Source organism: Adiantum capillus-veneris, chromosome 3 (genome assembly GCF_014529385.1).
Source record: "Adiantum capillus-veneris isolate H3 chromosome 3, ASM1452938v2, whole genome shotgun sequence".
Lineage (NCBI taxonomy): Eukaryota > Viridiplantae > Streptophyta > Polypodiopsida > Polypodiales > Pteridaceae > Adiantum > Adiantum capillus-veneris.
In genome coordinates, this window is record NC_140933.1 from 37,581,175 (window position 1) to 37,725,353 (window position 144,179).

General features: G+C 42.9%; 1 protein-coding gene across 2 annotated transcripts; it reads right to left on the reverse strand.

Annotated features, from left to right (window-relative positions):
• Nucleotides 1–6,855: 6,855 nt before the first annotated feature.
• Nucleotides 6,856–107,055, reverse strand: LOC147460770 (1-acyl-sn-glycerol-3-phosphate acyltransferase PLS1-like). 2 transcript variants are annotated; one of them, XM_086508474.1, is made up of 11 exons: nt 106,753–107,055; nt 106,474–106,596; nt 52,614–52,653; nt 50,975–51,048; nt 50,784–50,843; nt 50,593–50,670; nt 50,340–50,498; nt 16,572–16,697; nt 7,842–7,934; nt 7,522–7,608; nt 6,856–7,434 (listed from the first exon to the last, which is right to left on the reverse strand). In XM_086508474.1, exons 1-11 carry the CDS (start codon nt 106,831–106,833, stop codon nt 7,219–7,221), a joined length of 1,137 nt encoding a protein of 378 aa, XP_086364600.1. In that variant the 5' UTR covers nt 106,834–107,055; the 3' UTR covers nt 6,856–7,218. The 2 variants fall into 2 exon arrangements, with proteins under 2 accessions (XP_086364600.1, XP_086364601.1); XM_086508475.1 differs by lacking the exon at nt 7,842–7,934.
• Between the last annotated feature and the right edge of the window lie 37,124 nt (nt 107,056–144,179).

Genomic DNA, 144,179 nt, shown 5'->3' on the forward strand with positions numbered 1-144,179 from the left:
TTATCGTAGAAATAATCCAAAGCCCTCTCTCTCTCTCTCTCTCTCACACACACACACACACACACACACACACACACACACACACACGTCACTTTTATATGTGGCCTACTGTTGCAAGATTGGATACTTGCTGATATTTAACACTACATGGATGGTAGGTAAAAGTTAAAAAGGTTTTGGGTAGGACATGGATAACAGTTGATAGGCTTGTTGACACTTGTAATACGTATTCAAAGCTAACAAATATGTTGTCTTGTTTATATGGATGTAGGTGAGGACTCTATCTTTACTCAGGATTTTTTTGGCTAAGCTAAAGTCCATCACTGTTGAAGCTGGCCTCTTTCACTTCATAATAAGTTGTTCTTGACTATCTTATGTACAAAACACTAGAATGATACCTCATTCTCACTATGATGTACAAAAATGAATCAAAGATTGAGCTATTTTTGTGCTAATCTCACTTATGTTCTTTTGTGTATAAGTCTAAAAAAACTCTCTCTCTCTCTCTCTCTCTCACACACACACACACACACACACACACACACACACACACACACACACACACACAAAAGCGCGCGAGAAAATTTTCATATTGTAGGAACAATCCAAAGAGAGAGAGAGAGAGAGAGAGAGAGAGAGAGAGAGAGAGAGAGAGATCTGGAATAGCATTTCTATCATCCAAGAGTGGTAGATTGGTTATCCCAGTTCCCTCTAGACGGTCACGTCTTAGGTTCAAGACTCGTCAAATAGATCTTTGAGGTCTCTTGGGATTGTTCCTACGACGTTAAAATCTCTCTCTCTCTCTCTCTCTCTCTCTCTCTCTCTCTCTCTCTCACTCACACACACACACACACACACACACACACACACACACACACACTTTTTTGTAAAACTTTGGATTAGTTTACAAGTGGGAAAGCTCAAGGCGAGGAAAACCAACGGAAAGGATCATATACAAAGAAAGAACACATAAGTGTTTTGTTGTGAAAAGAGGACTAAAAGCATTCATGGGAAACCTGATATCCCCAACTTCCATGGAATAATATAAAGATTGCCTAAGGGAAAGCGTGAAAAACCAAAAAGGATTTATATCAGAGCAGTGGAATATGCAGACATTACGTTGGTGCCACGGGGTCCAATAGGCCCAAAATCTGACCAACATAAAGAAGACCACAAATCGCTTCAAGGAGGTCGTGAGAATGCCAAAAGCCCAGAATCGCATGTGAAAGACCATAGAGGGGAAAGAGAGCCACATACAAACTGATATGTGGCAAATAAAAACTTTAGTAATGTAGCAATCCTTTAGCAGATGACTAATAGTCTCTTTCAAATTTGAACAACGAACACAACGAGAAGATGAATATGACGGGCACTTAAAAAAGTGCCCACTACTAAGAGAACTTCAAGCAAGCATCACTAGAAAAACAACCACTCCTTCAAAGACAAGTGGCTCTTCTAGATGGTAGAGAGTGGCTTCCTCCACCAAATATTAGACTTGTGCATAGACCATATGGCATTACAATGGTCAGCAAGCCAAGGCCGTAGTAGAAGAAGAGCATAAACCTGATGGGCAGAGATGGCCTTAAAAGGCATGTCACGAAAAATTCAATCAGACATGCGGCTACCATCAGCCAAAGGTGGAATGCGTAAAACTTCAGTTAGCATGTGTTGAAGCTGTCTCCAAAGCTGACAGTAATGCATTCCTATCCAAAGAGGTGAGCGGTAAGGGGAAACTGGAAAGTATAGCCCGCCTCATCAACCACATCACCAACTACACAAAGGCCACAACAAGAGAGAAAGTATGCCTGTCGAGGAAAACAGTCAACCAAATAAAGAGAGAATGCCTTACTCTAATGAAGACTCTCCAAACAAAGCGAATTCCCTTCCCGCCTGCTATCCACCATGCCATGATAAATGCATTATAACACCTTTCCAAGAAAAAATCAAAGTGGAAGTAAATGGACATCCAGGAATGTGCCCTTCCATATTACCAAACACCACCTCCCAGAGAGATGATTGACAATGACCAAAGGAAGAAGTAACATGCTGACACAAGTAGGCAAGCATAAGAGTCCAAGGTTGAATTTGTTGCACAAGGAAAGGCAACAACATGGCAAGAGCGTGCCTACGCAAGTCCAAGATATTGAGGCCACCAAAGTGCAAAATTAACCAATCGCAGGCCTTTTTCCTGAGCATGGGTTCGCCACAAGTAAGACAAAATAGATGACATAAGAGAATCGAGACAATGACAAGGCCAATGCAACAATGGCAAATAGAATTGAACGTAAGGCATCAAGACACTTTGAACGATTCACAGTCGAATATGCAAAGGCCATGTGGATAATTTTTAGTAATGTAATTTGACATTGAGGTGTTGCATCCCAATCCACTTTTTGAATGTGAGTGACATTCCATCCAATTGGATAGCCCAAATGCCTGCCAATTACAATCTCTTCTGGCCACAACAGATTACGCGAATCACAAGGATTGAGCGGCAAAAGCTTTGATTTGCAAAAATTGACTCTAAGACTAGCCGCTAGTCCATACAGCTCCAAAGCATCCATAATCACTTGGACATCAACTTGGTGATTACGAGGCATAAACAAAGAGTCATTTGCATATGCCTGCCCAATGAAGTTATGACCTGAGGATAACTGCAAGTCATGAAGACGAGCAGTGGAAGCCAAATGATCGAGATGCATCAACAAAGGGTGAGTGGCAATTGCATACAACAATGCACTAAGAGGGCGGTCTTGCTTAGCTGAACAGTCAAGAGACCAAGTTTCCGTCAGTTCACCTTCAAGAATCCTGGAAGACGCACTGCGAGCATATAAGAAATAAACGATATATGTTAAGACCGAATCCAAGACATCTCATTATAACAACAATACAATCCCACTACACAATGTCAAAAGCCTTTTCAATATCAACTTGCATGACAAGTACATCCTACTGCGTGTATTTTGCATATTCCATGGCAATCAAAACATTAGCCAAGTTGTCAATGATTTGGCAGCGTATAATGAAACCATATTGGCCCTAATGAAGTCCAATAAGAATGTAATCTTTAACCCAGTTCACTAGCAACTTAGCCAATATCTTGTAAACGACAGGAAACAAAGTAATTGGCCACCAATGAGAAAATTGCTCGCAAAGTGCTTGCTTAGGCAACAATTCAAGCAAACCCTCTTTCCAAAAGACTGGAAAATCTTGTTTCTGCCATGCCGCATTTAACATGAAAAGAAAAGGCACTTTGAGAGCGTTCCAAAAGGAGATGAAGAATTCCACAGTAGGCCCATCCTAGCCAGGGGATCGCCAACGGCCCAATGCAAGCAACCCACAATGCAATTCGGAATTAGTGAAAGGCTCCTCAAGGCATTGTACATCCTATGAAGAAAGAATTGGATGTGCATGAGAGAGCAACAATGACCGTGCTTGACAAACTTCTATAGAGGGCTGAGGAGGAGTAGCAAACACCTGCTTATAATGTGAGACCATGGAATCAGCAAGTTCTTGCTTGGACAAAGCCCAAGTTCCTGAAGGAACGCTTATTGTCTTGGAAAACCCTCATGTGATGCAGATGCTTAAAAATCGTTTCGAAGCAGAGCCTTTGTTCATAAAATCCCTTTGTCGAAGCATGCGCCTGCATTTATCAAGTTTTATCTTGTTATTACGTTGGATACGTGCACGAGCTTCACACAACTCTGACATTTTAGAGTCAGACAAAGGCCGTGAGTCGGCCAATACCTGCATCCGCCATTGACAAACCTATTTGGCAGCATTAACGTCCCTCCGAGTCCGATGCATATACTATTTACCATAATCCTGAATAGCACATTGCACCCGCATAACAAAGTGAAACCAAAGATCAAGATGCATATAGGTAACCAAGGAGGGTATAATTTTAGAAATTATATGTCGAAACACCTCATTATAAGATAAAACATCATTATTATGCAGCAGACGCTTTCAAGAACGAGGTCGATCACAAAGGGATTGCCCAAAGTACAAAGTCAACAAAACAAGGTGATGATCTGATAATTGCAAGATGCAATCCATTCTGATATCGCACACAATTCATCATATTGATGTAAATTTAGTACGTACCAACGATCTAGACGTGCCTGATGAGAGGAATGAGCAGCATGCTAAAAAGTAAACCCCGAGACATCTGAATGCAAATAACACCATAAATCAAGCATTTGTGTAGAAGTAAGAAGATGATTACATGCTTGTCTCTTCGCAAGCAACATGTGAGAATTGCTCGTGGTGCTATTATGCATATTTGGAGTACTATAAAATCATCACAAAGGAGGGCATTGGAGATCCATGGATAAGACGAGATGTCTTGCCATAAAGCGGCCTTTGCCGAGTGGATGTGTATGCATATATGCTTCCAATTTCATAGGTTTGACCATTCAACAAACATTGCACAATCATCCTATGACCGCGTAGGTCGTTGCTCACAAGAACTGGCCGAAGTTCATGACAAACCATCATCAATAATTCGAGTAAATGCAAACCGGCAACACAAACCAATAACCAACGAAATAGGAACATTCACCAGCAAACTTGTGCTGATTGTGCTCTTGCAAAACAACTATATCTGCCTTACATGTATTTACATAGTGCCAAGTTAGCCACTTATCAAGGTTGCATAACCCACGCACATTGTACGAGATGCATCAAATAGGATTATGCATGAAAGATCATATTTACAAATGGCAAAAGAACGTAAGAGATTAGGTAGACGTGCCCATGGAAAATCTTCATCCACTACGTCTGTGCTAAGTCCAATCCGTTGATTGAGTGCAAAAAAGGTTCCTGAGAGTTTGTATGCGATGTGGAAGCCTCACCAATAAGTACATCCTTGCAAGAACGCATCACTTTTTCCAGTGCGTCAATCAACATGCAATTATCATTACATGAAAGTTGCTTAAACAATACATTCTTATTAGCATTAAAAGGTGGAACATAATTACGAGGTGAGTGGAGTGTGAATCTTCACTGTTTTTTTAGGCACCACCCAAACACTATTATCACTAGACCCAACATTCTTACCTTCACAACATTGATAGTACCAAGAACAATAGATTGAGAAGGCTTAATTTTTCCTTTTTCCACATTGGGAGCCGCATTAGCAATGGAAACTTCATTTTGCTTAGCCTCTTCAATAAATTTGTATGTAGGGACATGAGCGGATGATGGAACTGTTGGAGGAGAGGGCTACAGGACAGGTTCAGGACATTCCGCTTGCATGTCCCCAAATTTACCATATCTAAAAAAGAAATTTACAAACTTGCCCCATTTGAATTTGTGTTTGCCCATCCATTGGTCCCTTGAATCAACCATAGTGCCTTCCAAAGTTGGTTTGTCATATCCCAAAGAAAGCAAAACCTATTAGTGTTCGCATTGAATTTCGGAAGCAAACCACCTTTCCAAGATGTGCAACCAACAACGACAAAAAATGGCTCCAGGTGCGAGGGAAATCAACAATTTCCACCCACGCCAAGCATTTATGACGAATAAGATTTTGATAATCCTCAATCAATGCCCGCAGCAAAACATGGGTCATTTATATGTTAAAAAAGAGAAAAGACATCTCGAACATCAAATTTTTGACTTGAGTATTTGCAAACAGGACAAGTACCAAACGAACAACCTTGCGTTTGAGAAGAAAATCGACCTATTGCCCGACATCTTGCACAGTAGGCATTTTCCCTACAAAAACAAGATGACTGCATTCATAGCATACTACGTAACCGGGTCCATGAGGTCTTGCACGAAAATACATACCAGCAACAGGTGCCTGCCCATTCCAAGCTTTACAAAAATCCTCATACAAACAAGTTTTGAACTCACAAATAGCCTCCGAGGAATTACCCATGAATTTCTGTCGCTTAAATACACATAAGAGATTCAAAAATATAGTAACAAAATGACCCAAAGAGCAAATGCCTGGCAAAAGGCGCACTGCAAAGAAATAAAATTTTTGTTTTTTGTTTTTTTGTATATAGTGACCTCTAGCTCTACACAAAAGCCACAAGAAAATGTACACGAAGCCACAAACGGCCATACATCAAATTAACACTCCGTGCATACCAAATTCTGAACCCCAATTTTGTGTCTTAAGTTAATAGAGATTATCAACGTACTGGCAGTGCAAAGCAACATCCTCTTGTTTCTAACTTGCAAAGTAGATGCCTTCTACTAGGGTAGAGGAGCTCGTAGGGGGACGAGTAACTTGGGGAGCTTGAATCTCTCTCCTCCGAGCTCAATTTTTTTGCGATGAGTAGCTCAGTTTAATCGCCTTTTCACAAGCTTTCAGAAGAATTAATTTGGGATTGGTCGGGTTAGAGAGTCGGTAGTCGCGGCGCGATTTTCGGAATCAAGTGTATCAAAAATTGGCATGAATAAGAACACCAACCAGGGCCAAAAGAGGTAAAATGCACCCGTGGAGGCTTGAGCCCATGCGCTGGCCAATGGAATGGTGTTATTTCAAATCAGCTAGCCGTTTGGGCTCTCTCTTTTTTGTGCCTTTTCTAGTCATCAAGTGTAATATAACAAGGCTTTATTTGTCCTGTTTCTAGGGGCCATACCACAACTGGCCCCTCTACCCTACGGCCACACACACATGCGCTACACACACAACTAAGAGGCAAGTTAGACGTATGTGTGTTTAGCTCACTTCCAAAGGCTAGCTTTTGTCCCATAGCCATTACAACAAAGGGATGTTAGCAATGTTCTCCTTCTAGCGTGACCCACCTATGGGTATTCAATGGCAACTGCCTCAGAAACACGTATCGAGTGAAGGAGAGTTCCAACTACGTCCATACATTTTCAATCAACCTCGAATGCTAAAAGCACTTTTCTGACAATGCCCAGTATATATATTCACGAGCCAGAAGGTCTATTAAAAGTGGCATTACCCTTTTTGTCTGTCTGAGCCAAAAGCCCTTTTGCAGAAGAGAACCAGAAGCTAGTCAAATGAATACAAATAGCTTGTAATGCCTTGACAGGCAGCTTAAGGATTTTCTAGTCTAATCAAAATCCCCATGAATGCCTGATGCAGCCAATGAAGCGTGCTCATTTTGAACCTCTCTTACTGAGAATGCTCAACCATCAAAAGCATATAAGATCATTGCATGCAAGCTTCTGATCGTGTGCCGAGAGATCGATTGGCAAAGTGCAGCAGGAGATCATCGAATCAACAATTCTTCAGCTTTGTCCGTTTGCACCGACTATTTTGCTTGACTTGCTGCTCTTCAAATTTGAGGACCTTTCTGATTGAGTAGATAAGATAAACACCTGCATCAGAAAAAATACTGTGCCAAGACCTCCAGTTACCCATGCAATGCCAGTCCATGTTGAAAGCAAGGGTCTCAAAAGCTGTCCTGCAACATACAGCAGGAGCGAAGACCAACCCAAAACCACCTGTTGTGCATCCACAACATTTACTCATTCAAAACAAATATACCAGCTGTAAGCATGAAACCTCAGAACACGCATAAATTAGCCTACCAGTAACGGTTTGACAGGCCGTGATATAGGTTTATAGAGTTCCTCTCCAAAGGTATTGTCTTGTTTGTGTTTGTCTAATAAATCATCCTGGAACATACCATTGAACTCGTCACTCCACTTAATCCCGTGATAGAATAAAGCAAAAACTTGTTAACGTTTGTTTATGGTTCACAGCCCGTGACAAGTTTAGCTTGCAATCCAACCCTATGTGCACATTTACCTATTTTAACCATTAAAAAGATAGTGACCTTCAAGATTAAGCTTGTGATCTGACCTCTACATGCACATTTACCTACTTATACCATAAGCAAGGCACTGACCTTTAAAATAAAAGCATCCTTACACCATTGTGAAAGGCCATCTTCTGTCTCAGGCAAACCTGATGTTGGAACCCGTCTTATATGTAAATGAACCTACGAGATAAGGTGCACTCCTCAAAAAGTAAAAACCCGTAAAAAGTAGAGATTGACATCTTGATAACAAAACAAATCAGATCTCATGAATTTGCACCTTGAGTAACTAGCAAAACTAAGAAGCTCAGAAAACAAGATAAACCTAGATGACACTGAATTTTCCGATAGAAAGTTTGTGGAGTAGTCATGCATATTACTGTGTAAAGATATGAACTTTAGCACTCTATGAAGCGTTAGATGGAAACATTCTCATCCTCTAGTCGAGCTTCAACAAAGACTTCACAGTGAAACCTCCATGTGCCCTCTGTCAAAGTCGACAATGTGGAAGCATTGAGCAATGGGGAGAATACACGAGAGAGAAAGAGAGAGATATACTACTGAACCAACCAACCTTAGCAATGAATTGATGATTTACAATGAATTGATGATTTACAATGGGGGTAAGGTGGTGCTTATATACTCACCTTGCAAATTGCCCTACCCAAGATTTGACAAATAAGTAAAATAAATACCTAAAGCCAAAATAAATATTGGGATCACATTGGGCCATTCACTTGAGATGCTATAACTTTAACACCGTCAGCATGAATCCAAGGGATACTGAGATTCACCCATGAGGAAAGTGCAAAACATGAACTCATAGTAATCATTCATGAGACAACTTACCATCATGCATTAATACTAACAGCATCCCAACTAATGTCATTGATACTTGCTCCAAGATAGGCCCACACACATACATGAGCATACATTGATACAAAGATAAGCACAACATTAAACCTTATCAAAACTTACTGGTGCAGGGCAGAATAAAAACAAACTGGAAAGATCAATCCAACAAAAAGGTGTTTGATCAGGCGTAGTACATTGCATCACAAAAGATATTAGTAGGAATACATCTCCTCTCCTCTGTGTATGTGTGCACGCGCATGCCCGAAGATTTTGAGGACGCATGTAGGGCCTGGGAGGGTCCAAAACCTGAGAAAGAAGTCCTCATCCCTGTTCAGCAGCTCATGGATCCTGTCGCCCAATATGTGCTTAATGTGTTATATTTTCTTTCCTGGCAAAATGCCTACGGCACAAGATGTGGCACAATGGGTGGATGTCATGCTTAAACGACAAGTGGTTCGAGGAGTTTATTTCGGAGCCCGAGGGTTTTATGAGGTTCTGTTGGCAGACAGTGAGGCCAGAGCTCGAAATGTCGCCGTTCTTTTTAAAACGCAAATGACACATAAATGCCGAGTGTGGTTGGGTGGATTTTCCTTGTACATGGCGTCACTTTCTTCCGTTGTTGGCTGCCCAATTGGGGAGAGAGAGAGAGAGAGAGAGAGAGAGAGAGAGAGTCGACACGGCCCGGCGTAGTTCCGTGCCTAGAGGTATAACGATAAATTCAAGAGACTCCGTAATAGGCTTGGACACTCCAAGCGAGAAATCAATAGCAACACACGAAAAGAAACTTCAAAATTATTGAACTCTAACACAGACAAAGAGAGAGAGAGAGAGAGAGAGAGAGAGAGAGAGAGAGAGAGAGAGATTCATTATTGTCCTTGGAGGTCAGATATGACCCATGGGACGGAGAAAACGGGCATACAAAGGCACTCTTCTCAGTTCTCACGAAAAGGGGGGGGGGGGGGGGGGGGAGGGGGGGGGGGAGGAAGATGGTTGGAGGCATTTATAACAAAATTGCAAACACACGTCGCATATAAGATTGAGGTGACTACTATGAAAAGAGGTTGGAGTATACAAGAGGATGCTAGGGGGCTTTTTGTGCTCGAAACTCCTCAATGATGGCTTTACCACCACGATAACCGCCCATTTACCTGCAGCCCGTGCTTCTCTTACCTTTTGTAGCTCTTGTTTCTTCATCTTGAGTTGCATGGGCGTGAGAGCTTCACTAATCCAAATTGTCGTGCCCTTTAGAAGACGAGTTTGATTTAGAAGTGCTGTGCGGTGCTCTTTAGTTTTGAAGACAAGGCTTCCTTAGTTGTTGCGATGGTCACGATGTACGCACTCAATGGTGTAGGCGTCAAACTTGACGGGTTGGATGGCCTAGTTGAGGTTGACTAGAGTGGAAAGGAACTCGTCCCCCTCTTCCCACCAAGTGGAAGACAAGCCACTGATGCGAACGGTCAATGCAAGACCTTCACGACGGCGATGCTCTTGCAAGTACTCCATTTTGGAGGGTATGACTGCAACGTTTTCTTGAATTTGAGTGGCTATGATGCTACGTTTTTGGTAAATGTATGCTCTACCTCTGGCTAGAATGCGGCCAATGTCTGCTTGTTTTTGAGATTCGAGAGATTAGAGCCAGCTTCGAGGGCGGCAAGGCGTATCTTGAGATCTCTATTCTCTGCTTTCAACTCCTTGAGTTCAGCTTGGATACGATCGAATGGGTCCACCAGAGGGGGGGCCACAAAGGATCGGGTTCGTCTTGTTGTCGGGGATACTCCCTTGTGTTCTGCCATGGGACTTCAAAGGACTTGAAGGTGCTCCCAGTTTGGAGTGGGAACACCTCTTGAAGAGCTTCAGGCTGGTTGTAGGTTGCACAAGCGTTTGCAGTTGCAAAAACGCTAACTAAGGGGCCGCAGGTTGCAAGGATAGGCGTCGACTGTCGCTGGTCGCAGGGGCGATGCCGCTAGGCTGACCTAGGCAAGGCGGACCAGGCTATGATACAGCCATGGGGAGCTGGATGCCACCCTCGCACCCAACGGCTGCAGAGAGACTAGGGCTCGCGAGTCACGACTTGGGCTGCACACACACACACACACACACACACACACACACACAGAGAGAGAGAGAGAGAGAGAGAGAGAGAGAGAGAGAGAGAGAGAGAGAGAGAGAGAGAGAGAGAGAGAGAGAGTCGACACGGTCCGGCGTAGTTCCGTGCCCAGAGGTATTGGCCCCAAAGTCTGGCGCCCCTTTCGGTATTTATTTATCATTAATCATTGCAAAGTACAACTCCTGAGGGACCTCTGCTCAAACTCTGCGTCTGGATGCTCTACAGAGTGAATTAGTTCAAAAGCTTCAAGTCCCAAAAGCATCTGGTCCAAGAGCTAGCGCTCCAAAAGCTGCCAGTACAAATCGCCAATTTTCGTACAGCCTGCCTCGTCAGCTAGCTAGCGCAATTTATGGGAGCCTGCCCCGTCAACAGCCCATGCAATTTCTCTTCTCTTCTCTTTTTTTAATCTATGTGTCCCCTAGGCCCCATCAGATGGGACCCCATAAGTTGGGAACAACTTATAAAATAGTCATTTTATCCATCTGGACTTGCCATGTCATCATTTTGTCACATACCCTTGTCTTGGAAGAATTGTAATCACCCTCGATTACGCCTACAAAATCAAACACAAGCCACAAACTAGTTCAATAGACACCGACTCTAGTACCGACGCACTAGACAACACAAATCCAACATTTGCACAAAGACGACAGTCACTAAACATCCACATCACATTCAAATCAAATCACATAAAGTCCATCGAGATCTCATACCATGATCTCTCAACAACGTGTTTAGCAATCGCATAAAGAGCCACACTGGATCTCACTGATGTCAGATTGACTAATTCTTATTGCTATCATGTCCATCTCATATGGAATCTCAAGAGCAAAATGTTACAGTCATTTCGTCTTTCAAACATGCACTCAAATAGGACTCACATGAGAGAGCACACATATATCATATTCATCTCGGAATTCCAAGCTCGAAGTACTTCTTTCATAAATTCATACAACAAAATATTGTCAGCCCGTCAGTATCCCTCATCCAAAGGAAAATCAGTCACTTTATTCCATCTGGGTAAGTTGTGACAAAGGAGCTGAGTGACTCCCCTCTTGTGCAGTCCCATCTGCACCTAATTCAACCCTGCTAATCCACGGGATCTCTCGAAATAGTCAAAGCTAGACCGAAAACCTCAAGGTAAAGTTCCAATATGTAAGGAGTATCTGCTAGGTCCTCCTCCATCCACTTCGCATCCAATGCCGGAGAGTTATTGACTAAGAACTGCCGTTCACTTTACCTTTCTCTTTCCTTTTCCTAGTGAGCCATTATTTGTTCGTAAATGAGAATCTCCTCGCTCTCTTCTACTTTAGGTTGCTCCTCAAGCTCCTTGTCGATTGCCACCTCATCCTTGAAAGGTTTCAATAGACTCACATGAAAAGCATTGTGAATCTTCTAAGTATCTGGCAACTTTAGTCTAAAGGATACATTATTTATCTTCTGTTGAATCTCGAAAGGGCCATAGAACCGCATTCTTAGCTTTGGAAAAAGTCGCTCCTTTCCCTTTCATTTCCTTAGACGTGTCTTCTCAAACCGTAAAAGCACCTAATCATCTTCATCTTCCTTCAACTGCAAGTCGCATCGATTCTTGTCAGCTGCCTTCTTATGCCATGCTCGAGACTTCTCAAGAGCCTCACGAACCATGGCAAAAGCAGTGTTCAAATATCTCGTATATTTTTCCTTTCTTTCCTTGTGCTAGGACGAGTGGGTAGCTTCCCCAGCTTCCCCGGTCCATTGGCATGTCAATCTCAATCATCGGAACCTTGAGGGAGGTGCACTATCATCTGATCCCCTTTCTCCGGAATCCTTTGATGAATTTGCATCTAGTTCCCTTAGTTCGTAGGAACCTTTGGATGTGCTACCATCTGATTCTCTAGAATCCTCTGATGAGCTGTCATTCGGTTCCCCCGGTTCATTCTTTTCACTCGCAGACTCTTGCCCAGTCGAGGTGGATAGTACCCTGTCCGTAGGATAAGTCAATGAGCTGGCACGCATTCCGAAAATCGCAACTTAGCATGTCCCCTAAGTTTCTGAATGCAGTCAGACTTCTGGTTTAGACAATAGTCTTTTGGCAAACCACAACAAAACGACTCAATCTGGTCTCTGGGGCAAACCCAGAAAATTTGACAGTAATCATTCAATCTATCTTTCTTAGTCATTCTCAATTACCACAAATGGCACCTTCCCCGTCGAAGAATGACAGTGTGGTTGTAGGCAAACTCCACCAAGGGGTTTTCCCTTTTGAGTCTTCAGATCCAAAATATGTGACTTCAACAAATCCAAAACCACTAAATTGGCTATCTCAAATTGCCTCTCTCTCTAGGGGTGGAACGAGGACGAGAATTGCAACTGCGTGTCAATGTTCTCCTAGATTTCCCTCCAAAACAAACTAGTAAATCGGGGGTCTCTGTTCGAGACTATGGACCCGTTCGTGCCATGTAATCGAAAAATCTGTGAAACAAATAATCTCACCAAATGATCAGGTTTAACCGTCTTCTTTACCGAAATAAAGTGGGCATGTTATTGAATCTGTTGATGATTGTCCAAATGCCATCATGGGAAGATAAAAAATAAAATCCATGGCAATGCTTTCCAAGGGACTATAGGGTATGGATAAAGGCTATAGAAATCTTGGTGCCTTATGCCTGTCAAACTTGAAGTTTTGGCATATTAAGCAATTGCGAACTAACTCATCCACATCCTTTTTGAGCCTCGGCTAGTAAAAGTAACACTCAACACCCTTCAAGGTGGTATCTATGCCGCGGTGGCCGGAGAAAGGTGGACAATGGGACTCTATCAAAACCTTTTCCCTCAAAGGCTGTGAAACACACAACATCGTTTTCCGTATCAAATAGCGTCCTGCATGGAATAGCCTGCAATTGTCTCTCCACTCTGTATCCAGTGAGAGATATCTGCAAAATAAGGATATGTGGCATACTGATTGACCCATATCCTCGAAGCTTCGATGATGTATCGCGGGAATAGCCAGAACCAAGGGCTTCCTAGACAACGCATCTGCCACTAAATGCTTCTGTCCCTGAACATGGACTATCTGGAAATGAAACTATGACAGGATGTTAGCCCACCTCATTTGCTTTTTTGAAAGCTGCTTCTACGACAAGAAGTAGCGTAAACTCTGACGTTCTGTAAAGATAGTAAAATCAGCTCCAAGTAGAAAAGTGTAGCCACTGTGTAAGAGCATGGATGATTGCCAAGAGCTCTTTCTCGTAAATCTGTGCAACCATCTTAGGACGTGAAAACATCGTGCTCGCAATGACATGGCCTTCTTGCATCAAGACTACTCCTAGACTGTGACCACAAGCATCAAAGTAAACTTTGAATGGCTTTTGCAAGTTTGGCAAGGCCAACACTGGCCCCGTAGTCAACTTTTCTTTGAGAGTTTGAAAGGCTGCAATCTTTGTCAAGCCCCAAGTAAAAGGAACCCCTATACGAGTCAATACATGCAAAGGAGAAGCTATCTCTACAAATTTCCGAATGAATTGCCGATAATATGAGCTAGAAACCTTCGAACCTCATGAACATTCTTCATATCAAGCCAATCACGAATAGTCTCAATTTTGGCCGGGTCCACCCTTCCGTTGAGATGATGTGGTCCAAAACTGAGCCCAAAAGCTCCAGCATCTCAAAAAATCAAAGCTCTCAATAACTGTATAACCGGCCTGTACAACGTACAAGGCGGTACTATTTCAATCACCTGTTAACTTTACACAGAGCACTGAGAAGGGAAGAGAACACAATTGCGTCCAGCGACTAGAATGTCACTGCGCACACGAGACCGACACCCTGTAGGCCCCAAAGACTGGCGCCCCTTTCGGTATTTCTTTATTCAAATTAAGGTAGACGATCCGACCACTTAGCACAAGCTTTCACAAAGCTGTCCAAACCTGGCGAGGGCTGAAAATGCAGGTTTTCGACCTGATTTTGACAGCATAACGACGCAAAAACCCCTGTAGGTCAAAAGCACCTATCTAGGACGGATTCCCTCGCTATCTGGAAGCTTTTTGGTGAGCTGTCACAGAATTTCAGCGGGCTGTAATTCCCTGTTTTTCACTGCTGGGTGCCCAAAAGCCTGTACACGCATCCCAAGGCTCTCACGAGGCTCCCCCGGTGTTCCCTTGCAGTTTAGGTGCGAAACCCTAAACCTGCAGAAAAACACAGCAGGCTGTAATTCGCTGTTTCGGATCGTTTTTAGCGGAGCGAATACGCCTACGCGTGTCCCAAGGGCTCCCGCACGCAATGGGACAGTTCCCCTGTGAATTGGACGAGTTTTCACACGAGAAAACTCTCCGAACTCGCAATCTTTCGCGATGGAACTGTGCGTACCTAAGGGGGATTAGCAATTAGCTAATCCGGTTCCTGTTCAGAAGGCTCTTGCCTTGGCAAACGCGCATAAACCCCTAGAACTGTACATGTTCATCTGAGTAGCCCAACTAATGGGGCATTACCATATGTGCCAAAAGGGAGAGAGAGATGCACGAGAGCAAATCATCGCGCTACATGAGACAGAGGAGAAGGCAAGCTTTCCATTAAAGTTGTAGACCTGCACCCACTACTCACACACACACACTGTGGCTCACTTATGAGTCAAATCAGCCTCCTCTCTCAAATTGGGCGCCCCCTCTTCAGCTGGAAGTAGCAAACTCCTCAGAAGCTGCCATGTGTCCAGTTTGCCCCTTTTGAGTTAATTCTCTAGTTCCCACTGACTTATAAAGTTATAAGTGACTTTCCGAGTGGCCCAGACTTCATTTGGCGCACACAGGCTTCCATACTCATCAGAATTCAGTGCTAATTGGCCCGACCAGTCCCAGACTGACCGACCCAGACTCCCGCTGTGTGAAACCTATTCGGCCGCAGCCGTTTCACACTGGCCATGCAATGTCCACTTGCACCTTTTCAAGGGTTCCGGGGAAAACAAGTAAAAATAAAATAAATAAAAATATCTAGTACTTATTTACGAAAGGCAACAGGAAAAGTACACCTCCTGGTGACAAACTGTGCCCGAAAAAGTACCCCATGTCCATATGGCCTTGCCACATTGTCCCGTAAAACACGCCATGTTTTTAGGCGCAATTCCACTGCAAATTACGGGCAGCCAAATTCAAACTTGAATCTTTTGATCCCATCCAGTCCCATGCGACCAATGCTCTCCTCAGTCCGATAGGTATGATCATGCCACGTCATCACTTTGTGACAGATAGACTTTCCGGACCCAGTAGAGGTATTTGTAGCTTACTAAATTCATGATTCAAACTGACATCATACACATCACAAGAATGCATGATACCATATGAGCATTCAATGTGAATGTCTTTGATGTGTGTGTGATAAATTCTTTTGTTTTACTTTCGGTTGTTCCCTCTATTTCACTCAATGCACGCGATTGACTACAATTGCTTAGATTTTAGAGAGCGATACATGACGTTCGTAGGGCTAGGTTTTGTGTCTGGACCGGAGATGCAACAAATCATTGCATATGGGTGGCTTGACATTTCTCTAACCCTAAATTTTACTTTTTTCACTCTTTATAACAGCTCTCTCTCTCTAGAAACTATTAGATAATTCCACATGAAGCTGAAGTACTGCAGTGTTCTGTTTCTAAGAGCCGGGGACTGGTTTCTCGCCTTGCAAAACTTTCTCTTTAGAAGCTGCTGATTTTCTCTCTATGATCTGAAGTTATCAAGTTATAAAACCCAGAAACAGGAAATAGAGCAAAAAAAAATTAACATAAAAGCTTAAGCTACCAATTATAATGATACAAAGAAAAAAGGTTAGATAATTCCATATGAAGCTGAAGTACTTCAAAGAGTGCCAGATAAATACGCAGAAAAGAGCTATACCACAGAGGACTGTCCACTGAGTGCACGCTTCATGGTTGGAGGTGGCGATTCCTTTGGTACTGCAACTGTGACATCATAGACAGCTGGTGCAAACTCTCGAATGTTGGAAACTGCAGCTACAAAGCCCTACAAACACAGCAGAACATTTGAGAGTACATTAGTTGATTGAGAGCAGAGTCAGCTAAGAATCCAGATTCAAAAAATTCTCTGCAAATTGGTGCCCTTTTCCTTAACTACTGTGTGTGTGTGCGAGCGCGCGCAGGTGTGTTGGGGGAAGGGGTGGAGGAAAAGAGCTTGGACCCTTTTGCATTACATCAAATCAGCCATATGTCATGATACAAGAATATGGGAAAAACACTACAACATATACAATGGTATCAGTGGGAAACATGCCATACAACCACAGTATACAAAAACATGATACAATTAGTTAACAATGGTATGAAACCCACTCGTTGTGTGAAGCCTCCCTGAATCTAGCAAATGTAATGTCTGTGCCAGCAATGCAGCTAAGTAATCCAACCTTCCCTACCACATGACCTCAAGTATCACACTATACCTTGTGTGCGAGTGTTGTTTGTGTTTGCGTGCGAGTGCGAGTGCGCGTGCGTGTATCTCTGAGAGAGAGAGAGAGAGAGAGAGAGAGAGAGAGAGAGAGAGAGAGAGAGAGAGAGAGAGAGAGAGAGAGAGACGTCTACAAAAGGCCAAAATAACCTATGAGACCAACAAGTTACAAACTGGTGAATCAATACAAAGTCTATGTGCTGAAAGAAAGACTAACATCCTAAACAAAATGTTGTAGTGAAAGTCGGGGAAAGGCTAGAGACTCTCTAGTCAATACAAAGGTACAAAATAATGAGGGATGCAATAAACTTAAGCTACTAAGAACCTCCAGCTCAGAGTAAATCCAACATCGGTTGGTGTCGGATCTCCTCGATGTCCTGTAACAGACTTGGACACTCCAAGTCAAGAATCAACCGCGACAGCACCAAATAACCACTTCAAAACAATTTACAGATCACAATAGATTTGCACTGGCCCGGCGGAGTTCCGTGCCTAGAGATATTGGCCCCAAAGACCGGCGCCCCTTTCGGTATTTCTTTTTATATTAATCAATCATCAAAGTACAAAAGAGCGGTTAGGGTTTCACTCTCAGACTCTGCGTCCAGATGCTCTGAGAAGTGAGGCCCTCACCACTGATTTAAAGGTTACAAGGGATGCCCAAAAGCAGAGCCCCAAAAGCTTCAAATCAAAAGCAATTGCTCTCTCTCTCTCTCACAGAGAGTCAAAACATGAAAGCAAAAGCATTCTCTCTCTCTTTCTCATTTAAGTAGAGAAAAAGCGAAATTTGCGTCGCTCATCATTTTCCATTTTTTTTTTATTAAATAATCCGCCTCCGCGATTTCTGAAAATTAGGGTTTCTGGCAAAAATTAGGGTTTGCAGGAATTTTAGGGTTTCTGGCAGAAATTAGGGTTTCTGCTGTCCGCCACGTCATCACTTTGTGACATACCCCCCTCTTGAAAGCATTGTAATCGACCGCGATTACGCCTGCAAAACCGACAAAAGCCATAAACCGTCTTAGCAGACACTGACTGTTAGTACCTACGTACTAGGAACACACATCTAGCACATGTACAAAATCGACAGTCACATCACACGACATCACAGGACATCACCAGACATCACATGACATTCAACATTCATTCGGATCTTAGACCATGATTTATCGGCAATGTAGCTAGCAATCACATCTAGGTCCAATCGGGACCTCATCGATGTCCGATTGACTAACCCCTATTGCAACCATGTCTATTTGAGATCAATCAGACCAAAATGCTGCAGTCATTTCGGCTATCAGTTCCTGCACTCACAAGAAGTCAAGAACAAATCAGTATCATAATCAGGAATTCCATTTTATAAAGTCATCCAGCAGAATACTGTCAGCTCTCAGTATCCCTGAAGCTCAAAGAGACATCAGTGACTTTAGTATCAAAATCGAGGCATCTGTTGACAAAGGAGTGGAGTAACTCCCCTCTTGTGCATCCCACTGCACCAGATCTTCGGCCAAGCTGAATTCTGGGTTCCATTTGGAGTAGACTATGCTAAACCAAAAGCATCGAGGTAAAGTTTCACAATCTGAGGAGTATCTGCTAGGTCCTCCTCCTCCATCCACTTCACATCAAATGCAGGAAAGTTCTTGAACTAAACCAAGAACCGCCTTCGGACTTTACCTTTCTTCGTATCGTTATGTGCCAAAATCTGTTCAGGAACAAGGATCTCCTCGTTTTCTTCCACTTCGGGTTGCTCATCAGGCTCCCCATCATCAGGCACATCACCCTTAACAGGGTTCAAGAGACTCACATGCAATGCATTATGAATCCTCCAAGTATCTGGCAGTTCCAATCGGAAGGAGACATCATTTATCTTGTCAGTAATCTGGAAAGGTCTGTAGTATCACATACTAAGCTTTGGAAAAAGCCTCTCCTTTCCCTTTTTCTTTCTTACGCGTGCCTTCTCAAAAGTAAGAGCACCCAATCATCCTCCTTCAGTTTCCAGTCGCGACGATGGCGATCCGCTGCCTTTTGCTGTCGTTCTTGAGACTTCTGTAAAGTCTCGCGAACCTTGGCAGAAGCCATATCCAAATCTCACGAATATTCATCCGCTTCAAATTTCTAATCTTTCGTGCTCAGGAAGGATGGAACCTTCGCAGCAGTTTCAACAATCTCTCATGGCGTCTTCCCGTCGAAGAGTGTATCGTGTTATTGTAGGCAAATTCCACCAAAGGTAAGTTCTTTTCCCATTGAGTCTTCTGATGCGAGATACAAGACTTCAATAAATCTAAAATCACTGAATTGGCAATCTCAGATTGCCCGTCAGTCTGCAAGTGGAACGATGACGAGAACTGCAACCGCGTGCCAATGTTCTCCCAAATTGCCTTCCAAAACAAACTCATAAATCTGGGGCCTCTGTCGGAGACAATCGTCTCAGGCGTGCCATGTAATCGAAAAATCATCGTGGTCATTCTGTATTCTCGGGAGATAAAAAAAAATGAATTCCATTTCAATATTTTCCCAGGGGCGGGTGGGTATGGGTAAAGGCTGTAACAATCCCTGTGCCTTATGCCTGTCAAACTTGACCTTCTGGCATACCAAGCAACTGCGCACAAACTCTTCCACATCCTTCTTCAGTCTCCGCCAAAAGAAATCTCTCTCTACCCCTTTCATGGTGGTAGCAATGCCGCGGTGACCTGTAAAAGGTGGACAGTGGCAATCAGTCATAACCTTTTCCCTCAACGGCTGTGTAACTCACAACATAGTCTTTTTCATCAAGTAGCCTTCCCGAAGGGAGTATCCAGCTACTGTCTCCCCATCCCGTATCCGTGTGAAAATATCTGCAAAACCTGTATCTGTGGCATACTGATCGACCATATCCTCGAAGCTCCTATGATGTATCGCGGAAATAGCCAGAACCAACGGTTTCCGAGACAAAGCATCTGCCACCACATTCTTCTGTCCCTGCACATGGACAATCTGGAAGTGGAACTGTGACAAGATGTTCACCCACCGCATCTGCTTTTCCGAAAGCTGCTTCTGTGACAAGAAGTAGCGCAAACTCTGATGGTCTGTAAAGACATTAAAATCCGCTCCGAGTAGGTAATGCCGTCACTGAGTAAGAGCATGGATAACCGCCAAAAGCTCTTTCCCATAGATCTGTGCTGTCATCTCCGGCCTAGAGAACAAACGGCTCTCGTAAGCTATGACATGGCCTTCTTGCAGCAAGACCGCACCCAGACTACGACCACAAGCATCACAATATACTTCAAATGACTTCTGCAATTCTGGCAAAGTCAAAATAGGTCTCGTAGTCAATTTCTCTTTCAATGTCCGAAAGGCAGTCACCTCTGTGGGTCCCCACGAAATAGGTACTCTTTTCTGTGTCAAGGTATGCAAAGGGGAAGCAACCTCTGCAAACTTTCGTATGAACCGCCTGTAGTACGAACACAGTCCCAAGAAGCTTCTAACTTCATGGACATTCCTCAAATCGGGCCAATCACGGATAGTCTCTATCTTGGCCGGGTCCATTCGCACTCCTGTTGCTGACACAATGTGTCCCAAAAAGTGTATCTCTAGTAGGAAAAATTCACTTTTCTTTGCATTAATCACTAACGTGTGATCTCGTAATGCTTGAAAGACTTGAAGCAGATGATCTCTGTGTTCTGCCTCATTCTTGGAGAAAACAATGATGTCGTCAAAGAAAGTGCCAACAAATAGCCTGTACTCTCGAAAAATCCTGTCCATCATCCGGTTAAATGTCACAGGAGCATTGGTTAAGCCAAAAGGCATTACCAAAAACTCAATTAACCCAAAAGTCGTCCGAAAAGCTTTCTTGTAGACGTCTCCTGGTGCTATCCTGATCTGATGATATCCACTCTTCAAGTCAATCCTGCTAAAGCACGAGGATCCCTGTAACCTGTCGAGTATATCATCGATCCTAGGAATCGGAAATCTGTTCTTGATGGTGATTTCGTTGAGAGTGCTATAATCGATGCACATTCTCCAAGATTCGTCTTTCTTCAAAACCAACAACACTGGAGAGCAATACGGTGAAGTACTAGGCTGGACAAGACCCTTTTCCAAAAGGTCTTTCACTGAGTTCATAATCTTTTCATTCTGTACTTGGCTCACACGATAAGGTGGCCGATTCGGTGGCGTGCTTCCAGATATCAGATCAATGGTATGATCTTCAGGCCCTCTCAAAAACAATCGGCATGAGCGTGGAGAAAAAAAATCTTGGTGTTCTTTTCTTCAGGTCAAAACATATTCAACCTTTATCCATCGTTCAGTTCTCCCAAAAGAATGAGTAAGAAAACTGAAGTTCATCAAGTACAATCTCTAAGCCCTTCATTTATCAAAGTCGCTTTCTCGGCCCGGTAGTCAACCACGGCGTAGTTCTTGTGGTACCAAGGGATCCCGAGTAGAACGTCACTCACGTGCCCTGAACACCCCTGTCATTGCAAACGAAGTTTGCCAATGCTCGGTGTAATGGCAACATCCCATCCGGGTGCCAGTCGAACTACCTCCGCCTGTGGCGTCAGTCTGTCGGGCGTAGTTCCAAATCGAGCCGCCAATTCCAAGTGAAAAGACGTTGGCCTGGCTCCTTCAAAAGAGCTTCCTGATCCTTCGCTTTGCCCCGAAAGCGGTAAAGTTTGTACTTTCATTCATTAGATTCGGTGCAGGTCCCACTCCATGTGGTACCAGTTCTGCTTTTTTATCTGCCTTTTCTGCCACATTCTTCAGCTGCTCTCGAACTCTCAGACCTGTCGTCGTTTTTATCATGCTGTTCTTTCTGTGCCGTATCAGGGCACTTCGCGGAAATATGTCCAGTTTCCCCGCATCCAAAGCACTTCCCCTCCCTGATGTAGCGAGTCCGCTCCTGAGGAGTAAGTCTGGGTCGTGCATCCTTTTTCTCTGGGTTGCTCTTTCTTTTTTCTACTTTCATTCCCAGAAGTCCGTCCGGTTCGTTGTGTCGTGACCTCATCTGTGGGGTAGGTCAGACTGCCAGAGTGAATTGCAAAGCCCCGCTTCGCATGACTCATCAACTCCTGAATAGAAGCTGACTTCTGTTCCAAGCAGTGGTCTCGGATCTCTGTAGGTAGACCCAATGTAAACCGCTCAATCTGTTCTCTGAACGAGATCTTCTTGAATGAAGAGGCAGGTAAAAAGGAGTTCCAAAATCTTTCACAGTAAGAATTCACTGTATCACTCGAATCTTACTCACTGGGCGAGACCTAGATTTCCTTGCCTTTTTCTTGCCATTTCCGAAGCGTTGTTTCTTGCTTCGCTTTTTGCTTTTCCTGTCTTCTTCGCTCGAATCTGAAGAGCTAGAAGAACTGTCAGAAGAAGAAGAAGAACTGGGTAGGCCTTCAAACTTGACACGCTTCTTCAGTTTCTTTGCTTTGTCGAATGTCGACTGACGACCCAAATATCCCGGGAAGTCAGTACCTTTGTTCTGCTTTTTGCCGTGCTTTTTGCCTTTCTTTTGCACGTCGAAAAGCTGAGCAATCCGTGCATCAACCACGTTCTCCAGTTCCTTCTCCGTATATTTCTTGGAGGCAGAAGGTTTCTTGAGAGCGGGTTTCGGGAGTGGTGTTGTGGTTCTCTGCCACTCCCTCTGTACCTCTTCCAAAGAGGTCTGGTTCATATATTTTGCCATCTTCGGGTCCTTGGCAAAATTGAGCATCATCTTTGTTGCATCACCAATCAATTGACGACGCTCCATCTCTCTTTGCTCCGCCTGAGTAGGCCGAGGCGGGCCATACTCTCTGTTTGAATCTTCGTTGTGATCCCAGTCCGCATCTCCAGATGCAGAGGGAGTCGACTGATCATTGCCTGAAGCCATAGGTGCCGCGGAAAAAAAAATTCGGGGATCGGATTTCCCGTAGAAGAGAAATCGGCCGTGCTCTGATACCACTGTAACAGACTTGGACACTCCAAGTCAAGAATCAACCGCGACAACACCAAATAACCACTTCAAAACAATTTACAGATCACAATAGATTTGCACTGGCCCGGCGGAGTTCCGTGCCTAGAGATATTGGCCCCAAAGACTGGCGCCCCTTTCGGTATTTCTTTTTATATTAATCAATCATCAAAGTACAAAAGAGCGGTTAGGGTTTCACTCTCAGACTCTGCGTCCAGATGCTCTGAGAAGTGAGGCCCTCACCACTAATTTAAAGGTTACAAGGGATGCCCAAAAGCAGAGCCCCAAAAGCTTCAAATCAAAAGCAATTGCTCTCTCTCTCTCACAGAGAGTCAAAACATGAAAGCAAAAGCATTCTCTCTCTCTTTCTCATTTAAGTAGAGAAAAAGCGAAATTTGCGTCGCTCATCATTTTCCATTTTTTTTAAATTTTAATAATCCGCCTCCGCGATTTCCGGAAATTAGGGTTTCTGGCAGAAATTAGGGTTTGCAGGAATTTTAGGGTTTCTGGCAGAAATTAGGGTTTCTGCTGTCCGCCATGTCATCACTTTGTGACATGTCCTCCATGGTCAAAAACCTGACTGGGCATCGTGCGTGGCGTGCCAAAATAATCCGAATCCTCCTCTGTAATCTTTGTCTATGCTGGGATGCTCTCCTCTGTAATCATGGATGCTTGGATCTTCCTAGGTCCATCGCATGGTCAATCAATGTGCCTCTAGTGGAGGTGGGATCCAAACTCTGCTGCAAAACCTGCATGTCTAGCTGTCTAGTGGTAATCGTTGGCCTGAAATAGTCTGTAACCTGTCGTTGAATCTGTCTCTCTGGTTGCCTCAACAAGCAATCTTTATGTTTCCTCAACTAAAGCAAGAACAAACCCAAGCATCTCTAATCTTGGTATCTCAACTCTGGAAAGTGGTGTAAAACCCTCCCTAAATAAGCACTGGAATTGTCCGCGAGTCTCATAGTATGCGGAGCAATGACATATGTAGTACAACTCTATCTGTACCTCCCTATGACATACAAAACATACCTTGGCCTCAGCTAGAACTCCTCTATATCCCCAACTCCTGACTAAGCGTCCTGCTCGTGTCCATCTAAATCAAGTCCTGGCAGATAAGTCTAGTAATCTCTATCCGTGTCACAATGAGAGAGGAAGCCTCCAAAGAGTACTTGAAGGAAGGCAGTCCGGCAGTCTGTCCATGCTAAAACCATCCATTTGGAACCAAGAAGTTATCTGTCCATACCAGCAGGCCATGTCTCCTTGTAAGGCCAACTCCCAGGAAGACTCAAGAGCAAACTGGGCATATCTGTTTCTAGGAAGGTCCCACAAGCTATGTATAAAAGGGATTGATCTAGTAAGTGCCTCAATCACCAATGGAGCGGCAGCTAGCTCTGCTCTAATAATCACCGTGGGCACGATGCCATTTGGGTCGTCCTTGATTGACCCACGAAAATGGTACAAATTATCCCTACGTGACACAAATGGGAGCGCATAGCAATATAAAATATACTCGGATAAATGGAATTTATCATTTAATACTAAAGCCCTGTGATATATATATATATATATATATATATATATATATATATATATATATATATATATATATATATATATATATATATATATATATATATATATATATATATAGAGAGAGAGAGAGAGAGAGAGAGAGAGAGAGAGAGTACTGGGGACCAGAAGATGGGCTGCCCCCCCCCCTAATAGCATCTTGATTATTGAGGAGAAGTCTATACAAGTACTTGAACCAAACGAATTACCACATTCGTTCTAGAATATGACTTTATGGTTCCTAGAAGCCTCAGCTTCCTAATCCTAGGGTAGAGCCTTATTCCAAGGAAACTTAATTCGAATCCTCGAGAACCAAGGTTCTCGCCTCTCAATCTCACCTTCCTTCCAGACTTAGGGCATGGTATACCTGCAACTCTTTTCCAACTCTGTACCCAGAATCCTCTTCTTGCAAAATAACTCTACTTTCCTTGGACACAAAGTCCTTTGAGGATCTTAAGTTCTTGATCCCAACTATCACCTCAGGTTCGTGAATCTACGTCCCAGTCTCGGGTACGAAACCCCTAGCCTGACCTGGCTCTAATTCCACAGAACGCTTTTCTCATGCAGAGGCTCGTGCCTTCCTCTACTGCTACTCCCTCACGAAGAGGAAGTGCACCTGCAAACAATTACTCTGAGATCATAACATGAAAAATGTTACCTTCAAAAGTCTCGACGCTAAAAAAGCAACTGCCCGGAAGAGATCTCTGCACAGAGAATCCTCTCTTCCAATCCTACACATGGAAGAGGTGTGCTCTTCGGTTCCTTCTCGTAAATCAGCCCCGCCCTCGTCGTTTATGGGCTGAAAACAGAGAAAAAACAACATCTTGTCATGATGGATTCGAGCTTTGTAGGTGCTTCTTCACGATGGTACCCGCCTACATCGTCTTGGCGACATGTGATACACTCAGGGCAGCCATGGGCAATCACTAGCGGCTTCTATCACAAGACGGGAGCGTACACGAGCACTTAGAAATCTAAAAAATAATATACTTTGCAAAAGGGAGAGAAGGAAGAAGATCGACACAGTATTGGGGACCAGAAGATGGGTTGGTCCCCCCCCCCGTTAAGAGTATTCTTTATTCAGGGAGAATTCTTATACAAGCACGAGAACCCGAGGAAACCCCTCCGTTCTGTAATCTTAGACCCGAAGGTTGTGCTTTCCCGTAAAGGGCTTAGGCGTAAAGCCGTACTTTCACGTAAGACGGGAGATTCCTGCAAAACAAACCACATAAGGCAACAATTCTCAATGCATATCAGCACCTTATACCTGTCGCTCCTTGCTCGGAGAATCGACCACCGTACTCAGTCGTCACGCGAACACTTGCAATTTCCGTCGCCAGTCTCTGCTCCAGAATCCCAGCGCTAGCACTTTCTGCTGCTTCCGGCCTATCCCCTAACTGGAACGCTTGCTACCCTTTTATAGGGTCTGGCACCCGGCGGGAAGAGTCCAAAAAGCAGAACTGGGCGCTCCCTAGAGAGAGGAGAGAGAGAGATCGCAAAATCACCCCCCCCCCCCCCCCCCCCTGCGTAGCTTTTTAGCACTGCCTTTTTCTTTTTAGGGACTTGCTTTATTTTATTAATAAAGGCCTGGTCACTTAAAAGTGACCGGCCACTTTAATAAAATAAAGTGTGAACCTGTTCAAACTTTAAAAACTCACTTAGTTAATGAAAACAATGCTACAAGGACACATTCCAAGCGTCCCCGGGTGCAGGACACGACACAAATGCAATGCAGACACAGACTCCTCGCGGGAAAACATCTGTCCTCCCGCGACTGTTCCTGCTTTTCGTAAAAAGCTTCATTGAACCCATCTTTATTCTTGTGCTTGCGTTCTTACGCGTATTTTCTTACTCAGTTCGGATTTCCTCCTTAGCCTACGGGATGCCCCCTTACTGATGCACCCGTCACCCATCATGTGACGCATCAGGGGCACTCGTAACCCGGCCCTTTCCACCGAACTTACGGAAACTCCTTCGCGATGTTTACCGTCACCCATCAAATGACACATCAGAGTTGTCCGTTCTTGATGGCAGTTCCTGTAGCTACAATCTTTTAACAGTTCTTAGTGCACACAATAAAATATCCTAAAAAGAGATTAATCATTAAAAATAAGAAAATAGTCCAATTAGCAACATCCCTCTGGCTTCTAAACAGTTGACCTCAACTGTAGTGCTTGGACATATACCTCCAGTATCTCGGGATAAGCTGCTAATTCCTCCTGCGTCATCCACTGAGCATCTAGATTCGAATAGTTCTTAAACTTAACCAAATACTTCCGTGTTATCTTTCCGGATTTGAGAGGCCGCTCTTGATGACTTACTATCTGCTCCGGTTGGAGTATTTCTTCCGTTTCCTCAACCTCAGGAGGTTCCTCAGCACTAGGCTGGCTTGGAGGCGGTCCCACATACGGCCGGAGTAAACTCACATGGAAAGCATTATGGATCCTCCAATTAGGCGGTAGCTCTAATCGGAAGGTGACATCATTCACTCGCTCAGTGATCTTAAACGGCCCATAATAACGGGTAGAAAGTTTTACCACCTTCCCCTTATGAGACGCTTGTTTCTTAAGTCTTGCCTTCTCAAACTTGAGTAAGACTAACTGTCCGACTGTTAAGTCGAGATTCCTCCTGTGCTTGTCTGCAGCTTTCTTATGCTTTTCTTGAGAGCGTAGAATAGCTCTCCTAACTTGCCCGTAGGCTATGTCCAAATCCCGGACAAATTCATCTGCTGCAAAGATCTTGTCCTTAGTTAAAACGATGGGTGGAAGCAAAGGCTTACCATAGAGAATCTCAAAAGGTGCTTTCCCTGTTGATGAGTGTATGGTATTGTTATACGCATACTCGACAAGAGGCAAATATTTCTCCCAGTCAGATTGCCGGTCTGACACGTAAGCTTTTAACATATCCAATACTGTGAAATTGGCTATCTCACTTTGCCCGTCCGTTTGAGGATGGTAGCCAGATGAAAAATTCAGCTTCGTACCAAGATTATCCATCAAGGCACGCCAAAAATTTCCTGTCATGCGAGGATCTCGATCACTCACAATAGACTTAGGCATTCCATGATGCTTAAAGATCTGTGCCACGAAGACCCTAGCCATATGATCAACTTTCATTGTTTTCTTGATTGGTATAAAGTGTGCTTGCTTGCTAAACCTGTCCACAATGGTCCAGACCGCGTCGTTTCCAGTCTGAGTTCTAGGGAGGTCCATGATGAAGTCCATGGCAATACTTTCCCAAGGTTCATTAGGCACAGGCAATGGTTGTAGCAACCCAGGCGTCTTATGCCGATCATACTTCACTTTTTGGCAAACCAAGCATTCCCTGACATACTTATCAATGTCAGCTTTAAGGCTAGGCCAAAAGAAATATCTTTCCATTGCTAAGGTCGTAGGGAGAATACCCCGATGACCCGCATAAGGCGAAGCGTGTGCTTCATCCATGATCTTCTTTCTTAATGGTTCCGCCACACATATGGCCTGATGGTGGTAGAGATAACCGTCCCGGATGGAATAGGGAAACTCATTCTCTCCACGATGTAGCTTTCCCCAAATGGTGGAGAAGTCTGGGTCATTCGGATACAAATCCGGTAGTGCTTCTAATTCTTGGTGATACACCGAAGTGATAGCGTTCACCCTTGGCCGTCTAGACAATGCGTCTGCGACCACATTCTTACTCCCAACCGTGTGAAGGATCTGGAAGTGAAACATAGACAAAAAGTTTGCCCATCTCATCTGCTTCTCAGATAGTTTCCTTTGCGTAAGAAAATACCGCAAACTCTGGTGATCAGTCTTGATCACAAAATCCGCTCCTAGAAGATAGTGCTTCCAGTTGGATAAGGCATGAATCACAGCCGTGAGTTCCTTTTCGTAGATTGATGCATGCAACTCTGCATCCTTAAGCCGTCTGCTTCCGTAGGCCACTGCATGGCCTTCTTGGTTTAACACTGCTCCGATGCAATCGCCTGAAGCATCGCAATGAACCTCAAATGGTTTCCTTAAGTCAGACACTATCAAAATAGGTCCATGGCTTAGCAAGTACTTGAGCCGATCAAAAGCTCCTTGTTGTCTCGATCCCCATCTGAAAGGAATTTTCTTCTTTGTCAAATCATGAAGTGGTCCTGCTACATGAGAAAATCCTCGAACAAACCTTCGATAATACGAACATAATCCCAGTAAGCTACGTACATCATGTACCGTAGTGGGAATAGGCCAATCTTCTACCACTCGGATCTTGGCAAGATCCATACTCACTTGATTGTGAGAGACTATATGGCCGAGATAGTGTATCTCTGAGAGAAAGAACTCGCTCTTCTTTGCATTCACATGCAACTCATGCTTTCGCAATTCTTGAAACACTAGGTCCAAGTGCTTCCGATGTTCCTCTTCTGACTTAGAGAAGATGAGTATGTCGTCAAAGAATACTCCCGTAAAAGCTCGATACGGGCTGAAAATGCGGTCCATCATGCGATTGAACGTCGCAGGAGCATTGGTCAAGCCGAAAGGCATTACCAAAAATTCATATAGTCCAAAGGTTGTGCGGAAAGCAGTCTTATGGACATCCTCAGGGGCGATCCGTATTTGATGATACCCACTCTTTAAGTCTATGCGACTAAAGACACTTGCACCCTGTAACTTATCAAGTATATCATCAATCCGAGGGATCGAAAAGCGATTCTTGACCGTGACTTGTTTAAAGACCTATAGTCTATGCACATTCGAAACGTGCCATCTTTCTTCTGCACCAGTAGAACTGGAGAGCAGTAGGGTGAAGCACTTGGCCGTACTATCCCTTTCTCTAGAAGCTCGTTGACTTGCTTCAAAATTTCCTCTTGCTGAGAAAGACTTACCCGATAAGGGGGTTGATTGGGAGGCAAGCTACCCGGTATGAGATCTATGCGGTGATCTTCCGGGCGTACCGGAGGGAGTTCATCAGGAAGTGTTTCCAGGAAACAATCTTTGTACTTTTCAATAAATTGAAGACGCTTAATTTCCAGACTAGAGGGAGAGTCCCTACTAGTTTTATCCTTCTCACGTGCAAAAATCAAGTAAGAGGAAACACACTTCTTCATTTCTTTCTTAATGGAGATATGGCTTACAATTGGGAACTGCCAATCTCCTGCATCAGCATGAATCTTTATTTTCTTACCCCCATGATCAAAAGTGAGGGTCTTTTCCACATAATCGGGAATAGGTGTCATGTGGAAGTGCCATGGCATACCCAAGATGATATCACATCCCTCGATGGGTGCCATCAAAAATGATTCGCGGTCCTTGTACTCGCCAATCCGAAGATTGAGCTGTCCTTGCACGGGGGTTGCATTGGTTGTCAACCCCTCGAATGCCGATCCGGATGTAACCGGTGTGCCAAGCTGAGCCGGTGTGAGGCACAAACGTTCCGCAGTATCCAGGGAGATGAAGTTAACCGTGGATCTTGGATCATAAAGAATCAGTACTCGCTGGTTGTTCAAAGACCCCAGCCCTTCAGAAGTTGACGCTTCCCTTTCTTCGTTTCTGTGTTTCCTTGAACATTTGGAATTGAGTTCGAGCTTGGCGGTGCGGGTTCCTTCCTTGCTTTCTCTTGCCTTGTAGAGGCTTGTTCTGGCCGTTGCTGCTTTAGCGGGCAATCCGGTTTCATATGCATCTTCCTTCCTCTCTGAAAGTTTGAAGTTGAGCCCTCTGGCTTCTTAGAATGATCGTCGTCCCTAGATGGAGGACGTTTTCTTCCTTGGCCCCCATGATCATCGTAGACCCCTCTTTGTCTTGCACGGTAAGTGCTATGCTCCATTTTTCTGGGCGTCCCAGTTGAGTGAAAATCCTCAGCAATGATTGCTGACTCCATCATCCTCTGAAGAGTATCATGCGGATACACTTTCATACTCTTTCGAAGCTGCGGTTGGAGACCCGCTTCGAACTTTCGTTTCTTTTCCTCGTCGGCAATCTTCGTGAAGGGAGTGACCTTCAGAAGAACGGACCAATACTTGTCCACATAAGTCGTTACTCTTTCATGTTCCTTCTGGGCAAGCCAGTCCCATTCCTTCCGTATGTCCTGCTCGAAGTCAGGTGGAAGAAATTGTTCATAAAATTCAGATTTGAAGCTCTCCCAAGTTCCGGCATGAGAACCTTCCACAATCTTGGCTAACCACCAATTACTTGCCGTTTCCTTGAGGTGCATCCCCACATGGCGTAATTTGGATCTTTCTGTGAAGTGCCCATTGGTAAAGGCGACTTCAAACTGCCTGATGAAGGACAGTGCTTTGGAGATGTCTCTCCGTCCGTTGTAAGTTTCGAACTTGATGTCCTTGTCGCCCGATTTGAAGACTCTCATGCGATGTTGAGACTTGCGACCATGCTTCTTGAATCGAGGTTATCTTTAGGTTGATGTAGGGTAGTAGTAGTAGCGGCTTCCTTCTTCTGTCGAGATGATCGAGAAGTAGAAGTATAATCAAGAGAGTAGGATGGAGATGAGATAGAGATGTCCTTGCTCTCGACTAGCAAAGAGAGCGCTTTTTCATGGCCTTTCCTTGGAGTAGGCCGTTCATTCCGATCCGAAGATCCTTTGTGCACCTCGGCACGTTCTTCTTCTCTTTCCTCCTGTGGTCTCACGCCAACAGTGTTGTCTGGATGCTTGGCTGCATCAGTTCCATTCGTTTTCTTCATTCCGCCCAAGAGCTTTTGGACGTCTGGCAACAGTAAGATTTGTTGCAAATCCGCAAGCTGAGCTTGCACTTGTTGAAGCTCCTCTTCAACGCTTCTCCCTTGGCCCGACATGGTTCTTCCCGTTCTTCCCGGAATCGTCCTTCTTTGCAGAGAAAGAGAGGAGTCCGAGCTTTGATACCACTGTCACAAGACGGGAGCGTACACGAGCACTTAGAAATCTGAAAAATAATATACTTTGCAAAAGGGAGAGAAGGAAGAAGATCGACACAGTATTGGGGACCAGAAGATGGGCTGGTCCCCCCCCCCCGTTAAGAGTATTCTTTATTCAGGGAGAATTCTTATACAAGCACGAGAACCCGAGGAAACCCCTCCGTTCTGTAATCTTAGACCCGAAGGTCGTGCTTTCCCGTAAAGGGCTTAGGCGTAAAGCCGTACTTTCCCGTAAGACGGGAGATTCCTACAAAACAAACCACATAAGGCAACAATTCTCAATGCGTATCAGCACCTTATACCTGTCGCTCCTTGCTCGGAGAATCGACCACTGTACTCAGTCGTCACCCGAACACTTGCAATTTCCGTCGCCAGTCTCTACTCCAGAATCCCAGCGCTAGCACTTTCTGCTGCTTTCGGCCTGTCCCCTAACTGGAACGCTTGCTACCCTATTATAGGGTTTGGCACCCGGCGGGAATAGTCCAAAAAGCAGAACTGGGCGCTCCCTAGAGAGAGGAGAGAGAGAGATCGCAAAATCACCCCTCCCCCCCCCCCCCCTGCGTAGCTTTTTAGCACTGCCTTTTTTTTTTGAGGGACTTGCTTTATTTTATTAATAAAGACTTGGTCACTTAAAAGTGACCGGCCACTTTAATAAAATAAAGTGTGAACCTGTTCAAACTTTAAAAACTCACTTAGTTAATGAAAACAATGCTACACGGACACATTCCAGGCGTCCTCGGGTGCAGGATACGACACAGATGCAATGCAGACACAGACTCCTCGCGGAAAAACATCTGTCCTCCCGCGACTGTTCCTGCTTTTCGTAAAAAGCTTCATTGGGCCCATCTTTATTCTTGTGCTTGCGTTCTTACGCGTATTTTCTTACTCAGTTCGGATTTCCTCCTTAGCCTACGGGATGCCCCCTTACTGATGCACCCGTCACCCATCATGTGACGCATCAGGGGCACTCGTAACCCGGCCCTTGCCACCGAACTTACGGAAACTCCTTCGCGATGTTTACCGTCACCCATCAAATGACACATCAGAGTTGTCCGTTCTTGATGGCAGTTCCTGTAGCTACAATCTTTTAACAGTTCTTAGTGCACACAATAAAATATCCTAAAAAGAGATTAATCATTAAAAATAAGAAAATAGTCCAATTAGCAACAGCTTCATCTTTGTGGTTGAAATCTGCAGCAACATCTTCTTGCTAGCGTTGGCTCTCTCTGAGAGAGTCTACTTTTGTAGCTCTTGGCAGCCGGCAGGAATAGGGGCAACCTTGCCGGCGGGAATAGGGGAGGAGGAGGGGTGACAGAGAGGGATCGCTTGCGCCTTCAGCCAGAAGGAGAGAGAGATCGTGTGTTGTATAGAAAGGCAGCGCTAGTTTTATTTTGTGATTTGCTCTTCTTTTATTTCAAGGGTGGCTGCCCACTTATTAAGTGGGCGGCCGGTCTATTTTAAAAATGGTTGAAACCTGCCCAAAAACTCAATAAAACCTTGTAAGTTGAAAACAATGCTTACACAGCACTTACCAGGCGTCCCTAAATGTAACGACATGCACGAATGCAATGCAAACATAGACTTCCTCGCCGGAAAGCACTTGCTTTCTCAAAAAGCATTTGTTTCTCCTCAAAGTTTCTTCTAAACCCATCTTCATTCAAGTGCTTGCTCATCCTTGTGCACAAATCTAACACAGTTCGGAATTTCCTCCCGACTCTGGAACTGGTAATAGCACAACGGGTTGCTGTTGATTTTCAGCATCAATAGGCACAAAATCTTCAGCTAATGGTTGATTTATGGCCGGTTCACAGGGCTTGGGCAACCAAAGTCGGGAATCGTGCACGACACACGAAAGAATCACTTAAAATCATAGTCACAAGGGGATGCGTCCCGAGGAGTGGGGACCGGGAATGGGGCTCAAATGGATCTTTAGTGTAAAAAAGAGGGCGGGACGGCAAGTGGAGACGGAAAAGTGGGGACAAGAAGCCCAAAAATGAGCATCCCCTGTGACTATGCTTAAAATACTTCACAACTCTAAAATCATAGTTTGATTTGATCGACACGGTCCGACATAGTTCCGTGCCTAGAGAGATTGGTGGCCCCAGAGACTGGCATCCCTTTCGGTATTTCTTTTATATTAATACTTGATCGTAGTACCACTCCCATGGGTCCTCAGCTCTCAGACTCTGCGTCCAGATGCTCTGGAGAGTGAGGCCCTTGGGCCCTTTTTATTCTTACAAGGGATGCAAAAAGCAAAGCCCCAAAAGCAATAAACTCAAAAGCAGTTGGTCCCAAAATCAATTGGTCAAAAATCTGCCAGCAAAAAGCATCAGCACAATTTGCGAAAATCCGTACAACAACCACGTCATCAATCAATGCGAATCACGGAGGTCCGTACCGTTTTGCCACATCATCTATCCGCGTGTGTGTTCGGGTAATACAGTCACGTCATCAATTTGTGACATACCCCCCTCTTGAAAGAATTATAATCGCCCTCAATTACGCCTGCAAAATCAGACATAGGCCATAAACCAATTCAGTAGACACTGACTCTTAAGTATCGACGCACTAGACGACACAAATCCAACACTTGTACAAAGATGACAATCATGTCGCATCACATTCAAATCTCATTCAAATCACATCACATAACAGGACATCACATGACATATCAATCACATAAAAATTCACTCCAAATCTCAGACCATGACTGCAAGTAACGTATTTAGTAATCGCATCTAGATCCATCCCGGACCTCACTGATGTCGAATTAACTAATCCTTAATGCGATCATGTCTATAGAGATTTTCCACTCAAGCATTGTCGTGTGCAAGTAATCATTCGCCTCAAGCATTGTTGTCACAAGACGGGCACCACGTGCCAATAGAAAAGAACAGACAGAACAGACTTTTAGCACTTCAATAACAACTGAACTGAAGAGAGAGATGACACGTGACACGGAGTGGCGGAATTCCACCCAGAGTATTGGCCCTAGACCTTGGCGCCCTTTTCGGTATTTCTTTATATTGCATCAACTCAGTACAAGCCGGTACTCCAGACTCTGCACCTTCTCCAGAAAGCATGCCAAAGAATGAGCCCATGGCCTCATGTTTAAAGGCCCTAGGCCCCAAAAGCAGTTAACAGTGAAAAGCCTTCAAACTCAAAAGCATCTGGGCCAAAAGCAATGCCAAAAAGCTGCCAACGTAAATCACGGAATTCCATACAACTGCAAGCGCAAAACGCGGAAATCCGTACAATCTGCCACGTCATCATGTCAGCGAAATTTCCGAATTTTTCGTACAGCTGCCACGCCATCAGCTGCGCAAGTCTTTGTGTGGGTCCTCCTTTATTTTAATGTCTTTTATGGCACTAGGGCCCCATCGAACCGGGTTCCCATAAGTTGGTAGGACTTCTTCTTTTGTTACTTGTTCTTCTTACGGTTTAGGCCCCTCGTCCAGGATCTCCAAGTTGGCTCCATTCTTCAAGGCTTTGGCATGCCAGCACTTTTGTGACAATTGTCGTGTGCGAGTAATCATTCACCTCAAGCACTGGCGTGTGCAAGTAATCATTCGTCTCGAGCACTGTCATGTGCGAGTAATCATTTCCGAGGATCCCAATCCATCATTAAGTTCATACTCAACAGAGTGGTCCAATCATTCAGTTCTAGCTGTGTGGCTATCTCAACCCGCAGGAATTCTTGATGCGCTCACGACAGTTCCATTGAATCAATCACGATTCAATATTCGTGATTCGTTATCAGGTTCATTCGAGAGTTGTCACTGCTCCAAAATCATCATCTCAATCTTAATCCTGTTATTTGTTCACAAATAGCAGGTTCTTCCATTAGTTTCATTCAAAATTCATGATAGTTATCGTTGTCAGGTCCATTCTAAAGCGGTCATTGCTCCCAATTGGTCATCCATCATCATCGATTTCACCTGTTATCCGCGCACATCCAGCAAGTCCTTCCAAAGAACATTAATCTCATACATAAATCATCTTTGAAACTTCCTATTTCAAAGTTCTTCATTCACAGACTTAGTTCATACTGAACACAGTGTTTCAATCATCTAGTAAATCTCATCTGTCCAAAAGCCTTGATGCACCTACATCCCTGTGTAGCCATCTCATCCTGCAGGAACTCTTGATGCGCTCACCATAGTATCCAGTCATCTCATTCATATGGGAATCTTGATGACTAGAATCATTCAACATGCGTCATCATCCATTCATTCAAATTCATCATTCTTATCTTGAATTGACGGATCCATTCTTGAGCTTCCATTGCTCGCGATCTCACCATCTCATCCTCGATTTCACTTGCAAAACAGGCAAGGAGATGGCTCACCTCATTGCAAAAGAGTGGTATCAAGCTCCATGCTTCCCAATCCATACAGATGTGAGTTCCTCACTCCTATTTCTGGTTCTCTATATCAAACAACCAGATTGTCAGTACATCAGTATCCCTTTCAATGTCCTATCCAGTATCTGGTTCATCTTCTGCTCAACACTTCTGTTCCAGCTCTTCCTGCGAGTAAAGCTTCCGCTTTTTGTTCAGCTTTCTACCCCATTCTGAGAGGCGACTCAATGGCCTCACGCCAGCTCGAGTGAATCTCATCAATCGGGTAATTCTTCAGGTGTTTCGCAAATCTCGGGTTTCCGGAATACTTGGTCAACCTTTTCATACATGTGTCAACCTACAATTGACGCTTGTACTTCGCTCTAGTAAACTTCTCCATCGAAAAAAATTGCCTAAATCTTAATTCTTTTCTTCAGTTCCCGCGCCGGATTTCAACTTTTCTTTGCCTTTCCGCTGAGGGGTGTTATCTTATCAGATTCTCCACGACAACCTATGTGTAATCTGGGATTTTTTTGGCCTATGCCTTGTAAGACAGAGCGATGAAGATGGAGCGCGCCTGATGCGCGATGAAGTAAGGGTGGGAGTGGCTAATAAGTTCGGGATCGGGACACGAAGATTCTTCAAAAACAACTTCCAAAGTTGTGTCCAAGTGCCATGTCTGCTCTTTTATAGGACCGGTATACTTTGAGAAAAGCACACGCCTGATACTCTGATACCACTGTCATACGGCTTAGGCACCCAAAGTCACGAATTGTGCACGACAAACGAAAGAATCACTTAAAATACTTCACAACTTTAAAATCACAGTTCGACACGGCCTTGCGTAGTTCCGTGCCCAGAGAGATTGGCCCCAAAGACTCGCGCCCCCTTCGGTATCGGTATTTCTTTTATATTAATGCTTGATCAAAGTACAACTCCAGTGGGTTCTCGGCTCTCAGACTCTACGTGCTCTGAAGAGTGAGGCCCTTGGGCCCTTTTTATTCTTACAAGGGATGCCAAAAGCAGAGCCCCAAAAGCAGTAAACTTAAAAGCAGTTGGTCCCAAAATTAATTGGTCAAAAATCTCTCAGCAAAAAGCATTAGCGCAATTTGCGAAAATCCGTACAACAACCACGTCATCAATCAGTGAATCACGAGGGTCCGTATTGTTCTGCCACGTCATCAATTTGTGACAATTGTTCACGCTGAAATTTGACCTTCTTTTTGTCAAGGTCACTTTGTGTAGCATTATTTAACAACTTTACCTCATTAAACACTACATCTCGGCTGTGTACTATCTTCCTTTTCTAAGGTAACCAAATTTTGTAACCCATCTCTCCCTCATCTCCATATCCCATGAAGATGCCCTTGATGGATTTCATGTCAAGTTTGGTCCGCAGTCTACAAGTACATGCACAAAGGCCTCACAGTCAAAGACACGCAAATGGTCATATGAAGCACGTTTGCCATACCAAACCCCTTGAGGAATGCCATTCTTCAAAGCACGATTCGAAGAGCGATTGCATACATGAACTGCAATTGTAGGAGTCTCTCCCCAAAACTCCTGTGGGAGATTAGCCGTGGATAGCACGCATCTGACTCTCTCAAAAAGTGTGAGATTATAAAGCTTAGCCACACCCTTTGATGCACGGTTATAAGAAGCCGCCAACTTCCTCTTAATGCCATGCATCTCACAAAGGTTGTTGAACTCATTAGAGACATACTCTCCCCCATTATCTGTTCTAATTTCTTTCAATTTAAGCCCCTTTTGTGTGGTAACAAAAGCATGAAACCGTTTGAAAGCATCCAACACTTCATTTTTGCCCTTTGATACATACACACATGACTTTCTACTAAAATCATCAATGAAAGTAGCGAAGTACCGTGCACCCCCATATGAACTAACAAGCATAGTGCATACATCAAAGTGTACCAAATCAAGAGCATTAGACTTCTTAACGACACCAGAGTAATAAGAAGACTTTACATGTTTTCCATATATGCAATCATTACAAAAGTCGAGACCATGGCCTTTTACATCAAATCTCCCTAAAGAGGAGAGAACCTAAGTCTTTTGTGCCAAAGTTCCATATAAAAATAGACTTCTGCTACAACCAAAAACTTGACAGGCAATAGAAATAATAGAAATAATACAAAGTCCCCTTCTTGCTGCCTTTTACAATCAGCATTGAACCCTTGTGCACTTTCCAAGATCCACCACCAAAAGTAGTGAAATGGCCTTTCGCGTCCAATTGCCCCACAGATAGCAAACTTTTCTTAATGCCGGGGACATACCGTACATCCTGCAAAATCAGCTCTTGACCATTTTCAAGAGCCAAATGAATAGTGCCAACACCCTCTATCTCAAATGCATAGTTGTTGCCCAAGTAAACCTTGCCTAGACAACCTGCAGTGTATGAAGAAAACAACTCCAAAGAGGGAGTAACATGAAAAGAGGCACCGCGCTCCACTATCCAAGATGGAACATCTCCATCAATGCATGAGGCCGCAACAAGCACTTCTTCGGTATCAGGAAGCTCTTCAATGACCACACTGCATGCTACATTTGCTTTAGCAACTTCTTTTGAGGAAGAGCTGTCATCATCTTTCTTATCATCCTTTGCTTTCTTTCCCTGCTGCTTCTTTCATTCTTGCTCTTTCTAGTAGCAGCAATCGAGCTTTTTGTGCCCTTTGCGCCCACATTGATAGCAAGTCACATCCTATGTTTTTCCCTTGCTTCTACTCCTGCTGTTGCCTTTCTTGGCTGCATTTCCCCTCTTTTCGGATCTGCCTCTTAACTTGATACACTGTGCCACTGCTTTCATTGCTAGACTTCCTCCTGATTTCTTCATCCAGGATAGAGCCTCGAACACCATCAAAGGTTAAAGCAGGGTTGTTGCTAAGTGAAGCAACCAAAGATTCCCAGCTATCAAGCAAAGTCATCAACAAGAAAAAGCCTTCAATTTATCATTGAAGTCTGGCAGACCTGAATCCTACAACTCACTCAAGATACCTGTGAAAGCACTCAAATGCTCAAATGCTGGCTTAGACTCATCTAACTCCATGTTCACAAGTTTACGCATAAGATGCACTTGATTCACAGGATTTGTATTTTCATAAGTGTCCTTTAGCTTATTCCAAATAGCATAAGCCATATCAAGACGCTTAATGTCTGTAAGTAAATCATCAAACACAGCCATTTTAATGTACGCAATGGCCTTCTTATTGAGTCTAGCCCAATCCTCATCTGGCATGGTTATAGGCTTAGTTTCCAAGAGCGCATCATCGCAATCCTTAAGAAACAAAATGCCTTCCATTCTGTCTTTCCACAGATCAAAGCCAGTGCCATCAAACCTCTTGATTTCGGGAAGGGATTTAGTGTCACTGCCACTGGAAGCATTAGCGGCCTTACTTTAGCAATGCACTAAAGCACAGATGCTGTAATTTACGACAGCAAATAACCAGCTGAGTATTCAGCCTTGTACAATCAAATTTTCCCAGCAAGTTAGAGAGCAAGGATCATTACCACCGTGTCCAAATACAGGTACAATAGTAAAAGTGATAATTTTGAGCAGAGAGACTGAAATTCAAAGCTTGCATACATTTCTATCAAGTGACTCCACTTCAGCAATATCACCAAAAATGCATTTGCAACAATCCTAGATATACAAATGATCTCTAGAACAACTACAATATGAATATTTCGCAATATAATAACTCGATGTGAGTTACCCGACGCATGTACTGCATACATTAAAGTGTGTATCGGTTTCTGATACACGAATCCACAATCAATTTCTGCAATTTCTCCACAATCTCACACGTGGGAGGTAAAATCACAATTTACCGTACAAAATTTTGCATCAGCGGTACCCCCAAAGTGTATTACACGCATCAATTTTGCCGAAATTCAGCAAAAACTCCCAAAATTTCTCGCGTCAATTTTACCGAAATGCACAATTTCAGCAAAAGCCCCAAAATTTCTCTGGCAAATTTGCCCCAATTGCATAAATACATGATCCCTTCATCAAATTATGGGCAATTTTTGCAAAATTTCAACAAATTTTGCAAAATCCCCAAATTTTCCAGGTTCGATTTTGCACGAATGTCAATGAAATTGACTTGGGCGAGTGCAATTTCACCTGTATATGAAAAGCCCCAAATTCTGTGAAGCACAACATCTGCAATTTTCGACGCAAATTCTGTTGTTGTCGAAGAATAACACAGAGGCTACTAGCGTGAATTCTGTCCTAACTCGACTTGCCTGAGAGGGCTTGGTCTGATTTGATGCACAGACAAGTTACATGTGTAGCTTTTGGCTTTGCTGGCTGCTGTGGGTGCGTAGAGGTACGCGAACCAATGCTCTGATACCAGTTTGTTGCAAGCGCTAGCAGCAAGAGAAGGCAGCGTAGGTAGTTTGCTGCAAAAGACGAGAGAGAGAGAGAGAGAGAGAGAGAGAGAGAGAGAGAGAGAGAGAGAGAGAGAGAGAGAGAGATGATGATGATGATGTATTTACGTCCTCGGGGGGCCAAAACGACCCATGGGACACAAAATCTCATATATGAGACTCCCCCCTTCCCATGTGAAGGAGGGGACGTGTCATGATTCTATGGTGATTTTGTTTGTGAGTGTGGTGTGATGTTCTAGCACTTTGGCAAGATAGATGCCTAGTGCTACTGGAGAGGGATGTGTTCTTGAGAGAAGCCCCTCAAATGTAGTACATCCTTGAATAAGTTGGGGAAAGTCGACCCGAATGTGTGCATATGCTGGACATTCAAGGGTTACATGTGCCTCATTTTCCAATGAGTTCAAGTTGCATTGAGTGCATCTCCTCATGTTTGCATCAATATTCAGCCATCCTCCCGTTTCACTTTTGAGCATGTGTGATCTTGTCCGCATCAAGGTGATGGCCCGTCTCGCACGGTAAGACATGGGTGTCCTGATATGTATTTGGGTTTCCCCAGTCTTGTACTCTTCCCAGTATCTCGTGTTTATGTGCTTGCAATAGTATTCAAACTTGGACCTATGCATTGCATTCTTCCATTTGCTGTGGAGGGCCTCAAGTAATTGTAGTTCAAAATTCAGCTCGTGCTCATGCTCAGTACCTGCCTCTACATGCATGTCCACATGTGCTCCCACATTCCATTTAGAGAACCATTTCCTGATGTCCTCAACAAGGCTAGAGGTGAGAAACTTGCTTTTGTGGTTCTTTTGCGGCTTACATCCTACCTCCCATGCTATGTGAGGCAAACAGTTATGAGGCATCAGCTTCACCTTCAAGAGATATCTATGTATTCTTTGCAAGGCAAGCATTTCCAATGGTCTTTGTCTAGTCTCCAATAGCATCACTGAGTATGGTGTTGTGGTTTTTATCCCCATATGTCTACATAAGAACTTTTTCTGAATTTTCTCAATGTCATTCCATGTGCTGGCCGGAATACTTGGTCCCCATACCTCTACCCCATACAATAGCGTTTGGACCACACACGCATTGAAAGCCATGGACTTTATTTCCCACCTTCAAGTGACGCTTTGTTTGCACATGTTTTCAATCTCGTAATACCTTGCTTGTCTTGCTTCAATTCTTGTTTTTGCACATTGCCCCCATCTATGATTCGAGGGTATAATGATGCCCAAGTATTTAAAGCTGTCCACTGCTTGAATCTCTTGCCCATCATACATAAGGGCGGGCTGATCCTTTGATTTGTGTGTACAAATCGCCATACATTTTGTTTTCGTGACATTCACTGAAAGTCCTGTGGCTTCGCAGAAAGTATGTACCGCATCCAAAAGTTTTTGCAAGAGAGACATGCTATGCGCTAAAAGAACCACATCATCAACATAAAAAGGAGTAGCAAAGTAATGAGACCTATGTTTGGTGCATCTCCATTATCTTGCGTCGTTTGGCAGATAAAGTCCTCAAGCTCATCTATGCATAGCCCAAATAATGTTGGGGACAGAGGGCATCCTTGTTTGACCCCTATTGTGCTAAAGAACTCTTTGGAAGCCTCTTTGCATTTTCAGTTTACATCGAACCGCATGGTATAGGCGTGCCACCGCAACCCTCAAGTGTATGGGAACCCCAATGGTCTCCATGCGGGACCATAACCCATGACGAGGTACTGTATCAAACGCTTTCTTAAAGTCCACAAAACAACAATACATAGTTTCCCCTTTGAGTCGCGCCTCTTCCATCATAATCCGGATTGTAATCAAGTCATCTGTGGTATAGAGAGAGAGAGAGAGAGAGAGAGAGAGAGAGAAATGAAATGTTATATTAACGTCTTTAAAAGGCCAGAATGACCTATGAGACCAAACTGATACAAAAGTGGTGAATCTGTTACAACGTCTGGGTACCTTAGTACTAAAGTACTAAGTGTTGAAAGTGTGGAAATAAATGTGAAAAACTAAATACAAAGTATTAAATAAACTTCTTATGAGCCTTCTGGGCGTCTGGCTAGAATGCTTCTAATCCTTTGTTGTAGTCTCCTCCGATGAAGTGTGCTTCTGCATCTCGGTCGTGGTCGTCTCGATTTCCTAAGCTCAATCGCCCTGTCAATGAGGGTGCCTTTGGTATGAATGTGGGTACTCCTTTGTGCTGGCTGCTGCCCTCTTGCTTCTCCTTCCACTCCTGCTTCTCTCGATCCAAAGAAATCTGTGATCTACCTCTGAGAGAGAGAGAGAGAGAGAGAGAGAGAGAGAGAGAGAGAGAGAGAGAGAGAGAGAGAGAGAGAATGAAATGTAATATTAAAGTCTTCAAAAGGCCAAAATGACCTATGAGACCAAAAGGTTACATGTGGTGAATCTAATACAAGGTTTGGGTACAAAAAGTACAGAGAACTAAAAAGAAAATAGTGGGTAGGGATGGGGTGAAAGCTGTTACAAAGGGAATGCAAAGGGTGAGCTGATACAATGGAGCTCTCTAACAATCGAGGCATCATATACATATACATCAGTATCCAAAAGGCTATAGAGATTCAATGTCCTCCAAGGTAGGCACTTTGTCAGCACGGCTCCTATGTCGTGCCAGTATGGTATGGATCCTCTGTCGCAATCTGCGTTGATGTCGAGAGGGCCCCCTCATCCGTGGGCGACGGGACCACCCCAACTCTATCGCCCGATCAAGCAGTATGCCTCTGGTACCTCTGGTGTTGTTATGCTATTGAGGCTGCTTGGACTCCTCTGTCTGTGACTGAAAGAAATTTGTAATCTTCCGCTATTGCTGGATCTCTCTCATTGTGCCCCTCTTCAAGAGGTCCTCTCTGTGTTTGCGAATCTCCAATAAGTATAATCCGAGGCATCTCTGATCCTGGTATCTCATGACTGTAGAAAGTGGCCCAAAACCCTCTCTGAATAGACAGTGAAAGCGGCCTCGTATCTCATAGTATACTGGGCAGTGACATATGTAATGTAGCTCTGTCTCTGGCTCTATCTGGCACACCTGACAAATCCTGGACTCAACGGGTACTCCTCTAAATTTGCCTATCTCGATCTCTAGCTGATGTGAGGATGTGCGTATTCGACCAATAGCACATCGTATCTCGTGGGATAGATGAGTGTCCATGTATCCTGGTCTGATCACAAAACCATCCTCCGTGAGTTGGAGAAGATGCTCTCTATAGAAAGCCATCTTCATACCTAGCTCATGTGTAGGTTGTATCCATGTCCTCTTGGTATCCAGCTGAATCAAGTCCTGTCTGATGAGCCTGGTAATCTCTACCCTAGTGAGGGAGATGGAGGGTGCATCCAGAGAGTACTGAAATGGGGGTAGCCGATCCATACTAAAGCCATGTAACTGAAACCAAGATGCCATCTCTGCATACCAACATGATCTATCTCCTTGCAATGTGTCGCGAAGACTCTAATGCTAATTGAGCATATTTGTCCGTAGGGAGAGCCCAAGTGCTATGCATAAATGAAACTGATCGAGTGAGTGCCTCCACTATCAATGGAAGAGCAGCAAACTTGGCCCTAATAATGTCATGTGGTATTGAAGCCTTGGTCCTAATCATCCGAGAAATCATAGACACCAAGGGCTTCTCCATACATCTCCATCCATCAGTACTGCCAACTCTGCTATGATGATCAACTGAGGGCCCCCATATCTCCACTCCGTACAGCATGGCCGAAGTGACCAAAGTGTCAAAGAGCCAAAGCTTTGTCTGAGAGAGAGAGAGAGAGAGAGAGAGAGAGAGAGAGAGAGAGAGAGAGAGAGAGAGAGAGAGAGAGAGAGAGAGAGAGAGAGAGAGATTGAATGATTGTCCGTGGAGGTCAGATATGACCCATGGGACCAAAACAAAACATTACAACCCATTCTTCTAGGTGAATGCAATCTATACATATCAGTTAAGGACTGAGAGTCCATCAAACAAAAAAGAACAAAACCTAAGGGAGGTCTTGTGAGGGGAGAGCTAGCTTAGGGGTTCGAAACTCCTGGATGATGGCCTTCCCTCCGCGGTATATTGGCCACCTGCCTTTGGCTTGTGTTGCGCTACTTTTTTGAGCTCCTCACCTTGTGCCGGGGTGAGTTCTTCGGCAATCCAAAACCCGGTGTCTTTGAGAAGTCGTGATTGTTGGAGTAGTTGTAGCCATCCCTCCTTGTCTTTGAACTCAAGAATGGCATGTCCACTCGGTGTGTGCTTGGTGTTGTATTTGTTGATGATACATTCTACTGCATCGTAGTCGACATGACCGGTTTAAGAGTCTTGTTGAGGAGGTTGATGCATTCGGAGAAGTAGCCCTCCAATGCGAGCCTTGAGGGCATTCTCTTTTTGCAATTGACGTTCCTGAAGTTCTGTCTTTACACAAGTTTCCACTTTGGCGAGGGTGATTGTGTGAGCTTGAGCAACCTTTGCTTCAACTTCCTTCACCTTGTCTGTTGTGAGACTGAGCATAGAGTCAAATCGTTATCGACCCTGTCGAGGGCGGTCTGTAGTTCTTCAATGCGATCTATCTTGCTCGGGGCTGCTAGGATAGCAGCAAAGCTAGCACGTGTTCTCTCAGATGTTTTCGGGTTGCTGGTCTTGGAGCTTTTGGTTGCCATCCTCTCTCTTCGTGTTGGTGGAGCTGGATTTGGTGAGAACATGCCCTAAACCAAACTTTAGGGCTTTTGTGTGTGCCTTCTTGTTAAAGAAGAAAGCGTTTGAAGGACTCTACCGCTGCGACGAGGACTGCTGTCGACGAGGACTCCAAGCTTTGCCGAGGACTGCCTTGTTGGGTTAGGGGCGAAGGCTACCGAGACGACTGAGAACTGCTGCCGACGATGAGGACTCCGAGATTTGCTTTGCTGAGGACTACCTTGTTGGGGTAGGGGCCAAGGCTGCAGGCTTAACGCCCTCCCCCATGAGTAGCCCCTCACGGTAGGAGGAGCACCTCAACGGCTTAGGGCAGACGGCTTAGAGAGAGAGAGAGAGAGAGAGAGAGAGAGAGAGAGAGAGAGAGAGAGAGAGAGAGAGATGATGATGTTACGTGTATCAATAATGTTGATACACAAAAAGTTAGTGTATATTATACATAGTCTTTTAAGAGTACAAGAGTGTGTTCCCACCCAGTAAGTTAGTGGTGTGAGTTAGCGTACAAAAATATGAGGAGAGGGCCTTTATGAACCCAACAACCCGGTGTTAGTCTTCTTCTCTCTCTATCACTCACAGAACCTTCGCTCAGTAACTCTCTCCTCTCTCTAGTCTATTGGTCATCTCTCTCATGAAAGTAAAAGGAACCTTGAGTATGCACTAAGCACTCATCCTGAGTTAAAATCCATTGTCATAAAATCTAATATCTAATATCTAACCAACCCAAATGATTTTCTCATATTAAACTGATCACTTAATGTGGGAGAATAAACGGGAACAAGTGTTAAGATATAGACATGTCTTATAGATCTATCTCAACACGGGGCAAATGGTTAAGGGGCCCAAATGAGAGATGGTCAATCAAAGAGCTAGGCTAACCAATGGAGCATAATACCTTAGGGTTAGCTTCATTGAAGACCTCCAATAATGTGTGTAAAAGTCCTTTGACCTTAGGTAAGCTAGGGATGAGCTTGAGGCGGGAACCCGACCCAGCTCAAGGTGCTAGTCCTGCTTGTCATGCTTGATGACTGAGGTGCTTGAGGTGCTTGATGATTGAGGTGCTTGATGATTGAGGTGCTTGATGATCGAGATGCTTGAGGTGCTTGACATGCTAGGGTTGCACTTGAGGTGAGAACCTAGCCCAAGCTTAAAGTGCTTAAGGGCCAAGCTTGTGGTGGGAACTGGGCCTATGCATGAGGGGCTTGAGGTGTCAAAAAGTCAAATATTCAATCCCTACAAGGAGGGGGCGAGCTCTACATGAGGGGGGATGAGAGAGAACACCCACACACTCGCACAAGGCATGCATGGTACAAAGAAAGCAAAAGGGACACTTGTCAAGTTCCTCCTCATGTTGCCCTCATGGTGTGCCTGAAGCCTATTGGTTGGCCACCCAAGGTGTCCAATGATAATTTAGGAGATTTAATTAATTGATTTTGTATTTATCAAGCCCTCTCTCTCAAAGGGGAAAGGGGGACACTTGTCCCAAGGCTACCCTTGTTGCTTGTAATGCCTCCTTCTTGTGATTGGCTAGGCCTGGAGGGGTCCAATGAGCTTCAAGCATGAGCTACAAGAGGGAGTCAACCCAAGCAAGCTAGGGGGTTGCTTAGGGGGTATACTCACCCACACACACTCACAAACACTCTCATTGTGTGCTATGCAAAGTGCAAGAGCTCCCTCTCCTTCTCCAAGCAAGTAGAGGTTGAGAGCCTACACCAACACTCTTGGCTATGGAGTGCAAATCCAACCAAGAGCCATGCTTCAATGCTCAAGCTTGCCATCTCCTTCTTCTTCATTACTATGCTATTATGTATGCTAGCAACAAGAGTTATGATAAGTGAGGAACTAATTCTTTCTCCAATGAAATGTTTCTTCTTCCTCTTCCCTACCCTCATTCCCTGCTAGCTCTCTCCACCTTCGAAGGTGTTTGAGGTCTTGGGACTGAGGCTTGGGATTAGTTAAAACTTTCTTCAAGTTTATGTTATGTTTGTGATGCATGAAGCTTTCCATCTTCATTGCATCACCTAGGTCACAAGGAACACAAAGATTGTATTGTAACAAGTCTCTCTTAATGGGAGAAATCATAATACAAATGCCTATTGGAGGGGGGACCGGCTCCACATAAATCCGGTCCTCAATTGTTGTCATGTTCTCTAAATTCTCTCTCTTGCAAAAGTATTGTTCATGCCAAGTTAACTAATTGCTATGATTATGTTGCTATCTTCAATTATGTTCACCCGCTATGCTCATAAAGTCATTTCTCAAAAGTACTCTCATTAATTTCCGCTACTCTCAAGTTAAATAGGCCAATTTCATTACATCCATCAATTCCGCTGCACATTTCCAGCACAACACCAAGGCCTTGCACGACAGCACGATAGAGATCAATGGGGTCACCGTCAACAACAGCAAAGTCAATGCACTAGCGACCAAGCCTCACGGCTTTGTGTGTTAATCTTGCCAAAAATAAAAATGATAACCCTGCTTCATTAGAGCCACAGACACACACACAAAACCTAATTAAATGGATGAAGATGAGGAAGCTCCCGGGCTCAAATTCAAAAATTGAGGGCTCGTCGGAAAGCTCTTGTGGAGTATGATATGCATACACAATTAAATCAAGTCAAAATTTAAGCATAGATCATAATTATCAAGCATCGAATGTGGTGCTTCTTGAGCCTCAAAATCCGATGAATTTTGATGCGTAAGATGGACATCCGAGCGTAACCAAATGCAAAATTGGTGTCAAAATGCACTCTAAATGAGGGGAATCGAATCAATTATTTGGAAACCAAAAAAGGTAATTACTTCCAATTAATTTAGCATAGAGGTAATGCTCTAATGCATGCGCTAATTGCAAGCTAATAAAAAACTATTGCAAGCTAATGAAAAACTAACGCTCCCTAATCAAGCCTGCCTAATCCATGGAGGGTAGTGGCCTCTTGGGTCTACCAAGTACGTGCCTACATATGGGTAGGTTAGAGCTCGATTAGTAAGAGGTGCAATTAGCTAAGAGAGAATGCTAACCACTAACACACAAAAGCATAACAACAATCCTAGCTAGCACACCATAGCTCTGATACCACTTCATGGGAGTGGGATCGTGCTAGCTAGGGTAGATGAAAGACAAACATCGTGCACACAAGTGAGTGTGTGTAGGCTAGATTATAACTCAAGCAAATTAGGTTCCAAGATAGATTAACTTGGACTCATAAACACAATCTTGAGTATTTGCTAACCCATCACAAGCTCACCATAAACAAGAGAGATGTAATGCAAATATGGTAGTAGATGCTTATTCATGAAAAGAGCTTTAAGTATCTCTACAGCCTTGCACCACTACATGTGGGATAATTCCACCTTTTCTATCCTTGACTCATACTCTAGTGACTCTAGGACAAAGCTCACACCTTACATAAAGCAGTACAATATAATGCAGCAACACCTCCGATCCATTGTAAGGAGAAACCCATCCTCTGTATGGTGCCCTCTAGAAAACCCCAATCAACTCTATCATAAGCCTTCTCAAAATCAAGAAGCATGATAGCTTCATGTTGGCACTCAACTACCTCATAGAATGTGAAGGTGTTGTCCAAAATGCATCGGTCCAGCACAAACCCGTATGAGAAGCAAGGATGAGATCAGGTAGAAATGGTCTCAAATGCATACTAGTTATGTGAGCAAAGATCTTATACACAGAAGACATGGAAGTGATCGGCCTCCACTATCAGAAGGGCAATGCCGCTCTGCCTTTCGGTATAAGAGAAATGAGGCCCGAAGACATGGTGGCAAGCATTCTCCTGTGTCAAAAATGTGATGTAAGCAAAAAAGCATAGCGGGACTGAGTGCATCCCAAAACTGCAAGAAAAATTGCTGAGTCAACCCATCCTCTCCAAGACCAGATACACCATCAAGACCAACCATTGCATCTCGCATCTCCTACAAAGTAAAAGGGGCCAGTAAATTGTGACACATAGCCTTCATAACCCCTCGCTCCTCTTTCGCATGCAAAACATCATAAATCAGCTGATCTGCAATAAACAAATGCTCAAAATAATATGAAGCTATGTCAAAGACCTCATTAGGATCTGTGTGCAACCTATTTGCAAAATTACGCAAGGCCCTAACAGAAATCCCCTTTGGACGCTCCCTAAAATATGCAAAGAAATCCTTATTCATCCTGTCTGCCTTGGATATTCATGTCGATACCAAAGCATGATAGAGGAATACGGATTTCTTAGTCTGAATGTGACTAAGAGTCTCTCTAATGTTAAACTCGCTTTCACCCAGAAACTCATCTCCTGGAAACTCCTCGAGCTGTCGGCGTATGCATCCCAACCGATCTTGTAACTCTTGTTCCCTGCAAACAGAGCTCATCGCCTCTTTGCAGTCGTCTGCCTACAAGCCTGAGAAGACGCAGTGCTGCATGTAGTCAAATGGGTCACTGGATCTGCAGAACTAGTGAGTAAACAAACATCCTGAATTGTCTAAGACAATAGAGCATCCTGCTACACCAAGTCACGGACGCCCGATCCTAGTCTAGGCATAGAGGAAGTCAGAACTCTCAAATGCAAAGAAATTGGGGCATGATCAATAAGCACTAGAGTAGGCCCAAATCATAATTGTCCCACCATGAGATGATACCCAAGCGATGTCGTAAAATCTATCTAATCGCTCCAGTAAGCAACCTGACTGCCATGTGAAACCCCACGAAACTCCAATGACTGCGGAGTGCGAGTCAAGGATGGGACATGCCAGGCATCTGTACCAGAAACTGAAAAAAGGAATCTGTCCCAAGCATCTCTCTCACGTGGCGCAACAAACAGCAGAGAAGGCAGCTGAACTGCCTGCCAATCCTCAGAAGTCTCTACATTGTTGAAACCACCCCCAATAATCCACAAATCTGCAGTAGGACGTACATCCACAATCTTCTGCCAAAACTCAGCTCTCTTTTGAGAGTAGCTTAGTAGTCATGTCCCACAACCAGAACACAACCTTCGCAAAATCAGACCCCTAGGTTAAGGAAGCTCATGGCACATCTAGTACTTGATATAAAGCCAAAGGGACCTGAACTGGGAAATGAAAGAGCGATGCCCGTACATTAGTCCAATCCCCTGACAACCTGCTAGTTTTTAGAGACAGGCAGCAGTCAACCCAAACAGCGAACCCATGTAGCAGCCGACCTTCAAATGAGACTCTTCTTCCTTTGTTTATTTGCTCCATATGTTTCCCTCCCTAACTACATAAGGTCTTCTCATATCAACGCAGATCCCAAAAACATTGCTTGCTCTTACATCAGGCTTCCCATCTCGTGCTACCAAACAACTAGAAGACCATTCAATTGACTTAATACTCATGTTAAGAGAAAACATCAAGTGTGCAAGACTGAGAAAGCTGATTAGAACATTGTAATAAGCCATGTCTTCAGCTGTTGAAAACTTGCCTTTGTTCGTGGTATCAGCACATTTCTGGGGCTTGGAAATCCTGACAAAGCAGCAAATTCTTGGGCTTGACGTAGCTTAGCTTCAGTAAAACGAGTGCCTTCAACAAACAGTGCCAACCAAAAAGGTTGGGGGAAACCCTTTAAGCTCTTGAAGCTAGACTGCATACAAAAAAAGTAAAGAATTGAAACATTTCTGCTGCAACTATATTCGCAAAGATGCAACCCCCTTCGATTGCCTGCTGAAAAAGCTAACCTTCAAAGTTTCTTCATCCTTTACCCAGCTCCGTTCAAGAAATATGTACTCAGAGAACCACATAGACCACCCCATCACCTGAAAGTCGACTTGCAAAGTTAAAGTAGAGCTATGACATGATAGAAACCCTCCTTCTTGGCAATGACAATTAAATGAATAATAAAATTGAGAGATTATGTTTCAGAGCAGACCGGTAGATATCTTGTCGACTTTTTCATGACAGCCCGAGTACTACCCAAGCAACCTACACGCTGAAATAAAAAAGGGTTCATTAACAATGTTATTTTGTCTCAGTTGCAGGTTTCAGCCACTTTGTCAGGCGCCAAGAGTGTAGAACGGCTGGCAAGGCCACTAAATAAAATCAGAAAAAGGAGGGATGAACCTGTGCTAACACCCAGCCAAAGAGCCAATCCAAGTCACTTCGATGATTAGATATAACAAGAGCATGTTCTTTACCTGAGGTGCCAAAGGAAAAGAGAACTGAGCAAAGTCTTACTGCGAAAGAGCAAAGCCTTACTCGGAAACAATTTTGCCTAAGCCTTACATCAAGAGTCACAACTTTCTTCCACTTTATTACCATCTCAAGACTCTCATCTATCTCGGATTAACAAATGTTTGTTTTAAATTGCTCACATGTATAAACAAGCCCTAATAACATGAAACACATTATACTCAATAGCCATGAAAAATTTCAGTGGCCCCTAGAGCAATTGACACTGCAATACAAATAGATACCCTTGAGTACAGAAAACTGCTTGTAAGCTCAATAAAAAAAAAGAAACCATACCCCAGGACATTCTCAGGAAATGAATTTCCAGACCCTGAGTGCTAAACTCTATCTAGCTGCTGCACAGGTCAAATCAGCACCCTAAATCACCTGCCATGGGTGAAGAGGAATCAGGTCCTGAGGCACACGTTAGTGTCAGAGAATTGGACATGGTAAGACAAGTGAACTCCTTTTACAAAACGCATCTAGACATATTTACTTATTGATGAAGTTGCAGTTCAATCATAAGGGACAAGCGTCCACAAAAATTGATCCTAAACTTCTGAGAAAAAGTCCTGAAATTATAAGGCGTGATAATATTTTTTTCCCTTTTTAAAAGGACTACTTAAACACAATGACGTTCACACTGCATGCACCTCTGGAGCACTCATGAACGCTCTTCAGGTGCCTGCAGTTCACACTGGGCAACAGAATACGATAGAAAAAAAAACTTTCAGAACTTCGACCAGCAAATCAGTATGGAGCTCGTGGCTACCACCTTGGACACATGGTGTGGTCTAGAGCTCGAAGCTCAGTCCCGGTTTTGCGCCCAAAAGTGGAGGGAATGTTCAAGCTTCCGGGCTGGGGAGGCTGCCCGTTCTTTGGCAGATCCGGACATCAGGAGAAGCCTTTTACATCCAGCCAACCGTGGCCACGATGGTGATACACCCCTCCACAAAACCTCTTGGCGGCCAGTCTGAACCCGGCCTAGGTTACACTTTTATGCCATATCTGTATCTAAGGACCCTTTTAAGTGGCCAAATTTTCTCTATGAAAGCGACAGCTGAGGCAAGATTCAGATGAGGCTAGGCAAGTATAAAATGTCTTTACGATTTGATCACAGCAAATAACAAGAAACAAGGACTACCAACGACTCTTCTATGCATGGCTATCACATAAGGGTTAAACCTATATCCCCCCACAAACACAAAGAAAGCAAGTACATTAAAAGTGTTTCTCACTGTCAATTTTCATAGTGAGAAAGTCACAACAAAATATTCCAAATCATTCAAGCATATTCAACATTTGAAGATTCTGCTCTTGTCAAAAAAATTCAGTGTACTATGCGGCTAAATATATGTGTAGGTATGTAGGGAAATGTGCTCACAACGTTGCTCATGACTTCTTCCTATCTCTCCCTCATTCCTGTCCCATTCAGATATTGGCTCTTTCTATCGAAAACCATGAAAACATACGCCTTGGATAAAAGATTTCCAAGTACCTGAATTTGCCTGTAAACTTGGAAACAACTTACCAAAATGGCTCCATGATTCTGAGTCTACAAACACTTGAATCTGCCAAAAAAGAATGCTAGCATATTAAAATCAAGCTTTAGAGGACTGTCAATGAATGGAAACTCAAATTTTAAGCAAAACCACAAATGCCCTAAAAAAATTATTAAAGAATGCTTGTGACGTTTTTTGTGTATGCTTGTGATGTTTTTTGTGTGTGCAAGTTCATGCATGTGTGTGTGCCATGGAGGAAGGTAGAAACAAGTGAACGAAATATGCTTGGGACCTTAACATAGGATCCAAAACCCCAACATAAAACACTAAATAAAAGAATGTGGGTGGTCAATCCTACAATCAAGGGGAGGGGGCAATAGTTGTTTTTCAACAACTCGCTATATGGATGCCCTAGAGAAAGTCATGGTGAATTGTAATTTTATAACACCCAAACCCCACAGCATGCAATGAAGACTAAAATCAGGGTGCATAAAAACATTTGTATAACTTCAAGACACATCTATAAATAGAAAATGTGAACACTTTGGGCTAGTGATTGAAGAAATCCATCCTGCACAAACTTGAAATAAATTGAACTAAACAAGAGAGTGAAGGAAGGGAAAAGAGGAAAATAGAGCGGAATGCTCCTACACAAGAGAGCTCGGTGGCCCTGAACTGCCACTGTCAGCGCCCCCGCTTGGGTAATTAAAATATGCTTGTACAAGTTAGAACGCGTTGCAACTTGCAAGTCCTAGTACTCTTTATCTTCCATGCTATGTAGCTGCGATTGTATGTGCTAAGTGCCTTTTCTAAAAATCTCTTATATAGGCTCTTCCCTCCAAAGCTAGAAGAAAAAAGCAATCTCCCAAAAGCCTTCAACTTTTCATCCTATAGAAAGATGAAAAATCTGGGAGAGGTTCCTTGGGTTCTTGGTTCTTCTTCGGTTCTTGATTCTTCCACGAAGCCAAAGCACGTCCAGAGCTCTGATACCAATGTCAGGTGCAGCGGAAGGGTTTAGGATTTTAACTCAGATCTAGTACTTGCACAAACACAAGGTCACTTTACTTCACTTGAAAGAAACTAAACTGAACACAATGTGAGAGAGAGAGAGAGAGAGAGAGAGAGAGAGAGAGAGAGAGAGGTGACACCGTATGTCGGGTCCCAACCACCCTCAAGGGCCCCCTTGCTATGTTGCCAAAGCAAATACTTGCTTTGATTACTTGCACACATGCTGATACAATGCTGAATGCTGCATACTGAAAGCTTCATGCTTATGCTGACTTGGGTCCAATGGGCTGATCTGATGCAAAAACGTTGATGCTGATGCTAGGGTGCTAGTGATGGAAACGCTAGGTATGTGGGCGTTGGATGCCCCTACGGGTATTGGGTTCTAATGTCCTAAAAACTTAAGGTCAAGTGACTCTTTTATAGGTTTTTTGCCATTTTTCCTACCTACATTTTATAAATGCCATGTCAAATTCACTTATTAATAAATGAATTAAGTGACTGTTCATATGCCTATATGTTAAAGTGACTGTACTCTGCAAGTGAGGGTATGCAAATATTGACCTACCTGATCATGCACGTCCTTCTAGTGGCTCACAAAGTTGCCAAGCTAAATCCTTAGCTAACTAAGACTGGTGTTGACTTATAGCAGTAGTTGTCCACGTGGCTCAAAGTACAATGCGCATGTGACATCTCCCATTGTTAAAGGTGAGACACAACTGCCGAACTTCCTGTGGATGCTTTCTGTACCTCTGATGTTGAATGCTTTTGATGCATAACCAATGCCTCTGATGCTAAATGCTTTTGATGCATAACCGATGAAAACTCCTCCAAACCCATGGGTACTATGGATGTCGGTACTGCTACAATGTAAACACCGACCATACGAGTTACTACGCAGCCTTAATACTGTCGCAGAATATTAGCCTTGGCGTTGAACTCTCCCTTGCGAGTAAGTACTACCACTCAAATAGATGTGTCGTGAAAACATTGCGGGTGAAGATGAAAGGTAAGGGTGCTCGGAGGTATTTCCAATGGTTCCATGTCGATGGAAGCGGATGCACACTACATGCGAATGCAGAAGAGGGTTAGGGATCCTTTCTCCAACTCCTTCCATATCCGCATACAGGGCAAGCAGATCTTGGTACTCAAAATCTAGATCTTCATGTATCCAATGCCAATCTTTGTTCATGATGATGACATTATGCCTTAAGGGTATCCAAGACATAGCGATGAAGATGAGAGAGTGCCCCACGCACGATGGACTAAGGGTGGGAGTGGGGCTAATATCTGTAGGCAATTCTTCCCTTGAGTTTGTGAAGCCAAAGCACATCGAGAGCTTGGATACCAATGTCACATGCAATGGAAGGGTTTAAGGATTTTAGCTCAAACCTAGTAGTTTGCACAAACACAAGGTCACTTTAATTCACTTGAAAGAAACTAAACTGAACACAATAAAAGAGGACACCGCATGTCGAGTCCCAACCACCCTCAAGGGCCCCCTTGCTATGTTGCCAAAGCAAGTACTTGCTTTAATTACTTGCACAAATGTTGATACAATGTTGGATGTTGAACACTCAAAGCTTCATGCTGATGTTGCTCTAGTGCAAAAAAACTGGGCTGATCTGATGCAAAAACGTTGATGATGTTGGGGTGCTAAGGTGTTGTGGGCGTTGAATGCCCCTGCGGAAACAAGGTTTTGATGCCCTAAAAATTGAAGGCCGAGTGACTCTTTAATAGGTTTTTTTCCATTTCCCTACCTTCTTTTTATAAATATCATGTCAAAGTCACTTATTAATAAAAGAATTAAGTGACCGTTGATATGCCTTTATGCTAAAGTGATAGTACTGTGCAAATGAGGGTATGCAACTATTGACCTACCTGATCATGCACATCCTTCTAGTGGGCTCACAAAGTTGCCACGCTAGTAAGCTAACTAAGATTGATGCTGACCTGTAGCGGTAGTTTGTCCACGTGGCTCAACCCTTGCTGACGTGGCAATGTACGTGTCACAAAGTGATGACATGGCATGACCATTTACACGGACTCCGGACAATAGGAGGTCCAGCCCCTAGAGAAAGATGTAGATGAAGTTTTACCAACTAGCAGAACCTTCCAAGGGGCCTAAATTAAAGAGTCTAAAGCTTATAAATTGTACCAACTTATGGTACCCCATCCGAAGGGGCCCAAGGGACAAAAGGATAATAAAATCTCGCAAGGATGCTAACAGCCCGTGTTTGCTGAAGTGGCGCAGTACGGATTTCCATAATTTGCGATGGCTGCCTTCAACACTAGCTTTTGGGCCTGGGATGCTTTTAGAACTTGAAGCTTTTCATGTACTGCTTTTGGAAGGCCATGGGCCTATAAATTTGTAACTCGGGTCTCTCCCTCTCTCAGATTGGCTTGGGAGCACTAAGCTGAGAGGACTCTCGGACATTCTACTTTGCTCAAGCATTAATAAATATATCGAAAGAGGCGCCAAACTTTGGGGCCATTACCTTTGGGCACGGAACTACGCCGCGCCGAGTCGTCTCTTTCTATAACTGTGATAAGTTGTTAAGTGATTTTTAAGTATTTTCTTGAGTGTCGTGTCAGATTCCCGACTTGGGTGTCCAAGTCCGTTATGATGGTATCAGAACACAATCAATTTTCTTTCTATGGAGAATCCGATCCCTTGTACCGCGACACACATGGATTCAGTCGACGAATCCCGCAAGGAGCAAACGGTTGCACTTGACCAATCAGGCTCGGGTGAAAGCACGGAAGATTCGAATGGACGACGCTCACCTTCTATCGACTCGAGAGAAGGATATCGTCCATTTCCACCTATGGAATATGAACGAATGGAGATGCAACGTCAACACCAGGTTGATGTCTGTGCTCGGCAGATGCTCCGGCATCCAAAAGATCCCTAGTATGCAATTTTTTTTACCAAGCATCCGATCGACGAAATGCATTCTCAGCGGCGTACAGCCATCAACTCACCTTTGAAGCCAGCTTTGAAGAAAACACCTGCCCCATGAGTGTACACGGAAGATGAACTTAGCAAAGCAGTAGAAAGGCGAGTGAATCGACTCCTCAAGACCAAGAAGCATCCAAAGAGACGCGGTCGAGCAACACACTATGTAACAGGCTTCGACACTCCAAGCCAGAAATCCATAGCAACACACGAACAAAAACTTCATAATCACTGAAGTTTAATAGAGAGAGAGAGTCAATACGGCACGGCAGAGTTCCGTGCCCAGAGGTATTGGCCCCAAAGTCTGGCGCCCCTTTCGATATTTCTTTTTCATTAATAATTGCAAAGTACAAGGACCTCTGCTCTCAGACTCTACGTTCAGATGCTCTACAGAGTAAGGCTCCAAGAGCTCCTTATAAACATTACAAGGGATGCCAAAAGCAAAGCCCCAAAAGCTTGTAACTCAAAAGCATTTAACCCAAAAAGCAACTGGCTCCAAAAAGCAGCCAGCGCAATTCACGAAAATCTGTACAGCCTGCCACGCCAACATGTCAGCGCAAAAAGCGGACGTCCATATTGCTGCCACGTCAACAGTTCGTGCAGTGGCCACGTCAGCAGTCCGTACAGCTTGTCCACGTTAGCAGCCACATCATCAGTCTGTACATTGGCTATCATGTCCACGGGTGCTCAAGCCACGTCACCAGTCTGGGTGGTCCTGCCACGTCATCACTTTGTGACATACCCTCCTCTTGAAAGAATTGTAATCGCCCTCGATTACGCCTACAAAACAGATAGAGGCCATAAACCAGTTCAGTAGACACTGACTCTTAAGTACCGACGCACTAGACACAACACATCTAGCACTTGTACAAAGACGACAATCACATCACCGCACATGACATCACACGACATCACATGACAAATCAATCACAGAAAAATTCATTCCAAATCTCAGAACATGACTGCCAGCAACGTATTTAGTAACCGCATCTAGATCCATCCTAGACCTCAGTGATGTCGGATTAACTAATCCTTATTCCGATCATGTCTATAGAGATTTATGAGACCGAAATGCTACAGTCATTTCGTCTTTCAATTCTTGCACTCAAAGAAGTCACATGAGAGAGTACAAATCAATCATACTCAATTTCGGGAATTCCGTTTCATAAAGTAATTCAGCAAAATACTGTCAACCCAACAATATCCCTGAAACCCAAAGGGGACATCAGTGACTCTATTCAATCCAGATAATATGTGACAAAGGAGCAGAGTGACTCCCCTCTTGTGCAATCCCTCTACACCAGATTCAACCCTGCTTATCTCCGGGATCTTTCGGAATAGACAAAGCTTAGACCGAAAATATCAAGGGAAAGTTCCAATATCCAAGGAGTATCTGCTAAGTCCTCCTACATTCATTTCGCATTTAATGCCCGATGGTTCTTTTCTAAGATCCACCGTTCACTTTACCTTTCTCTTTCCTATCTTGGAAACTCAACATCTATTCTTGAACAAGTATCTCCTCGCTCTCTTTCACTGCAGTTTCATTCGAGAGTTGTCACTGCTCCAAAATTATCATCTCATTCTTTCGTTCGTTCTTTCTTTCATTTCCGAAGGCGTGCCTTCTCAAACCGGAAGAGCACCCAAATCATGTTCTTGCAGTTGCAAGTTGCGTCGAATCGTGTCGGCTACCTTCGTAAGTAGTGCTTGAGACTTCTCAAGAGCCTCGTGCACTTTGGCAAAAGCAGTATCCAGATCTAGATCCTACTATCTGCTTCAAAAATCTTATCCTGGGTCTAGGGAATGGTCTGTTGTACCAGCTCATTCCCTTTTGCCTTTCTTTTTTTTGTGTCCTGGGACCTGGAGGTAGCGTGCAAGTAGCGTCTTTCGCTTCCCCTGTCCATTGGCACGTCAATGTCAATCGTCGGAACCCTAAGACGCACTATCATCCGATTCCTCTTTCTCTGGAATCCTTTGATGAACTTGCATGTGGTTCCCTTAGTTCATCAGAATCCTCTGATTCTCCAAAACCCTGTGATGAGTTGTCATCTAGTTCCCTTGATTCATTCTCTTCAAGGGCAGACTCTTGCCTTTTCAAGGTGGATACTATCCTGTCCGTCGCATAAGTCAATGAGCCGGCATACATTCGAAATCGTTGGTTAGTCATGTCCCATAAGTCTCTGAATGGAGTCAGACTTCTGGTTTAAAGCATAGTCTTGAATCTCTTTAGCAAACCACACCAAAAACCGCTCAATCTGGTCTTTCAAAGTAATCTTCCGAAACAAAGACACTAGAAAACAAGTATCCCAAAACCTCTGGCAATAGTCATCCAATGTATCTTTCTCAGTCAGTTTCCAGTGATGCCAAGTCGTGATGCCATCTCTTGCATATTCATCAAATATCCAAGTTGACATGACAATTTTAACGACGTTGCATGTGCCTTTCTGCGTAACAACAGAGTAGATCACCATGCCTGCACTGTTCCTTGTAAGTAAGATGCCGCCTTTCGCTCCCTGGAATGTTCTGAGAACCGCTTTCAAGAGAAGGTGACGTCAAAGTTGTACAAACTCAAGGGTTCGATGGGTGTCCTGGTAGCCTGAAAAACGTCTCAAACCCAACGGCTTGACTCCCTTCCTTGAACTACTTGGTTTTCTTGTTGATCTCGTCATTGTTAAAAGAGGACGAGCTCGCCTCCTTTGTACGACTAGATGGGCTTCCATGCCTTCTAGACTTTATTTCAAAAATCTACTTCAAAAGAATCTTGTCTTAGGTGCTTAGAAATTTGAAGAACCTTCTTAGCACCCTCGAATACTTCAATGGCGCCTTCCCCGTGTGTAGTTGTAGGCAAACGCCACCGAGCGCAAAAAATAAGACTTCAACAAATTCAAAACCATTGAATTGGCGATCTGACTTCGGGTGGAACGAGGACAAGAATTGCAACCGCGTGCCAATGTTCTCCCAGATCGCCCTCCAAAACAATGAGTAGACCGGGGATCTCTATCCGAAACAATGGTCTCAGGCATGCCATATATTCGAACAGTTTTGCCACATGATCGGGCTTAGCTGTCTTCTATATCGTAAAGAAGGTAGTGTCACACGACGGGCACCACGTGCCAATAGAAAAGAGCAGACTGAACAGACTTTTAACACTTCAATAACAACTGAACTGAAAGAGAGAGACGACACGCGACACGGAGTGGCGGAATTCCACCCCAGAGAGTATTAGCTCCAAACCTTGGCGCCCCTTTCCGTATTTCTTTATATTGCATCAACACAATACAAGCCGGTACTCCAAACTTTGCACCTTCTCCAAGAAGCATGCCAGAGAATGAGCCCTAACCTCATATTTAAAGGCCCTTGGCCTAAAATGCAATTACAGTGAAAAGCCTTCAAACTCAAAAGCATCTGGTCCAAAAAGCAATGCCAAAAGCTGCCAACGTAATTTACGAAAATCCGTACAACCTGCACGTCATCAACTAGCGCAGAACACGGAAATCCGTACAGCTTGCCACGTCACCATGCCAACGCAATTTTCAAAAATCTGCCACGTCATCAATTTGCGTGTCTGTGCGGGTCCTGCTTTATTTTAATCCTTTATGTCACTTGGGGTCCCATCGGACGGGGTCCCCGTAAGTTGGTAGGACTTCTACTTCTGTTACTTGTTCTCTTAGGGTTTAGGCCCCTCCGCCGGCATCTGGTAAGTTGGTTCCATTCTTTAGGCTTTGACACATCAACAGTTTATTACAGGTAGTCCGCTTAGTGAATCTGTTGATGACTGTCCAAATGCCATCATGCCTTCTTTGAGTCTTGGGGAGATCAAGATGAAATCCATAGCAATGCTCTCTCAGGGGCGGGTGGGGATGGGTAAAGGTTGTAAGAGTCCGTGTGCCTTATGCATGTCAAACTTGACCATTTGGCATACTAAACAATTGCGAACAAAGTCATTCACATTCTTTTTAAGCCTCAACCAGTAGAAGTAACGCTCCACATCCTTCAAGGTAGTATCTATGCCGCGATGACCTGTAAAAGGTGGACAATGGCACTCTGTCAAGACCATTTCCCTCAAAGGTTGTGTGAAACGAACGAGGAGATAGGATCTCCCAGCCACACAGACCGCCTACAGATGCATGTTGGACGAACCACCCGACCATAGCCACCATCTGACAGCTCCCCCGTGCTGGGGCCAACGTCCGAGGACGTAGGCGTGCACCTGTAAGACCGAGCGTCCCATACCACCCGGCCTCACCTCCTTGAGGTGACCTCACGCACTCCTAGCCTTGCGGGCTAACCACTGGCACTCTGCCAGTGGGGTCGATGATTGTAAATGAGACCTTGGCCTCCCTTTTATAATAATGGCCGGCCACACTGGCCGGGTTCCCACTACGTACGCCCAAACACTGGACGCCCATCCCGACGGCATCTGGGCTAGATCCCCTCTCCTGTGAGCGGGACATAACATACTTCCCTCCTTAAGAACCATTGATGTCCTCATCAATGAAGTGGGGATACTGAGCCTTCAAAGCTCTAATAGGTTCCCAAGTAGCAAATCTTTCAGATTGACCCTTCCATTTAATTAAGTACTCGTCATAAGCCTTTTGGCGCGAATGACGGGTACGATGATCCAAAATTGCTTCTGGTTCTCGAGGAATATACTCAGTTTGCATATCTTGCCATACATTTTCCTCGATAGGCACGACATCATCCAGCTTCACCCAATTTCACTTTAAGGCGGCTGACATGAAACACTGGATGTACAGTAACATCCGAAGGAAGAGCCAGTTTGTAGGCAACCTGGCCAATTTTCTTTGTGATCAAGAACAGACCACAATATCTAGCTGAAAGCTTATAATGCTTTCCTGTTCGCATAGTCTTGGAATCCTTGGGTATCTTCAAATAAACCCATTGTCCCACATCTAGAGTCCTTGGAGATCTCTTTTGATTAGCATAAGTAGTGACTCGATCACGAGCCGTTCTTATACTATCCTTAGCCAATTCGAGCATTTCCTGCATGTCATACGGGAAATCACGAGCTTGGCGGTCCTTGACTTTCTCTAAGCCAATAGCAATTGGGGATTTAGGCTCAAATCCATACATCAGCATGAACGGGCTAAATCCAATAGCAGGATGCTTGCTACTATTATAGGCAAACTCTACCTGTGGAAGATACCTTTCCCAGTCAGACTGCCTATGAGAGACATAGGCTCTCAACATGTCCTCTAACGTCTGATTCATCCTCTCAATTTGTCCGTCGGACTCAAGATGGTCGGAAGACAACATACTCAACTTCATCTGAAGGTGAGCAAAGACATCTCGCCAAAATCGGCCAGTGAACTTAGTATCTCGATCACTGACGATATCTTCTAAGAGACCATACAGCTTATAAAGCTGATCGACAAATAAAACCGCCAACTCGTGGCTTTTTACTGTCGACTTCGTTGGTATAAACTTCCCCATTTTTGTGAGTCTGTCAACCACAACCCAAATAGCGTCATTGCCCCGACTAGTATTAGACAAACCAACGATGAAGTCCATGGAAATATTCTGCCACTTGGCATCTGGGATTTCCAATGGGTGTAGCAGGCCAGCTTTCCTAAGGCGCTCTGCCTTATTGACCTGACACTGAGCGCATCTCTTCACATAGCTCTCTATGTAAGAGCGCATTCTTGGCCAATAGAAATATCGCTTGAGCAAAGCCAAAGTTCTTTGGATGCCTAGGTGCCCAGCGCTAGGAACATCGTGGCATTCGCACAAAATCCTTTGTCGAATCTCATCGATTTCCAGCACGCAGACTTTACCATTTCTAAACAATAGTCCACCTCTAATGGAATATTGTCGATGTCTCGTCTCTCCAGCATGACTCACTTGGGTCTCCGGACCACCCAAGCCTGTATGCGAGTCATGCCCCGCTTCGACCTCGTTCCATATCTTGCCAAAATGGCCATCAGAACGACATAGCCCTCGGAGAGAGATAAAAATCCGTCGAGATTTCAGCCATAGACATGGCATTAACCTCAGGAATCCTGCTTAGCGCATCGGCAACTCGATTGCTAGATCCTTTTCTATAGTGGATCTCAAAGTCAAACTCTTACATAAGCTCAACCCATCTAGCCTTCCGGCCTCTGAGATCACCCTGATCACAGATATAGCGCAAGGAATGATGATCTGTCCATGCAACAAACTTAGAGCCATACAAGTAGTGCTGCCATTTCCTCAGGGCATGGACTACAGCATAAAGCTCCTTTTCATATGTTGGATAACGCATTTCAGCATCAGAAAGCTTCTTACTTTCAAACGCGACAGGACGTCCATCCTGGTATAATGCCGCACCAATAGCATAATCACTAGCATCCGTTTCAACCAAAAACGGTTTGCTAGGATCCACAATGTGTAATATTGGTGCAGTAGTCACCAAGTGCTTTAGTGTTCGAAAGCTCTCGTCGAAACGCTCATTCCAGACAACAGGGGGATTACCTTTACGACGAGGACCCGAAGTCTTCGGCCCTTTCACCCCTCCTTTTAAAAGTTGCGTAAGCGGAGCAGCAACTTTAGAGTAATCCTTGATGAACTTGCGAAAGAATCCAGTAAAGCCTAAAAAAGACTTTACATGGCGCACATTCTTCAGAATGAGCCAAATTTCGCACTTTATCCAACTTTTCAGGGTCGACGCGAATTCCATCGCGAGTAATGATGTGACCCAAGTACAGAAGCTCTTTCTTAAAGAATTCACATTTAGGAGCCTTAGCGTAAAGCTTCTCAGTTCTCAGTACTTCGAGAATAGTACGTATATGTAGTAGGTGCTCAGACAAACTTCGGCTGTAGATCAACATATCATCGAGAAATACAACAACGAAGTTGCCCAAAAATGATCTCAGCAGATCATTATGCTGGAACGTAGCTGGAGCGTTGGTCAAACCAAAAGGCAAGACCAAAAACTCGTAGTGACCATAATGCGTATGGAAGCCTGTCTTAGGAATATCTTCCACTTTGATTCGTATCTGATGATAGCCTGATCGCAGGTCTATCTTCGTAAAATGCAACGCTCCATGGAGCCGATCTATCAGATCGTCCATACGCGGGAGCGGGTACTTGTTCTTGACAGTGAGCTTATTCAACCCCTTGTAATCCACGCATAAGAGCATAGTGTTATCCTTCTTTCGAGAAACTAGCACTGGCGCTCCCCACGGGGATTTGCTAGGCCGAACAAAACCCCTGTCGAGATAATCCTTCAGCTGTCGCTCAATCTCGTCCTCCTCGGTTTTACTAAACCGATAGGGTTGCTTTGAGAAGGGCTGACTACCAGCCACCAAGTCAATACCATGATCTACTCCTCTCGAAGGCGGCAAGCCAGGAGGTAGATCATCAGGAAAAACATCCTTGAAATCAGTCATGATTTCTCGGATAGGTTGGATTCGTCGGAATCCCCAAGTTCAACAGAAGAACATGAAACATTTTTACGAAATTCAGTGACAGAAGTACCAAGCACTAATGAATCAAACCAAGCAGATGGCACACATTGATAAAAGTCAACATCAAAAGACTTTATTTCGTTATACATTTCCAAAGCAGTAACAACTGGTATTGCAAAACCATTATTTACAGACTTCTGATTACAAAGCGACACAGATACATGAGGCATATTCTGCTTAACAAAAACAAGAGAGTGATGTACATAGTCTATATACAATGAGTCTTGTTTATCATAAAACCATGGAATTCCTAAAATAACATCTGCTCTGTCCAGGCGCATGATGTGGAAATCCAGGTTCTCTTTGTAATCAGCCCACTCGAGCGATAAGTCTGGAACCATCCGATTCCATACATCCGTATCCACACCACGAGCCATCTTCACGCGATACTCATGGTCACTGTCCTGCGTCCGCAGGTTCAGTTTCTGCACCAATTTTACATCCACAAAATTGTGTGAGCTTCCATTATCAAGGAGTACGGTCACGTCGTGACCATTGATCTTCCCGGGGAAATGGAGAAGAACGTGCTTACCAAACACTTTGGTGCTAAAAGTACAATTTGTGCATTAACTGTGCGCTAAATGATGGATTTCAACTTGAACAACATCAGAGTTACCTGAGATCTCGTGAATTTGAACCGAAGGACGGCCTTGCGGTTTCTGCGTCTTTTTCTTCTTAGGGCAATCCTTGATTTGGTGACCCGTCTGGCCACATCCGAAGCAAGCCCCCTTCTTCACTGCATCAGCAACTGAAGCATTCCTGGCTTTCTTCTTTTCCTGAGAAGATCTCGGCGGTGATTTGGACTTATGCTGGAATCGGGGTCGCTTCCTCGAAGCACCCTCACCGGATTGATGGTCTGCAGTTCTTTTCTTCTCATAATTGGCTCCATTTATCAAATGGAACGTCCTGGCCTTTGCAACTGCATCCTCGACATCAGTCGGGGCTTTCTCCTTGATTAAGGACCAGCGGTAATCTTCATGTAACCCCAGTAAGTACATGTGCACAGCGTGCGTGGAATCCACCTTGCAGAAGGTGAGCGCCTCTTTGAAAGTTGTCGTATATTTATCAAAAGACAGAGTTTTCATCGAAAGACTCTGCAGTTTGGCGTAAGCTTTCAGAGGGTCCATTTTAACTGAATTTCACGCAAAAATCAGCCCACGTCGTAGGCTTTTCTGACATATCACGCCACTAGGTAAGCGCCTTATGCGCAGATAAAGAGAAATCGTCTGAATCCTCCGTTCATCATGCTCCCCATGGAGATCAAAGTATGTGTTTCACTGGTGCAGCCAGTTATTTACGGCCAATTCCGTACACTCCTTTTCTTCACCTAAGAAATTTGTAGTTTTGTACGGAATTGTAGCAGTCGGACCACCCTTCGAACGCCCAAAAGCAACAATCTGCGTCCGCAAATGCTGGAGATGGGTTTCGCTCTCGGAAATATGCGCAGTCGTCGACTGAGCCATATTTTCGAGAGTAGAAAGTCGGGAACTGAGCCCCTATACGACCCCGTCAAGAGAGGCCAAGCGAAGGTTCGTCTGAACATTCGCGTTTTCCAAAGCGGTAACACGCTGGTCAAAGCTCTGGAAAGTGCTCGTAATCCATGTGTAGAGAGCATGTGTGAATGGAATTTGGATGTTACCTGGCGCGTCGTCATGCTGCACAACCGAGTTGGAGGAATCCATGGCGAAGTGCGTGAAAAACTAGAAAATTCATGCGAAACTGAGCCTTTTCTGCACACTTTTCGGTCGCGAAAAGTTGAAGTTGCGAAGAGCTTCACGCGTCGGCGTGAGCGCCCGAAGGTGAGCAAGTGATGGCAAGAGCGCGGGAGCGGGTGAGAGAGGGGGGGACTCGGGAGAGGAGCAGAGAACTTGAAAAGTGAATTCTCTGTAAAACTTAGTCTCTGTAAGTGGTTTTTATAAACCAACAAGTTTCACACTCAATTCTTAAAAAAGAACAAGGTGTCCACATTAAAAAAGTCTGGTCCCTTTTTAAAATAAGGTCACTTCATTTAAATGAAGTCCAAGCGTTAAAAAAAACTCCCATGGTAGAAAAACTCCCAGCGCTACCCAGCAAAAAAAAACGAACGCCCTCCCCTGTACGGGTGCCGCGTGGAGGGAAAGAAGGGCGGCATAGGCACGTTCCAGGGAGGGGTATCCTTGCGCATACTCGTGCCATACACACGCCTATCTTCTAGGCTGGCGCCCACGTTGGCAAGGAAAAACCCCATGCGCAAGGTTCTCTGCAGGGCTTACACGAAGAGAGGTAATTCTCTCTCTCTCTCTCTCTCTCTCTCTCTCTCTCTCTCTCTCTCTCTCTCTCTCTCTCTCTCTCTCTCTCTCTCTGTGCTTTGCACAGTGAGAGTTACAGAGAGAGGAATTGGCAGAGAGATGGAAAAATACACCATATGCTGAAATTTAATCGAGGACAACAAATTAATGAGTAACATGCTGATTTTCATTGAAAAACCAGTAAACTCAAGAAAAAGCCCCCGATTTTCAGCACTCCCACTGTTAATTTGCTAATTTTTATCAAAAATCAGCAGCCGAACTTCATTATTTACCTGCAAACATGCTTTTGAGAAGAAAAGTAAATAATTTCAATAATTTAATCACTAAAAATTACGCGAACACGAGGTTTTCCGACCCGAACCGTTCCGTAGGTGCGCACACGGTCCTTCATGCAGCCAAGCCGGCTCTGATACCATGAAATGAACGAGGAGATAGGATCTCCCAGCCACACAGACAGCCTACAGATGCGCGTCGGACGAACCACCCGACCATAGCCACCATCCGGCAGCTCCCCCGTGTTGGGGCCAGTGTCCAAGGACGTAGGCGTGCACCTGTAAGACCGAGCGTCCCATACCACCCGGCCTCACCTCCTCGAGGTGACCTCGCGCACTCCTAGCCTCGCGGGCTAACCACTGGCACTTTGCCAGTGGGGTCGATGATTGTAAATGAGGCCTTGGCCTCCCTTTTATAATAATGGCCGGCCACACTGGCCGGGTTCACACTACGTCCACCCGGACACTGGACGCCCATCCCGACAGCATATGGGCTAGATCCCCTCTCCTGTGAGCGGGACATAACATTGTGTAACACACAACATTGTTTTCCGCATCAAACTGCCGTCCCATATGGAATAGTCTACAACTAGCTCCCCATGCTGAATCCGATGAAATATATCTGCAAAAATAAGGGTCCATGGCATACTGATCAACCATATCCTCAAGCTTCTGTGATGAATCGCGGAAGTAGCCAGAACCAAGGGCTTCCGAGCAATGTATTTGCAGCTAAATGCTTTTGTCCTTGAGCATGGACAATCGGGAAGTAAAACTGTGACAAGAGGGTAGCCCATCGTATCTGCTTTTTCGAAAGTTGCTTTTGTGACAAGTAGCAGCGTAAAGTCTGATGATCCGTAAGGACTATATAGTCAGCTCCGAGTAACTAGTGTCGCCATTGAGTAAGAGTATGGATCACTGCCAATAGCTCTTTCTCATAAATCTATGCAACCATTTCAGAACGTAAAAACATCCTTCTCTCATAAGCAATAACATGAAACTGCGACCATAAGAATCACAGTAAATTTCGAATGGCTTTTGCAAGTCTGGTAAGGCCAACACGAGTCGAGTAGTCAACTTTTCTTTGAGAGTCTCAGAGGCTGCAATCTCTGTCAGTTCCAAGTAAAAGGAACTCCTTTCTAAGTCAGCATATGCAAAGGAGAAACTATCTTTGCAAATTTTTGAATGAACCACCGACAATTATGAGTACTCGCCCAGATAAGCGTCGAACCTCACGAACATTCTTCAAATCAAGCCAATACTCTCAATTTCGGCCGCGTCCATCTTTACCCCTTCTGTTGAGACGATGTGTCCCAAGAAATGTACCTCAGGCAAGAAAAACTCGCTCTTTTTTACATTTATAAGCAACTTATGCTTCCGCAGTGCCTGGAAAACTTGCAACTGGTAGTGTCTGTTTCTCGTTTCATTCTTGGGGAAAACGATAATGTTGTCAAAGAAAGTCACAAATGATCGATACTCTCTAAAAATCCAAAAAGTCGTCCTAAAAGCTGTCTTGTAGACGTCTCCAGGAGCAATTCGGATCTGATGATAATCACTCTTCAGATCAATTCGGCAAGTAGAGCCCTGAAGTTTGTCCAGTATATCATCGATCCTCGTAAAGGAGGCAACTCACTTCGTAGACCTTCACAGAAACAGTCAACCTCTATTGCAAAAAATATTGTCGTTCCTTTTCGAGGTCAACCGTCAAACATATTCGACCTTCAATCATCATTCAGTTCTTTCAAGAAAATCGAGTAAAGAAAACGAGTAAAGATAACTGGATTTCATCAAGTACAATCTCTTTGCCCTTCTCATTTGTCAAAGTCGCTTTCTTAGCCTGATAGTCAACCTCGGTGTCGTTCTTGTGGTACCAAGGGATTCCTCGGAGGACATCACACCCTTCCAAAGGCATGATATAAAAGTCCTCGTAAACACCCATGACATGGCAAAAAAATTTGCCAATGATCGGTGTAATGGCAACATCGGGTCCAAATGCAGCTAGAACTGCCTCAGCCTGTCGGACGTAATTCCAAGTCGAGCCGCCAATTCAAGTGAGAAGAAGTTGGCCTTGGCTCCTCCATCGAAAATGAGGGCTTCCTGATCTTTCACTTTGCCCCATGTGCGGCAAAGTTTTGTGCTTTTGTTCATCTGATTCGGGTTGGTCCCCACGCAATGCGGTACCAGTTCTTCTTTCATCTTTCCGTTTCTTCCGCAATCGGCTACTAATCTGTAACTCTCAAGTGGTGGTCCTTTGGTTCATCTTCTTTTCAAGAGTTCTTGACCATCTCTTTCTGTGAGTACAGGTTCTGCATTTTTTGCACTCGTCTGTCCTTTCGGCTTTCCTCCCGACCTGAGAGGAGAAGCAATGGCCACATGCCATCTCAAGTAAATCTTATCAATCAGGTAATCCTTCAAGTGTTTCACAAGTCTCGGGTCTATGGAGTACTTGATCAATCTTTTCATAGATGTGTCAACCTGCAGTTGACGTTTGTACTCCGCTTTGGTAAAATTTTCCACCAAGAATCTGTCCAAATCTTCATTCTTTTCTTCAGTTCCCGTGCCCGATTTCGACTTTTCTTTTACATGCCCCCCCTAAAGGTGTTATCTTTCACAGATTCTCCGAGAGAACCCATGTGTAGTCTGGGATTTTTTATAGCTTTATGCCCTGTAAGATAGAGCGATGAAGACGGGAGCGCGCCTAATGCGCAATGTACGAAGGGTGGAGTGGCTAATAAGTCCGGGGTCGGGACACGAAGATTCTTTGACAAAAACCTGCATATGTTGCAAAAAAAGGATCCGATCCTCCGTAGAAGAAGAATCTTTCTATGCTCTAATACCACTATAACAAGCTTGGACACTCCAAGCAAGAAATCAATAGCAACACACGAACAGAAACTTCATAATCACTGAACTTTAATAGAGAGAGAGAGAGAAAGAGAGTCGACACGGACGGCGGAGTTCCGTGCTCAGAGGTATTGGGCCAATTGCAAAGTTCAACTCCCGAGGGACCTCTGCTCTCAAACTCTGCGTCCAGATGCTCTGCAGAGTGAGGCCCCAAGGGCTCCTTATAAACATTACACGGGATGCCAAAAGCAGAGCCCCAAAAGCTTGTAACTCAAAAGCATTCAACCCAAAAAGCAAATGGCTCCAAAAACTGCCAAAAAGCAGCCAACGCAATTCACGAAAATCCGTACACCTTGCCACGTCAGTATGTCAGCGCAAAAAGCGGACGTTCGTACTGCTGCCACATCAGCAGTCCGTACAGCCTGTCCACGTAGCAACCACATCATCAGTCCGTACATAATCTGTCATGTCCGCGGGTGGTGAAACAAGCCCGTAGGGCGGTAGGCGTTGGCTTTCACCCGAAATTCTTTACTTTAGACACACACAGAGAGAACGTGGGAAGGAAACCTGTGACGGGAATTAACACTTAAGTACACACACGGCTTGGAAGCTAGAATGCTCCGAGCAAATGCAGACACCCTGTACGCCACAAAATTGGCGCCCCTTTCCATATTTCTTTATTCTTTGAGAGGGTAAATTACAAAGTAGAGTCCTGGGAATCCTTTACCTGTATCCCTCTAGATACTACCTGATTTGGCCAAATTTCGGCAACATAATAGCCCCAAAACTTGCGCGAAACCAATTCCCCTGCTACAACTCACTTCCACTGGCGTATATCCTCTGATTCCAGCCCAAAAACAGTAAATTCAGCTCGCTGTATTTACTGGTTTTTGCCCTGTTTTCAGCCCCAAAGAGTCCCCTACCTGTCCTCTGCCAATGGGGCATGATTCCCAAGGGTTCTAGCGTCCGTATGGCTGAAAAATAGTCAATTTTCTACGCATACACAGCACTGAATTTGCACCTATACGGTGAGGTTATGACCCTCACCCATGCCTGCTTTGGAGTAGCAGCTAGAAACCCCTGTTCTTGCTCAAGGAGGCTCTTGCCTCAGCACAAAAGCATGAACCCACACAGTTGTACATCAGTCAAATGAAGAGCCCTCTTGTGGGGCATCACATAACTGCACGTAGGGGGGAGAGAGAGCAATGTGTAGCGTGCAGGGCATCACTCCTAGCACCACACTATACATGAGAGGAAAAGAAAGCACTCCATAGCTCTTAACCTGTGACAAAAACCAAAATGAGGCTCCTCTTAGCTTAAAATTCAACGCAAACTTTTCTGTGAGAGGCAAGTTCATGAAAATCTGCCACTTGGCGCATTTACAAGCATTTGCCCGTTTCGGGATTGCCGCCTAAAAATCTCCCGACTAGTTACTCAGTTGACTTCGTGGCAGAGTTGTAAAATGTTCCCCTAGTCATACTGGAGGTAATGACGCGAACACATTTCACGGCCCAAAATAGCAGTTCCCTAAATTTTAGGAAATGCTTCCCTTCGGCTCCCACTGGTCATCTGACCATCTATCCTCATTGGGACCGCATCCAAAAGTGCAATGTGGCCCAACTGTCGGATACTTTTTGTTGGTAGTCCCACCTTGACTTTTGTGCCTTTATTGAGTTCACTTCCTAGTATCCACCAACTTGCTAAGTGCGACGGGGGGACCTATATGATCTTGCTCTGAGCCTAGACATCCTCTTACTATACGAATTCCAGTGCCGACCACTTCACGTCTGCGGGTGAAACTACCGTTCACATTGGCCATACAATGTCCGACCATTTGCTACTTCAAAAAGAGGGTCTCAAAAATAAAACAAAAATCATTGGAAAGAAACCAACAACTAAAGTTAGCAGTTGCCACGTCCTCGTGACATAGGTAACAGCTGCCACGTCCCCGTGACATACCCCCCTCTTGAAATCGCAAACGTCCTCAATTGCATACCATAAATACACGCCAACGATGATCTTGTGCTATTAACACTCTTTTATCATTGCATGTATCTGCAAGAAAGGTCGTAACACATAGATACAAATGACTTAATGAGACCTTGATACTTTTGCCATTTCCATCTATTATACTGAATTCACATGTACATTTGACGTACTAGCTCTATCATTACCCCTCCTTTGCACATGTTGGGTTGGGGCATAGGTAGGTTGTAACCCAAAGGCTTCAAGGTAAAGCTGCAATACATTTGGTGACTCTGATAGTTCTTGCTCTTCCATCCACTTTGCATCCATAGGTGTTGAACTTCACCAAATAACCTCTTGCAACTTGTCCTTTAACTTTTCTGTCCTTATGTGCCAAAACTTGCTCAGGTACTAGGATCTCATAAAGTTCCTCAACTTCTGGCTGATCCTCATCTGGCACATCACCCACGAAGGGTCTTAGAAGACTCACGTGAAACGCATTATGAATCTTCCACGCATCAGGCAATTTCAGCCTGTACGCTACATCGTTGATCTTGTCAAGCACTTGAAAAGGCCCATAGTAACGCATACTGAGCTTAGGAAACAGCCGTTCCTTGCCCTTCATTTTCTTTAACCTTGCCTTTTCGAACCTTAACAGAACCCAATCACTAGGTGATAACAGCAATTCACGACGGTGACGATCAGCAGCCTTTTTTTGTTTTGCCTGAGTCTTCTCCAAGGCAACTTTAATTTTCTTGTACATTTCATCCATGTTCTCAACATATCGATCTGCCTCAAAGATCTTGTCCTTTGTATGCAAACTGGGAGGAACCTTTTTGCCGCCTTCAACAATCTCGAAAGGTGCTTTGCCAGTTGACGAATGCACCGTATTATTGTACGCATACTCAAGCATAGGCAAATACTGTTCCCACTATATTATCTGACACATAACATTTCAGCAGATCTAAGACAGTAGAATTAGCCTCTTCTAGTAGAATTAGCCTCTTCTGACTGTCCATCAGTTTGTGGATGAAACGAAGACAAGAACTTGAGCGTAGTGCCCATGTTCTCAAACAATCCTGTCCAGAACAAACTGGTCATACGAGGATCACGATCACTAACAATCGATTGTGGCATACCATGGTACTTAAATACATTGTACATGAACAAAGCATGCCATCTGATCAGATTTTATCTTCTTCATGACGGGGATAAAATGGGCCTGCTAGTTGAACCTACAGATAATGGTCCATACACCATCATTCCTTGTTGGCGTTCTTGGAAGATCAAAGATAAAGTCCATAGCAATGCTTTCCCATGGCTTATCCGGAATCGGCAGTGGTTGTTACAACCCTGGTGCCACCCTGGTGCCTTTTGCCTGTCAAACTTGACCTTTTGGCAAATTATGCATGCTCACATAAAGGCATCCACATCTCTCCTCAAGGTAGGCCAATAGAAGAATGTCTCTACCGCTTGAACTATCGCATCAATACCACGATGCCTTGCATACGGTGGGACATGACTCTCTTCCATGACCTTATGTCGCAGTGGCCTTGTGACACAAAGTCTGCCATGCATCATCATAAAACCATCTAGGTAGTCCTCGTGATGTTGCCCCTCTTGTAACTATTCAAAGATCCTTGCAAAATCTTCATCAGCAGTCTAATGTTCCTTCATGTCATCTAGCTCATGATGATAACGAATTGACACAGCTGAAATTTGTGGCTTTCTTGATAACGCATCAGCCACAACATTCCTCTTGCCTTCTACATGCATAATCTGGAAGTGGAACATAAAAAGAATGTTTGCCGATCGCATATGCTTTTCGGATAACTTTGATTGTGTCAAGAAGTATCGCAAGGTCTGATGATCTGTTTGGACAACAAAATCAGCACCTAAGATGTAACAAACTGCTGACGTGGCAAAACCCTAAAGAATGGAGTCAACTTGCAGATGTTGGCCGAGAGGCCTAAACCCTAAGAAGAACAAGTAACAGAAGGAGTCCTACCAACTTATGGGGACCCCGTTCGATGGGGCCCCAATGGACATAAAGGATTAAAATAAAGCAAGACCTGCACACACGCAAAAACTAATGACGTGGCAGATTTTCAAAAATTACGCTGGCATGATGACGTGGCAGGCTATACGGATTTCCACGTTTTGCGCTAGCTGATTACGTAGCAACTGTACGGATTTCCGTGATTTACGCTGACAGCTTTTTGGCTTTGCTTTTGAACCAGATGCTTTTGAGTTTGAAGGCTTTTCATTTGAACTGCTTTTGGCGCTTAGGGCCTTTAAATATGAGGCTAGGGCTCATTCTCTGGCATGCTTCCTGGCGAAGGTGCAGAGTCTCTAGTACCGGCTTGTACTGTGCTGATGCAATATAAAGAAATACCGAAAGGGGCGCAAAGGTTTGGGGCCAATACTCTCTGGGGTGGAACTCTGCCACTCCATGTCGCGTGTCGTCTCTCTCTCTCTCTCTCTCTCTCTCTCTCTCTCTCTCTCTCTCTCTCTCTCTCTCTCTCTCTCTCTCTCTCTCTCTCTCTCTCTCTCTCAGTTCAGTTGTTAATGAAGTGCTAAAAGTCTATTCAGTCTGTTCTTTTCTATTGGCACGTGGTGCCCGTCTTGTGACAGTGGTATCAGAGCATCAGGCGTGTCGTTTGTCTCTCTCTCTCTCAATTCAGCTGTTAATGAAGTGCTAAAAGTTTGTTCAATCTGTTCTTTTCTATTGGCACGTGGTGCCCGTCTTGTGACAATGGTATCAGAGCATTAGGCATGTCGTCTCTCTCTCTCTCTCTCTCTCTCTCTCTCTCTCTCTCTCTCTCTCTCTCTCTCTCTCTCTCTCTCTCTCTCTCTCAATTCAGTTGTTAATGAAGTGCTAAAAGTCTATTCAGTCTGTTCTTTTCTATTGGCACGTGGTGCGCGTCTTCTGACAGTGGTATCAGAGCATCAGGCCTGTGCTTTTCTGAAAGCATACCGGTCCTACAAAAGAGCAGAAAGAGCTATTGGAATTTTATTTGAGGTATCTTCGGCCGCCAACCCGGACTTATTAGGCACTCCCACCCTTACTTCATCGCGCATCGGACGCTCTCCCGTCTTCACCGCTCATGTCTTAGAGGCAGAGTAACAGGGAACGGGCGGAACGGACCCCTCCCGTTCCCGGAACACGTTCCCGGCCAACTTGGGTCCCCGAAACGGAAACGGCAACGGAACGGCGTTCCGTTCCTGGGTGTAACCGGAACGGCTGGGCGGAACGGGCAGGGAACGGACGAACCGGAATGGGAACGCGTGAGCGGAACGGAACGGGAACGGCAGATTTCAAATTTTGAAAAAAATGACCGTTTTTTAAAAAAAGCAGGGGGCGTTTAGGGACTGTTTTTGAACTATTGAGGGAGGGGTAGACTCTAACTCCTATATAATGCCTCAAGGGCAAGGTTGAGAGCTCATAGCCTCATCCTTCCCTCAAGGCTCAAGCTCTCTACGTCGGCTCTAGCCTCTTCCAAGTTCCTCAAGCCTCAAGGCTCAACCTTCAAGGCTTCAAGCTCTCTCTCCTTCTCCCTTGGGCCTCAAGGCTCAAGTGAAAGCTCACTCTCCCTCTCTCCATCTCTCCCTTTTCCTCTCTCTCTCACGGCTCGCCATCTCTCCATAATACATATCTCCCTCATCTCTCTCTCCCTATCACTCCATCTCTCCCTCTCCCTCTCCCTATCTCTCCCGAGTCCCTCTCCCTTTCTCTCTCAAGCTCCCTCCCTCTCTCGAGTCTCACATGGCGCAAGCTTCCGCATCAAGTGAACGTGTGCCCTTGGGTGCGAAGAAGAAGGAGGAAGTATTATGGTGGGACGAAGTGCATTCCCGAGTGTTGGGAAAGTCCGGTGGTGCCCGTGCATGGAAGTGCAAACTATGCGGCTTCGAGAGGCAATCCGGCACAACCAAAGTCCGCGCTCACCTCCTTAAGCTAGAGGGACAACAAGTGGCAATATGCAAGGAGGTCAACGAGCATTTGTTGAAGGTCTTTCAAGCCAAGGATGCCGCCATCAAAGCCAACAAGGAAGAGAAGGATGCGGCCAAGCCGAAGCGCCCCGCAATCGACCCCAACGATTTGCTCTTTCCCTCTTCTACACCTTCTTCATCCATCGGTGGTAATAGTAATGCGGCGACGGCGGAGACGGGGGCGACATCATTTCGATCGCCATTCTCAACCCCTAATACTACGCCGGTCTCCACTCCCAAGCCGCACCAACGCACTCTACATGCCACTTGGGATCCGAAAAGGAAGGAGGATGTGGATGCAAGTGTTGCACGCTTCTTCTATCATGACCACATTCCCTTCATAAAGGCTTGGTAAGACATTCCTCCATTTTTGGATTTAGATATATTGACCAGTTTATTAATTTAACTTTGAATCCTAATACCTATGTGTTACCTCTTATGTGTAGGTCGGAGTACTTCAAGACTATGTGCACAAGGATAGGAGAGTATGGGGCACGATATGTGCCACCCTCTTCCGAGGCCCTCCGCACTACTCTACTCGATAGAGAGAAGGCCGTTGTGGAGACGGCAACCCTTAACATGAAGAGGCAATGGACCAAGTATGGAGCGACCCTCATTGCGGATGGATGGAGCGACACCAGGAGGAGATCCATTCATGGCATTGTTGCCTATTCCAAAGGGGAAATGTATTTTGCCCACTCCCATGATGCTACAGAAACAGGAAAATCAGCCGATGTCCTTGCAGGAGAGTGGGCCTCCACCATAGAGACCATTGGGTCCGAACTTGTGATAGGGCTAGTCACTGATGGGGAGGCATCGAACAGGGCAGCCGGGGCTATTTTAGAAGGCACATACCCCCATATCACGGTGTCCTTTTGTATGGCGCATTGCCTTAACAACCTCCTGAAGGATTTCGGCAAACTACCTTGGATAGAGCCTCTCTTTGCCTCTACAGCCAAAGTGGTTTCTTTTGTCAACAACCACAACGTCCTTCGAGCAGAGTTCTTGAAGCGGTCAGGGGGGAAAGTTCTTCTCAAGTATTATGAGACCCGCTTTGCCTACAACTTTCTTATGGTAGGCCGATTTGTGGAGTGTCAGAGTGCAGTGTGGCAGCTCTTAATCAGTACAGAGTTTGCTGAGACTTCCCATGCACGTACAGCAGCAGGGATCATTTGTACAGAGAAGATAGAGGATCCAGAGTTCTGGGAGTCTCTCAAGACTCTTGACAAAATGGTAAAACCAGTGATTCACTTGCTTAGAGTGATAGATGGTATGCAACCTTGTGTTCGCAAGGTTTATGAAGCAATGGATCGCATGGTGGAGGCGCTTGGAGATCTTGAGAAGGACCCAGATAGGCTTGAAGAAATCAAAGACCTATGCAGCAGCAGGTGGAACTCCTATAGTTCACCTCTTCATGGTGCAGCTTTTGTGTTGGATCCAGAGTTCCAAGGTGCAGGACAGGAGCATGATTCAGAGGTAAATACACATTGGAACACTATTTTGAAGAGGCTTCACCCTGATAGAGACATGCAGCGCAAAATCAAGGATCAGCTTGCATTTTACAGGGATATGCGAGGATCATTTGGGACTGCCGATGCCCAAATTGATCGCACCAAGATTTCCTCGGTTTTGTGGTGGCAAGAAAATGGTTCAGATGGTCCCGATCTTCAGCGACTTGCTATCCGCATTCTCAGCCAAGCGGTTAGCTCCTCTTGCTTGGAGCAATTGTGGAGTGTTTACAGCCACATTGCATCTACAAAGAGGAACCGACTTGGAGTGGAGAAAGCAAATGACCTTGTTTTTGTCAGTGCAAACTTACGAATGCTTTGCAAGTCAGCATCTAAAGTGACAGACCCTTTTCTACAGTGGGAGATGGAGGCAGAGGAGGAGGTGCTTGGAGAGGCGGCAGCATCTACACATGAGGATGAGCCTATGCAGGATGATTGGGATGATATTCATGAGATCCAGGACACCACTACAGATTGGGAGGCAGGAGGCTCTTCTCAAGCATGACTCATGAGTCATGACTGATTGCTCCTTATATCTTTTTGTAGCGCCTTGGCTGGCCTTGTAAGCCATCGTCATGATCTATCTAGTATCATTGTTTTGCTCCAAGCTTTTGTGTGGAGTCTGGACTCTTTTAATTTTAAGTTAAGTTAATGTCCTTTCTATGAAGAATCAAGATGCTTCTGTGTCATGTGAATGGTGGATTCGTGTCATGAGTCATGACCGCATCATTGCAAAGCATGCCTAAATAGGATTCTACTTGGAGTAATGAGTGTGTGTGGCTCTCTACTAACATATAGGTTGAATCCACCCTAATTTAAGCATAATTCGAGTTTACCGTTCCGGCCCCCGTTCCCGTTCCGCTTTTTCGGGGGGGCCCCGTTCCGGAAACGTTCCGGAGGCCCCCGTTCCCGTTCCCCGTTCCCGTTCCGGGTAACTTTGCTTACAGGGCATAAGCCATTAAGATCACTTGCCGCACACTCCAAGTACTTGGCAAGCTTTCAAGAAAAAAAAATTGTCCAAAGTTATATGGTTTCTGACATCTTCCTTCGGAGTGCAACTTTTGGTAGAGTGGGGTATCCTGAAATGCTTGCCATGGAAACCCTAGTAGATTATAACTTGAAATTTCTCGACATCTCTCAGTAGATGTCTCTTCACGAGCAGATGACCTTGGAGGTTTGGTGTGATTGCTATCTCTTGGGACTACCATCACCGCCAAAGAGACACTGTTTGTCCAAGAGCTAATGGACCATGCTGTGCTCGGCTACAACCTCATGGAAGGAACCTAACCCTAATTTTTGGTGCAGGTTTCAAGATGGAAAGTCAGTCGACTTTTCGAGCTCGACTGATGTCGAGATTGCTTTTTAAGTTTCAAATCTATTTGAGAGCTTGTTTGGTGATCCTGTTTGGAATTTGTTTGAAATGGATACTATCTGTTTTAAACCTGTCTTGGTGCCGATTTGATTGTTTGACTCTGGTTTTAATACTGGTTTCAATGATTGGTGATTTTACTCCCGGGTGGAGTAGTGAGAAATTATGTTTGAGAATGCTTGTTCATATTCATGGCCCAGACCCTTGTGGTTATTTGCAGGGGGAGTATTGAATGATTGAAAAGTGTTGTTTTTACTCATGTCCCGGACCCTTGTGGTTATTTACGGGGGGAGTATTGTTGTTGTTACTCATGGTTGTGTGGTTATTTACGGGGGGAGTATTAAGAAGTCTGAGTAGTGGTTACTCTCAGCACCTGCAAACGACGCAGGCTGCGGTCTGGGGGGCGTTTGGTTGTAAAAGGCCTCTATATCTCATGGCCCGGACCTTTTTAGCTTATTTGCGGGAGTGATGAGGGAGTCGTTGAACAGCTCATGGCCCGGACCTGGATGGTTATTTGCAGGGGAGTGTTCAAGGCGGCTTTATATTTCTATGTCTTGTAACATGCATATGTGAGCATTTGTGTTGCATTGTGATGTGCCAATTACTGAATATTCCTAATTGGATGAGATTGCCTGGGTATGTAATTTAAAGTGCATCAAGACACCCATGGAAGATCGGTATGGTCTGGGTGTGATGGCCTACGCGGTATATCAAGAGTTTCGATCTGGACGAAAGGAGAAGCTAACTCCTTGATCAAAAGAGCAAAAAGGAGAAGCTAACTCCTTGATCAAAACAGCCGAAAGGAGAAGCTAACTCCTTGATCAAAAGAGCAAAAAGGAGAAGCTAACTCCTTAATAAAAAGAGCAAACTGATTGTCCCTCAGAAAATTTTTTTGAGCTAACTTGAGTTGTTTTGCAGATATGCTGTAATCGTGGCCGATTACTCTCTTTCAAGAAGGGGAGATGTAACAAACTACTTACGTGGCAAAACCTTAAAGAATGGAGTCAACTTGCAGATGCTGGCCAAGGGGCCTAAACCCTAAGAAGAACAAGTAACAGAAGAAGTCCTACCGACTTATGGGGACCCCGCCCGATGGGGCCCCAATGGACATAAAGGATTAAAATAAAGCAGGACCCGCACACACGCAAAAACTGATGACGTGGCAGATTTTCGAAAATTATGCTGGCATGATGAGGACAGGCTGTACGGATTTCAGTGTTTTGCACTGGTTAATGACGTGGCAGCTGTACGGATTTCCGTAATTTACACTGGCAGCTTTTTGGCTTTGCTTTTGAACCAGATGCTTTTGAGTTTGAAGGCTTTTCATTTAAACTGCTTTTGGGGCCTAGGGCCTTTAAATATGAGGCTAGGGCTCATTCTCTGGCATGCTCCCTGGCCAAGGGACAGAGTCTCGAATACCGGCTTGTACTGTGTTGATGCAATATAAAGAAATACCGAAAGGGGCGCCAAGGTTTGGGGCCAATACTCTCTAGGGTGGAACTCCGCCACTCTCTCTCTCTCTCTCTCTCTCTCTCTCTCTCTCTTCAGTTGTTAATGAAGTGCTAAAAGTCTGTTTAGTCTATTCTTTTCTATTGACACGTGGTGCCCGTCTTGTGACATAAGAGGTAGTGCTTCCAGCTAGAAAGCGCATGAATCACGGCCAAGAGCTCTTTCTCATAGACTTGCATAGTCCTCTCTAGCCCTTGTAAAATTCGGCTTTCATAAGCTACTACCCGTCCGTCTTGCATTAGCACTGCTCCAATGCTACTGCCACACGCGTCACACTGGACCACAAATGACTTCCCGAGATCTGGCAAAACAATTACGGGATCTGAAGTCAACTTTTCCTTTAAGAGACTAAAAGCTGAAATTTCTTTTTGGGCCCATCTGAAAGTGACCTCTTTCTTTTGCAAAGCGTGAAGAGGCGATGCTAATTCTGCAAAATTCTTGATAAACCTTCAACAATAGGAACACAATCCCAAGAAGCTTCTGACATCGTGCACAGTCTTCAAGTCTGACCATGTCTTAATAGCTTCGACCTTTGCGGGATCCATTCTGACACCATCCTTTGAGACTATGTGGCCAAGAAAGTGGATCTCTTCCAAGAAGAATTCACTTTTCTTAGGATTGACAAGTAACCTGTGACTGCGCAGCTCTTCGAACACAATGGTCAAGTGATGCCTATGCTCCTCTTCATTCTTCGAATAGACTATCATGTCATCAAAGAATGTTCCAACAAACTGTTGATGCGAGCGGAAAATCCGGTCCATCATTCTGTTGAACGTGGCAGGAGCATTTGTTAGACCAAACGGCATCACTAGAAACTCATAAAGACCAAATGTCGTTCTAAAAGCAGTCTTGTGCACGTCCTCTGGCCTTATACGAATTTGATGGTACCCACTCTTAAGGGCTATCCTGCTGAAAATTGCAGCACCCTCTAAACGATCGAGAATATCATCAATTCGAGGAATAGGAAACCTATTCTTGATGGTATTCTTATTCAACGCACGGTAATCAATACACATGCGCCATGAGCCATCCTTCTTCTGCACTAGGAGCACTGGGGAGCAAAAGGGTGAAGAACTAGGCTTAATCAACCCTTCTCTAATAACTCCTCAACCTGGCCCATAATCTCTTTCTGTTGCGCCGCCTAACATTGTAGGGAGGTCTATTTGGTGGGCTACACCCTGGCACCAAATCTATCCGATGGTCCTCAGGTCTCTCTGGCGGCAATTGCGACAGTAATGAATCAGAAAAACAGTCACTAAACTTTTGCAAAAATGCTGACCTTTCTTTATCTAACACAGATAAATTTCACTGATCACTATATGAGACATCACGTGCAAAAATCAAGTCACAGAAAGATGATTCTTTATTACAGAAGTGATAGCAGAAGCAAATACAATAGGGACTGACTCTCCTCTTAGCTTTATATCCAAGATGTGAGTTTTGCCCCTATGTTGTACAATAATCTTTTTGTTGTAGGCATCCAAGACTCCATGCACTCAGAACATCCACAAGATCCCCAACAAGGCATTACATCCTTCCAGCTGCATGATGTAGAACTCTTCTCTGTCCACATACGACTGAATATGCACACGCAGCTTTCCAATAATGGGAGTAACACACTCTGAGTGGCCAAGACATGCCAACCCTGCCTGTGCTGTGTACCCCATCTCTTCAGCTTTGATGCCCAGCTTCATAGCTAACTCTGGTGAGATAAAGTTGGGTTTCGCACCTGGATCAAAGAAGATGAGTGTCGTCTGATCCCTAACTTTACCCCATGTCCTACATAACTCACTGGCATCTGTACTAGGCCTATCACCCACCATGTCTGGCACCAAACCTGCCGTGGGTTTAGGCTTCTTGCCTTTCTAGTCTTCTTTATCATCTGAGTCAGCTGGTCTTTTCCTTTGTGGACAATTGGTAGCAAAGTGACCAGGCTGCTCGCAAATAAAGCATTTATTTTCAGCCATTAGAACCTTCTTTTCCTCGAGCGACTTGCGCACAAAAGGCTTCCTTTTCTGTTTCTTTGCCTGCGCTCCAAAAGTCCCGGCTGAATCCTTATCTTTGGTGGCCTTTTTTGACCCCTGTGACGCTTCAAGAGCCGTTTTCACAAAGGGCTTCTTCGCTGAATTTTTCTCCGCTACCCTCCTTTTTCATTGCTTGGAAACCCACTATCCTCTCCTTTCAACAGGGCAAGACCAGCAGTGTTAGCAACTTCCATAAGCTGAGTGAGGGTAGCCACTCTGTTCTTGGTACAGTAATCGCGAAGCCCTTTAGGCAGCCCACAACAATACTTCTCTATCTGCTCTGTCAATGGCACAAATCTATAGGTCACTAAGAGTACGCTTTACAAAACCTCCGATTGTACTCCAGCAAGCTCTTGCATGAAGCTGAAGTAAGTTGGTGCCAATCTGTCATGACATCGGCTTCAAATTCATTTGACAGCCAAGCAGATGCAAACATTTGCTTGAAGTAAACCCAAGTGGCGGGTGCTTGCCCTTGCATTAACAATGTCGTCCACCATGTAAGCGCATTGTCCTTTAAGAAAGTGGCAGCTTTCTTGACCTTCGAGGCCTCTGTAAAATTCCCTCCTGCATAAGTTGTATCAAACTGCTGGAGGAAGGTAAGAGCCTTTTCTTTATCCTCAAAGCCACTGAAAGTACTGAATTTTACAGCTGCACCACCTTCTTTGAAAGATTTTGGCTTCTCCAGTGCCCCCAAGTTGTCATACGGAATAGTCTGCAACATGGGCACTGTAGTAGGCATGATCTACACATCTTGGCCATTCACATTTTGCATCAAAGGTGCGATACCTGGCTGCTGTCCAGAAAAACCAGCCATGCCAAAATGACCTTGTGGCACCCCAAACTGGCCCTGGTTGCACTGAAAACCCTGTTGCATGCCGATACTACCATACATGGGGTTTGGCATGATGCCTTGCATATCCCCAAACACTGTTCCTGGCATGTACGGCTGACTTCCAAGCGCATAACCAGCCATACTTTGGAACACTGATCCACCCTCGAAATACCCAGGATGTACCGTGGGTGGTGGAAAAACTGGGTGCATTGCCTGGTAACCAGTTTCCTATCCATTCAAGACAACATGCGGGTTCTGAAAGGTGGCGGGCTGAACTGGCATAACCTGTGGAATAGGCATTCTAGCCACCTGTTCAAGCACGGGAGGAACCTGTTTTGGAGCCCCTGACTCCGCAACATGCGAGTGTTCCCTTTCTTGCTGAGTCGCATTAAGTACTTGGGCTTGAGCCTCAACAAGCTCCGTACACGGTGTAGGTTGCCTATTTTGCTATTGCACTGCTGGCGCTTGCAAGAACTCCATAAACCTTGGGTTCTGCACCAGTTGCGAAAAGACATTCACCGTGGCAACTAACTGAGTCCTGAATGCATCATCCTCAAGTTGCCCATTCATAAAGCCCTATACTACTGGAGAGACATTCACATTGACAGGAGGTACAGATCACATTGACAGGAGGTACAGACTGACATGGCCGTGAGCTCTTGCCAATCTCGAAAACCATAGGGATTTCCTGTCTGTCCTTTGAAGAGGAACCCTCTTCCATAATGCCCTTCCCTTTGTCGGCCATAGTGTAATCCCGCGTTCCTGTACTCTGTGTCTTTACCCAAAACAACCGAGGCTCACTCTTTGAGGAAAAAGTGATTGATGTCTCGGCAACGGAACCTTGAAACTGGCCCGTAGGGCGTTAGGCGTTAGCTTTTACCCGAAATTCTTTACTTTAGACACACACAGAGAGAACGTGCGAAGGAAACCTGTGACGGGAATTAACACTTAAGTACACACGGCTCGGAAGCTAGAATACTTCGAGCAGACGCCGACACCCTGTAGGCCCTAAAATTGACGCCCCTTTCGGTATTTCTTTATTCTCTGAGAGTAAAATTACAAAGTAGAGTCCTGGGAATCCTTTACCTGTATCCCTCTAGATACTACCTGATTTGGCCAAATTTCGGCAACATAACAGCCCCAAAACTTGCGCGAAACCAATTCCCCTGCTAGAACTCACTTCCACTGGCGTATACCCTCTGATTCCAGCCCAAAAACAGTAAATTCAGCTCGCTGTATTTACTGGTTTTTGCCCTATTTTCAGCCCCAAACAGTCCCCTACCTGTCCTCTGCCCAGGGGGGCACGATTCCCAAGGGTTCTGGCGTCCGCATGGATGAAAAACAGTCAATTTTTTGCGCATACACAGCACTGAATTTGCACCTACATAGTGAGGTTATGACCCTCACCAGTGCCTGCTTTGGAGTAGCAGCTAGCTACCCCTATTCCTGCTCAAGGAGGCTCTTGCCTCAACACAAAAGCATAAACCCACACAACTGTTGTCACGTGACACATCCAACACATAGCATGACCAGGGTTCAATCAGTCCAGTCAGTTTATATTTAGAAGTGATCTGGCACTTTTGTGAGTCTGTTCACAGACCGTGCATGTCCACACACTTAGAATAGATGCATATCCTCTGGTTGCACACAGCATGATCACCAGATTTCCATCAGAACCTATCAGTACCATTTTTACAGTGCATAGACCTATTTTCCCTATTTTTGACATTTTTCACTTATTATTTTTAAGTGACTTTTGTTGGAAAGTAGGTAGGGCAAATTGAGTAAGTTTGTATATAAGCAAACTAGAGAAAGTGCAAGTTTGTATATAAGCAAACTAGAGTTAGCACTTTCTGGCAGAAGAGGCAGCAGGAGCACTCGCTCAACAGGCAACTTCTCAACAGAACCCCAAGCCCTAGCGTTTTTGGACCAGATCAGCCAGCGTTTTTGCTTTTGCAGATCCCTGGCAACAGAAGATCAACAAGAGACCTAGCGTTTTGCAGTTGCAGGCCATCCGGCGACAGCAGAGCCATTTTCAGCCCTAGCGTTTTTTATTTGCAGATCAGCCCCAGCATTTTGCAGATTTACCACGACAGATCATCAAGAACCATCAGCGTTTTCAGTTTTCAGCCCTTAGACACCGCATATCAAGTCCCGAACCTCGCAGCTCTCACCTTCCCGCAACAGTTCCTCGCCACACGATCAGTTTCCGCAAGGTTTACAGTTTCAGCCCGGAAAACGCAGATTTCAGCATCTGCGTTTTCAGCGCGTCGTCGTCGCCATCGACATCGTCATCGACATAGAGTTAGAATTCAGCAGATAAAGATTTGCAGATTTCAACCCTTAGCGTTTTCAGTTTTCAGCCCGTCTCGTCGTCGTCCTCATCGTCGTCGACATCGTCGACAAGTCCAAGCATTGTAGAGATTTGTGCAATCGTAAGTAGACCACTCTCGCCATAGAGAGTGGGGCCTTCGGAGGAGGGTTTTACGTCTCTGGTGTCGTATTCTCTTCTCTATCTCTCAGTCTCATGCACTTCCATTCACTGTGTCCATTCACGTTGTTTGTGTCCATTGCACTCTCTCACTAAAGGAACGGAAGACTCTCCCTTCCATAAGTAAAAGGAACCCTTGAGCACAGTTCGGAGCACTCATCTTGAGCAAAGTTCATTCATTCATTCCGCTGCACCTAATAGCTGTACATCAGTCAAATGAAGAGCCCTCTTGTGGGGCATCACATAACTGCAGGTAGGGGGGGGAGAGAGCAGTGTGTAGCGTGCAGGGCATCACTCCTAGCACCACATTGTACATGAGAGGGAAAGAAAGCACTCCATAGCTCTTAACCTGTGACAAAAACCAAAATGAGGCTCCTCTCAGCTTAAAATTCAGCGCCAACTTTTTCTGTGAGAGGCAAGTTCATGAAAATCTGCCACTTGGCAGTTTGCCCGTTTTGGGGTTGCCGCCTAAAAATCTCCCGACTGGTTGCTCAGTTGACTTCGCGGCAGAGTTGTAAAATGTTCCCCTAGTCATACCGAAGGTAATGACGCAAACACATTTCACGGCCCAAAATAGCCGTTCCCTAAATTTTAGGAAATGATTCCATTGGGCTCCCACTCGTCATCTTACCATCTATCCTCATTGGGACCGCATCCAAAAGTGCAATGTGGCCCAACAATCGGATACTTTCTGTTGGTAGTCCCACCTTGACTTTGTGCCTTTATTGAGTTCACTTCCTAGTATCCACCAACTTGCTAAGTGCGACGAGGGGACCTATATGATCTTGCTCTGAGCCTAGACATCCTCTTACTATACGAATTCCAGTGCCGACCACTTCCCGTCTGCCATACAATGTCCGACCGTTTGCTACTTCAAATAGAGGGTCTCGAAAATAAAACAAAAATCATTCGAAAGAAACCAACAACTAAAGTTAGCAGTTGCCACGTCCTCGTGACTTAGTTAACAGCTGCCACGCCCCCGTGACAGGTGGTCCTACCACTTCATCACTTTGTGACACACTACCCCGAAGCGCACACAACTCTACTTTTGCAAATGCACGAAAGACAAAGAAGCGCGTACGCCTTGAAGGTTTTTCCAGTTCGTCCTCATCCTCTTCTATAGTTCCGATAGCTCTTCCTCCTTTGATTCCAGTCATGAGGACAAAAAGGGCAAGAAATGAAGAAAGACCCAAAGACACGGAAAGAACAAGAAGGCGGCTAAGAAGAGAAGATCCCGCCGAAGATCTCAAAAGTATTCAGACAGTTCTAAGGAGGATTCATCCTCTTCTGAGAGTTTGGACTCCGATGAGCAGATGTTTTATTCTAAGAGAAAGCACTTTTACAAAGCCAACCAATATGACTTTCTCGAGGATAGGTCCACCCTATCCTCCAATACAACTCACACACTGGCTCTTCTATTAAAAAAATCACTCCAATACAAGGGAATATTCTCCTCTCAGGACCCCTCACTTTTCTTGAATGGCGCTCCTTCTGTTCGATCCTCTCCTCTCAACTCCCTCACCCATGCCCTGATTTGCGTTGCTCTGCCTTCCTCCTACCTTGCCGTAACAAACCCCATCCTTCTAACGACAACACCCCTTGCTCCTCGCTCTCACGGAGGCAGTGATTCCCCTCTCACGCCTCGCGTAGGCCTTCCCTTTTGAGTCTCGTGAAAGAAACAGCACAGTGCAGCCGCAAATTTGCATGGCAGAGAGAGAGAGAGAGAGAGAGAGAGAGAGAGAGAGAGAGAGAGAGAGAGAGAGAGAGAGAGAGGGGCGAACCTTGATTCCTTCGGAAGGGCTTTCCCCTCGTTTGATGAGCCTTGCAGTTCACTCGTTTTAAAAACTTGGAGAGAGAGGTGGCTGGTGCTGATGCATGAAGCAATGGCGTGGTGATTGGAGTGATAAAGAGAGAGAACCGTCGATTCCATGCAGACTGTTCTCTTTGTGTTTGTGTTTAGAAGGAAAAGAGTGAGAGAGAGAATCTACTTAGATTCTCGTCTCAAATCTTGTTTGAGAATAGGTATCACCTACTGTTGCAAAAGGAAGCTCCAACGAAGTGGCTACAGTTCAAGCGACTTTTTACTTCTTCATGGCTCAATCAAGAGTACGAACGTGATGTGGTTACTGCTTGAAATCATCTTCAGATGACCAAAGAAGATACTTTAGATATCTACTGTCAGAGATTTTGGGATACTTTTCTACCAAACTCTTCTTTTAAAAAGATCATCTTTAAGCAACAGATCGAGCGATTTTGTTGCGGACTACACAAAGAGATACGCGATTACTGTTTACTGCAGAAGTCTGAGTCCGTACAACAACTGATAGGACATGCTAAGCAAGGGTTTGCAATGCATGCGGGTACACTTACATATCCAACTGTTCAACTTATGATAACAAGGACCGAACAAAATTCAAATAAGTAACCGAAGAAGAAGAAAGTTTCAAAAAAAGAAAGACAAGTCCCCGATTGACAGAAGAAGAGCGATCTGAGTATATCTCTGTAGCAAACTTGGACATTCCAAGTCGAGAATCTACCATGACACCACAAATAATCACTTCAAAACAGTTCATAGTTAACAATTGATTCTACATTGGCCCGGCGGAGTTCCGTGCCTAGAGATATTGGCCCCAAAGACTGGCGCCCCTTTCGGTATTTCTTTTTGTATTAATCTGTGTTCAAAGTACAAGAGAGTAGACAGGCGCTCACTCTCGGACTCTACGTCCAGATGCTTTGAGTTGTGAGGGCCCTGCCTACATATTTAAATGTTTACAAGGGATGCTAAAAGCAGAGCCCAGAAGCTGAAAATCAAAAGCTGTTCCTCTCTCACTCGCTCTCTCTCTTAAGAGAATAAAGCAAGGCTTAAAGAATAAAAAGCTCTCTCTCTCTCTCTCTCTCTCTCTCTCTCTCTCTCTCTCTCTCTCTCTCTCTATCTTGCCAATTGCGTAGCCAGCCAAAAAGCAAAACTGCCGTCAAACTGCCCTGCTTTTGCTGCCACAAATTGCACCGCGTTTTACGGGATGCCATGTCAGCAGTACGGTAGTCTGTCCGTACGGTAGTGCCACGTCAGTAGCTACAACGGGGGTAATTTCCTGCATTGTGTGTGTGTATATGTATTGTAGCCACGTCACCAGTTTGTGACATACCCCCCTCTTGAAAGCATTGTAATCGCTCTCGATTATGCCTGCAAAACAGATAGAGGCCATAAATTGTCTTAGCAAACACTGACTGTTAGTACCGACGCACTAGGAACACACATCTAGCATACATGTACCAATCGACAGTCACATCACACGACATCGCAAGACATCACTTGACATCACATGACAAATCACATTCAACATTCATTCAAATCTTAGACCATGATTTATCGGCAATGCAATTAGCAATCGCATCTAGATCCACTCAAGACCTCATAGATGCCCGATTGACTAATCCCTATTGCAACCATGTCTATCGAGATCAATCACACCAAAATGCTGCAGTCATTTCGTCTATCAGTTCCTGCACTTAAACAAGTCAAGAACAAACCAATTTCATATTACCCGGAATTCCATTTCATAAAGTCATACAGCAGAATACTATCAGCTCTCACTATCCCTGAAGCTCAAAGAGACATCAATGACTCTAGTATTCAAAAAATCGAGGCATCTGTTGACAAAGGAGCGGAGTCACCCATCTTGTGCAACCCATTGCACCAGATCTCCGGCCAAGATGAATTCGGGGTTCCATTTGGAGTACACTATGCTAAACCAAAAGCTTCAAGGTAAAGTTTCACAATCTGAGGAGTATCTGCTAGGTCCTCCTCCTCCATCCACTTCGCATCCAATGCAAGATAGTTCTTGAATTTAACCGCCTTCTCACTTTACCATTATTCTTTCTGTCCTTATACGCTAAAATCTGTTCAGGAACAAGGATTTCTTCCACTTCGGGTTGCTCATCAGGCTCCCCGTCTTCGGGCACATCACCTTTAAAAGGGTTTCAAGAGACTCACATGAAATGCATCGTGAATCCTCCAAGTGTCAGACAGTTTCAGTCGGGAAGGAGACACCATTGATCTTTTTGGAGATCTGGAAAGGTCCATAGTATCTCATACTAAGCTTTGGAAAAAGCCTCTCCTTTCCCTTTTTCTTTCTCAGGCGTGCCTTCTCAAAACGTAAGAGCACCCAATCATCCTCTTTCAATTTCAAATCGCGACGATGGCGGTCTGCTGCCTTTTTCTGTCTTTCCTAAGATTTCTACAAAGCCTCGCACACCTTGGCAAAAACCGTGTCCAAGTCGCGCGTCTACTCGTCCGCTTCAAAAATCTTATCTTTCATACTTAGGAAGGGTGGAACCTTCACAACACCTTCAATAATCTCAAATGGCACCTTCCCTGTCGAAGAGTGTATCGTGTTGTTGTAGCCAAATTCCACCAAAGGTAGATACTTTTCCCATTGAGTCTTCTGATCTGAGATGTAAGACTTCAATAAATCTAAAACCACTAAATTGGCAATCTTCGATTGCCCGTCAGTCTGCGGGTGGAAAGATGATGAGAACTGCAACCACGTGCCAATGTTCTCCCAAATTGCCTTCCAAAACAAACTCGTAAATCTGGGGTCCATGTCGAAGACAATTGTCTCAGGCATGCCATGTAATCTGAAAATCTGGGCCACAAACAGTCTCGCTAAGTGATTCGGCTTGACTGTTTTCTTCACTGGAATGAAATGAGCCTGCTTGCTCAATCTGTCAATAACAGTCCAGATACCATTGTGACCACTTTGTGTTGTCGGGAGATCAAAAATGAGATCCTTTGCAATACTTTCCCAAGGGCGGGTGAGTATGGGCAAAGGCTGTAACAATCCCTGTGCTTCATGCATGTCAAACTTGACCTTCTGGCATACCAAGCAACTGCGCACAAACTCGTCCATATCCTTCTTGAGTTTCGGCCAAAAGAAGTATCTCTCTAGCCCTTTCAAGGTGGTAGCAATGCCGCAGTGACCCGTAAAAGGTGGACAGTGGCATTCGGTCATAACCTTTTCCCTCAATGGCTGTGTAACGCACAACATGGTTTTCCTCATCAAGTAGCCATCCCGAATGGAATATCCCGCTACTGTCTCCCCATCCCGTATCCGTGTGAAAATGTCTGTAAAGTCTGTATCTGTGGCATACTGATCGACCATATCCTATGGTGTATCGCGGAAATAGCCAGAACCAACAGCTTCCGAGACAAAGCATCTGCCACCAAATTCTTCTATCCTTGACCATGGACAATCTGGAAGTGAAACTGTGACAGATGTTTGCCCACCGCATCTGCTTTTCCGATAGCTACTTCTGTGACAAGAAGTAGCGTAAACTCTAATGGTCTGTAAAGACAGTAAAATCCGCTCCGAGTAGGTAATGCCGTCACTGAGTAAGAGCATGGATAACCGTCAAAGCTCTTTCTCATAAATCTGTGTTGTCAATTCCGGCCTTGAGAACAATCGGCTCTCGTAAGCAATGACATGGCCTTCTTGCATTAAGACCGCAACCAAACTTCGACCACAAGCATCACAATATACTTCAAATGACTTCTGTAAGTCCGGCAAAGTCAAAACTGGTCCCGTAGTCAATTTCTCTTTCAATGTCTGAAAGGCAGTCACCTCTGTGGGTCCCCACGAGAAAGGGACTCCTTTCTGTGTCAAGATATGCAAAGGGGAAGCAACCTCTGCAAACTTTCTAATAAACCGCATGTAGTACGAACACAATCCCAAGAAGCTTCCAACTTCATGGAAATTCTTCAAATCGGGCCAATCACGGATAGTGTCTATCTTGGCCAGATCCATCTGCACTCCCACTGCTGAGACAATGAGTCCCAAAAAGTGTATCTTTGGTAGGAAAAAATCACTTTTTTTCGCATTAATCACTAGCTTGTGATCTCGTAATGCCTGAAAGACTTGAAGCAGATGGTCTCTATGTTCTGCCTCATCTTTGGAGAAAACAATGATGTCGTCAAAGAAAGTGCCAACAAATAATCTATGCTATCGAAAAATCTTGTCCATCATCTGGTTAAATGTCGCAGGAGCATTGGTTAGGCTGAAAGGCATCACCAAAAACTCCAATAACCCAAAAGTTGTCCGAAAGGCTGTCTTATAGACGTCTCCCGGCACCATTCGGATCTGATGATATCCACTTTTCAAGTCAATCCTGCTAAAGCACGAGGATCTCTGAAGTCGGTCAAGTATATCATCGATTCTAGGAATCGGAAATCTGTTCTTGATGGTGATTTTGTTGAGAGCTCTATAATCGATGCACATTCTCCAAGATCCGTCTTTCTTCAAAACCAACAACACTGGAGAGAAGTATGGTGAAGTACTAGGCTGGACAAGACCCTTTTCCAAGAGGTCTCACACTTGGTTCATAATCTCTTCGTTCTGGGCTCCGCTCACACGGTCAAGTGGCCGGTTCGGTGGTGTGCTTCCAAGTATCAGATCAATGGTATGATCTTTAGGACAAGCGGGTGGTAACTCGCCTGGCAGGACCTTTGAGAAGCAATCGGCATGAGAGTGGAGAAAATCTTGGCGTTCTTTATCAAGTTCAGACATATCTGTCCTATGCTCATCACTCAACTCTTTCAAAAAGATCAAGTAAACAAACAAACTGGATTTCATTAATTTAGAAATGGCCGAAGCCGATACAATAGAGACTCGCCCTTAAGTTTTACATCGAGTACAATGGTTCTGCCTCTCTGTGGTCAAAGTCGCTTTCCTCGCCCGATAGTCGACCACTGCGTTTTTCTTGTGGTACCAAGGAATTCCAAAGAGAACATCACAACCTTCCAAAGGCCTCATGCCCCAAATACCCCTGACAATGCAACCAAAGTTTGCCAATGACACGTGTAATGGCTACGTCCCTACCGGGTGCCGCTAGAATTGCCTCTGCAAGTGGTTCTATCCGATTGGGAGTGATCTCGGGCCGCGCCACCAATTCCGGTGAAATGAAGTTTGCTTTGGCTCCTCCATCAAAGAAGATCAAGGCTTCTTGGTCTTTCACTTTGCCCAAAGCTCGGCAAAGTTTTGTACTCTCATCCATCGTGCTCGGATCAATACCCACGCAATCTGGAACCAATCCCCCTACCGGGCGCCGCTAGAACTGCCTCTGCAAGTGGTTCTATCCGGTTGGGAGTGATCTCGGGCCGCGCAACCAATTCCGGTGAAATGAAGTTTGCTTTGGCTCCTCCATCAAAGAAGATCAGGGCTTCTTGGTCTTTCACTTTGCCCAAAGCTCGGCAAAGTTTTGTACTCTCATCCATCGTGCTCGGATCAATACCCACGCAATCTCGAACCAATCCAGTTTTCATCTTGCCTTTTCTTCCACGGTCCTCAGCTGCTCTCGAACTCTCAGGCCTTCCGTCGTCCTTGTAGTTTGGTATAACAGACTTGGACACTCCAAGTCAAGAATCAATCACGACAACACCAAATAACCACTTCGAAAAAGTTCACAGTCCACAATAGATTTGCACTGGCCCAACGGAGTTCCGTGCCTAGAGATATTGACCCCAAAGACTGGCGCCCCTTTCGGTATTTCTTTTTGTATTAATCAGTTCAAAGTACAAGAGTGGTTGGGTCTCACTCTCAGACTCTGCGTCCAGATGCTCTGCAGAGTGGGAGCCAAATCCACATATTTATTGTTTACAAGGGATGCCAAAAGCAGAGCCCCAAAAGCTTCAAATCAAAAGCCTAAAAATAAAAGCAAAGTTTCTTTCTCTCACAAGCTCTCTTGAGCTTTAGAAAAATAAAGCAAAGTTCCTCTCTCTCTCTCTCTCTCTCTCTCTCTCTCTCTCTCTCTCTCTCTCTCTCTCTCTCTCTCTCTCTCTCTCTCTCTCTCTCTGATAATTGCGTAGAGCAAAAAGCAAAGCTGCCGCAATTTTCGGAAATCTCCGTAATTGGCGCCGTAAAAAGTAGAATCCTGCCGTATGGTGCCACGTTATGACATCTCTGCATTTTCCGGGTTCTGTCTTGCTTACATTAGGGTTAGGGTTAGGGTTAGGGTTTCTATTGTTTTAGGGTTTTTCATAGATTTTAGGGTTTGTAAGTTTTAGGGTTAGGGTTTCCAAAATTAGGGTTTTCAGCAGCAACTAGGGTTAGGGTTTCCAAAATGCTCTCGGACAGCCACGTCATCACTTTGTGGCATACCCCCCTCCTGAAAGCATTGTGATCGCCCTCGATTACGCCTGCAAAACAGACATAAACCGTCTTAGCAGACACTGACTGTTAGTACCTACGTACTAGGAACACACTTCTAGCACATGTACCAATCCACAGTCACATCACACGACATCACAAGACATCACTAGACATCACAGGACATCACATGACATTCAACATTCATTCGATCTTAGACCATGATTTATCGGCAATGTAGCTAGCAATCGCATCTAGATCCAATCGGGACCTCATCGATGTCTGATTGACTAACCCCTATTGCAACCATGTCTATTTGAGATCAATCAGACCAAAATGCTGCAGTCATTTCGTCTATCAGTTCCTGCACTTAAAAAGAAGTCAAGAACAAATCAGTATCATATTCAAAAATTCCATTTCATAAAGTCGTATAACAGAATACTGTCAGCTTTCAGTATCCCTGAAGCTCAAAGAGACATCAGTGACTCTAGTATCAAAATCAAGGTATCTGTTGACAAAGGAGCGGAGTAACTCCCCTCTTGTGCATCCCACTCGGTTCCATTTGGAGTAGACTATGTTAAACCAAAAGCCTCGAGGTAAAGTTTCACAATCTAAGGAGTATCTGCCAAGTCCTCCTACTCCATCCACTTCGCATCCAATGCAGGATAGTTCTTGAACTTAACCAAGAACCACCTTCGGACTTTATCTTTATTCTTCGTATCCTTATGTGTCAAAATCTGTCCAGGAACAAGGATCTCCTCGTTTTCTTCCACTTCGGGTTGCTCATCAGGCTCCCCATCATCAGGCACATCACCTTTGAAAGGTTCCAAGAGACTCACATGAAATGCATTGTGAATCCTCCAAGTATCAAGCAGTTTCAATCGGAAGGAGATCATTTATCTTTTCAGAGATCTGGAAAGGTCCGTAGTATCGCATACTAAGCTTTGGAAAAAGCCTCTCCTTTCGTTTTTTCTTTCTCAGGCGTGCCTTCTCAAAATGTAAGAGCACCTAATCATCCTCCTTCAATTTCAAGTCGTGACGATGGTGATCGACTGCCTTTTTCTCCTTTGAAAGGTTCCAAGAGACTCACATGAAATGCATTGTGAATCCTCAAAGTATCAAGCAGTTTCAGTCGAAAGGAGACATCATTTATCTTTTCAGAGATCTGGAAAGGTCCGTAGTATCGCATACTAAGCTTTGGAAAAAGCCTCTCCTTTCCTTTTTTCTTTCTCAGGAGTGCCTTCTCAAAATGTAAGAGCACCCAATCATCCTCCTTCAATTTCAAGTTGTGACGATGGTGATCGGCTACCTTTTTCTGTCGTTCTTGAGATTTCTGCAAAGCCTCGCGAACCTTGGCAAAAGCTGTATCTAAGTCTCACGTATATTCATCCACTTCAAAAATCTTATCTTTCGTGCTTAGGAAGGGTGGAACCTTCGCAGCACCTTCAACAATCTCAAATGGCGCCTTCCTCGTCGAAGAGTGTATCGTGTTATTGTAGGCAAATTCCACCAAAGGTAGGTACTTTTCCCATTGAGTCTTTTGATCCGAGATATAAGACTTCAATAAATCTAAAACCACTGAATTGGCAATCTCAGATTGTCCGTCAGTCTACGGGTGGAATGATGACGAGAACTGCAACCGCGTGCCAATGTTCTCCCAAATTGCCTTCCAAAACAAACTCGTAAATTTGGGGTCCCTGTCGGAGACGATCGTCTCAAGCATGCCATGTAATCTTAAGATCTGGGCCACAAACAGTCTCGCTAAGTGACAGGCTTGACTGTCTTCTTCACTGGAATGAAATGAGCCTGTTTGCTAAATCTGTCAATAATAATCCAGATACCATCGTGACCACTCTTGTTCTCGGGAGATCAAAAATGAAATCCATTGCAATACTTTCCCAGGGGCAGGTGGGTATGGGTAAAGGCTGTAACAATCCCTGTACTTTATGCCTGTCAAACTTGACCTTCTGGCATACCAAGCAACTGCGCACAAGCTCTTCCACATCCTTCTTGAGTCTCGGCCAAAAGAAGTATCTCTCTACCCCTTTCATGGAGATAGCAATGCCGCGGTGACCCGTAAAAGGTGGACAGTGGCATTCAGTCATAACCTTTTCCCTCAATGGCTGTGTAACTCACAACATGGTTTTTCTCATCAAGTAGCCATCCCGAATGGAATATCCCGCTATTGTCCATGTGAAAACGTCTGCAAAATCTGTATCTGCGGCATACTGGTCGACCATATCCTCGAAGCTCCTATGATGTATCGTAGAAATAGCAGAAACCAACGGCTTCCGAGACAAAGTATCTGCGACCACATTCTGCTGTCCCTGAACATGGACAATCTGGAAGTGAAACTGTGACAAGATGTTCGCCCACCGCATCTGCTTTTCCGAACGCTGCTTCTGTGACAAGAAGTAGCGCAAACTCTGATGGTCTGGAAAGACAGTAAAATCCGCTCCGAGTAGGTAATGCCATCACTGAGTAAGAGCACGGATAACCGCCAAAAGCTCTTTCTCATAAATCTGTGCTGTCATTTTCGGCCTTGAGAACAATCAGCTCTCGTAAGCAATGACATGGTCTTCTTGCATTAAGACCGCACCCAGACTACGACCACAAGCATCATAATATACTTCAAATGACTTCTGCAAGTCCGACAAAGTCAAAACTGGTCCCATAGTCAATTTCTCTTTCAATGTCTAAAAGGCAGTCACCTCTGTGGGTCCCCACGAGAAAGGGACTCCTTTCTGTGTCAAGATATGCAAAGGGGAAGCAACCTCTGCAAACTTTCGAATGAACCGCCTGTAGTACAAACACAGTCCCAAGAAGCTTCTAACTTCATGGACATTCTTCAAATCGGGCCAATCGCGGATAGTCTCTATCTTGGCCGGATCCATTTGCACTCCTGTTGCTGAGACAATGTGTCCCAAAAAATGTATCTCTAGTAGGAAAAATTCGCTTTTCTTTGCATTAATCACTAACTCGTGATCTCGTAATGCCTGAAAGACCTGAAGCAGCTGATCTCTGTGTTTTGCCTCATTCTTGGAGAAAACAATGATATCGTCAAAAAAGTGCCAACAAATAGCCTGTACTCTCGAAAAATCCTGTTCATCATCCGGTTAAATGTCGCAGGAGCATTGGTTAAGCCAAAAGGCATCACGAAAAACTCAAACAACCCAAAAGTCATCGAAAAGCTATTTTGTAGACGTCTCTCGACGCGATTCTGTGATCTGATGATATCCACTCTTCAAATCAATCCTGCTAAAGCACGAGGATCTCTGTAATCTGTCGAGTATATCATCGATCCTAGGAATCGGAAATTTGTTCTTGATGGTGATTTTTTTGAGAGCTCTATAACCAATGCACATTCTCCAAGATCCGTCTTTCTTCAAAACCAACAACACTAGATATGAATACGGTGAAGTACTAGGTTGGAGAAGACCCTTTTCCAAGAGGTCTTTCACTTGGTTCATAATCTCTTCATTCTGTGCTCGGCTCACACGGTAAGGTGGCCGGTTTGGTGGTGTGCTTCCAGGTATCAGATCAATGGTATGATCTTCAGGACGAGCAGGTGGTAACTCACCTTGTAGGCCCTCTAAGAAGCAATCGGCGTGAGAGTGGAGAAAATATTGGCGTTCTTTATCAAGTTTAGACATATTTGTCCTATTCTTATCGCTCAATTCTTTCATAAAGATCGAGTAAACAAACAGACTGGATTTCATTAATTTAGAAATGGCCGAAGCCGATACAATAGGGACAGACTCGCCCTTCAGTTTAATGTCAAGTACAATGGTTTTGCCCTTCTTTGTAGTCAATGTCGCTTTCCTCGCCTGATAAACGACCACGGCGTTGTTTTTGTGGTACCAGGGAATCCCTAAGAGAACGTCATAACCTTCCAAAGGCATTATGTAAAAGTCCTCATGCCCCAAATAACCATGACAATGCAAATGAAGTTTGCCAATGACAAGTGTAATGGCTACGTCCCTGCCGGGTGCCGCTAGAACAGCCTCCGCAAGTGGTCCCATCCGATCGGGAGTGATCTCGAGCCGCGCCGCCAATTCTAGTAAAATGAAGTTGGCCTTCGCTCCTCCATCAAAGAAGATTAGGGCCTCTTGGTCATTCACTTTGCCCCAAGCTCCGCAAAGTTCTGTACTCTCGTCCATGGTGTTGGGATCGATACCCACACAATCTGGAACCAGTCCTGTTTTCATCTTGCCTTTTCTTCCATGTTCCTCAACTGCTCTCGAACTCTTAGGCCTGTCGTCGTCCTTGTCATTATGTTCTTTCTGTGCCTTTTTAGGGCACTTCGCGGAGATATGTCCATGTTCCCTGCATCCAAAGCACTTCCCCTCCCTGATGAGGCGAGCTCTCTCCTGCAAAGTAAGCTTGGGTCGTGCATCCTTCTTTTCTAGGTTGCTCTTTCTCTTTCTACTTTCATTCGCTGAAGTCTGTTCGGCTCGTTGTGTCATGACCTCATCGGTGGGGTAGGTCAAACTGCCAGAGTGAATGGCAAAGCCCCGTTTCGGTGGACTCATCAACTCATGAATAGAAGCTGACTTCTGTTCCAAGCAGTGATCTCGGATCTCTGTAGGTAGACCCAAGGTAAACCGCTCAATCTGTTCTCTGAACGAGATCTTCTTGAATGAAGAGGCACGTAGAAAAGAGCTACAGAATCTCTCGCAATAAGTGTCCACTGTATCTCTCTTGGTCATCCAAAGATGGTTCCAAGCAACCTGTGTATCGCGTTCATACTCTTGAGTCAACCAAGAAGAAATAAAAGCTTCTTAAATTTCAGCCATTTAACTGGCGCAATCTTGTTTAAAAGAAGCGTGGACCACCAAGTTCGAGCATTCCCCTTAAAATAAGAGGCAGCTCTCCGAATCTTGGAGTGCTCTGAGTAGCGTCCTCCCGCGAAAGCGATGTCAAACTGTTGTATAAAAGACAAATCCTTCAAAGCATCTTTATATCCTCAAAAAGTGACAAATTTGATTGACTGTCCACCTTCCTTAAACTCTCGGACTTTCTTGTTTTTATCTTCCAAAAAGTCATACTAGTTGGCTTTATAAAAATTCTTCTTGTTCGCATAAAAGTTGCCGTCATCAGAGTCTAAACTGTCGTAGACGAGTCCTTTGTAGAACTGTCACTCACTGGGCGAGATTTAGACTTCTTTGCCTTTTTCTTGGCCTTTCCGAAGCGTTATTTCTTGCTTCGCTTTTTGCCTTTTCTGTCTTCTTCGCTCGAATCCGAAGAGCTAGAAGAACTGTCAGAAGAAGAAGAAGAAGAAGAAGAAGAACTGGGTACTCCTTCAAATCAAGCACGCTTCTTCTGTTTCTTTGCCTTATCAAATGTGGACTGACGACCCAAATAACCCGGGAAGTCAGTGCCTTTCTTCTGCTTTTTGCCGTGCTTTTTAGCTTGTTTTGTGCGTCAAAAAGCTGAGCAATCCGTGCATCAACCACCTCTTCTAATTCCTTCTCTGAATATGTCTTGTGAGCAGAAGGTTTCTTGAGAGCGGGTTTCGGGGGTGGTGGTGTGGTTTTCTGCCACTGCTCGTGCACTTCCTGAAAAGAAGTCTCACTCATATATTTTGCCAATTTTGGGTCCTTCACAAAACTGAGCATCATCTTTGTTGCATCGCCGATCAATTGACGACGCTTTATCCCTCGTTGCTCCGCCTGAGTAGGCCAAGGCGGGCCATACTCTCTGCCTGAATCTTCGTTGTGATCCCTGCCCGCATCTCCAGATGCAGAGTCGACTGATCCTTGCGTGAAGCCATAGGTGCCGCGGAAAAAAAAATTGGGATTGGATTTCCCGTAGAAGAGAAATCGGCCGTGCTCTGATACCAGTGTAACAGACTTGGACACTCCAAGTCAAGAATCAATCACGACATCACCAAATAACCACTTCAAAACAGATCACAGTTCACAATAGATTTGCACTAGCCCAGCAGAGTTCCGTGCCTAGAGATATTGGCCCCAAAGACTAGCGCCCCTTTCGGTATTTCTTTTTGTATTAATCAGTTCAAAGTACAAGAGTGGTTGGGTCTCACTCTCAGGCGTCCAGATGCTCTACAGAGTGGGAGCCCAATCCACATATTTATTGTTTACAAGGGATGCCAAAAGCAGAGCCCCAAAAGCTTCAAATCAAAAGCTTAAAAATAAAGGAAAAGTTTCTTTCTCTCACAAGCTCTCTTGAGCTTTTAGAAAAATAAAGCAAAGTTCCTTTCTCTCTCTCTCTCTCTAATAATTGCGTAGAGCAAAAAGCAAAGCTGCCACAATTTTCAAAAATCTCCGTGATTGGCGCCGTAAAAAGCGGAATCCTACCTTATGGTGCCACATCATCACATCTCCGCATTTTCCAGGTTCTGCCTTGCTGCAATTAGGGTTAGGGTTAGGGTTTTTGGTAGATTTTAGGGTTTGCAGGTTTCAGGGTTAGGGTTTCCAAAATTAGGGTTTTCAGCAACAGCTAGGGTTAGGGTTTCCAAAATGCTCTCGGGCAACCATGTCATCACTTTGTGACATTCTATTCTTTCTGTGCCTTTTTAGGGCACTTTGCGGAGATATGCCCAGTTTCCCCACATCCAAAGCACTTCCCCTCCTTTATGTAGCGAGCCCTCTCTTGAGGAGTAATTTTGGGTCGTGCATCCTTTTCTTTCTTTTCTGGATTGCTCTTCCTCTTTCTACTTTCATTTGTCAAAGTCCAGTTTCCCCACATCCAAAGCACTTCCCCTCCTTTATGTAGCGAGCCCTGTCTTGAGGAGTAAGTTTGGGTCGTGCATCCTTTTCTTTCTTTTCTGGATTGCTCTTCCTCTTTCTGGGCGGAGATATGCCCAGTTTCCCCACATCCAAAGCACTTCCCCTCCTTTATGTAGCGAGCCCTCTCTTGAGGAGTAAGTTTGGGTCGTGCATCCTTTTCTTTCTTTTCCGGATTGCTCTTCCTCTTTCTACTTTCATTTGTCGAAGTCTGTTCGGCCCTTTGCGTCATGATTTCATCTATGGGGTAGGTCAAACTGCCCGAGTGAATGGCAAAACCCTGTTTCGCATGACTCATCAACTCCTGAATGGAAGCTGACTTTTGCTCCAAGCAATGATCTCGGATCTCTGTAGGAAGACCCAAGGTAAATCGCTCAATCTGTTCCTTAAACGAGATTTTCTTAAATGAAGAGGCAGATAGAAAAGAGCTCCAGAATCTCTCGCAATAAGCGTCCACTGTATCCTTCTTGGTCATCTGAAGATGCTTCCAACCAGTTTGTATGTCGCGTTCATACTCAAGTCAGCCATGAAGAAATAAAAAGCCTTTTGAATTTCAGCCATTTAACTGGCGCTGTCTTGTTTAATAAAAGCATGGACCACCAAGTTCCGAGCATTCCCCTTAAAGTAAGAGGCAACCCTCCAAATCTTAGAGTGCTCTGAATAACGCCCTCCTGAGAAAGCTATGCCAAACTCCTGTATAAAAGACAAAGCCTTCGAAGCATCTCTATAACCAGAAAACGTGTCAAATTTTATTGACTATCCACCTTCCTTAAACTCTCGGGCTTTCTTGCTTTTATCTTTCAGAAAGTCATATTGGTTGGCTGTATAAAAATTATTCTTCTTTGCGTAAAAGCTGTTGTCATCAGAGTCCGAACTATCTGAAGACGAGTCCTCTGTAAAACTGTAAATCACGGGACGAGATTTAGGCTTCTTTGTCTTTTTCTTGCCCTTTCCGAAGCTTTGCTTTTTGATTCGCTTCTTGCATTTTCTGTCTTCTTTGCTCGAATCACAGGAGCTAGAAGAACTCTCAGATTCAAAAGTAAACTGACGACCCAAATATCCCGGGAAGTCAGCGCCTTTCTTATGCTTTTTGTCGTGCTTTTTAGCTTTGTTCTACGCGTCAAAAAGCTGAGCAATTCGTGCATCAACCACCTCTTCTAATTCTTGATCTGTGTACATCCTAGGAGTAGGAGGTTTCTTGAGAGCCGGTTTGAGGGGTGACTCTATGGTCTACCGCCACTGTGTCTGCACCTCATCGAAAGAAGTCTGGCTCATATATTTTGCAAATTTTGGGTCCTTCGCAAAATTAAGCATCATCTTTGTTGCATCGCTAATCAATCATCGACGCTCCATCTCTTCGAGCTCCGCCTGAGTAGGCTGAGGCGGGCCATACTCCTCGCGTGAATCTTCATTGTAATCTCTTACCCCATCTCCGCATGCAGAGGAAGTCGACCGATCTCTGCCTGAAGCCATAAGTGTCGCGTAAAAAGAATCGGATTTTCCCGTAGAAGAGAAATCGGTTGTGCTCTGATACCACTGTAACAGACTTGGACACTCCAAGTCGAATCTACCGCGACACCACAAATAATCACTTAAAACAGTTCAAAGTTCACAATTGATTCGACACTGGCCGGCGGAGTTCTTTGCCTAGAGATATTGGCCCCAAAGACTGGCGCCTCTTTCGGTATTTCTTTTTGTATTAATCTATGTTCAAAGTACAAGAGAGTAGGCAGGCTCTCACTCTCAGACTCTGCGTCCAGATGCTCTGACTTGTGAGGCCCTGCCCACATATTTAAATGTTTACAAGGGATGCTAAAAGCAAAGCCCAAAAGCTGAAAATCAAAAGCTGTTCCTCTCTCACTAGCTCTCTCTCTTGAGAGAATAAAGCAAGGCTTAAAGAATAAAAAGCTCTCTCTCTCTCTCTCTCTCTCTCTCTCTCTCTCTCTCTCTCTCTCTCTCTCTCTCTCTCTCTCTCTCTCTCTGTAACTCGCCGATTGCGTAGCCAGCCAGAAAGCAAAACTGCCCTGCTTTTGTTGCCGCAAATTGCGTTGCGTTTTACAGGATGCCACGTCAGCATTAGGCAGCCTGTCCGTATGGCAGTGCCACATCAGTAGCTACAACGGGGGTAATTTCATGCAGTGTGTGTATGTACTATAGCCACGTCACCGGTTTGTGACAATCTCAAAGAGGGGAAGTGTTTCGGATGTGGAAAACATGGGCACGTGTCGACACGATGCCCACCACTTAGAGGACAATCAGGTTGCAAGCCAAAGAGTTCCAGAGCAACTGAAAGCCCGAAAGAAAAGGAAAGACAAAAGCAGGCTTGGTACCAGATTGTGTGGGGATTGATCTTGATCAGATGGATGAAAACATTGAACTTTGCAGAGCATGGGGCAAAGTGGGAGACCAAGAAGCCCTAATTTTCTTTGATGGAGGAGCCGAGGCGAACTTTATTTCACCCAAATTGGCGGCCCAACTTGGAATTACACCGACGAAATGGTGCCACAGGTCGAGGCTATTCTAGCAACACCCGGATGGGATGTTGCCTTTACACTTGTCATTGGCAAACTTCGGTTGCATTGTCAGGGGTATTTAGGGCACGAGGACTTTTCCATCATGCCTTTGGAAAGGTGTGACGTCCTCCTAGGAATCCCTTGGTTCCACAAGAACACCACCGTGGTCAATTATAGGGCAAGAAAGGCCATCTTGAAAAATGAGAAGGGCAGAGGGATTGTACAGAAGGGCAAGTCCGCCCCACTTGTATCGGCTTCAGCCGTTTCCAAATTAATGAAATCCAATCTTTTTCTTTACTCGATTACTTAAAAGAACTGAATGATGATCAACGGTCGAATATGTCAGACCCCGAAAAAGAACGGCAAGATTTTATGCGAGCTCAGGCTGACTGTTTCTCTGAGGGCGCACCAAGCGAGTTGCCTCCTTCACGTCCTAAAGATCACACGATTGATTTGATTCCCTATAGCACACCAGCGAACCGGCCACCTTACCGAGTTAGCCGAGCCCAAAATGACGAAATAATGAACCAAGTGAAAGAACTTCTTGAGAAGGGTCTCATCCAACCTAGTACTTCATCATTTTTTTCGTCGGTGCTGCTGGTTTTAAAGAAGAGATCTTTGAGAATGTGCATTGCCTATAGAGCTCTCAGTAAAATCACCATCAAAACTAGATTCCCTATCCTGAGGATCCATGATACGCTCGACAGACTTCAGGGTTCTACTTGTTTTAGCCGAATTGATCTGAAGAGTGGTTATCATCAAATCCGAAATGCTCTTGGAGATGTCTACAAGACAGCTTTTAGGACAACTTTTGGTTTGTACAAATATTTGGTGATGCCTTTTGGTCTCATGAATGCTCTGGCCACATTCAATCGCATGATGGATACGATTTTCAGAGAGTATAGATCATTTTGTGGGCACTTTTTTTTACGACATCATCGTCTTCTCCAAGAGAGGCAAAACACCGACACCATTTGTTACATATTTTCCAGGCACTACGGCAACATAAGTTAGTTATAAATGCGAAAAAGAGTGAGTTCTTCTTGCTACAGATACACTTTTTGGGACACATTGTCTCAGCGGAAGGTGTAAAGATGGACCAACCAAAGAGTGAGACCATCCGTGATGATTGTCCCAATTTGAAGAATGTTCATGAAGTTCGAAGCTTTTTGGGTTTGTGCTCCTTTTATCGACAGTTCATTCGAAAATTTGCAGAGATAGCTTCTCGCTTACATGTGTTGACTCAGAAAGGGGTTCCTTTTACTTGGGGACCGTCAGAGATTGCAGCCTTTTAGACTCTCAAGGAAAAGCTAACAACAAGACCGGTATTGGCTTTACCATACTTGCAAAAGCCCGTTGAAGTTTATTGTGATGCATGTGGTTGCAGTTTGGGAGTTGTCTTGAATCTTGATGCAAGAAGGCCATGTCAAAGCTTACAAGAGCTTTCACGTCCTGAGCGGGTTGCACACATTTATGAGAAAGAGTTGTTGGAAGTTATCCATGCTCTTACACAATGGTGACATTTTCTCCTCGGAGCCGATTTTTTTGTCTTTACAGATCGTCAGAGTTTACGCTACTTCTTGTCTCAGAAGCAGCTTTCGGAAAAGCAGATGAGATGGATTAACATCCTGTCACAGTTTCATTTCCAAATAGTCCATGTTCATGGAGAAGAATTTAGTGGCAGATGCATTGTCTCGCAAGCCCTTGGTTCTGGCTATTTCCGCAATACATCATCGAAGCTTTGAGGATATGGTAGATCAATACGCCACAAATCCTGCTTTTGCTGACATCTTTCACCGGTTGCAGAGTGGGGAGACAGTTGCAGGCTATTCCATACAAGTCGTCTATTTGATGCAGAAAAGGATGTTGTGTGTTACACAGCATTTGAGGGAAAACATTTTGATAGAGTGCCACTGTCCACCTTTTTCAAGCCACCGCGTATTTATTCTTGGTGGAGTTTGCCTACAACAACATATTTCATTCATCGACTCGGAAGGTGCCATTTGAGGTAATCGAGGGTGCTAAGAAGGTACAACCATTTATGAGCACCAAAGATAAGATTTTTGAAGCGAATCAATGCACGCGAGATCTGGACACTGCATTTGCCAAGGTTCACGAGGCTCTTGAGAAGTCTCAAGCACGGCATAAGAAGGCAACCGACAAACATCAACGCGACTTGCAGTTGAAGGAAGATGACTGGGTGCTTTTACGGTTTGAGAAGGCACGCCTGAGGAAACGAAAGGGAAAGGAGCGGCCTTTCCCAAAGCTAAGTATGCAATACTATGGCCCTTGCCAAATTCTAGAGAAGATAAATGGTGTATCCTTCAGACTGAAGTTGCCACATACTTGGAAGATTCACAATGCGTTTCATGTGAGTCTCTTGAAACCTTTCGAGGGTGAGGTGTCGGTCGATAGGGAGACTGAGGAGCAACCTGAAGTAGAAGAGGCAGAGGAGATTCTCATTCCATACCAGATACTGGCTCACAAGGAAAGGAAAGTGAAAGGTAAAGTAATTCGGCGGTTCTTCGTTAAATTCAAGAACTATTCGAAATTGGGTGCGAAGTGGATGGAGGAGGAGGACCTAGCAAATACTCCTCAGATACTAGAACTATAACTTGAGGCTTTTGGTCTAGCTTCGACTATTCTGAGAGATCCCGGAGATCAACAGGGTTAAATCTAGTGCAGACGAGACTGCACAAGAGGGAAATTACTCTCCACCTTTGTCGCAGATTAGCGAGATGGAATAAAATCAATGATTTCCTTTGGATTTCAGGGATACTGATAGTCTGATGGGCTGATAGTATTCTAGTGTATGACTTTATGAAGAAGTACTTCGAGCTGGGAATTCTCGAAATGAATATGATTTACGTGTACTCTCTCATGTGAGTAGTGTCTAAGTACATGTTTGAAAGACGAAATGACTGCAGGATTTTGGTCTTCTGATTCCAGATGAGATGGACATGATAGCAATAAGAGTTAGTCAATCGAGACATCTGTGGAGATCTGGGATAGATCTAGATGTAATTGTTAAACACGTTGCCAATAGATCATGATCCGATATCTCGATGGACGATATGATGTGAATGTGGTTTGAATATTCAGTGACTGTCGTCTTTGTGCAAGTGTTGGATTTGTGTTGTCTAGTGTGTCAATGCTTAAAGTCAGTGTCTACTAAACTGGTTTCTGGCTTATCTTTGATTTTGCACGCGTAATCCAAGGCGAACACAATTCTTTCAAAAGGGGGCTCCGTATGTCACAAAGTGATGAAACACTTCTCTATGCCAATGACATATATCTTCACCTACGACATTAAAAGAGGCTGTCAAACCATCCTATCTCCATAGATAAGCTAAGATACCCAGAGAGCAAGCTCATTGGATACATATGGCAAATAGAGGACGACACATTCTGCACAGGCTTAGACATAGATGATGCTATTTGCTATCCATAGATACAACCCAAACTCACCTTTTTTTTCTTTCCGCGATGCACAAAGCCATGGACCATCATACATATGAAATTGTCTCATACACTAGTTTGGCCTTTCGAGAGTTGATAAGATCTAGCTTTCTATCACATGTGATCTAGCTCTACTTCCAGTAACACGTATGCTAATGTTTATAACTCTTTCTTTCTTACATCCATAATCTACTACTGCCATTCCAAAGTGATGGCTTGGGTATTTTAAATGAAACCCAGCGGTTTTCCTGCATACATAAACATCCACGGATATAGGAGAATATATAAAATGAGTTAAGGTAAGACCACCTTTTCATGATTTAAAAGGATATAAAACTTGTAATCAAAAAATGGTCATAGTAAGTGTCGAAACCTTAGAATATGTCCCACAATCACAATTACTTAACAAAAATAATTTCTACTTAGAACAATATTGTTAGTACGCAGACATCGCGTAGCATTCCCAAGTCCACATGAAAATATCAGGTAATCAAAAGATGAAGAAACGTACTTGCACTCCGGCCCACCAATCCATTAGCCACACAAGTTCAGACCATAGCAATTCCATTAAGACAACATTTGCTTTGCGGTAAATACTTCTAGAGATTGGCAGCAGGAATATCAATGTCAGAACCTGCAAGGTTCAGATAATACACGTCAGAAGAAGCACACGAAAGAAAAATGCAAGATCAAATACACTATTAGCTTGCAAAGGTCTGATCAACGTCTCCAGCTCTGAAAGGCAGATTGCGTGCTACACGCTTAAGGAGCTGAAATCCGAGATGATTACCTGAATTACGTTGATGACGAGGCCCGAGAATAAGAAAAGAAGGCCCAGGGGTACTACGATCGAGAGCGAAAGAAGACCCATGTCGGAAATTTAGCACAGCTGAAGCTCCTGCTAGCATATGGATTGCTCGCAGGCAGCTAGCTCTTGATTACCTTCTGTGATCGCACTCCTCGCTAGAGAATGGGCACAACATATAGGTTGCTGAGCAGCATCAGGAGGGGAGCGAGAATCGTGGCATGGGAGCCTTGCTCATAATATATACTAGTGTGGTCGGCCTCCTCTCTCTCTCTCTTAGCACGAGCACATCTAAGGCGGCCGGCCAGCCAAAGAGCATCTAACAGGAGCGTGAGCTTACGTGTACAGCTCCCTTTTTGGCCGCCACCTGGCTGGCTGGCCTGTGTAGCCCACACCCCACCTCTTCCAGCCATAGCCAACGGCTCGTTCCCATCCAATCAAAGCAAGGCTTTTTCAGTAAATAGGCTCGTCGAGGGCTGGCCGGAGCTGTTGTGCTCAAGATTGGCAGCCCACAGTGGAAGATTCTGCAAGAATCGTTTCATGGCTGGAGATTGGCCGCTCGGCTAGATGTGCTAGAGCTCTCTCTCTCCCCCCTGCGTACGCATCATCCTCACTGTAGCCGGATAAAGGAAATTGTGACACGTGGCACTGGAAAACCAGTCTCCTTAATATATAGTATAGAAGGTACGTCATGCATATTCCAACCCATAGCCAACAGATGGGGTTGTTTCTTACACCTTTACCAACAACCGTACCAAAGTTCTTGAAGTTTAGACTCTTAATTATCAGATTGAATAACTTGCTACTTTATTAGAGTAATTACATCCTCTCGACCTCAATTGCAAAATCTTGCATGTCCAAATCTTCCTCATGAGCATCTTCTCCTTCTACGTGGCCATCATTCATGTGCGGGTTATCGATGAGGGGATCATTCGAGTCAATGTCATGCTCCTCTGGGTCAATAGGCTTGTCATTAAGTTAGGTCACCATGTTCTGCAGAATACAACAAGCCAGAATGAGATTGGGGAGTTTCTGGATATGTGGAGGGATGATGGTGCCCTTGAAAATTTGCCAAGTGCATTTGAATCTGGAGAAGGCACGCTTGACCACTATACAACACGAAGGCATTGTGGACCCCAACATGAGATTTCTCAATGTCAATGTGGGATGGCCAGGTTCATGTAACGACAAGAAAGTCTTGCACAACTCGGGTATTTACAGCTATGCTAGGGAGGCCATTGTCTAATTGGCGTTGCATTTGAGTTTCAGGACATATCCGTTCAAGAATATATAGTCGGAGATGGAGGGCATGACTTGTTGCCATAGGTAATGATACCGTTTCAACGTGCACACCACATAAGTTAGCGACATCAAAACTACAACTTCACGCAATCTTTGACAAGCTATTGCCATACCGATTTCTCCACGGCTCACTTTGCTTGTTGTGAGGCAAGTATATGTTGATGTGTGTACAGTCAATGGCACCACAACAATTAGGCAACCTTTAGATCGTTAAACCCACCATTAATCTCCTACATGTTTGATTCAATTGTAGGCCATTTTATTAGAAGATCACCTCTATGCACCAATGTCGTAATGAACTTGTGGAGAAATGTGATGATAGTGGATTGCCAACAGCTAAAAGTGTTTCGCCACATGGTAATAAGAGTTTCATGAAGCAATGACCATCACGCAATTGCAACTTTTTTCTCCAGTGTGAAGAAACTACATAATAAGTTACGAAACCTTGCTAGTAGATTTTCTTGTTGCACGTCCTCACAAAACAATCCACACAACCTACTAAAGGGGTCAATCAAAAGCGTGAAAATCTTCCTCCATCTCTCTTCATCTATATGAGCATAGAACAAAAGTGGTTCCACCAATGTTCTACTCAATTGGGGCATTTTTTACATTAGGCTCAGTCTTTCACTACGGTTGAAAGCAGTGATGTTTCAAGATGTTGTCTACTGACAAAAAACTAGATGGAGACAACCTTTCCTTGTGGGCTTACATGATCCAACATGTACTTTTTTCCAAGGGTGTATGGAACATTGTTAAAGGTTTTGATGTATGGTGAGGTTTAGCGGATCCAGGTTCTATGGAGGATGTTGCAGGTTCTAGCAGTTTTGCTCATACTACTATTGTTGTTTTATCTACAACTGACATGCTTGTTGAGATAGTAGAGATGTGAAAGCACATGCATCAATTGCACTGTCTGTCAAGTGCACCACTACTCCTCATATTCGTTCAGTTAAAACAGTAAAACAAGCTTGGAAGATTCTAGTTGAATTGTATGTAGGTCGCAATGAGGCAAAAATAGCATATTTGTGAAATAGCAAGAATGCATGAGGAAGATGAAATGGACAATTTTCTTACTGAAATCAAAGATATCAATGAGAAACTTATTATTGCAGGTGAAGTCATTCCCGACCAGTCACTTGTGCACACTGTCTTGGATACATTACCAAATGCGTATCACACTTTTTGCTTCTACTTTGAGGCTTGTTACGCAAGGCAATGATAATGATAGGTTGGTCACTTTTTTGTTACAAGAGGCTAAGTCAAGAAAAAATAGGGCTAAGCAACGTGTTCTTGATCAAGCTTTTGTCGCTACACAAGGATGAGGTAGGAATAACAATGCTGCTACTTCCAATGTGACAAATGCCTCCCATAACATGATTGCATATAGTAAATTTGTTGAGAGAGGAAAGAAAAAGCTTATTTATATGAGGAAGTGTATGTAATACAGCCTCGTAATCTTTTCAAGAAAGGATAGAAAAAGAAAGTGTGCAATTTTAATAGAGCATTGTATAGTTTAAAGCAGTCCTCTCATGCTTGGTATGAGAAATGGATAATCATTTGACTTCATGTGGCTTTTGAAATCGTCGCTTTGTATGTAAGACGTGTGGATAACATATATCTTATCATGTATTGTGTATGTGTACTATATACTACTCATTGGTCTAGATGAGACACGTATTGTTGAACTTGAGACCAATTTGAAGGCCACATTTGAGACATAAGATTTGGGATTTTTCATCATTATTAGAGCATTCAAGTTTTCTAGCCAAGTGCCATTCTGAACGGAGCTCGGGGGTGCCTATATAAAGGGCAATGGTCAGGAGAAGAGCTATTGTTCAGGCTCCATTCTGTCTCAGAGTGGTATCAAAGCTAAAATTGGTCATGGAGCTATTTTGGATCAAGGGCTTGCATGAAGGCGCTCTAATTTGGGCTTCTCGATGAGGAAGACGTTTGGGTGAAGGGCTGCTTAGCAAAGAGGAAATCCACCAATCGATCATATCTTGAGTAAGCAAGCCCGTTGGGGTCACACTGTGAAGGGGAGAAAGGTTCGTCACAATGCTACGGTGTCTTGTAGCCTTTAGTGACAACCACTCCCCCATCTTTTGCTCTTGCATGTCCGCCATCACCTTAGTCTACAAAGCTCGATGTGTTCTCACTTGGAGTGCCCAAAGCAACCCACTTAGGTTGAATTTAGAAAAAATAAAAGTCAAGGGAGGGTGCCCACGACATACACCCCCCCCCTCTCCCCACTTTCACCCTTTGGCTACAAACTTGACAAACCTTCGAGTGAAGGTAGCTAAGGCACACTACGATAAAGGACAACTCTCTAGCTCATGTAAATTCAAAAAAATTATAGAAATCCAAGCCGAGAAATTTCAAACGCCTATATTACTTCAGTAGTTAAAACAAAGATTTTCAACCATCCAAAACGGCGTTTACCATGGGTTGCACCGTATTAGTTAGGTGCTACTAACAACACCTTGTTGCTATCTCCGAGTTCATAGTTTCTTGACGTCGGAACTAGACACGGTTTTTTTTAACGGGTTTTATAATATCGACAAAGTTTATGCTTGGATGGAGATTTTTGCAATTCACTGTCAACATTGACAATTGTCTCCAACTTGGTGGTATTGAATTAGCAAGGCTAATTGAATTCATAACTGGTTTGAACTTTTTTTGGCAAGCAACTTTCTTTTTAAGGTATATATTTTATGTTTCTAGCACAACACGTTACGCCATGGATTCAAACAATGACTTTTGATAGATGGACCAGACAGGCGCCCTCCTAGTCGACCCCTTCATCATGGGCCACAAATGTTTTGATATCTCATCATTATTTTTTCAAAGAAGGTCTCTAAATTTTGCCAAATGATCTCTGAGCCAATCTATGTAAAATCTGAGTGTAAAGCCTAATTTTGAGAGTGAGCCTTGTAAAGCTGGCCATTGGCCAAGAAAGCCCTAGGTATAAAACTCATTTTTTGTAAGTTAGAAAGGACACATTATCATTATCAAGGTTTTTTTAGTTTTGGAGCGTATCACTAAGAGCGACTACTCTCTCGCGCTTTGTAATCTATTTTTCTTGAGCTCTGGTTATCCAAATTCAATTTCGATTATTGCATTGTGTTCTTTCTCTACTACTCTTTAATTTAAGAGTAATCATTGCCAATACTACAGTGGTTTGTGACTACACGTTTAGCAAGCTAAATTGGCTATTTTGAGTGCTTTAATGGTTGTTTTTTGACGTTTCGACCAAAGGAGAGTGTTGCTAGACCACATTGCGACCTTTTTGGTATGTTTTGTTGCAGTTTTCAGGACCTTGATCATAATGGATTGTGATTTTGGTACCTTGTTGGATTGCAATTAAACTTGGTAGGATAGTGCACATAGGTGTCTTAGTCTCCTCCTAAAGTTCCATTGCATTTGGACTTCGTTTGAGTGCCAAAATGGCGTGACGACCGAGTGTAGTGACATAGGACATAGATAGTTTGCCAGATTTGAGAGTGATAGATTTGAGAGTGCTAGAGATAGCTTCGTTCTGTAGGTTCACTTATTGAGGTTGCCACCCTCAGAGAGTCTTTGTGTCCCATCGAGTCGCTTCCCTGAGTATTGACATTATGTTAGTGCCAGATAGCTATGCTAAAGACGTCCATCATGACGACCTGCTAACATTTGCGCCGTTGCCAGGGATAGTGATCCTTAGGTGGTGAGTGACCTAGTTGTAGCTTTTACTTTAGAGACCTTTGATTTTGATTTCCAGTCCGTTTATACTTTAGCAATCGGGCAACTAGACACAGGGTTTAGTACTTGGTAGAGGCTAGAAGTCCATGACTTGCTAGATCTACTCTTGAGAGGTATTGGGAGTTGTGAGTGAGATACGAAAGCATTTCATTTTGTATTTTTTTCAATGCGTTGAAAGTACGGTTCCATCATTTCAATACTTAAGAGTAGGTTAAATAACATCTAAAACCATCAAATTAAGCTGTCAGAACCATATTTTGGTAGAAAAGACCATAAACTCTAAATTTTTGAAAATTTGATTATCAGAACACAAAAGCTAACTTAAACCCAAAAATAAGTGCAAAACGGTGATAAAAAAACCCAAAAATGTGGCCAATTGGTACAGGAACATGGATCGCGATCCATGATCCCTTGTGACATTTTGATCGAAAATTGATGCCATTGGGTATAGTGGGGTTCTAGATCATTGTATATACACCTTTGGTGAAGGATTGACATTGAAAAATCATTCAAATCAAGAAATTGGAAAAAACCTTCAAAGTCCTTGGAATTTGACCAAAATTTGGGCCTTTTTGACTTTTCGATATTCAAATCCAAAATTAAGTGAAAAGTGACCTCTACAGGGTGCAAGCATACAACTGACCAAATTTCATGTTCAAAAGTAGTCAAACATGGATCGTGATCCATGTCCCCCTCGATCATCTGAAATTGAGATTTGAGCAGTGATTAGCTGACAACATTTGTAACAGCTTTTGTAAAGGACATCATAGCAAATAACAAACAAAACTTGACCAAATCACCAAAATACCATCTGCAAAATAAAAAAGCCGCAAGGCAAATACAAAAAATTGCTTTTGATCACCAAAAGATTTTCCAAATCCAAAAATAAGTGGTGGGGTAGAGTCCTTAGATTGCAAGTAATCACCAAGCCAAATTTGGGACCCAAATTTGATGGAACATGGATCGCAATCCATGTCCCCCTTTTGATTTTTTGGGCAAAGACCATACAAACTTGTAGCCGAGACCTATACAAACAAAATATACAAAAGCAAGGGTACAAAAAAAACTTCAAGATCAAAACAGGGCAAAACTTATTCAAGGCCAAAAATCGCCAAACAGACCTAGGGTTGGACTCATGGGAGACTTGATTCAAATTTTGACTAAGAGAGCAATTGAAGACTTATAGCCACCAAGTAATTTTTGTACAAGTTGTGGAAATCACAGTTTGCAACTAACATTGCTATTGAGTGGAAGGTTGGTTGCACCATAAAAGGTAATAGACCAGGGTTTTGCAAGCGTAATTTTCTTGATGTATTTTGCGATTAGGCAAGCTATATTAGAATATAAATCCAGTTGTTAGAGACCATTCAAATCATATTTTGACAGAAGGGAATGTCAATCAAGGAACGTTGCTAACGTTAGAGCCAATTTTGGAGGACTTTCCTTTACTTCATCAGAGAGATCTTAAACCTATATGGCAGAGGGATCCAAAAGTGTGAGTTTCAAGGAGGAAACCACAATGGGAGTGAGACCATCATAAACAACACCAAATATGAAACCTTTGCACCTACAATACCATTGAACAAGGTGCTAAAATCTACAAAGATGGTATGGATCGTTACTGTCTGAAAATTGAGAGACCTAGTGAGCTCAAGCTCATAATACCCATAGATTATAATGGCGATCAATACTTCAATGAGGAAGGAAAAATGTACTTAGTTGTACACAATCTCTTTAACAAGGAGGGATTGACAGGCATGAAGGAAAAGGTTGATGTCAAGCCTGAAAAGAAACTGCCAAAGTTGGACATTCCTAATACAAAGCTTAGGCGAGTGAATGTGACTAGCACGGATAACACACATGTGGATTTGTATAAGTACAATAATGGAGAGAAAATTCCCTATTACAAATGTGATAAACCCAATGTGAGAGTTTTAACGAAGCAAAAATACTTATACTTGTTCACGTATGAAGTGGAGAGAGATAATGAGGTGATCATGCTGGATAAGTATGGTTGGAGATACTCTGTTGTGAGCCACAAAGAGCTTGAGGGATATACGTAGTTTGGAGGCCCACTCCACTAGTACTATGTCACCCCCAACACGCATAGACCAACTATCTATGAAACGATGCCAAAAACTACGAGAGTGAGTCCACAAGAACAAGAGTAGAATCGACCACGTCTCTCTGAGCGAAGACCAATGGGGCCTTTGATTTTCATGGTTTTATGACCACGCATCGAGGTAGTGATATTCTAGACACAATTTTCAACACGAGGGTGCCTGATACTAGAATCAAAGGGAGAGACATTCAACCTAAGGAGAGAGTAACTAACCAAACTCCCTCCACAACACCTATAAGCGGATATGAGGCAAGAGATGTTATAGTAGGAGAGCCTAGAATGATGAGAATGGTAGCAAAAATTCGAAGAATGTGACCTTCTCAAGTGGCAAAGTGTGTGCCCAAAAAGTATAATGAATCAGGAGATCCATACGCACATGTTTCCATATTTAAGCAAATCTTAAGAGTGGAATAAGTTGCAAATTTCTATTTGCAATATGATGGATTTGGTTTGACATAAAAAGGAACGACGTTGACATGGTTTCAACCACTGAATGGTCGAGATTTCCTAAATATTGATCAACTCTTGTGAGAGTCTATCAAGGAATTCTCCAAACGAGGAATCAAGCACAATAGGATTTCCCAAATCTATGCCTTTAAGAAAAAGGAGAATGAAAAGGTGAAGGAAGCTTCTTTTCACTTCAAACAATACATTGAGAGGTGTATAGGGATGTCTTTGCTTGGTCTTACAAAGAACTCAAGGGAGTAGATCTTGAAATCTGTCAGCATACTATCCCCATGAGAGATTATGCTAAACCAAGTAGACAAAGGCCCTACACCTACAATGAGACATTTGCTAAAAAGTTCAAGGAGGAGATAGAGAAACTCAAGGAAGCTGAGTTCATATATGAAATTGAACACACTGATTGGGTGTCGCCAACTGTCGTAGTACCAAAAAAGAATGGGAAACTCAGAGTGTGTACAAACCTCAAGAAGGTGAATGTAGCTACCATAAAAGATAATTATTCTCTTCCAATCGCGGATCATGTTTTAGGAGCGAGTAGCTGGAAAAGAAGCTTTGGATGAATTTTTTTGTTACAATCAGTTAGCCATAGATCCAAAAGATTAACATAAACTTGCTTCTGCCACGGAATGGGAAATGTTTTCATATAGAGTCATGCCTTTTGGACTAACCAATGCACCAGCAACATTCCAGAGGCTAATGAGCCATGCATTCAAGGAGTATTTATGGAATTTTCTCAAAGTTTACATAAATGGTCTTTGTGTGAATTCCTCAAAAAGAGAAAACCATTTTGAGAACCTCAAGTGTCTCTTTTAGAAATACAGTTTATATAAGATTTTCTTAAATTCTGACTATTGTGTATTTATGGTCACACAAGGCAAAATCCTTAAACATATTGTCTCGAAGGATGGTATTGCTACTGATATGGAAAAAGTGGTAGCAATTGTTGAGATGCCTATACCAACAAGTATCAAGGAAGTGCAGGTATTCATGGGGCATTGCAACTATTACCGTAGATTTATCTACATGTATTTTGTCATTGCAAAACCCATTTATGGCTTTATTACTCACTTTGAATGGATTGAGGAATGTGAAGCTTAAGCAAGCCTTGTCATCATCACCAGTATTAAAGACTTCTGATTGGATGTCAATGCTTCAAATTTTTCCATGTGCATGTCAATGCTTCAAATTTTGCTATTGGTTGCATATTAGCTCAATCAGGTGAGGGAAGAATGGAATTCCCTATCTCTTATGCTAGAGCAGGCAGCTAAACAGTACAGAAAAGAACTATACCATGACTGAAAGGGAAGACCTTGGAATGGTGTATGCGGTCAAGAAATTTCGACACTACCTATTAGCTAATAAATTTGTATTTTTGTGGGCCACCAAGCCGTACTCTATCTAGTCACAAGCCATGCAATACAGGTAGGATTGTAAGATGGTTCATCATCCTACTGGACTTTGATTTCATAGTGGTAGTTAAGAAGGGCACCACCCATCAACAAACGAGAGGATCACCTACCAAGGATCACTTCAGGGGAACCTCCAAAAGGATTGGAAAACGATTTGTCAATTGTTCTCAGTGGAATGATTCCTAGATGGTCTGAAGATCTTGTTTCTTTGATGATCATAGCTCAAATAGACTCATAGATCCCACTTCCAATTACACCACGACTAATAGAACAATTATCTTTGTATCAACTATTGGCCGAAAGATTGTATCAAAAAATAAAGATGTGATTCTACTTCTATGTATAAGCCCTGAGGAACAAGCAAACTACTTGAATCAATCTCATACCACAGTAGTGGTGATCCATTTTGTCGAAGACCAAACTTTGTGACGATTGACTTGGTTAGGATTTTACTGGCCTACAATGAAAAGAGATGTTCATGCTTACATAACCAATTGTTCCTAGTGCAAAGAAAGAGCAGTTATTCCACATGCCACATTATTCCAGATATATGTTACACTAAGATGGAGTAGATATTTGGTAGAATATTTGACGAATAGGAAATTCCCAGATGACATAAGTAAGTAGAGGAAAGAGCAATCGAGACGGAAGCATTCAACTATACGATGATCGTTCAACAACTCTATAGACAAGGAAAGATCAATAGCTTAGATTGTGTGCCAAATCAGGGCCCCTAAGGAGGAAGTCTAATAAGCCTAAACGTGGGCATTAAAAGGTCTTGTATAGCGAGGCCAGCCTCACGCTCTGCCTCTTTGCCTCACTCTCTCCTCCCTGTCGTGTTAATGACGTGTAGGCAACTCTGTACACCATAACCTAGCCCCATCGGAGGCGGCTATTTGGTTCCTTAATAAAAGTGGCTCCCTGCCAACTCAAGCTTGGAATGATGGAGTATACTGCTCGCTACATGCCATGATTATTCATGATCAACCTGCTTCTATTTAAACAAGTGAGGGTGCATTTTGCCTCTCACTTAGCCTTGTGTGTGTGTGTGTTGGATTGTGTTAGAGTTTGAAAGAGAGGATTGTGTGCCTTACTATTTGCTGCGGTGGTATGGAGCTCACAGTACAGCCCATGCAGGTCGATAACTAACTCAAAATCACTCTTATATTATAGTATGGTAATATCTCTTTGAAATGGTGGTTCTAAGGTGATGTAAGCACCTCTGCTTGTACACATTTATGGAACGTCTGTGATAAATGCATGAATATTTGGTAAAATGGGCTTGGTAAGGCCCACATAATATTGGCTGATAGAAATTTTCGACAGTGAGATGAATGGCACAAATGCCTATCTTTAGCTATGTATATATGTAATAAACAGTTGGAATGGTTGATAATTAAGATAAATAGGATGATTTAACAGTGCTTGGGATGGTTCCTTGCCTTAAAAGGCACTGGGTTGAAGGAAAAACTATGTAGGGTTGTTATGTTCCTAACCCGCTTTTTGGCATTGCTATGCACTTTGGTCTGAGCCATGCATAATTGAAACTCACTATAGCTTGTTACCTAGCCCCGCGTAGATGAAACAACTGCATATTCTTAGTTTGATTTGGTACCCTTCTTACCCTAATGAAGGAACCACACAAGGTGGGGGAGTGTTTCATTACTTGCGACTGATATGTTCTGCCTCTATTATAGTCGGGAACTCTTCATATTGCTTGGACTCTGACAATATTGTGCACAACTTAGATACTGGGTAATTAGTAGGACCTCCTGTCTTTAAATACTGAAAAACACTAGTGATGTACTTTCTGTCTGTTTTTCGAACTCTGTATCTAACACGTGGAAAACTCTCCATACTATTGCGTGGTATAATGGCGTTTTGCTTCCCTTGTGCCTTTTTGGGATTGTTGTACTTGCTAAAAATCTTACTTATTGTCTTATATAGCACGACATCTGGAATATACACACTGACGTGACTATAAACAAATATGGGTATTTGTAAAAATTTTGCTAGACAAACTGTAAAAAGGTTTTTTTGATGCACTAATCTTAGTTCTGGCTCGTTTCTGACATAAAAGGATGGGGTACTGTGCCGGTTTTTGTTTTTTGGAAGATTTGACACCTCGTTCAATAGGTTGATGCAATATACTTGGTGGAAAGATTGGTATAAATATACAAAATAACTTGGGACATACAAACTTAAGAAGAATGATTCAATTGACCCAAGTGGACTTACATATTTTTTGAGTCAGATAAACATGGCCAAGTCGGTTACCTTGTACTGTCAAATAGAAGTTTGGGTTGATACGAGGCATTTAAAAGATCTTTTTTGGTTACTTTATAGCTTCATAATACTTAAAAAAAACTAAAGGAATTAGCGACTGACAAAATCTGATATTCAATAGTGAGTTGCTATAGAAAATATGACACTTGGATTAGAAAGGTTGGTGACCTTCTGGTAATATGTTTTGGTTTAAGATATAATTAAAAGATAGGAACTAGACTTATAATACAGTTTTTGGGTTAAATAAAACTTTTTTACAAACAAATCTAGAATACCTTGAAAAACTCTGGACATTGGTTTTAAGTTAAAATAATTGTAAGTTGGACATGGATAACAATTGATATAGTCCATTGACACCTGTAAAACACATCCAAGGCTATCATATGTATTGTGTTGTTTGGATGGATGCAGGTGAGGACTCTATCCTTTCTTGGAAATTTTTTGGCTTAAAGAAAATGTTTGTCTATGATTACACTTGCTCCTACTGCTTGGAAAGTACTTCTACTATCAGTTTATACTGGAACGAGGCCTCATTCTCATTAGCTATGTACAAAGATAATTCTAAGACTGAGTTGTTTTTATACTTATCATTGCCTTTTCTCTAAAGCCAGCTATCTTTTGAATGTTAAAGTTCAACTATGTCTTATTACTTAAGTAAAAACAGCTACACACACGTCCTATACATAAGGTTTTTCCCATACCTTTTGGATAAACCAGGATGTTGGCTTTGGAAACTAGTTTGAATCTTAGTTCTAAGTTGGACCCACAGTCTGTAATTCCTTAATTGGTTGGCTGGTGTTAGGTGGTCCTTCATAGACTAATTTTTTGGTTACCTGCTCTCGAATGTTATAGTCTTTGACTTTACCAGTTTAAGGATTGCAGGCCCAATCCACAAGACTAATTGTGTGTATATATATATATATTCTTTCAAGATCACAAATATTTTAAAAGGACATTTTGCATGAGAGTAAACTATGACCGAGAGAAGCATACAAGGATTTTAGACCAGATTAGGTTTTAAAAGCCATACTCCAAAAAAGCCTTAGCTGTTAGAACTAGACCTTTTTTTGGCTAGAAGGGCCAAATGTTGTGTTACACACTATCATAAGTAATCAATGCCTTACTAACAATTTTGTGTATTGTAGACCCTTGCTCTCTTGAAAGGCCTGGAACTATCTTCTGAGCCCCTCTCTGTGGCAACCTCTCTTGTCCTCAGATGTATTGGCAGTATGGATGCTTCTCAATTAATATATGATTCGAATCTCACCACAAATAAAAAGCTATCTATCTTGCACATGTTGTCTTTTAATGATTGGGTCAAGATTCTAGCTACCTTGGACAAGGACTCCAAAGATGGGGTTAATATGATTTCCTAGTACATAGCCCAATTACCTATACTCTATGTACAATATCAGTAAGAGCTTGCTCTATTCTCTTCTTGTGGGGCTGGATTATCTAACTTTTTGACGAAAATATGTGGCCTCAATCCCTCTTTCATCAGTGCCCCTGCTGTTCCAACTATCCCTCAAACTGGTGGAATCTTTTGTAGAGATAGTACCGCTCTCGAAGCTGTCAAGGAATTTCAGAGTAATCTTTGCTCCCTTAGTGAATCTAACCTTTTAGAAACGGTACCAAAAATATCCAAGATTTTCCCTTTCCTATCAGTTAGATAAATTGAAATTGAATCCTTTGGTGTGAACCATCAGCTCTGGGTCCTACCTAACAAAGCTTTTCTGGCACCAATTCTTCGTGAAACCTGGGTGTATCTGGGTAATCTTCCTGCCTCCATTGTTGAGGATTGTAGACTCAAAATTATGAAAGGATGATAGTTTTTAGACAAAGGGGAACTCATTAAAGCCCCCTTCAACCTCAACCTTATCAACCACTCCAAATGCTCTTTCAATATAGGTCTTTACATTTGAACAAAAGGTAACATGGAGTTTGCCAAAAGTAATATAGATTTCTACACAGAATCTATTTGGAATGTTTTTTAACCATATGTTAAATGTGCTTACAAATTTCTTGACCATAAAGCATCTTGCGAATCTAGCATTATGTGGTTTGACCATGCTATCTGGTTTATCCTCAACCATCTGGACCTATTCTTCCCCAAAAAACCGGTGGACTTCCATCTATCCCTTATTTGTTCTTAGTTAGGTGGCCAAGCTAAACAAACAGTGATTGCTCAAATTGCTTTCAACATCTTTTGTAGGCTAATGCTGGTTATCCTAAAGGAACTAAAATCTAACGAACCTAGGATATATCTGACTAATTATGCTAGCTATAAAGGTGTTAATATTATCACTGGTCTACTCAAGCCATGTATTGAGGATGATGACTCCCCCTCACTAAAAAGACCTAATTCTCTTGCCATCCCCAATTCATTTACTTCATTTATGACACCTAGCTCTTCGTCTAATTTAAATAGAGAAAAATCTCATAGCTACACTAGAGGAAGAGGTAGAAACACCCGTATCCGACACCTTCTTGGCTTATAATCACTTATGAATATGCAGGTTGATGTGGGTCCATGTGGAAGGAGGCATCTCAACAAAGAAACTTCTTGCGAAGATTATATTTACGAACATTGTCTTTTTCAGAATGAGCTTCTGGATTGGATACACCCTAAGACACTTTTTTGTAAGTGTTTTGACTTACTATTTGGAAACCATGAATTACTTGATAATGTAATTATTGGTTGGAATTATCAACAACCTATTAAGAATTTGGTTTACAATAATGATTTTTTACGACACAACTCCATTCCTGAATGTGCTTGTGACAAATTTATTCCGTTTTGTAAAGATTTTGATACCTATGGCATACATGTCTGCACTTGTGACCTTAGTATTATTGAAGATACCATAGTTCGGAAAGTCCTGGCTAAAGGGCTTAATCACATACCTAACTTTCCCAAAAACCCATATTTTGCTTTATGAGCTTTACTTAGCTGTTTAACTGACCTTGTCAGTACTCTTCGACTTAGCTGTTTAATTGACCTTGTCAGTACTCTGCGACTGGAGAAGATAGTCCTACTGGACTTAGCAAAATTGGTGGAACAATGTTTTTTCCAAAAAATCTTTCTCATACCTTGTAAATGGTTGTCTAAAGAAAGCTCTTGGATCACACCACAATTGGCTCTTGATTTTCAAAAGCTTTCAAAGAATTGGTTCATAGTAGGGCTAGATAAAAGTTCCAATTGTCCCACTCTTATATGTAAAAACCTGGCTTGGAAAGCACCTCACTCTTGGGTTTTTGAGAAGCAGTTCACACCATTTAACACATCTTTATGTGAGGTCACTAATAATATTTCAAGACACTTAGGGAATATGGGATATTCTCTTCAGGATACCAAACTTCCAGTACTTTTTCCCACCTATAAAATTCATAAACATAAATCAAGATGGATATCTGATGCCTCGAATATTATTTTTACTAATGTTACCGAAGATATCACCCTTTGCCTTGACCTTGTACTTGCAAAATTTGAATTTGTCTGTGCTTCCAAGAAAAAATCTGCTATAACTTTCTTCAAATACACTATAACCCTTTTTGCTTAGTAAAAAACTCCATAGAGGTTACTCTTAACCTCCCTTAATAGATTTTCCATCTTTTCACAACAGATATTACTCAATGCTATAAGAATATTCCCCTAGAAGGTGATTTATGACCAAAAGATGTTTTATCTCAAGTAATTAAACCGGCCTTTAATAATGCCAGGAAGAAGGGTTTCTTCTACATTTCTCTTTCTAGAAAACCTAGATGGATTAAAAAAACACACTCATCTCATCCCTAACACTTCGATGAGGAGAAACTATGTTTAAATATATCATGGGTACTTGATAACTGCACTATTCTCTTAGGAGAACATTGCATTAACAAAAGCCTGGGCATTCCCATGGGGCTTTCCTGCTCACCTCTTATGTGTAATATATACTTAGCCTTCTTTGAATAAAAATGGTTTCTCAAAACCATGGGTGACAAGAGTAAATATTGTAAACTTTCACTATTCAAACATACGTATAGATATATGGATGACATACTAAGCCTCAACAATAGATCATTCTTGAAGGAGAACAATCATATCTATCTGCTTAAAAATTGAACCAACCTATGGACAAGGGCTTACTACATCAAACGACTTCTTTTCCACTTCGGTACAATTCCTTTACTTTTCAATTTCTCTTCATATACCATGTAGGAGACTATGACCAAAGGTTTTCTTGGCAGAGAGACCTTTTGAATTTCCCACCTATTGAATTCATAAAAAAGAACAGTAATAGACTCCACAAAGCTTCTCTTAGTATCTGCATCAGTCTTCTTTACTTGATAGTATACTCCTCTTAGCATGGGAAGATATTAAGATACTTATACACAAATTTTGCCTCAATGGATTCAAAAGAAGTGACATAATTAATAAAATCACACAGTCTCTTTCTCAAAATGATAGGCTTGGCTTACACTTTAACCACAATAACCTTATTTCTTTAATAAGGTAGTAGGCCCATTCACAATGGGCTTACTATCGACCCATTGTGTAGGGTGCTTGGGACAGGGCAGGTACACACACACACACACACACACACATGTGTACTTATTTAGCTAACATTTTTTCTGTTACCTAACAACTATGTTTTGTTTTTTAAAAAAATCCCTAGGTTTACTCACATATTACTTGGCATTATAAAAACACCCCCGTATTGGTCCTATTTTTTCTATGGGTACCCACCCATGCTATAACTGGGGTTAGTAACATCCGGGCAACTAGCTAAATAGAAATAGTTATGATGTCTATTTTCCTCTTGTTACCCTTGGATAATCCCACCGTGGGATGGTACCCCTAAGGAGGAAGTCTAATAAGCCTAAACGTGGGCATTAAAAGGTCTCGTATAATGAGGCCAGCCTCACGCTCTGCCTCTTTGCCTCACTCTCCCCTCCCTGCCATGTTAATGGCGCGTAGATAACTTTGTACACCTCCTAGCCCCATCGGAGGCAAAGTGGCACCCTTCCAACTCAAGCTTGGAATGATGGAGTATACTACTCGCTACACTCCATGACTCTTCATGATCAACCTCCTTCTATTTAAACAGGTGAGGGTGCATTTTCCCTGCCACTTAGCCTTGTGTGTGTTGGATTGTGTAAGAGTTTGAAAGAGAGGATTGTGTGAATTACTATTTGCTGTGGTGGTATGGAGCTCATAGTGCAGCCCATGCAGGTCGGTAACTGACTCAAAATTATTCTTATATCATAATATGGTAATCTCTCCTTGAAATGGTGGTTCTAAGGTGATGTAAGCACCTCTGCTTGTACACATTTATGGAACATCTATGATAATTTCATGACTATTTGGTAAAATGGGATTGGTAGGGCCCACATAATATTGGCTGACAGAAATTTCCAACAATGAGGTGAATGGCACAAATGCCTATCTTTAGCTCTGTATATATCTAATAAACACTTGGAATCGTTGATTATTAAGACAAATTGACTGATTTAACACTGCTTGGGATGGTTCCTTACCTTAAAAGGCACTAGGTTGAAGGAAAAACTATGTAGGGTTGTTCTATTCCTAACCCGCTCTTTGACATTGCTATGCACTTTGGTTTGAGACATGCATAATTGAAACTCACTATAGCTTGTTACATAGCCCTCCGTAGATGAAATGTACAGCATATTCTTAGTTTGATTTGGTACCCTTCTTACCCTAATGAAGGAACCACACAAGGTGGGGGAGTGTTTCATTACTCGCGATTGATATGTTATGCTTGTACTATAGTCGGCAACTCTGACAATATTGTACACATCTTAGATATTGCTTGGATTCTGGCAATACTGTACATAGCTTAGATACTGGGTAATTAGTAGGACCTCCTGCCTTTTAATCCTAAAAAACACTAGTGATGTACTTTCTGTACGTTTTCCAAACTCTGTATCTTACGCATGGAAAACTCTGCATACTACTGCGTGGTATAATGGGGTTTTGCTTCCCTTGTGCCTTTTTGGGATTGTTGTACTTGCTGAAAATTGTGCTTACTGTCTTATATAGCATGACATCTGGAATATACGCTGTCAGGACTATAAAAATATGGGTATTTGTAAAAAGTTTGCTAGACAAATTGTAAAATGGTTTTTTTGATGCACTAACATCTTAGTTTTGGATCGGTTCTGATGTAGAAGGATGGGTGTACGGTGCTGGTTTTTGTTTTTTGAAAGATTTGACACCTTGTTCAATAGGTTGATGCAATATACTTGGTGGAAAGATTGGTATAAATATACAAAATAAATTGGGACATACAAACTTAAGAAGAATGATTTAATTAGCCCAAGTGGACTTATATATTTTTTGAGTTAGATAAACATGGTTGAGTGGGTTACCTTCTACTGTCAAATAGAAGTTTGGGTTGATAAGAGGCATTTAAAAGATCTTTTTTGGCTACTTTATAGCTTCATAATACTTAAAAAAAACTAAAGGAATTAGTGCCTAACAAAATCTGGAAAAATTTGATATTAAATAGTGAGTTTCTACAGAAAATCTGACACTTGGATTGGAAAGATTGGTGACCTTTTGGTAATATGTTTTGGTTTAAGATACAATTAAAAGATAGGAAACAGACTTATAATATAGTTTTTGGGTTAAATAAAACTTTTTTACAAACAAATCTGGAATACCTTGAAAAACTATGGCATTGGTTTTAAGTTAAAATAGATGTAAGTTGGACATGGATAACAATTGAAATAGTCCATTAACACCTGTAAAACACATCCAAGGCTAACGTATGTGTTGTTTGGATGGATGATGCAGGTGAGGACTCTATCCTTCCTTGGATTTTTTTTGGCTTAAAGCAAATGTCTATCCATGATTACACTTGCTCCTACTACTTGGGAAGTACTTCTACTATCAGTTTATACTAGAATGAGGATTCATTCTCATAAGCTATGTACAAAGATAATTCTAAGACTGATTTGTTTTCGTACTTATCATTGCCTTTTCTTGAAAGCCAGCTGCCTTCTGAATGTTAAAATTCAATTATGTTTTATTATTTAAGTAAAAACAGCTACACACACGTCCTATACATAACTTTTTTTCCATACCTTTTGGATAAACCAGGGCGCTGGCTTTGGAAACTACTTTGAATCTTAGTTCTATGTTGGACCCACAGTCTGTAATTCCTTGATTGGTTGGTTGGTGTTAGGTGGTCCTTCATAGATTGATTTTTTGGTTACCAGCTCACGAGGATGTTATAGTCTCTGACTTTTCCGATTTAAGGATTACATGCCCAATCCACAAGACTAATTGTGTCTATATATTTTCTTTCAGGATCACAAACATTTTAAAAGGACAGCTCGCATGAGAGTAAACTACTACCCAGAGAAGCATACAAGGATTTTAGAGAATGCAAGCCACAGTACTGTGCACAACTTAGATACTGGGTAATTAGTAGGACCTCCTGCCTTCTTTTGATACTAAAAAACACTAGTGATGTACTTTCTATCTGTTTTTCGAACTTTGTATCTTACAAATACTACTACCTGGTATAAAGGGGTTTTGCTTCCCTTGTGCCTTTTTGGGATTGTTGTACTTGTTGAAAATCTCACTTACTGTCTTATATAGCATGACATCTAGAATATACACTGAGAACATTATAAAAAAATATAGGTATTTGTAAAATTTTTGCTAGACAAACTGTAAAAAGGTTTTTTTGATGCACTAACATCTTAGTTCTAGCTCGTTTCTGACATAGAAGGTGTTACCATATACATGTGGTAGTGATGTGTGTGAACACACTAGGACCGCCGGGGCATTTTTTCCCTCTTTAGGAGATTTTCCCCCCGTCCATTGTATATACGCCCATCTCTCTAGGGCTATCTATCTTTCCATTGCACACTATGTAAAACACTCTCAGTTGTGTGCGTTGAGCTTCCTTCGTCTTCTCCAAGCTGTGTGCATTTCTCTGTAGCCCTAATTCCAACAATTGGTATCAGAGCAGGTTACATCCTCTCGGGCTTAGTCACCATCAGCTCCAACACACGCCTGATCACTTCTCTCCAATTTCATTGAGGTTTGGTGAGCGTTCGCAGGTCGACTAATATTTTGGGAGAGTTCGTAGAGTTAGCTTTGCTTAGATTTTTGATTTGGGCTCATTCCAACCTCCGTTTCCACTACAGGCAGGTTTGCACAAGTAATTTCGTCGTTTTGTGCAAATTTTTTGTCAGTGCTGTATTCTACATAATAGGTGCCTTACAGTCTTCTATGGTGTGTGCTATATAGCATGTGTTGTTCCCACTTTGTTTCTCCTCTTTTCGGGTAGTTTTCACATCAGGTGCAACATTTACCATGATTGACAACAACACAGATGTGTTCAAGATGTTTGCTGCTGAGGACAGATTTGATGGGGACAATTACCCTATGTGGGCTTACATGATGCAACATGTTCTTGTGTCAAAGGGCGCCTAGAATATTGTGCAGGGCAGTGATGTACGTCCTAGTTTTGAGGATGTAGGCAATATTGAGGATGTTGCAGGTCTTGCTGCAAGAACTGTTGCTATTAGAGTTGTTTTGCCTACAACAGAACAAGCTCGTTGGGGTGTAAAGGATGCGCAAGCTCATGCCTTGATTGCGTTGTCTGTGAAGCGCACCATTACTCCTCACATTCGTTCAACAAAACCTACAAAACAAGCTTGGGATATTCTAACAGGTCTTTATGCAAGCCGCAATGAGGCTAAAATTGCTTTGCTGCGTAAAGAGTCGGAATCGAAGATTATGCACGAGGAAGATGATATGGACACTTTCCTTGCTGGTGTCAAGGATATCAATGAGAAACTTATTTCTGCAGATGAAGTCATTTCAGATAGTTCCCTTGTGCTGACTGTTCTTGATGCCTTACCAGATTCTTACCAGACTTTTGCTAGTACTTGGAGACTTATGACCCAAGGAAATCCTGAAGTTGTCAAGTTTGATGCATTATGCACATTGCTGTTGCAAGAGTCACTTTCCACAAAAATAGGACTAGGCAGCATGCAATTGAAGAGGCTTTTATTGCTTCTCAAAGAAAGGGTGGTAACATCAATGCAGCCACTTCTTATGGTTCTACTTCGAGTGGCAAAACTTTTGTTCCTAATGCTTCTGCTGGCAGCAATTCGTTTGGAAATTCTGGTGATAAGGGAAAAAAGAAGATGCGTTGCCATTATTGTAAAGCTAATGATCACTTGATCAAGCACTGTCCTAAGTTGAAGGCCAGAGAGGCTAAGAAGAAAGAGGGTGGTTCCACTCCAAATGCTGGTTCCACTACAAATGCAGCCATTGTTGAGTCTTTTGTGAAAGGAGACTGTGATGCTGGTGTTGATGCAGAATGGGCTTTTAGTGCAGAGTGCACTTACAATCCTGCTGTCCATGATGCATGCATGTCTACTGTACGTTTTCTATGTGCATTGGCAACTCATTTTGGATGGGATGTACATCAATCAGACATTGTTACTGCTTTCTTGAATGGTGACATATTTGAGGAAGTTTATGTAACGCAGCCTCGCAGTTTGTCAAGAAAGAACAAGAGGACAAATTGTGTAGATGTAAGAAGGATTTGTATGGGTTGAAGCAATCTCCTCGTGCTTAATATGAGAAATCTGACACTTGTTTGGTCAAATGAGGCTTTCGTAACACTCCAACAGAAAACACATTACATGTAAAGCGTGAGGGTGATGTACTTCTCATTGTTGTTCTTTATGTGGATGATTTACTGATCAGTGGTCCTAATGACGCACATATTGCTGAATTTAAGATTGATTTGAATGCTACTTTATGTGGAGGATTTGCTGATCACTTGTCCTAATGAGGCACATATTGCTGAATTTAAGGCTGATTTGAATGCTACTTTCAAGATGAAAGATTTGGGGCTATTGCATCATTACTTGGGTATACAGTTTAAGCAGTGTGATGGTGGTATTGCCTTTGTCAGAAAAGTTACATAGAGACATTGCTATGTAAGTTTGGACTTGAGTATTGCAAACCTATTGCCACTCCCATGGGAATAGGTTTGAAGTTAAGTCTACATGATGCTGGCAATTGTGCTGATGTCACTCTTTACCAAACTGATGTTGGCTGCCTCATTTATGTATGCAACACGAGGCCGGATATTATGTTTGCAGTTTCACAGGTCAGTAGATTTATGCATAGCCTAGGGTCTAAGCATTGGCAGGCTATCAAGAGGATTTCTCTCTACCTTAGTGGCACTTTACATCTTGGCTTGTTTTATCCCAAGAGGGGATCATTGCTGCCAGACTTACATGCTTTTTCAAACTCAGATTGGGCTGGTTGTTTTAACATGAGAGTGTCCACAAGTGGTTTTTGTTTCATTCTTGGTAGTTCATGTATATCATGGTTGAGCAAGAAGAAACCTACTGTGGCCAGTTTGAGTTGTGAGGTTGAGTACAGGGCAGTCTTCACAGCTACGGTCGAGTGTGTATGGCTCAAACGCCTTATGGCTGATTTGGGTGTTGGACAAGACACTGCCAACACTATCTACACTGACAGTCAGAGCGCATTGGCAGTTGCAAGGAACCCAGTTTTTCATGCTCGCACAAAGCACATTGAGGTGCATTACCACTATGTCAGGGAGAGGCTCTCAGCAAGAAAGATCAGATTGGTTTATGTGCCAACACAGGACAACCTTGCAGATCTTTTCACAAAGGCATTGTCTCGTGAGAAGCTCAAAGCATTGGGCTTATACCCCTTTGTGGATTGATCATGTCCTCAGGGCATGGAACTTCCCTTTACTCATGTGCCAGCTCTCATTCACCACATCACTCTAGGGGGGATTTGTTACCATATACATGTGATAGTGATGTGTGTGAACACAGTAGGACTGCCGTGGCATATTTTTCCCTCTTTAGGAGGTTTTCCCCCCCATGCATTGTATATACGCCCATCACTCTAGGGCTATCTATCTTTCCATTGCACACTAAGTAAAACACTCTTAGTTGTGTGCCTTGAGCTTCCTTTGTCTTCTCCAAGCTGTGTGCGTTTCTCTGCAACCCTAATTCCAACAGAAGGATGGGGTACTGTGCTGGTTTTTGTTTTTTGAAAGATTTGACACCTTGTTCAATAGGTTGATGCAATATACTTGGTGGAAAGATTACTATAAATATACACAATAACTTGGGACATACACACTTAAGAAGAATGATTCAGTTAGCCCAAGTGGACTTATATGTGTTTAGAGTTAGATAAACATGGCCAAGTCGGTTACCTTGTGTTTCCAAATAGAAGTTTGGGTTGATAAGAGGCATTTAAAAGATCTTTTTTGGTTACTTTATAGCTTCATAATACTTACAAAAAACTAAAGGAATTAGTGCCTGATAAAATTTGATATTGAATAGTGAGTTGCAATACAAAATATAAGACTTGAATTGGAAAGGTTGGTGACCTTCTGGCAATATGTTTTGGTTTAAGATACAATTAAAAGATAGGAACCAGACTTATAATATAGTTTTTGGGTTAAATAAAACTTTTTTACAAACAAATCTGGAATACCTTGAAAAACTGACATTGGTTTTAAGTTAAAATAGATGTAAGTTGGACATGGATAACAACTAATATAGTCCATTGATACCTGTAAAACACATCCAAGGCTAACGTATGTGTTGTCTTGTTTGGATGGATGCAGGTGATGACTCTATCCTTTATTTGAATTTTTCTGGCTTAAAGAAAATGTCTGTCCATGATTACACTTGCTTCTACTCCTTGGGAAGTACTTCTACTATCACTTTGTACTGGAATTAGGATTCATTCTCATACGCTATGTACAAAGATAATTCTAAGACTGAGTTGTTTTTGTACTTATCATTTCCTTTTCTCAAAAGCCAGCAGTCTTTTGAATGTCAAAGTTCAATTATGTCTTCCTATATAAGTAAAAATAGCAACACACACGTCCTATACATAAGGTTTTGTCCATACCTTTTGGATAAACCAAGATGCTGTCTTTGGAAATTAGTATAAATCTTAGTTCTAAGTTGGACCCAGAGTCTGTAATTCCTTGATTGGTTGGCTGGTGTTAGGTGGTCCTTCATAGATTGATTTTTTGGTTACCTGCTCATGGGGATGTTATAGTCTCAGACTTTGCCAATTTAAGGATTGCAGGCCCAATCCACAAGACTAATTGTGTATACATATATATTTTCTTTTAAGATCACAAACATTTAAAAGGACAGCTTGACCTAGAGAAACATACAAGGATTTTAGAGCAGATTAGGTTTTAAAAGCCATACTCCAAAAAAAGCCTTAGCTATTAGAACTAGACCTTTTTTGGCTAGAAGGGCCAAATGTTGTGTTACATACTACCATAAGTAATCAATGCCTTACTAACAATTTTGTATATTGCAGACCCTTGCTCTCTCGCAAGGGCTGGAACTATCTTCTGAGCCCCTCTATGTGGCAACCTCTCTTGTCCTCAGATGTATTGGCAGTTTGGATGCTTCTCAATTAATATATGATTCTGCTTTCACCACAGATAAAAAGATGCACATGTTGTCTTTTAATGATTGGGTCAAGATTCTAGCTACTTTGGACATGGACTCCAAAGATGGGGTTAATATGATTTCCCAGTACATAGCCCAATTACCTATACTCTCTGTACGATATGATTTGGCTTAAACCAAATGTCTGTCCATGATTACACTTGCTCCTACTTCTACTATCAGTTTATACTGGAATGAGGCTTCATTCTCATAAACTATGTACAAAGATAATTCTAAGACTGAGTTGTTTTTGTACTTATCATTGCCTTTTTTCTAAAGCCAATTGTTTTTTGAATGTTAAAGTTCAATATGTCTTATTATTTAAGTAAAAATAGCTACACACACACACACACACACACACACACACACACACACACACACACACACACACACACACACACACACACACACACACACAAGTACTTATGGAACCAGCATTTATCTAAGTGTTAAAAAAAACTCGACTCTTCTCTGGGATACCTTTTCCAAACCACCTAGGCTTACTCTAACCAACATATGGCTCGGCTTTCTTCCCCCTATGGGTACCTACCCGTAATACACTATTGGATGATTGTGGCATTTACTCCTCTTGATATTCACCCTACCTTTCACTCTCTGTGTGTGTGTGTGTGTGTGTGTGCGCGCGCGCGTGCCCTCCCTTGTCCCTACTGCAGCATGGTGGCACTAAATCTTACTCTTTCTCCCTCTCAACCTCCACTACATGAACAGGGGCGGCTGTAGTTGCTTCTTGAAACTTGCACATACTAAGTACTATGATCGTGGGGCTTCCTACCGCCTTGGGCGTGATTGAAGAACCAAACCCTGTAAAAGGTAAGGGTGCTTTGACCCCTCACTTAGTCTGTGGTATCTTTCTCTTTGCATGTGTTTCTAAAAGATCGGTGTGAGGGCTTTGAACACATACTGTGCAGCCATGGAGGTGGTTGGACTACCGTCTCAGGCCGGTGTTTTTCTGTTGATGAAATCTTGATAACTTAATGTGAAGGTTTCTGTACATAGATCTTGATTGAAAATAACTAGGTACTTTGACTGATTAAGCATTTTTTCTGAAAGTTTTATTTAAACATTTAACTACATAGGGTATGATATTGATTGCTTTACTTACAAAAAATCCTCACTTGAAAAAAAAGGGTACCGCCTGGCTTAACTTGGAAAGAGTAGTGTGTCCTGCCTTGATTGCATACTACTCGTAAGAGTGATTGATAATCACAGTAGAAACATTTGATTGGTGTTACTCTGTACTCAAGGGGTCTACATGCTGGTTCCTCTGAATTAAGACATGTCGCGATGAGGCTTATTAAATTGGCTATCTCGGTTTTGATTGCCATATTAGGATGTTTTCTATTATGGTTAGTAAGATTAGGGGTTGTTTTTTGTAAAAAATGTACTACTCCTTGGTTTGATGGAGTAAACACCTCTGTGTAAACTGTTTATTGATGAAACCAATGGTTGGACAACAACTGTGGCACATTTTGTTACTAGGTATTTCCGTGATTTTGATAAATGTCTGCCATATGCACTACACTACCTATATTTGATTTTTTAAAAGGAAAGATGGGGTAATACAATACATCCTTGGCACTTACAGTTAAGGGAATGATCTTTGTGTCAAATTAGCCCTAAAATGTGAATGTTCTTTATTCATCATGAATTGATTCCGGCATACCTTGGAGCTACCTACGTTTTGGTTGGTAATGAGGTTATATCAATCTACCAACATAAAAAAGAGGGTGCCACTTTTTAGGCTGATCATTGGGGCACATTTATTTTTTAACTTTAGTAAAACTAAGATGTTTTGAAGTAGTATGTTTTCTTCTCATTTGGCATACAAGCTAAGAGATGATAGATTCCATAAGCCCATGTGAGCTTGTGTAATGTAGTTTTGCTTAAATAACTTAGCAAAATTTGATACCCTTAACTATCAAATGGAAGTGTTTTTGGGAGGTATCTAGAGCTTTTTAATTTGAGTTACTTTATGGCTTCATGGCACTTAAAATGCTAGAAGAATTGAAGCATTGACAAATTTGGCAAGGCAATATTAAAAAGACTAATAAGATGTTATAGGGATTAAGACACTTGGATCAGAAGGGGCGGTGGCCTTCTGATCAAAATAATATGCATGCTATTATCTATTTAAGGTCCAAACACACACACACACACACACACACACACACACACACACACACACACACACACACACACACACACACACACAGGGGTATTTAGAAACTATACTTATAAATATAGTTTTTGTACAAAAAGAAATCTTTGGGATAATAAAACTTTTTACAAAAGATCTAGAATACATGAACACTTTGGACAATGTTTTTAAGTTAAAAAGTTGTAAGTTTGACATGGATAACAACTGATATAGTCCATTGACACCTGTAAAACACAACCAAGGCTAATGTAATTGTTGATTTTTTTGGATGGATGTAGGTGGGGACTCTATCTTTTCTTGGAATTGTTTTGGCTTAAAGCTAATGTGTGTCCATGATTACACTGGCTTCTTCTACTTGGAAAATTATTCTTTATTGAGTCACTATCATTGTATACATGAATGAGGCTTTATCTTCATAAGCCATGTACAAAGATAATTCTAAGACTGAGTTGTTTTTGTACTAATTATTGCCTTTTTTCTAAATCCAGTTGTCTTTTGAATGTAAAAGTTCATTTATGTCTTATTATTTAAGTAAACACACACACACACACACACACACACACACACACACACACACACACACACACACACAATGAACTAGATGGAAGATTTTCTCTCGAAGACATAACAATGTATCTTGTGTCTTATGCAATGTCTTTCCATTTAGTTTGAGAGAGGTTATCCATAGATTACTTGCACACAATAGTTGAGCACTACACAAATACATGTGTTGGACCACCAGACTCAACACTTTTGGCAACCACGATGATGATAGTAATTCCAACCCCACTTCTTTGTGTGAGCACGAATGGATGAGCAGTCACTATGAATGCACGTTGCCGAGAGCAACGATGGGGGGGGTGCAACAATAGCCGGTCGATGGTGATGGTGCAGAAGAGTATGAGAAAGATAGCATGATCGAACGTCAATCCCTTGTTGCCTAAGATGTCATTCTTAAGTTGGAAGAAGTCTTTGATGAGAGGTTGACAATGTCGAAACTAGCCATTCTAGGAGTGTTTGCACACGAAGGGCACCATTTTCCACTGCAACAATTTTCTCATTCTACTCTTTGCTTTATTGCTAATGAGTTTCATTGGAGGATCCTGACCATAGGGCACAGTCACATGCTATCTCCCCCACACTTTTGCCACCAACAACACAAGAATCATTGAGTCTACTTGGAGCTGTCTTGTTCAAAGCACCCTCAAGCATCCTATCACTAACCCTCATCTAGCCGACCCACCTACCATGCTCATCCCATTCCCATTCCCATCCAAACGCCCCTTTCAATTTCACTACCCATGGCTGCTATGCTGCATGCTGTTGTTGTCTCTGCATGTATGACAAACTTGAGGTATCCTAAGTTTGCTACATTGCCAACACAAGATCTAGACAATCATTGCATCATGTTCAAAGAAACATATTACCTGAACAACTACCTAATCGAAGTCAACAACATGACCGCAACAACTGAACAACTACAAATGAAAAGGATGTTTTCCACCACAACGACTGACGTGGTACAAGCTTGGGTAACGTAGTACATGGCCTCGATGGCATATGCCAAATTAGAGAAGGATTTTTTTGGGTGCATTTTGGCTAAAATCCACATCGATGCACATTCTGAATGCCTTGAATAACATCAAACAATATGGACACTCAATTTACACTTATGTAGCAAAAATCAAAAAGCTGCTGAATCGGCTTGATCGAGCCAACTAGATACAATCTTTGGTTCAATGTGAAAATTCATTCAAGGGCTCAAAAACAATGACCCATGAACAAGCTATGAGTATTTACACTCCATAGTTATAGCCAATGATGATGTAGATGGTCGACCAAACATGGCCACAATCGATAGTAGCTTCCTCAAAAGCTACCACACTGACTCAACCTACCAAGAATCAAGTGAACAATGGCCAAAATATTCGAAGATGTACTAACAATTGGAGAGGAGGATATAGCAGAGGACATGGCCACACCTTGGCAGGGGCCGAGGAGGTGCCTGATATAGGTGTAGTTGCTTCTATTGTAATCAACTTGGTAGGCCGCTATTGCTAGCACCTTCTAATAACCAACCAAAAATAATAACAGCAATCCACCAAAAAGAGTGAATGCTCTCACAATTGTGGAGCTAGAAGAACCTGCCATTCATTAAATCTAGTGTTAGCTATAACATGAAGCCAAACCTTAGCCATTGGAGTGCTTTGAGGATTCGCAAACGAGTTCGGCTAAATGATATGCTGCTATCAAGTGGATAGAGCAGAAGGCATTGAGAGCTCAAGTCACCCAGATGGTACATGAGGCTCAAGTAGTAGAATTGCTGACTGTGATCATGCTAAAGATAAATAACAAGCTACTGGTTTGTGCAAATTACCAAAATATGAATGCTGTGACCATCCCTGATCCTTTTTTGATACCATTCATAGGCGCATTATTGAAATGATGTAGCAGGGCATAAAATGTATTCCTTCCTTGATGGGTTTCCTAGATACAATTGAATAAACATGGCACAAGAAGACAAAGAAAAGACTACCTTCATCACTAAATAGAGTGCCTTCATCTTGGGGGTTTGGATTGAAAAGTGCACATGCAACATTCTATAGAGTAGTTTCAATAATCTTGGACACGTTCTTGATCAATTTTAGGCAAATCTTTGCGGATGATTTCATTGTGTTTGGTGACAAAGAAAAACATTTAGGCCAATTTCTTAGTCATATCTCAATCCTCTTAAAAGTGCGTTTTTTGTTAAGATTGGTATTCTTCTTGGGCACATTGTCTATACAGAGGGTATCGGTGTTGATTGTGGCAAAGTTGAAGTGATCATGATGGCTAAAACACCAAAGTCTTTGAAAGTTTTTTAAAGGTTCTTGGGCCAAAGTCGATGGCATGGCTAAAAGCTATGATGTCTCACCCCAATATTTTAGCATCCTTAAATAATCAAATGATTGAGAAAGTTTCATTGGGATGAAGAATATGACAAGGCTTTTTGATGGCTAAAACTTATCCTTTCCAAAGACCAAATAATTCAACCTCCAGAGTGGGATTTTTTATTTCATTTGTTTGTCAATGCTTTAGATGTTGCAATTGGTGCAATTTGAATGCAAGTCAAGGTGGAAAAATGGTACATATTAGTATACTATGCCAATTTCCGATTGAGCTTGGCAGAGAGGAACTACTCATTTATCAAAAGGAAAGCTCTAGGGATGATATATGAAATTAATAAATTCTAGCATATTTGTTAAGAAATAAGTTTTTGTTGCATGTGGATCACCTAGATTTAGTATACTTGGTTGCAAAGCAAACTCTACATGGAAAAGTTTACAAATGGATGCTAATACTCACTGAGGTTGAGTGAGTTTGAGTTCACTATAATTCACATGCCAAGGAAGCAACATGACATTGCCAACTATTTATCCCAGCTTGAAGTTGGAGACTTGCCAAATGGCGTACAAGGTTTTGATGTTGAGGACGATCTTCCAGATGTAACCTTGTTTGTAGTCACAATGCACTTGAATGATTCACATGAAAATATGCTTGCTTATTTGCAAACATGCTTATTCCCAAAGCACTTTAATAGAGATTAGTGAAAGAGAACGACATTGCAAAGACACCATTTTCAGGCCATTGCTGGACAACTCTACAAGAGATGCACAAGCAAAATTTTATGCCGATGTGTACCTTGGCATGTGAATAGGAGACAATTATTAATAAAGTACCCCATGAGGTAATTGGAGCTAGAAACTTTTTTGGAGAATCCACAACGAGAAAAGTGCTATATGCTGACCTATAGTGGCCCACTCTGTTTAAAGATACCCACATTCATGCAAAGAATTGTGATCTCTACCAATGGATTGGCCGGCCAACCAACAAGGGTTGGATGAAGCATTGTCCCTAGTATTATCTTTGGGCCCATTTGAGAAATGGAATAATTCTCCATCATGGCTGGGTGATAATGGATATTTATTGGTTGCTACCAATTACTACACAAAGTGGGTGGAAGCCAAAGTCTTGAGAACAAAGGAAGCTATCGGTGTGGCAAATTTTTTCCGATTGAGATTATCAATGATCAAAGAAAATAATTTATAAGTAAAGTGGTGTTTGACTTGGTTAGATCACACGTAATCTTGCACAAGAAGTCCACAATGTATTCCCCACAATCAAATGGGAAAGGTGAATCTAGAAACAAGGCTTTGTAGAATATCTTGAAGAAAATTGTAGAAGAACATCAACATGATTAAGAGAAAAAGTTACATTTGGCTTTGTGGACATTTTGAACCGCATATAAAGTAAGCATAGGCTTTACACCATTTTGGAGGGTGTATGGCATAGAAGCAATTGTGCCAATAAAATTCTTTTGCCAAGTTTGCACATAGCAAGACAAGAAAGATTGGTGGCAAAGGAAACAATATGGATGAGAATCATCAAATTGTTATGGCTTGAAGAGGAGAGATTTCATGCAGATTCCATAAGTGAGATCATTCAAGGCTGGCAAAAGATGTTCGCTGATCGACATTGAAAAGTCAAAGCATTTATGGAAGGATCCTTAGTATTATTGTTTAATACTAGAGGTGGAAAGAAGCCATGCAAATTGGTACTTAGATGAACTAGCCCATATTACACCCATAAGGTGATTGAAGTGGAACATTTGTGCTTTGGCAGATTGATGGTACAAATTTTAAAAATCCTGTCAATGGGTACCAATTCATGCCGTACTACACCAACACACTTTTGCCGATGAATTAAGAGCCGAGACACATAGAAACCAAAGCCGAGCCACGTGGGTGGTTGTTAACTCAATGGTACCTAGATGATGCTTAAATTATGACTACCTTGGATTCTAGAATGATTGCGATTGCTCGTATAGGACTATGCATTAAATGAGCCATATATTAGTGATGATAACCCATGTGCTCACACTCATGCAACAAGGTGTAGCACTCTCATTGGTGGATCTCAAAGCCCTTAACTCTCAAATCTAGCAAGTGCATGTAGCTATTAGAAAACCCTTTGTTCACACACTCAAGCTTTTAGTTTGCTCGTACTCTGCACTTTGTTTTTCTAAGCTCGAGCATTTCACACGCTCTATTTTGCTCTCTGCCTACAAGCTTTTGATTTTTTCACTACTATCGCCATAGCCATATGATGGATAAATCTCGAATCATCCACAATCACCTTTGAGAAAGCATAAAGGTAGTTAAGTTAGATGCATCTCTTTGAATTCCACGAAGTCCCTCTACATGTTTAGGAAGTACGTGCAGACTTAGAGTGTATCATAGCGGCAACAAATGAATCCAAAAGCTTATTGCATGTAGATAGATGGCTGTTATGTTTTCATCACCTCAAAGTTTGTTGATCAAAGACTTCACTTACCTGGATGGCATCTTTTGAAAAGCTGATGTACCAAATATAAAAAATGCCACAAGGAGTGTTGATACATAGTCCGAAGAGAATTACACAACAAAAGCCAAAAGAGAGCGGATCAGAATGCTGAGGGAGTTTCTAGCCTTCATTACACATGCAAAAAACCAAGAGCTAATTGCATGGGCCTAGATCATTGTTCAATGATTGTGGTCTTTTATGAAGGAGTGTGACACAAAAGATAACAAACACCAATCTCTTTTTTGCACATAGATGCTCGTGGTTCTGTAGCTCACCAAGAAAATGCCAAAAGAATGCATCGCATTAAAAACCGGCAAAGAGAAATATAGCAAAGTTATCAACACGGAAGACCCAAAGGGGAAAGGAAAGATTCAAGTCTCTTTGAGCTCCAAGGATGACACGAATGAAGAAGATAGCCCACTGTTGCACAAAAAAAGGAGTACTTCTATTGTCCTTACAACCAACAAGCTAACAATATTGACCATCACAATCGTGGTACCTCCATTGGTGACAAAAGAATCCACCATCACTTCAGGTTTGCAAAATTTATTAAAAACAACTAAATGTGTCCACACTTGTGCAAAGAAATAGCAGAAGTGAGTATGCAGGCAAAATAAATAGTAAAATAGAATGGGTAGATGAAGAAAATGAAAGAAGAACTAGGAAGATTTTGGCACCAATGAATGGAACTATAGAGACAGGAGGAATGCTACTAAGGTTTGACTCCCTTAAGCAACCAAATAAAGAGACCCTCCTAGACCCCATTTTCTTCCTAATGAGTTGAAGATACTTATCCTCCAGGGAAGCTTCCTTAACCTTATTCAAAATTAGATAGCACCAAGGAATGCTTTCTTGCTAAGGACATCAACAACCACGTTATCCTTACTTGGTTTGTACATGATTTCAAAATCATATTCTTGTAGAAGCTTTATCCATATTTGTTGCCTCATGTTGAGAGTTGGTTGAGTGAAGATCCAATTTATAATTTGATAGTCAGTTATTGACTAAAGATTGCATCCCAAAAGGTAATGTCTCCATAGCTTGAGAGCATGAATGACCGCTAAAAGTTCTAGATCATGGGTAGTCCTCCGACTTTCTTTTCTTTCCAAGGTGCTTTGTTGATTTTGTCAATTGATTGATCCTCTGCTCAAGAGTGATGTCAAACTCTTTGTGTGAATATAACTTTTGTTTTTTTTTCCCCACTTTGAGTTGCTTTCTTTCTCATAGCCAAGGTGAGAGGTGAATGGATGACATCTTGCCATTGTGAGTAAAGCTTGTCAAGTGGATGAGCCTTCAAGTACTCAACCTGCAATTGGCGTCAATACTCCTTCTAGTCAAGAACCCCCGTTGGAAACTTTCCTTGATCTCTCAAATCATCAAAGGAGGCTCTCTACCATTGGAATCTTTGTTAGTTTCCTCTGTTCTCTCGCTGGGAGTGGGGTTTTCTTCATCTCCCTGCAATCGGGTGGTCGGATCCTTTGTAGAAGAAGAATTGTCTGGTAGAATAATTTAGATCATGGATTCTCAATTGTAAGATTGTAACATAAGCGGAATCCTAGGCATCATATGCCTCTCTTAAGAGCTCTCTACACAAGAGCATTTCCAAAAACCTTCCTCCCAATGATAGGAGTCTCTCTTATTAAGATTGGCCTTGGCCTTTCACACTTGGCCGACGAGAAGATGTGCCAAGCTACACATGCGTGTGACCCTCCTAGGCCTCCTAATGTCTCATTTGGCCATCTAGACCTAACACGGACTCCATCCCCTAGCTTTGCACATGAGAAATGTGCAATAAGCACCCTACCTAAAAGTGCATGTGTGCTCCATGGCCCTAATTCTATAGATGCCTTGACATTGCCCCCCCCTAAAGCAAATTTTATTCCCTCATAAACATTCTTGAATCCTTAGAGAGAGAAAAGATTCTTCGAAAGTTCTGACTTTAAGAACTCCCTGTTACCTCATGAGTTTACAAGTGTAAACTCCTTATTTCTTCATTAAGTTCATTGTTGCAAACTCTAGTTCTTTAGTGACAAAAATTACCTATGGCACTTTAGTGCTTAAAATACATAAACAAAGCATTGCATACTACTTGGTTAGACAATATAATATCTCCTCTTTGATAATTGTTGTCTACCTATCTTTAGAGATCTTTAAACGAGTGGCCAAGTGAGACATCCAAAAATTATAGAGCGCTTGCTCAAGATGTTCACTATTATTGACTTGGCATTTATGACCATCTACCCATGCTCTTCCTTGCTTCTTTCCAAGGCAATAATCTTTCTTTTTCCCATTTAAGTGTATACACAATTCCTACTTGGGAATTGACCATTCACCAAAAGGTGGATAGATCCTATAAGTCTCTCAATTCAAGTCTGTCATTGAGTAGAGTGACCTCTTTACTTTGAGACTTACAATGAGCTCTTGATTGGTTTCCATTCTTAAAGTATGGGTTTCTATACTCATGTTTTCTTGAAGATAAATTATTGTCATCTCTATCCTTTCTTCCCCTTTTGAGGACTTTACCTGTCCTCATATAAAATTTATTGGTCAAGTATAACAACTTCTTGGACTTATCTTTTTACACATGTGCTGAAAGTTGAGCACAAAAACATATACAAAGTGCTCTCAGATGAAACCATGCTTCCCATACCATATGGATTCATTCAAATTTTCTTTGTTGAAAAAGTCTTTCGAGGATCATGAGATTCTATTCATTGAGATCAGTATCCATATTAAAACCATGCTTGGAAATATATTTTTATGTTGAATTCTTTTATGCTCATTTTTACTCCATAAAGTGTCTCACTTACCGATGATGACAATCTAAGATGCCACCAGTCATTAGAAAGAAGTAAATGGGTTATAGAAGGGCCTCTTTATTTGGTAGTCTTAGGAAATGCTTAAGGCTTAAGTCAACTTTTACCTAGCCTAGAAGAGTGAAAAAAAGGCCTATGTTGGGCTTTTAAAATGAGTTATTTCTACATTTTGTTTTTTACAATAGGTAGTTTTTACCAAAAAGAAAGGTGGATAACGTGATTTTTTAATATATGTTTCAAAATTTAAAATTGTCTTTTTTCCACCCGTCCTCTCTCTCTTACATTGAAACAACTCTCTCTCACTTTGAGCTTATCCAAAGAAGCAGTTTTCAACCCTCTACTTGCTAGAAAAGTAAAACTTACACATTCTCTCTCTCTCTCTCTCTCTCTCTCGCTAACTCTCCTGTATATCAAAATCACTTTCCTCTCTCAATCATTCAAAGGACATTCTTTGCTATCTAGTTTTGACAAGAAGTAGAGATATCCTACGGTTACAAATATGCTCACTCTCTCTCACTCTGTCTTCCTTTACTCTCTCTCTCTCTCTCTCTCTCTCTCTCTCTCTCAACTTACAACAATGGGATACTCTATTCTACATGTGTGTAGTAGCATTTCCCTTTCTAGCACAATCACGAGAAACCATTATAATTCAAAAGGAGTCTAACCAACATTCCCTTCCATTGTTCCCTCCCCAACATCATCCAAAACTCATATTCTTGAGTTCTCTCTGGTTCTTTTCTCCATAGACAACATTCTCTATTTGTAATTGCTCCATTGTGAATCACCATTACACCTGCTCTTTTTAATTAGCTTGACCAAGCTCACTCTAAATTTCATTTAATCTCCTTCTGTTTCAAGACATTACTAACATGCCAATATAATATCGTCTAAATGCTGATTTGGAGCAAGAATATGTAACTGTGCGAATTGGCAGCTCCAATCTCAATGTTATAGATCAACTACTGAGCATTAAGTGCAAAACAATCAATTCATGGACTCATGGTCATATTTACCCAAGAAATCCTCTAACCAATGCATTACCATCATTTCAAAATGTCACTGAGCTATTGCATTTGTAGGTGATGGAAACAAGACCTGTTTAGATATAGGAGATTAAATTATATGTTCTTTGATGAAATGAAAGTAAGAAAGAAAATCTTTGCTCCATACTCTTTGCTGCACGAGAAGTATGTTAAGGACATTCAACAGGTCCAAGAGGAACCCAATGAGAAGACCGAGCAACTCAACAAGGAAATGAAAAAACTCAAATAGAAATAAGGCCAGCAAAAACATGAGCAAGAGTGGTGGCTTGACCACTACGTTCAACTACATGACATATGTGGTGTCAAATCGATAGTCTCATACACATTTACCTTAGCTTCCACATTTACAAACGCAAGAGACAAGTGATGTCTGTGCTATCTTCAATTGGTGGAGCACAAAAGAAATGTATTTGTTAAACTAGGTACAAGGAATGGTGCATGCTTTCGATATGTATTCTATAATTTTTACAGGCTATTGAATCTTTATTTCAACCTTTAAGCATTTGACACACATGATGATGGGAATCCAGTTTGATGCTCAAGCAATAAGATTCACTCTGTTGCAACACATCATCAAGCCAAAGGAGCTTGTGGAGCTATTGGATGACCCATTTAATGCTAGCAATACTAAATTTTTACACTACATGTATTTTAGTGATTTGAAGAACATTGTGCCGCCTTAGGAGATGATGGAGGTATTGATAATGCATGACTAAGTTTCAAAGCTTACAAAGCCTTGTACAAAATTTTCATGCTAGGATATAGGGAAAAGGGACTTTTTAGATTTCTTACAGTGTGAGCCTTGCGAGGAAATGTGCCAATAATGATGTTGCCAACTTATTAGGTGAGCTAGATGGGTTTCAATGCGTAGATGATGTAAGTCCATGGAAGAAAACAAATCCTTCTGATATAATAAAAAATTTGTATGTTGACTTATTGAAGCTTCAAGAGTCAATGATAAGGTGACACAAAAAGAGTGTGATGATAAAGTTATCTTCCTTATGAAGCTTGATGAGTGCCAAGTTGTGAAGGTCAACGTCTCAAAAGGATAAGCATTACCTTGATGAACATGGTCTTGATTTGGCATTGATGCTGAGCTAAATACCAATGAGAAGGGAAATACGTGTTTTGGGATTCATTAAAAGAAGAATATTTGGTGAATGGTAGATTTTCATCTCGCACATGAGACACATGAGTATTTTAATCACACTCCACTTGTTGACATCATTCGACAACAACAAGAAGGACAAAGATTGTAAGTTTTAAATTTGGACACGTTCCAAGTTGAATGGCATTTGGCAGGAGACTTGAAAATTTTGAAGTGTATATTAAGGTGCAAGCGAGGTTCCATGACCCTCTTTCCATTCATTTATTGCTGCCACAATAAAATCTTGAGACGATCATTGAAGGTAAGGGTGCAAAGGTCAACAAGTCAAAGGGTGAAGGATTTGAAAAGAATCAAATTTTTTCTATTGCGCTAGAGACTAAGGGAAGATCATAGCTCAAAAATGTTCTTTTTGAGGGTGTGCTTGGTTCTAGCAACCAAAAAGTTCCACAAACTAGGATTTTATGTATCATAATTGTACATTCATCACTCTCGCTTCTAATTGCAGCAAGAAAGAATCAAATACTTTCTATTGCACTAGAGGCTAAGGGAAGCTCATAGCTCAATAATGCCCTTTTTGAGGATATGTTTAGTTTTAGCAACTAGAAAGTCCACAAACTAGGCTTTTATGTATCACAATCTTATACCCCTTTACTCTCACTCCCTTTGCAGAGTAAAAGATATTATGAATCGACAAGGAATTGATTATGATGAAGATGGGGCATTTGTTGATAGATTGTGCACAAGAAATCATTTTTTCAATTGCAACGTGTAGAATAATTCAAGCTGAGTTTTCTTGTCGCCGATGACAAAATTTCTCCAATAAAATAGAATCGTATTCTCTCCAACCAACATGCTCAAGAGGGAAAAGCACTTAGTTTTCCAAAAAATCTCTTCAAAAGAGGAAAATAAATTCCATTTAAGAGACCATGGAGTTATTGAGAAGGTCAATAAGGGATTTTACACAAAGACCTTCAAGAAGGAAAAGGAAGTCTTCTTTATGGGAGTATCTTTAGACGTCTAGAAGAGGGAGAATGTCTATGAAGGAAATTCAA

What these genes read in the sequence shown, in the direction of transcription:
- LOC147460770 (XM_086508474.1), bottom strand. Translation starts at nt 106,833, where the DNA reads ATGGGTCTTCTTTCGCTCTCGATCGTAGTACCCCTGGGCCTTCTTTTC. An exon ending in AGTCGACAAGATATCTACCG is followed by an intron (nt 50,671 to 50,783) that starts GTCTGCTCTGAA and finishes GTCGACTTTCAG; the next exon opens with GTGATGGGGTGGTCTATGTG. An exon ending in GGCCTGTCAAACCGTTACTG is followed by an intron (nt 7,435 to 7,521) that starts GTAGGCTAATTT and finishes GATGCACAACAG; the next exon opens with GTGGTTTTGGGTTGGTCTTC.